Source organism: Mastigoproctus giganteus, chromosome 11 (genome assembly GCF_048544385.1).
Source record: "Mastigoproctus giganteus isolate SK-2022 chromosome 11, ASM4854438v1, whole genome shotgun sequence".
In the NCBI taxonomy this organism is placed as follows: domain Eukaryota; kingdom Metazoa; phylum Arthropoda; class Arachnida; order Uropygi; family Thelyphonidae; genus Mastigoproctus; species Mastigoproctus giganteus.
This window is the reverse complement of record NC_143585.1, coordinates 2,770,312-2,898,903: the sequence shown is the minus strand read 5'-3', so window position 1 is coordinate 2,898,903 and position 128,592 is coordinate 2,770,312. Positions and strand designations below refer to the sequence as shown.

General features: G+C 39.9%; 1 protein-coding gene across 1 annotated transcript; it reads right to left on the bottom strand.

Annotated features, from left to right (window-relative positions):
- Window positions 1-12,269: 12,269 nt before the first annotated feature.
- On the bottom strand, window positions 12,270-127,392 carry LOC150077647 (RNA-binding protein 24-like). Its single transcript, XM_090384250.1, has 4 exons — window positions 127,093-127,392; window positions 83,955-84,081; window positions 43,785-43,839; window positions 12,270-14,392 (listed from the first exon to the last, which is right to left on the bottom strand). The coding sequence occupies exons 1-4, from the start codon at window positions 127,294-127,296 to the stop codon at window positions 14,062-14,064; spliced, it is 717 nt and encodes a 238-aa protein (XP_090240376.1). The 5' UTR covers window positions 127,297-127,392; the 3' UTR covers window positions 12,270-14,061.
- Between the last annotated feature and the right edge of the window lie 1,200 nt (window positions 127,393-128,592).

Below are 128,592 nucleotides of genomic sequence, written 5' to 3'. Positions count from 1 at the left end.
ATTTATTCAAGCTACCAACTTCTACAACACCAGTTAGAAGTTTATTTCAACAATCAATCGCTCTCTGGTGGAATGCAAATTGTCACACATTTATCCTTCAACCATCCTTTTTCAATTTAAGTTTGTGTCACCTTATTGTATGTTATACAACTTCCACAACACCAGTTAGAAGTTTATTTCAACAAACAATTTCTCTCTGGTGGAAGACAAATTGTCAGACATTTATCCTTCAACCATCCCTTTTCAATTTAAGTTTGTGTCACCTTATGTTGTAAGGTGACAATATTTAACTAATTAACCTGGAGAGCAACTCCTCTTCTTACCAAATGATGTGAGCCATAGACCTGTTTCATCTCTCTTTTTTTTTTCTTTTTTTTTTAATTCATCCAAAAAATCCCCCCTATTCTTTGCCAAAAAAGTACCTTCTGTATATTGATTACTATTTATTGGGTCCTCAGCAAGATCACATTTGTGTTGCTTATTTAGCAAGTGAAAACATTTATAGAGATTGAAATGGAAAAGCAACAGCAAGAAATCAATGGTTTGCAAACAAAAGTTTGAACCCCCCACCAACAACTTCCAGAGCAAGCACAAATGAACAGATCTGACACAATGGGGGTGTCTTATAATGGGGATTTAACCTTCCAGATATTGACTGAAACTTGTGGATTGGTCACTCACACACTAGCAAGACTTTTTTGGATTTATTGGATGACTTGTTTCTACAGAAGCATGTTCAAGAGGCAACCAGAGGGAGTAATACTCTTGATCTGATTGTCAGAAGTGATTATTCATGCATTAAGAATTAGCAGATAAAGGAACCACTGGGTGACAGTGATCACAATGTACTGATATGGGAATTACTTAAAGATGTAACTACCATCAAAGCTAAAGGGAAGGGCTTTTGCTTTCGTAAAGGTGACTACAGGGGTCTCAGACAGTTTTTAAATTCTGTACAGTGACTTAATCTTGGAGACTACTAGGCTTTTCATTCCAACTAAGAAATACTGTTCAAGGTTCAGGCCAAAATGGATGTCAGATGAATAAATGAGGCTCATGGCAAAGAAGAAAAATGTATGGGATGCATATAAATTATCAGATGACACAGAAGCCTATGGCAGATATAAACTTGTCTGTAATCAAGTCACAAAGGAGGTTAGGCAGGCGAAGGCAGATTATGAGAAATCTTTGGCAAAGGATGCAAAGAAAATCAGCAAAGAGTTCTTTATTTATGTAAACTCTAGAAGGAAAGGGATGAATCAGATTGTAAGAATAACATAAATGGGTTGATATTGATAATCATGCTCAGGTACCTGGTAAACTGAACGAGTATTTTGCATCTACATTCACACATGAGGAGTTATTTAATGAGGGGAATGCCAGAAGTTTATCAAACTCTAAAGGTAAGTTGCTTCAATGGATAAAGGGATAGTTGAATGGGAGACGACAGAGAGTGGTAATCAATGGACACTGCTCTTCGTGGACAAATGTTATTAGTGGAGTTCCCCAGGGTTCGGTGCTGGGCCCATTGTTGTTTTGTGTATTCATCAATGATATTGGTGAAGGTATATCAGGATTAATGTCCAAGTTTGCAGATGATACAAAGGTTGGCAAGGTTGTTAACGACAGTAAAGACGGTGTGCTACTCCAACTTAATCTAGATAAGTTGGGCAAATGGGCTGAGAAGTGGCAACTGAAGTTTAACATTGACAAATGCAAAGTACTGCATATGGGTAACAATAACCCAAGAGAAACGTACCAACTCTGTGGTATTACACTCAAGGTAATGGAAAGTGAAAAAGACCTGTGTGTAATTGTGCAGTCAAATATGAAGTTCGTTGATCAGTGCAGTCTGATCATGGAGATGGAGCCTTGTCAGTGATATATAGGAATTTTGCTAGCAGGGACAGGGAGGTGATTATCCCATTGTACAAGGCAATGGTCAGGCTACACCTAGAGTACTGTGTACAGGTCTTGAGGCCTCATTTCAGGAAGGATGTAGAGTTGCTAGAACGAGTACAAAGAAGGGAAACAATATTGGTGAGGGGAACAAAGGGGTGCTGTTACCAAGAAAGGCTCAAGTTCTGCAAATTGCAGTGCCTGGAGAGTAGGCACCTTCGAAGTGATCTGATTGAGATGTATTAGGCCTTGAATGGGTTTAGCAAGCTGATGGGATTCTTTCTCTTGCTCAGATTAAGAACCTGAGGGGCATAGATTCAAATTGAGGAAAGATATTTGTAGAATAAATATGCGGAAATTTGCCTTTAGCCAGCAGGTGGTTGATTGGTGGAACAGATTTCCATCTTTCGTTGTGGAAGTTGATAGCCTAAATAAATTTAAGGCTGAGCTTGGACAGGCATTTGGAACGAATGGAGGGGCGAAATGGGGGGGGGTGGTTAATGCTGCATATGCTTGCTTTCTTGCATTGTATGCCTCTACTAATGCTAATAAACTTCACCTATGCATATACATACTTTTATAAATGAATATATATACTTAAATGTTTAGTCTCAAAGATAAAATAAAATGCACTTCATACCTTCATATGCACTTCAGTCCATATTTCTTTAAAAAAAGTGCTTTGTAAAAACAACTTGAGGTGGGGGGGGACACACCCCATACTTTGGAGAAACTCTGGCTTAGGCCATTAGGGGAAATACAGCCTTTCTTTATTTTTGTAAATTTCTGACAAAGATGGTTAACCATAAGCTTAATTTTCTCTACACAAATTACAGTAACTCACACATATGTGAGTTACTGTAATTGTGAAAATTTTCATATAGTACTCTAGTTTTTAGCTTTGTTCAGAAGCAGTGTAATTGGAAACATATTTCTTCCAGAATGTATTAATATAATCAAGTTGTAGAATGGTTAATCACTTGTAACCAAATATTTATCCAGAATCCTCTGAAAAATATTAGTTATTTTGTCAGAGGGTAGCATAAATTTGTATAGAAAAAAATTATAAATAAATGTTTGCTTGAATTATTTAATTTGAATATTGTCGGTGTGTTAGGTATGTACACATTTGCAGCATTGAAATTCATTTTTATTTATTCCATGCTGAAAAATTAATATTTCCTGAATGAAGTTGGAAAGTGCAAAATTTGTGGTGAAAGTTTTAAGGAGACTGGTATTTATTGCCAGATGTTCAGTTTTATTTGATAAAAAATATATAATTATATTTTTCCTAAAGCTGCTTGGAAGCTTTTGTGTACAATTAATAATTTTTTTTCATTATTGAACTTCAAATTTAAAAGCATTTCATAGGGCCCAATATTTATAACATATGCCTCCTTCCTCCACTATCAAGTGGTTTGTTTACTGCAACCATTTTATTAAAACAATTTCACTCAGTGAAATTTTTAAAAAAATTACTTTGATTTCAAAAATGACAAACTATTTATGTATATTTTTGTGAGGAAAATGGAGGGAAATAGCTTTAATGTTTGTCTTTCTTTGTTGGACTTCTTTCTTTTTACACAACTTAAGATACATGAGCTAAACAAAAGACATTACCACCAACACATATATAATGATGATGATGAAATATACATCTTAGTAATAAATATTATAAATTAATGAAAGTAATCAAATAAATAATATAACATAAATAATATATTTTACATAAATTTGACTAGGACGCAGACAAATCCAAAGTTTTGAGTAACATAAAGTGAACTTTTTGATTTCTGTAAGTCAAAGCTCATCATTTATACTTTGCACTTTTGTATATTAATGAATATACAAAGAACCTAGGCTGGCACAAAACCAGTTAATCATGATGTTGATTCACAATATGAAATAAAATTACCCTCGTAGTCGATCTTCGGGGCACACATTTTGTTGATGCTGTGTATAAATTTTGCTGCAGTTGAAATTCACAAAATTGGGCATCTGTAAAATACTAACTTCAGCTAAACAATGAATAATAAATTGAATAATTGAATTACTGAACATCAGCTGTAGACTTTTCATTATTCACATCCATCATTTCATATTTAGATCTAATAATAACTGATAGTAACATATCTTGATATGCTGTTATTGTTAAATTTTTGTAGGTGTGATATTCATATCGGTTGCATGCAACAATTATGAATAGCTGTGTAATTCATATTGGTGTGTGTGTGTTTGTTTGTATAGGTCATCTAATGTATGCATAACCTCATGCATGCTCATAATAAGAGTCCCATAAAAAGGCAGAATGTGCATCACTGACTCTTCCCACAGTCCATAATACATCAAGAAACCACATTTGCTGACCAGTATGAATACAACATCTGTTTCTTTATAAACTGTATAGCTTATTTAGATGTGAGCTATTGCACTTTTTTTTTAGAAATTTAACATGCATTTCAATTGTTATTGCAACCTCTCCGGCAATTCCAGATCTTGATTGTTGATGACTGCAGCTTGGATTATTTTCCTGATGAAGAAACTGGAGGTTTATTCTAAGTCTTTAAAATGACCCCTTTTCCTCACATAGATGAATGGAATTCATAAATATAAATTTATAATTTAAAAGTTGTTTTACTCTTGATAATTATAAAAGTTGCTTCTATACAGAAATGTATAAAATAGATAGTCTAGTAAAATAACATGCACATCCTTTAGAAAGGTTTCTTACAGCATATGAAATAGTTTAGATTACAAAAACACTCACCAAAGTAGGTACAGTGAGCAAATAACATCTATAAAAGGTTTGCCCGGACAAGTTCAGTAGGGTACTTTTTTTAAAATTTTATAAATAAACCAGGCACAATATTGTATACGGGACATATTCAAAAATATCTAGTTCATTAGATTAGCAGTTTGGCACTAGATCTGTTAATAGTGATATAGCTTCACAATACTAATAATATTACTCAACCTCTGAGTGAATCCCTCAGATACACATACTTCATTAATACTATGTATTAAGCTTCAGCTGCAACTGTTCACAAAACTGGACACAGATGAAATGGTAACTCTTGGTTAAAGGAGGAATAATATAATTAAATTACTGAGCATTAACTGTGAATGTTTGTGTGTTTTCCTTATTATTCAGTTAATACTGAATTTAGAACTAAACAAAAATTTGTATATTTCATCTTGATATCGATATCAAATAGGTATTTAAGGCTGTAAGGTTTATAAATATCACTACAGCAGCAGTAACTTTCAATGACATGATTATAATTTTTACTATCAAAAGAGCTAAAGATGAGGAGGTAGCCAAAAAATATAATAAGTAGAAAGAAGAAGGTAGAAAGAATTAAAAAGGATTCTAGGCAGTGCAAACTTTAATGAAATTTTATCGTTCATTATGTGAGCAATAACCTGGGATGTATCCACTAGCATTTTACATTTATTTTGTTCTATTTGTATTGTAAATTTATTTTTTATTGATAACATTGTTTCTTAGTATTGACATATTATGAGTCATTTTCACTGAAACTTCAGATGAGTAAACTTAATTGAAGCCTATTAAAAATCCTCATTAAGAACAGAACTTGAAGATGGATCAAAACCATATTGAACACACTGTGGTTAAAGCTAGAGAGAGAGAGAAAGCGCGCACATATGACTAACAAGAAAACCTTTACTAACATCATCTAGAAAAAAATGTGCAAAAAAATTATCTGATGATACAAATAGTAACAGAAAAATTTAATTGAAAGGACTGCATAGCATGCATTTTCTTCATTTACTACTAGATCTTATGTGTTTTAATGCCTAAATGGTGTATGACTGCTAAGCTATAATGTCCATTAGCCATACTTGTGTATTGTCTTGGATTGAGGTAGACAAATGTGCAAAGACAAATTTATGTTAATTTCTTATTTCACTTTGCTGGATTCCAGCTCATTATTGATTTATCATGGTGGGCTTAATTCTGGAATGCTGTAATGGTTTGATGTACCTGACTTTTTTTTTTTTTTTTTAAGTACGTAGGTTGCATTTTTTTTTTTTTTTTTAATAAAGTAAGTTTTTTGTGTGTGTGTGTGTGTTTATCTTATGCTCATCATTCATTTTATTAGTTCATTAACTTTAGTTCACAACAGTTAACTAAAGTTTGTTGTTATGGCTCCATGGATGAGCATTTGGAAAAAAAAAAAAAAAAAAAGTCAGTAAACCTTTGGAAAATATTTTTGTATCTTATAGTAGTTACCGCCAGCAGTGTGCTCAATGTAATTAACAATGAGCTCATGAAGATTGGCTACATAAATATATAACTATTGCTTATTTATGCAATAGAGTTATATATTTTTAAATGGACAACTAATCATCAATTAACTTTAACCATATTTATCTTTAATCATGTATTCTTTGTGGAGTTCTCTAGAGCTCAGTGCTGGGCCCATTGTTGTTTTCTATATTTAATAATAATACTGATGAAGACATTATGCTTAATGTCTAAACTTAAAAGGTTGGCAGGATGGTTAAGGACACTTGTCAAGATATGCTACCACAACAACAAGAGAAATTAGGCAGATGGGCTGAGAATTGAAGTCAATTAATGACTGAGAATTGATGTCAATTAATATTGACAAATGCAAGGTACTGCACTCAGGGAAGTAGAAAATGAAAAAGACCCGTGGTAATCGTGCAGTCAGATATGAAATTCTCTGAGCAATGCAGACAGGTCGCTAGGAGAGCTCATGGGGTTATGTCAATGATGTACAGAAATTTTATCAGCAGGGATAAGGACTATGTATAAGTATAGTGCGAAAGCATCAATAATACATGGCCAAATCTGAATGAACAGAATATACCCCCAGGGACTCACATCTGGTGAGTATGGGCATGGCACACCCAGGGTCCTGAGCTGGATATCATCATTCTTCTCTTTCTTGGTGATTCCTTTTGACTTCTCTCTCTCTCTCTCTCTCTCTCTCTCTCTCAGGGTAACTCGGGAATTTTTTTTTTTTGGCTGGTGCAGCATAAGCCTCAAGCTTCCTTGCACCATATGGCTAATAATAATAATAATAATAAAGCGGCATCGTTTTAAGTTATATCTCATATTGTGAATACCTTCACGAGTTGCCATGATATTGCACTTCAAATAAGTAACGCTTTGCCTGAGGAGAAAACTAATGTTACTTATTCTCAGATGGATACCACCACCCAGATAATAAAATATAGCCATATATTCCATCATGACTATCTTGGTCCCTTCCTTAGTGTCAAAGATATTTAATGCACAGTTTAAATATACAGTTCATACTCTTAAACTGTTCTATAGAAATGTTTGTAAATCGCAAAAACTTTCATTAAAAAGAGGTTTAATTAGAGAGCTTTTCTAAAGATCATTAGATCAAATAGTGTTAAGAATTTTTTTTTTTTAATTATTAAATTACAGTATAATCTCATTAAGAAAAAGGTCAAAGAACGTAAATTTTTGAGTTCTTTAATAATAAGATTTGCCAAAAATGTCAATTTTCAGTGGTACATGTCTATTAATATTAATTCAAGCTTTGGCCAACAATAATAAGAATAATGGGTTTTTTTAACAGCTTTTCTTTTATTTATAAGATAAGCCGGCTAGTGAAAAAATAAAATATAATTTGAAATGAAAATACATAATGAAAGTAACAATATGAACTAGTAAAGATAGAATTGATAATTATCAATTATGCCTGAAATCTTCTTGGCACATTATGACCTTTGGCGTTTTTGCACCATACAAACCAAAAATCATCTGCCTGAAAAATTTTGGAGGAAAGTGGAATGGGAATTGTTGAAGCTAAACTTAAACAAGGATGGATGGGATCTAGCCAGTTATATTAAGGGAGGTGTGGTTATCACAAAAATAAAACCACACAAAAATTTTGGAGTAGCCCTTGGGCTACTCCAAACTCCTTGGGCACTAAAAATTAATGAGTGCAATTTTATGTTGTGAAGTAAAACATTTTCTGGCTAGTGGTATTTCTAAGCTGTCAAGTGGAATGTTCATAAGGCTATTAATTTGTTTCATAATTTATACATTTTCATTGGTATTGATTCATTCGTTGTTTGTTGGTAGAATATACTGAGGTGTGGTGCATAAAATAAAATCTATTGTTACGTGTCAAAATAACTAGCACCACATGAAAATTTTATAGAGCCCTGGACAAAAAAAATTGGCACTGTTTAAAATATTCCCATTATTTTTATTAATTTTTATGATTTATTTTTAGTACTGTATATACCATAAATATGTTTAATTCAAGAAAGTGGTTGAATTGAAGCAGTCCTTGGCTGTTTCAGTTAAAACAATCTAAAATCTGGCAGTGTTATAAGATTATACATAAACTGACTGATTGCTTGAAAGGAAATTCAGAAAAATGCAGGAAACCAGTATCTCAGAGTCTCTGAACTTCTGTGAACCGAATACCATTTTAAAATTTGTGCAGACTTGTTGAAACAGGGGATAGTGCTACTTTGATTCAGCCATAACATAGTATACTTGCAGTGATAAAACAATAAAAACCCATGTTTAGTCTCTAGAGCAAAGTTTCCGGCACCCCCCTACCCCATACTTCTCCTTCAACCCATGGATGGTACTAAGTACTATAGGTTTTGATACCTTTCGTGTTTGGGGTTTTCATTAAAAAAAAAAACTAAGACTCCTGGCCAAAACAGTTATATTTGGTATTCAATACCTAACTGAGATAAAATTAGGGTTTCTTCAAAGTCCAAGGTTCAGTTGCAAATTTTGCTATAGAAAAATTGATGACAGGGTGGGGGAGTCTGGGCAAACTATACATTGCATGTCAGGTCAGCATTATAAATTGATGGGATGCCAATAACCATCAGGTCTGAGTGAATAAGAAACCAAGAAAGTTTAATGTTTTAACTAATTCTTTGCCACTAAGGATTTATTTTTTTTGCCATATTTTATTTTTTAAGCTGAAATAACCTTTTAAAAATTTCTAATATTGACCTATTATGTTTTATATAGATTATTAAATTCATTTTATCATATTCAATTTCATATATTATATTTTGTTAAAAAGTGTCATATTATAAAAATTAGTGAATTTGTATTTATTGCTGTAATTATATGCATCAAATTAATTTACACATTTTAGTTTCCCCATATTTTATTAAAATTCTCCATTGCAGAAAACAGCTGTTTTTCATGTTAGTTGACCTTCCTTGTGTTAAGTAATTTGTGAATGATTCTTATGTACACATGGGTATGCCTTGAGAACTGAACTCTTGATTATGCATGTGTAAAACATTTACTGGTGTTTATAAGAAAGTCAATTCATTAGATCTGAGACTGCTTACTGGAAAAGTAAATCTAAAACACTGCTATATTTTCGTGGGGGATGGATGGTATGTTGTGGAATTCAGTGTCTGAGCTTTGAGAGCCTAGTAAGAATTTTATTTTTTTATACGTTTTATACTTTTTTTACCTGTTGATAACGCTAAGTTCCAGGTAGGATTGCCACCGCTATAGGTTTCACCTGGCAAGTCTGGGGGAAACAGATTTTTTGTGGTGAAGAATAATTATCTGATTTTAGTTACAAGAAAGGAGAGCTAACGATACAAGGGGGACGAACGGACAAGGCTTTACCTCTGGGGAATGTAAACAATCTCCGGCCCTAGATAATTTGAAATTTATAAGTAGGTGTACAATACTGATTATGGCATTATGCATACATAGAGTAAGTTGTACTGTGTATTGTTTTATTTTCTATTTAAGTAATTTTTTTTTAATTGCCGTTTATATTTTTCTGTAATAAAAATCATTTTGTCCAAATATAAACTAAATTTTGTACCCGCCACACAGACGAATTTCTCTATATCATAATGAAATCATGCATAAAGCGGATTTTAAAAGAAGAAAGGGTAGGAAACATTTTTAAAATTTCTGAATTGCTGTAATCCAATAAACAGGTCGTTCGTGATATTTTTATTGTATTTTATTTATTTTTTTACTGTATTTAGAAGCAGCGCAACTGTCCCGCTCTTATTCTCTGACTTAACAAAACTGCTATTTATAGTCACCGTGGACAATTCATCTTGTGTACCTCTGCTGAGACATGCGAAATGTCTTGCAGTCAGAATGCTGATTATCGTTAATTCTTTACCCATAGCGCCTCATATTTGTATTTCACAGAAACGTTGCAAGATGAGAGTAATGGCCCAAACTGCCCTAGCTGCATTGGACAGTTTAAAATTTGTTATTATGAGCTATAATGAATTTAGTTGTTACTGTATTCAGAAATCGCTAAAGCGGTACGCTGAGCTTCCAGAAGAACGTCGGCCTATTTATAACTCTCCAATTGTAAAAGTAAATCACCCCTGAGCAGAACTCAGTCGTATAATATCGCACACTGCGAGAAATTGTATTAAAATCTCAATTTCAAGCTTTATCCGATAAGTATTTTAACATTATTGGGGCCAAATGCGTTAAATGTATATCGCATAAGGGTGAATTCCACCTTTAAATGCTGTTTTAGACAAGGACCCTTCAAAGATTTTTTTTCTTTTAATCCTGATTTCCTGTGATCCTATGCTTAAAAAAACAAAACATGGTTGCATCACACTTCGCGATACGTTAGATAAACATAAATCACGTTTTTACAAGAGATTCAAGATTAAAAAGAGATAAGCCTTTATCTTTGTTGAACCCCAGGGGCTCTCATGTGGTGAGTATGGGCTTGGTACACCCAGGGTCCTGAGCTGGATATCATCATTCTTCTCTTTCTTTGTGATTCCTTTTTACTTCTGACTCTCTCTCTTGCTTGGTACAGCATAAGCCTCAGGCTTCCTTGCACTATATGGCTAATAATAATAATAAATGTGACGAACATAAAGCACCACTCAAGGGCTCCGATTGATATTTAAAAAAGAAGGGAAAGTGGGGGAAAAAAAAAAAAAAACATTTCATTCAGTATTAATAATTGTACCAGTTGAGATTTATTACATCACCGTGGCAGCATTAGTAGGGGCATATGATGCAAGAAAGCAAGCTTACACAACATCAGCCAAAAAAAAAAAAAAAAAAACGAAAAAACCTTCCCATTTCACCCATCCATTCGCTCCAAAAGTTTATCCAGTTCTTCCTTGAATCTATTAAAGCTATCAACTTCCACAATGACAGATGGAAGTTTGTTCCAGCAACAAACCACTCGCTGGCTAAAGGCAAAAAAAAGGTAAAGTGCAGCCATTATCAACCCACTGCAGGATGGAAGCCTCCTCAACAATTCATGCTGAGGGAAATGGACCATAATCTGCCACCCTGGTCCAGTGCGAGTTGGCAGATCGACCGTATTCAGCAGTCAGGGGCTTGAACCCCGGTCTACTCAAAGAGCGTGTGCTACTGCATTCACACTCTGACCACTCGTCTAAAGGCAAACGGCACATCTATTCTGCAACTGTCTTTCCTCAGTTTGAATTTTTGCCCCTTAAGTGCGTAATCTAAGCAAGGAGAATCATCCCATCAGCATTCAGCTCGCTAAAACCATTCATACAAATATAAGATAGATAAGCTTTGGTGATGTTAAAATAAATATAGTTTAAGGAACGAAATATCGTCACAAAATAAATAGTAATAAAAAGTTCTTTTAAAACGAGCTTATTACTCACACTCCCGCGTTGGCCACACAGCTAAATGTGAATTCACACAGAAATAGTCTTGATACAAAGGTTTTTTTTTTTTTAATAGTTTGATGCCTTGAAATCTCTATACGACAAAAATTTTAGTTTCAATCTGACCACTTTTATTATTTTTTCTTTACAGCGCTAAATGAAGTGGTGTCACAATGGATGAAGTGGAATACAAATCGGTGATTCGGTATATCATTCTGCAGGGGAAAACACCCCAAATACCAATACAAGTGGTCGCTGTTTAAGGAGAATACTGCCCAGGTTGCAGTGTGTCGTTGTTGCACATTGGTATAAACAATTCAAATATGGAATAACCTCAGTGCATGATGAAATCCCAGGACACCTAGCAACTGCTGTAACAGAAGAGCGTTACAAAAATTGAGTTATTAATCCTGGAATATCCCGTATCAGCATCAAAGAATTAGTTGTGTAACACATCATCCACCAACAGTTGCATATGAGTAAAATGTTTACCCCCGGGGACTCGCATCTGGTGAGTATGGGCTTGGCACACCCAGGGTCCTGAGCTGGATATCATCAATCTTCTCTTTCTTGGTGATTCCCTTCTACTTTTGACTCTCTCTCTCAGGGTTACTCGGGAACTTTTATTTTTTTTCCTGGTGCAGCATAAGACTCAGGCTTCCTTGCATATGGATATTAATAATAATAATAATAATAATGTCTGCCAGATGGGTTCTCAGACTTCTAACCCCTTACCAGAAGAAGGAAAGAGCACAATGTGCATATAAAACGTTGATATGTCAGAAGAAGCAAAAGAAGTGTTTTTCACGGGTAGTCACCATGAAACTTGTATCCATCACTATGATCCCGAAACTAAACAAATTCAAACAATGGAAGCATGTGGAATCACTCCCCCAATCCCCCAAAACGGCAAAGTATTTTGGTATCAGCATGGTGCATACTAACAGATTACCTTCTAAAGGGCTGTACTGTGACGACGAAGTATTATTTCAACCTCATGGTATTTATGAGGAAGTTGGAATAATCTTTACCTTGCGCATTCCTCGCATGCTGCATTGATGTGTGCCAAGAATGTGGGTTTGAAATATTGCCGCAGCCTGCTTGTTCCTCCAATCTTGCACCTGAAGTCCTTTCTTTGTGAAAAACACTTTTTTCGCTGTTGAGTCGAGATTTGAAAGACAGTCAAAGGACTTCTGCGAAACTGGCCTGTGGAAGTGTATTGAGAGGTTGCAAAAATGTATCATTTTGTCTGGTGACTATGTTAAAAAAAGTGCAATACATGGTGTTTGCTTCAACTTTCTATCACAACTACTACTGGGTGAATACAATTTTTTTCAACCCCTCACTTCTTCAAAACATGGATGAAGTCCTGTTGAATTTCATTAAGTTCTTCACAGGATAGGTAATATATAATAGACAAAACTCGTGTAAGTTCATTTTATTAACTTTGAACTAATGAAAGGAAATAAATGGACCAGTATTTTGCCAAATTTGGTAATGTGCCCTGATTAAATTGTTCTGGTTATATTCGCACTTGAACCTCTCAGGTCATTTATTCTCCCTAGTCACTGAAACTTTCACACAACAAACGAATATATGAAGAGAATGGAGAAAGCAGTTATGGTCAGCACCTTGACTACGATTTCTAAATTGAATTGTAAACGATTTTGAATTACCTATATGGTAAGCGAATGCTGAGCGCAGTCCTGCTGCGACAGAAGATTTTTTTTTTTATTTGACCATTTATTTGTGCCGTTAAAACAGAACTAATCTAATAAGAATTGTGGCGAGTTTATTGCTGATTAATTAATTTGGGTTAAATAATAAAAGTTTAAATTAGTAATATTTCTCTGATTGCATCCATTCCTTAATAATGCAGCAGCTGATTTACTTTCTTCCGAATATTTCTAGATCATTTCTGATTCTGATGGGCACCTGGAGGCAGTCTTACCAATTCGTGACACAATATTAATCAATCCTCCGATACAGAAGAGTTACCAGCATAATTTTTTTTCATTCAATGAAAGAGACTGACATCAATATTTAGACTTACCAGAAAACTCATTGCACGCAGCTTTTCGTATTGCTTGCTGAAAGTGACTTAGACAGTGATATTAGCATTACGTGATGGCTCTACGCGCCATCATCCTCATCAGTTATCGCCATATTTAATTAAAAAAACAAATTAGGATAAGTCTTCTGGTCTTACCGCCAGTATGTGAACCACATCAACAGCTACTCCGAACTCGGAATAAGCGCAGAGTGGGAGGCACCACGTTGAAAAAACAACGTCGAACTGCTGACCAATGTCACTACAAATGCTGATAATCCACAGTAACCACTTAGTCAACATGGCGCAACGAAGAGTTTGGCTGGATCCCGTCACCTCAGACATCACAAAAGACAAACACAAACACTAATATAGCTGTTAAGTCTCTCGGTTGCTGTCCCTCGACGTCACTCCCACAGTCTTCGAGTCCAAACTACCACTGTTTACATTCGCGAATCTTGAGACTGGGCTCCGTATGGCATCGGGAAAGGCGTCCCTGCAGGTATTGTGTAGGCGTAGGCAGCAGGAGGTAAATAGGGCCCTCCGTGTCCCGCGGGTGGCGTCGGTGCCGCTGCTGTGGCCATCGCAAACGGATAAGCCGCTTCCAGGCCATTTGCATATGCAGATGGATAAGCCGCAGGGTAATCGTAGAATGGATTAGCGGCAGCTGCAGCAGCCGCGGCAGCTGCAGCTGGAGACAAGGGATTGTGTGGAGGAAGAATCAGACCTGGAGTTGGTAGGTAGGCTGAAGGATATACATAATGAGAGGGTAACCTGCAACGAGAAAACAACTGTAAGAACATGGCAGGGATAATTTTTAATTAATTATTTAACTCATTAAGTATTCAACTTGGAATTATCGAATAGAATCAATTTCAACGTTAGTAATCGACAGAAATTAAAAAAAAAATGAGAATAATATACTGAGTGCTTAAATATTAATACAATGCTCTAATATGAAAAGGGTCAGTAATATGCCTAAAGTATTTGTTTCAAGAAAATGTCTTGTGTTATTGTGTCACTTAACAATATAATGCTAAAACTACACTGCTCGACAGAATTAACAGAACACATAGAAAACGTAATGTAACTCCTGCAACTGGCAATGAAGCGGGACAAAATTTAGTATGGTGGGGTACCATAGATTAACAATGAAATGAGGAGACACATAGACATTTTGGACAGGTATAAAGGACCTTATACAGGGTGTCTCAAAAATATTGGTACAAACGTTTAGGGGAGGTAGGTAACGTCTAAAGGAATGTGAATCGCATAGGAAACCATAACCGGAAACGTCACGGGAAAGTAGTAGAAGAGGCACAAGAAGCAGAAATGAAACAAGACAGTAATTAGTGGCAAACATTTATTTGACATAATATTAACAATGGAGTACGAGATGGATGCATTTCATGATGTTACAACAGATGCTCGAAGGTTCCACCATGAGACAAGACGCGATGCATGCATGACACCGATGCAGCATGGATTGGCGAACACGGTCGAACACACCTGGAGTTTCTTTGACAGTAACAGCAGCACAGACGAGTCTCGCCACGAGATCCATTTCCGTCTCCACAGGCGATTCATACACGATAGATTTGAGGGCCGGGCCCCACAGAAAGAAATCGAGGCTCGATAAATCAGGGGGGCAGGCAAAGGGTCCACCACGCCCAATCGACGCCCAATTTTGTTTCAACATGACAGCGCACCTGCCCCGTCATGTTGAAACAAAATTGTGAAGCGATGTTATGCCGCACGAAACATTTATTGCGAAGCGATGTTATGCCGCATGGGGGCGCACACCGTGTGGGTTGTCTTGAGCCCACACATGAGCATTGTGCTGATTGAATAAGCCTTCTCGAGTGAAATGAGCCTCATCCGTGACCAAAACATAGGCTGGAAAATTCAAGTCTTCAACACTTTCTTGGAGAAACCACTGCACAAAAGCCACACGTGCAGGATGATCTTGGGGGAGCAGTAACTGAACCCTTTGGAGATGAAAGGGGTGTAAGGAATCGTTGTGCCAGACACGCTGTACACTGCAACGAAACACTCCTAAAGCAGAGGCAACGGCACATGTGCTGGTAGTAGGATTATTCTGGATGGCATTCAACACACTTTCTTCCATGGCGGGAGTTCGCGTCGAATGTGGTCTGCCCGCACTACTCCTGTTACCTCTAAATGACCCATAATCGCACATATTTTGATGCACACGCGCAAACAAACGGTGGTCCAGTACATGTCTGTCTGGGAAACGTTTTCCATAAATTCGTTGAGCGGCTCGTCCATTGCCCTCTGCTAATCCATACACTAGGTGAATGTCTGCCAGCTCACAGTTCTTATATCGAAGCATGCTCTTCGTGCGGCGACTACTGCTTGAATGAGTAAACCGGAAATTTTTCCTCTCGCGAACTGATGAACAGCGCTGTGTACCGACTTACGGTGACGTTTCCGGTTATGGGTTGACCACTTAACAAATGGGTTGACTATTGATGATCATGCTCAGGTAGCTGGTAAACTGAATGAGAATTTTGCATCTACATTCACACATGAGGAGTTATTCAATGAGGTGAGTGCCAGAAGTTTATCAAACTCTAACAGGGACCTAAGTGATTCTGTAATAATTGAGAACAAAGCGGAGGAGAAATTGTTGAAGTTAAACATAAGAAAGGCACCTGGAATGAATGGGATCTATCTAGTTATATTAAAGGAGGCGGCAAAGCAACTAAGCAAACCCTTAGCCATAATTATGAGAGCATCCTTGGACTCAGGGGAGGTCCCCACGGACTGGAGATGTGCAAATGTATCCCCAATTCACAAAGGGGGATCGATGGGCGACACAAGTAATTAAGACCAGTTAGTTTAACTTCTGTTTCAGGTAAAATAATTGAGTCACTGATTAAAGATTAATTGCAGGATCATCTAGACAAGACTGCAGCAATAATTCAGACACAGCATGGGTTTGTTAAGGGAAAGTCTTGTCTGACAAATTTGATAGGATATTATGATGTGGTTACAAAGGAACTGGATGCAAAAAATAATTTTGATATCATATATTTGGATTTCAGGAAAGCTTTTGATACTGTTGCGCATGGAAGACCACTGTACAAATTGGAGCAGAATGGTATTAAGGGTAAATTGCTACAATGGATAAAAGGATGGTTGAGTGGGAGAAGACAGAGGGTGGTAATCAATGGACGCTGCTCTTTGTGAACTAATGTTATTAGTGGAGTCCCACAGGGTTCGGTGTTGGATCCACTGTTGTGTTGTATATTTATCAATGATATTGATGAAGGTATATCAGGCTTAGTGTCGAAGTTTGCAGATGATACAAAGGTTGGCAGGGTTTTTAATGACAGTAATGGCAGTGTGCTACTGCAACAGGATCTAGAACATTTGGACAAATGAACTGAGAAGTGGCAACTGAATTAACATTGACAAATGCAAAGTACTACATATAGTGGTAAACCCAGAGGAACGTACCAATTGTGTAATACTGCACTTAGGGTGGTAGAAAATGAAAAAGACCAGGGAGTAATTGTGCAGTTAGATATGAAATTTTCTGGGCAAAGAGCAGGTCATGGGGTTTTGTCAATGATATACAGAAAATTTTGCTAGCAGGGAAAAGGAGGTGATTATCCCTACAGGATGCTCCATATACATTTGTAACTAACAGATGACTGAAAACAGAATACAAAATATTCGACGATGTTTAAAGTAATTTTCTTTGGTTATTTCTGAATCAGTGAATGATTTCATAAAAAGAATTATGCAATTCCGAAATCCATCTTGAATCAACAGTGAAACTAAAAATAAGGAATAACGGCGTGTCCCATAAAACTGGTGAGAACACTGAAATAGCTCATAATGCGCGCAATGAATCGCGTTACTTGTTTGGTCCCATAAAACGTCTTAATGGCAATACCGCTATTTAAAATGGGTGGCTATTTCGAGGCAGAAAGTAGATTTTTCCTTGTTGGAAAGAAATGCTTCTACCGTGGGTAAAAAAGGCTGATTAGATGGAAAGGAATGATTAATTAATAGATTTCTGCTTGCTTGGAGACATTTCTCATACATAAAAAATCTCGCACCACTTGATTATCCTGACTTACACTGAAAACAGCGGCTTCAGAAAACAAAAAGGAGTTGATGGGATGAAAACAGTTATCTCCTTCTTTCCAAGTTTATCCCAAAAAATTGATGAATGCAGAAATTATCGCAGACCCAACAGGTGAGAGAAGGAAGGGAGAAATGTTTCATTCCGGGTTTGGTTTCCTTCGTGCTTGGGATTGTTGATGTGTGAGTAACGAAGTCTTCGCCGGATAAAAAAATTTACTGGGATGTCGCTAGTCGGCAGCTGCAGCAACGCTACGGCAGCAACAATTGATCGAGGTTCGTGTTCGGGCTAAATAAAGTACAGTGGTCGTGCCAACTTTTTGAACAGGGGGAAAACACAGCGAAGAGTGAGGCGCGAGAGGTTCTCTGAGATTTACAAGAAATGTTGGTGCGAAAATAGAGCAAACTAGAAATTTCATTTACGACAAGACAATTCCGCATAACCATTAAACAACTAATTTTGCGTAGCGAAGAAGATTCAAACATCTTCAGTTGTGGATTCTGATGGATAACATTGCATGCAGCGATGATCGTCAATTAATTAAAACCTTTCAGAGTTGTGATCGACTGTAAGGAAGAAACATTCAACAAAAAATTAAAAATTAGCGATTTTTTAAGCGCTAATAAAAGCAAAAACATTGAATAGCCATTTTTACTAGATACATCTATCTAATAGAGAATGGGTCTCGACCCTTTAGCCCTCAGAACAGCTCGAATTCATCGTACCATGGGCCCAAAAAAAGCGTGCCACGCGGATGCTGTCCACGTTGGCTCAATTGCATCCCACAGTTACTTGCAAATTGGATGAGTGTTGAGAAGAGCTTTTCCATCTCACCCAAAGGTGCTCAATTCGAGCGATATCTAATGCCTGAAGAAACCCACCACGGTAAACTGAATTCTCATGTTCCTGAAACAAATTCTGTACAATTCTATCCTTGTGACATTGTTGGAAGAACCCATTTGCAGAGGGATACATGAAGAGATGCACCTAGTTGAACGCGATTTCACGATAACCAATGGCATCTAAATATTTCCCCATTGGTATAAAGAGGCCCAATGTGTATCACAAAAATGTATTTGCGTCCGCTGTGTCAATACGTTCTTGTTTTTTTCTGACAGCAGCGGAACCCGTTTCGGTCATTCCGTACAACGAGTTGGATGTTCTGAAATGCCTTTCTTTTTTTTTTTTTTTTTTTTAAATGAAACCAATGGAGAAAGAATTGAACCTTGGGGAACACCAGTATTAACTGGAACACAAGTATTAGTAGGAAGGTTAGAAGAAAGAGAGCCACCTACCCGCAGTGAAGTCAGAAATCAACCGCAGTGAACAGTTAGAGAGAAATCTGGATATCCAATTACAAAAAGCAGTTGGCAATCCACAGATTTAGCCTCCATTTTATGGATAATTGCCATTGGCTGTCAAACTCTAATAGGGAGTTAAATGATTTTGCAATAAGTGAGAGCAAAACGGAGGAGAAATTGTTGAAGTTAAGCATAAGAAAGGCACCCGGGGTGTATGGGATCTATCCAGTTATATTAAAGGAGTCAGCAAAGTAAGTAAGCAAACCCTTAGCCATAATTATGAGAGCATCCTGGGACTCAGGAGAAGTCCCCACGGACTGGAGATGTGCAAATGTATCTCTAACTCACAAAGGGGGGGGGATCAAAGGATGACACGACTAATTACAGATCTGTTAATTTGACTTCTGTTCCAGGGAAAATAATCGAGTCACTGGTTGAAGATGTATTGCAGGATCATCTAGACAAGATGATCCTGCAATGATAAGTTGAGCGAATGGACTGAGAAGTGGCAACTGAAGTTTAACTTTGACAAATGTAAAGTACTGCATATGGGTTTCAATAACCGAAGAGAAACATACCAACTGTGAGATACTGCACTCAGGGAAGTGGAAAATGAAAAAGGCCTGGGGGGGGGGGTAATTGTGCAGTCGAATATGACTTCGGTGGACAGAACAGACGGGCTGCAGGGGCAGGTCATGGAGTCTTGTCAATGATATATATAGGAATTTTGCTAACAGGGACAGTGAGGCTATTATCCCGTTATACAAAGCAATGGTCAGGCCACACCTAGAGTACTGTGTACAGGTCTGGAAGCCTCATTTTAGGAAGGATGTAGAGTTGCTAGCAACGAGTACAAAGAAGGGCAACAAGATTGGTGACGGGAAAAAAGGGTGCTCTTACCAAGAAAGGCTTAAGTTCTTCAAATTCCGGCGCCTGGAGAGTAGTCACCTGCGAGGTGATCTGATTGAGGTGTATAAGGCCTTGGATGTCTGGAGCAAGCTGAATGATGATGGGATTCTTCCTCTTGCTCAGATTAAGAACTTGAGGGGGCACAGATTCAAATTGACGAAAGATAGTTGTAGGATAGATGTGCGGAAATTTGCCTTTAGCCAGCGGGTAGTTGACTGGTCGAACAGACTTCCATCTTTTGTTGTGGAAGTTGATAGCCTAAATAAATTTAAGGCTGAGCTGGACAGGAACGAATGGAGGGATGAAATGGGAGTTTTTTTTTTTTTTTTTTGGCTGATGCTGCAAAAGCTTGCTTTCTTGCATCGTATGCCTCTACTAATGCTAATACTAAAACAGCAGTTATAGTTCAGACACAGCATCGGTTTGTTAAGGGGAAGTCTTGTCTGACAAATTTGATTGGATACCATGATGTGGTCACAAAGGAACTGGATGCAAAGAATAATTTTGATATCATGTACTTGGATTTTAGGAATGCTTTTGATACTGTGGCACATGGAAGATTACTGTACAAATTGGAACAGTGTATCATTAAAGGCAAGTTGCCACAATGGATAAAAGGGTGGTTGAATGGGAGAAGACACAGAGTGGTAATCAATGGACACTGCTTTTCATAGACTAATGTTGTTAGTGATGTTACGGAGGGGTGATTGTTGGGCCAATTGTTGTTTATCAATGATATTGATGAAGGTATATCACGGTTATTGTCAAAGTTTGCAGATAATACAAAGGTTGGGAAAGTTGTTAATAACAGCAAAGACAGTATGCTTCTGCAACATTATCTGGAAAAGTTGGGCAGATGATCTGAGAAGTGGCAACTGAAGTTTAATATTGATAAATGCAAAGTACTGCATATGAGTAGCAGTAACCCCAGAAAAATATACCAACTGGGTGGTATTACACCTGGGGTAGTGGAGAATGAAAGAGATTTGGTTTAGTATAAGATTTTTCTGGCGCATTAACAACACTGGCTATTAGCTCCTAGGCAAGGTAAAAATAGAATCTGGTAACTTTGAAAAAGTTATCTAGTCAAAAAGTTAAGAATACATATATGAATAAAATTTATATATGTCAACTATGTCAACAAATATCTTCTTTCGTCTTTTCAACCTCCAACACAAGCACGGTACTAAGTACTATAGGTTCTAATACCTCTCGTGTTTGGGCTATTCATAAAAAAAAAAAAAAAAAAAAAAAAAATCTGACTGAGTGTATGAGGCTCTGTCAGATGGTTAAAAGCGATAAAACGAGTATTGCTGAAATCTAGATAGTCGGATAAAATGTGTCTAATAGATCAAACCGTGTAAAAGAGACCTGGGGGTTATTGCGCAGTCAGATATGAAGTTTTCTCAGCAGTGCATACAGGCTGCCCGAGTAGGTCATTGGGTTTTGTCAATGATATACAGGAATTTTCTAGCAGGAATAAGGAGGTGATTATTCCTTTGTATAAGGCAATGGTCATGCCACACCTTGAGTACTGTATACAGGTCTGTAGGCCTCATTTCAAGAAGAATGTAGAGATGCTGGAACGAGTACAGAGAAGGGAAACAAGATTAGTGAATGGAACAAAGGGTTGCTCTTACGAAGAAAGGCTTAAGTTCTGAAAATTGCAGCTTCTGGAGAATGGGCACCTGTGAAGCGATCTGATTGAGGTGTATAAGGCCTTGAATGGATTGAGCAGGCTCAATGCTGATGGGATTCTTCCTCTTGCTCAAGTTATTAACCTGAGTGGGCATAAACTGAAATTGAGGAAAGACAGTTGTCGAATAGATGTGCGGAAATTTGCCTTTAGCCAGCGAGTAGTCGATTGCTGGAACAAACTTCCATCTGTTGTTGTGGAAGTTGATAGCCTAAATAAATTCAAGGCAGAACTAGACAAATAGTTGGAGCGAATGCATGGGTGAAATTGGAAAGTGTTTTTTTTTTGCTGTATAAGCCTGCTTTCTTGCATCATATGCCTCTACTAATGCTAATTCTCATATAAATCGGTGTCTCGCAGTAAGGTCTAACACTCCTTGATTTTTTATTTTTCTCAATTAAATCCAATCTTTCTTATGCGGAACATCTTCACTGAAACGAATGCATTTGTGACTTTTGGAAAATTTCCTTAAATCTCTTCCCATCCTGAAATCGTTATCAATAACGCACAATTGTTTGCAGTTAATGGAGCCCAAGAAATACTCCAAATCCTTCGGGCCTTGAAATTAAAGGCCTCACCTGCTGAACGAGAAGCACGAACTGAGAACGTGTGTTGTTTTACGCGAACAATAAGCGGAAATTGCGTAGATCCTTGGTAAGACGAGTCGCAATCACTGCAAGAAATGGCCTTTTTTAATGCCGTTAACGAAAACCATACATTTTTATTTAACGAGGCCAAAATACTCAGTGTCCAACGCAATTATAGGAGCCTATTAATTGCAGAAACCGTCGAAATTAAATTACATGAGAATTCTATTAACGGTCGTCGTCCATATCTAATCTCCGATTTGTGGCCTTTTGGGCGCGTACGTGAGGACAAATAATCAGTTTAAGATTCAAGCTTACAAAATTCGCAATTTCCATTCCTGTGATAAGACAAAGCTTTGTCTGCTTCAGGAAGGGATTATCGTTTTTCAAAATTTACGTTTAATTTCAATTGATTTTTTAATTAATATTTTAAAATTGTGTTTTGATTTTGTATTAATTTTTGAATTGTGTTAAATTGATGTTTTACTAATTTTTGCGTGAATGTTTTATTCGTTTTAATTTCTGGAGAATATCATACGGAAGTGTTCTACGTATCATATTGAGATAAATTACTCTTATTCTACAACTATAAAGTTATTGATGCAGTTTGGATCCTTCTACTAGATCGAGGATATTTGGATTGCCGTCACTTTCCCCAACATGTAATAAATGACAATCATCAGGACATTTCAAGAACTTTTCGGTATGGCGTATTGCCAGTTCACAATTTTCAATTTACTAAGAGGTAGGGCGCCTCCGTAGCCAGGTGGGAAGGAGCAGCAGTGCGTAGTACACGCTTCTTGATTAGACCGGGGTTCGAGCCCGTCACCACCAAAAACGGAGGATGCGGAAAGGTCAGGGAATGACCACTGCATATCCCGGAGCAATATGGCCTTAGTTGCTAATGCTCCTAAAAACCAAATAACAACAACAACTAAGAGGTAGATCGAAACCGCTCATAATGAAAAAATCACATTTGGCTGCCATTGATGGTGATAATAAATAACATTTATTATACGTAAGTATAATAAATGTCACATTAGGGTCACCCCGAACGTTAGTTCAATTACCCAAGTGAATGATGTTCGTGAATTGCGTGGTTTGCTAGACAAAAACCCGATTTTCGGTGGTGAGGAGAGACCTTGCTATCTACATTAGAGATCCAGTAACTTATCCACGGAGCGGAAAAAGCCCACAAAAGTTCCTCGCGTCATTTAAGGGAACTCAGTTCTTTTACATCCGGTGTGGGAAGGTCGGTGACGATGGTAGTGTGCTACCCACACAAACTTCTATGGATTTTTATAGGGATTAAGGATTTATAGGGATTTTTTTGTCATATTAGTCCGAATCATTTAGCCTGTAACATACTCCAATTATCATCTTTCCTTTACTGCAAGTCATATTCGCGCAGTAGCACAGTAGTTATAATCACAGTCCTCCCCACACAGGGAGGTAAAGGCCCGGTTTCAAATTCCGTCAATGAACAAGGAACGTTTATGGGCTGTTTTCATTCCATGATTGAGAGTTAGTCGATCTCAGTCGAGGACAGCAAAATTCCCTCATCCCCAGGGAACGTTGTTGTCCTAGCGTTGGATCCAGCAAAACAGGCAAAGCCAGAGAACATATGAAATTTATGGACATAATATAGATGGGTAGATGAGGTTGTTCTCGGCCTTCAATGACAGTTTTTTTTTTTTTTTTTTTTTTGAAAATCATCTCGCACCACACAGGCCTTCATGGGTAGCACATTTCGTGTAATCATCATACCTCCCACTATGGGTGGAAATGACGACATTTCGAATCCCATCAATGACGTGAAGAATTTTTATGGGACTTTTTTTCACAACGTGGCTGAGTTAATCGGTCTCAGAAGTTGCATGGAGGATAACATTATTGGAGGCTTGAAGTGGTGAAACCCATGTTTAGCCGGCAGGAAAAGCCTCCTGTGGCAACCACTCCCGTCTATTCCATCAAGCTGTGTGATTTATGTGTTTTGAGATTATGATAGGCATCACGATCGAGATCCAATCTTCCTTACATTTCGCGAGTACAGCTCTAAAACGGTGTTCGCAGGCCAGCCGCTAGATAATTCGGAGCTATTGATAACTCCGAACCGAAGCTATTGATAACTATTTAGGAGGCATCTAGATCAGCTAGTGTATAATCTTGCTCTCAATGTCGCTTCTGCAAGGTGGTGACTGGAGGGAGTCCGAGTAGTGTGTGCCGGGAGGGGGCATTACCAAATTTCATTACTTAACACAACATGTCTTTCACACCTTTTCTTATTCCTGAATACATCATGCATTGTCAAACTAATCAACAAACTTATCTGCGAAAAGATCTAAACCTCCCAAATAAGATGGGTACCAAAAGCCTGTATATCATAAGTGGATCGATACTAATGGAATCCATATTGGCGATTATTGGTCAGATGAAGGTTTCTAGATAGTTTAAAAGTTGACAGTTAATAGATTTCTCCATTACTTTGGAAAGAGTAGAAGTGCAATGGGATGATAACTGGATTGGAGAGATTTGTAACCCTTTTTAGGCTGAATAAGAGCAAATTTCGAAGTAGAAGGCAAAATACTAGTATAATAAGAAAGTGTAAAACAGATACATAGAGTAGCAATAATTTCAGAAGCAGAGGTTTTGAGAATAAGTGGACAACTACCATCAGAACCTGACGCTTTTTTGGCATCAAGGCTATTCAAAATTTTTCTGACATCATTTTGATGGAAGGTCATTGAATGGATTTGGATTTGTTTGTTTGGGTTTTATTGGCACATTAGCAACTAAGGCTATAATGCACCAAAACTAGGTCATAAAAAAGTGAGTGTATTGGGAATGGTAGGAGGTAGATTAACAAGATCATCAGTATAAGAGGTAGAAGAAAAGAAGGACGCTAACAGGTCGGCTGTATCTTTAGCTCAGGTGTCAATATAACTATCAAATTTAAATATAAGTGGGAGTAAAGATCAAAAAAAAGTTGCGACCATTAACTTAGGTAAAAGATCGAAATGCTCGACTACCCTCTACCATTCCCAGAGTTCTAGTCCAAGAAGCAAGTTTTTTACTTAGCCGGTTCAAAATATAGTTTGGACTGATTAATAACTGCTTTATAATTGTTGCGAGATTTGGTGTCTGCAGAAAATGAACGTGAAGATTTGGATGCAAACCATTTGCGATATGCAACATTCTTATCTTGAACAGCCTTAGCACCTTTATTCGAAAACAAAGGTTTAGATAAAGAACGAGAGTGGAATAAAGGATTTCATACTACAAGAATATTTTCGCCGACACGATCTGAGCAAATGTTGACATCAGATGATATGAAAGAGTAACCAAGGAATAAAATCTCGCAGATCGTTCCATTTTTCATTTTTTAATGCCAAACGACACTATCTTGAGAAATGTCATGTGAGAAAGGTTCCACTGGACAAGATCCCCCATCACCACCAAGTTATGAACTGAGGTGCCTAAAAGACCGCTCACGTCAACCTTGTGTTTTTGAATGGTTATTTGTGAGAAAAAGCATGTTGGCTGTGTGGTTAGGATTGTCTGGTATTCTGGTAGGTAAATGAACAACCTAAGCGAGGTCGATAGTAATCGCAAGATCTTCAGCATCTTCCCATACCAATGGAAGGAATATCTAGTCAAGCCAAGGCCAAAAAAACACTACAGGCCGATCTCGAACTCAGCCTCCCTGCTGAAGCTGCTATAAAAAAAATACTGCTGTTGAACCTCACCAAGCAGTTCCTACCAAATAATCCCAAACATCACTGTGCACCTCCACACAGATAAACTGTGTCTAAACTTCTAGAAACTACCAAAAGAATCCTCACAGTCTTTGAGAAGAAAGAACTAGCAGTCACCTATGTAGACATCGAATCTGCATTACATATCCCAACTCTTCTAAAGCTACTACAGAACCACTATCAGATAGGAAATGACATCTTAGATTTCCTCACATCTCCTGAATGTGAGGAAATCTAAGTTGTCATCTCCTATCTGAATGCTGCATAACTGCATAGTGAAACTATCTGTAGATAACTCCCAATGCTGCATGGTAATCTCGGTTGGAGTCCCGCAAGCGGCAGTATTATCCGGCCTCCTCTTCCCCGCTCTCATTGCTCCTCTAGTAATCCGTGAGCTGAATACTCTAGTATATGGCAACGACCAAAAGATAGTCACGCCAATTAAGGCAAACCAACACCCTCACCAAATCCCAAAAGAACTAACATCCACTCTCTCTCTCTCTCTCTCTCTCTCTCTCTCTCTCTCTCTCTCTCTCTCTCTCTCAGCAATTTGGTCTACTCATCAATCCTGAGAAATCAGAAACGATGGTTTTCTCGCTAAAACAAACCACGCGTCCAAGATCTAGATATCGACTTCAACAAGTTTAGTCAGGATCGACAGTATAGAAAAAGAATACTGCGTATTGGGTGGCCAAGGCCACCGCTATTATAACCTGAGTCCCGATCAATGTATTCTCTTACTCAATTCAATTCGATGTTCTTATGTTATGTATTTTGTGACTTAATGTTTTGTACACTCACTTAATGTTTAGTATACTAAATTCATTTCTCCATTTTCTAATACTTTTTAACTTATTCATTATTATTTTATCTTTTATTATTATTATTATTATTATTATTTTTTTTTTTTTTTGGTTTATTCAGGCAAATTTTCCTTACATTACATTATTAACTCCTGGCCACTGTTGGAAGAAGGATGGGATCAACAGATGAATTTGATAAAATGAGGTAATTCAGTCAGGGAAGATCGAAAAGAGGAGATTCTAAACTACTAAGTCTCTGATAGGGAATATCAGAACGGGCATGTGCACAAGTACCACCTTTGAAGCGAAAGGAATCGTACATCGAAGAATTAGGACAACCGAGACAAATTCAATGGAAAGTTTCGATGAAATTGAAGCAGTTGCTGTTGACATTAAGGCTATTGATAGTGCTTGGCATAAAAGTCTTCTGAATAAGTTTCCATCTTAAGGTTTTCCAATTATTTTTTGTAATTGGGTATTCAGTTTTCTCTCTGGCTGGTCACTGTGGTGATGGTGGACGGTTCTCCGTCTTTCAACTTCTCCACCAATGCTCCCAAGTTCCAATTCTTCCTCCCATTCTTTTCCTCTTGTATATTAATGACCTTCTTCCATTGACCGGAAATCCTGCCCATAGTTTTGCCGATGACAGCACATTGCATTCCACCTTTCAGTTTAAGAAATCTTTTCCTGCACAAACAGCTTCAAGTTCTTGAATATCCACTACCAATTCCTTAAATGCTGATCTCCAGTGGGGGAAAGATGTCTTAGTTGATTTCATTCCTTCTAAAACTCATAGTCTTATATCTCGCAAAAAGGATTTTTCTGTTCCCGTGCTTGTCTTCGACGCCACTGAGATTTCTTACAAGATTATATATCTGTATTGGGGATTGTCCCGACGTCTAATCTCTCTTGGTATAAGCACATCACAAATATTGCTTTCTGTACATCTCAAAAAATTGGGTTCGCTCTCGGCGTTATTTTTCTTTTAAACAGTTACCCACTCTGTACAAATCTGAAATTCGTGCTATATGGAATATTGTTGCATAACTGGGGCGGTACGCCCAAACCCTCTTTCATGCTTCTCGATTCCATTCAAAATAGAGCAGTTAAGTTAATTTATGACGCATTTCTTACAAATTCGTTCTACCCCCTCTATCTCATAGACATTCCGTTTCTGCTGCATGCCTTTTCTGTTGATACTTCTATGGGAAGTGTTCTTCTGAATTGGATACTGGATTCTCTAATTCCTCTCTCTCTCTCTCCCAAACCAGTCCGTACACGTGCCGCAAGCATTCAGCATCCTTTTACTGTCGACTTAAAACTCAGAGAACGAACTTTGGGAATAGTGTGGTGACTTTTAAGGATTCTTTGATAAGAAACATGACTTCGTCCCCCTTTCCCTTTCTTTCGACCTCCTTGTATCTCCCTAATATTCTGCTTTGATGTAATGAAAATTTTCATGTCCTATCTCTGGATGGCATCATGTCAACATAAAACTATTATATCATTACTGATTGATATAATCAAAAGTTAAAATTCGTCTTAGTCATTTACGGCACTCCTTGTTACTAAATAGACAAATCATATTTTGAATTTTATGCACTTGCGGGTAGCAAATGGAGGCAATCATCATCCAAGTGGAAAAGGTTTGGGTTCGAATCCCATCAGTGACACAAACTTTTATTGGAGCTTTTCACAATGTGGTTGAATTGGTTGGTCTAATTCGACAATGAAGGTTTCTTTCCCCACACCGGAAACTCGGAGTGTGTCCAGAAAACAGGAAAATTGACCACAGAATACGTGCAACATACAGAAGTATTCTACAAATATAATATTCATATTTTAATTGTTTGGATTAACAAAACATAGATCCTTATAGCTCATTAAACATATTTTACCGTGTGGTCGGTGACTGCTTTTTGAATTTTCCATATACTGTACAGGGTGTTCCAAAAAAGGTGTAACCAATTTTAAATATTTGTAACAAATGTAATTTTAATGGTAGAAACACAAAACCTGCGCTAAATGTGAGAAAAACAGTTGAAGTTTTTACTGACATTCAATATGTGCACCACTGGTCACACGAATAAAAAGGTGTAACCAATTTTAAATGAGCAATACAAACATGTTGGAGAAAATGGAACAAGATGAACGTGTAATGACACAGATTTGTTTCACGGACGAGTGCACATTTCATTTTTCGGGAAAGGTGAATAAGCAAAATGTCAAAATTTGGGGGACTGAAAACCCACACTGCGCGCAGGAGTATCAGCGAGATAGCCCAAAGGTGAATGTATGGTGTGGCATCATGGTTGATCGTGTTATTGGATCTTTTTTCTTTCAAGAAGCGACTGTAAGAGCGTATAATTACACATACACCGAAAGGCACAAAATAAGATGATCTTATTTTGAAGAGAAATAAAATAATCTTTTGATAACGTCAAGACTCGCTCCGTCTCAAGAAGGAAAGAATCCACCCCGTTTTATGTCAGAAATTTAAGGGTACTGTTCTTCCCGGGATGAAAAACAACAAGTTCTATCGGTTTCTTTGTTAGGACAGGAACCCGATATGAGTTCTGCTATTAAGGTGACATCCAGACACTTTAAAATCCGAAGTTTTCATTTGTTTCGGAAACGAAACATCGAAGAAATTTCCACCAAGACGTTCGGTCCCTCCTCGGTCCAAATTAGACCCGAAACTGGCAACAGTGTCTTCCGCAAAAAAATGCGTCATACAATTAATGTGAGAGCGGTAAACGGAGAAATAAGTTCGTGAAGGGGTTTAAATGCCTTGTAGGGCATTTCGCAAACGCAGCCAATTACCTTTAAAGAAGGTGACGTCATTGCGAAGAAAGCGTTCAGCGGTTAAGCTTGTTCCCCATACCGCACCGATGCCGAGCTCCCGTTATTATTTTACCGACATCTTTTGCCTTCCACAAGAAAACGCTTCGCTCGTGACACAGCCAGCTTGCTGGCCATTTACCAAGAATTCGTGCAGCAAAATGTAACCTCTCGAGGAGGAGCGAAGAGAATGAGGATGAAACAAAGGAAGTCTGTCCGTGATGCACGAGTTGTGCATCTGGCTTCCCCCCCCCCCCACATTACGCTCAAAAATGCGGTCTGCATCGAAACATTTTGCATTGAAATAACAAATTTGTCTGCTGATCGCTCCAGAACTGCACTCACTTCTTCTGCTTATATTTTCTTTATTATTATTTTTAAACAGCGTATTGTTGTATTTGTTGTGTAAAGGTGGAGTGTTCGTGGCATGTTACCAAACGCAGGGGTGTGCTGCCAATTTGTTAACGAGGGACTTGCTCAAGAAGAAATTCACTTAAGGGTCATCCCCGTTTAAAACAGCTTCTCAAATTTTATCAAACTAATTTTTTTTTTAACAAGGGACTCGGATAATCCCAAAAGAATTTAGCAAGGAGCTCGCGCAATTCCCTCTTGCCTCCAGGACTCCCCCGACCGAATGACTTTATACTCAAGTTTCAGTAAATTAGCAAGGAATAAAGACCACAGCAAAACTCCAACTGAAAATCTTTTTTTATCCATAAAACGATTCTTTTTTGAAAATTTAAGCCTCGCGAATAGGGAGACAGATGTCGGTAACTTTTAAAGATAAACCTTCGTGCCATTTTAAACCCAAAATTGATGTCCCACTGGGTTCATCCTTGGGTTCTCCGCTATTTCTAATCTATGTCAATGACCAACCATGTATTTTAGGGGACTGCCAAATCAAAATTAACATATTTGCACCCGACAAAAATTTATAAAGCAACAACATAATTTTAATTGAAGGTGTGCAACTGAGTGGCTGGAGGAGAACAGAATGGTAGTCAGTGAGAAGCTGCTTAGTTTTTCCATTTCACACACACAAAACAAACAAACTGAGCTTTTCTTGTTGTATTAACAATAACGTGATCAAAAAAGTATGTCGAAAATTTTGGGTATTTTTATTAGGGCAGCTAACAAAAAGTTAAGTTTCCTTAAAAGAGTAAGTAGAGATTTTGGTATTATTTATGTTTCTTTGCAAAATTTCTGTTAGGCGAGCCCTAGAATGTCTTACAGGACTGATCTGTCTCCCCATCCAGCCTATCAAAAATCAGAAGTTGAAAATATCCAAAAAAGAGCAAAAAATGCACTACGTTCGTTTAAAAAGTGGATTACAGCGTGGTGAGAAATCTTATGAAGAGGAGTGTAAATTCTTTAGGCTTGAAACGCTGGAAGAAAGAAGAGATCAAGCCGATTTACTGCCATTTAACAAGCTGTTAAATGGTACCATAAATAGCCCCAAACGTAGTCTCAAAAATAAACTTCAATGCACCGACCAGAGCTTTAAGAAAGTATCCACTGCTAAAACCATCCTACGCAACGAGAAATGATGGGTATTACAAGTGCTGCAACAGGACCCTAAGATTAACCAAAAAAGCAAATTTAGAGGTATTCGATGGAGACACTCCAACAAGCAAATGAAATCTCTAATCGTATCTGCTATCTGAGCTTTGAAATTAATTTTAATATTACGTTTTTCTAATGTGAATGAAGAAATTCAACTGAGCAATTTTATTTCTCTCTGTCCATATCAGTCACACCAATCCTTCCTTTTCTTTTAAGATTGTCTTTGTATATATATATTTATTTATTTATTATTATTACTATTTTTTTATCTTTTGTAATTAACATTCCAAGTTTCTGTTTGAATCTGCTTTGTAAAATAATTTTTTCGTGCATCTTAAAGGCATGACGATTGCTGTTTTGCAGTTGTAATAATAAATAAAACAAATAAATAAATAAAAGCTCTGTGGTTATAATTCCATCCTCTTCACCGGTGTAAAATGCTTGGGTTCGAATCCTGTCAATAACACGAGGAACATTTATGGGCCTTTTTCATGTGGCGGTTGAATTAATTGGTCTCAGGTGAGGACAACAGGGTGTTTTTCTCACAAAATCCAGGTTTTTTATCCAGGAACAAAAAAAAAAACATCTTCTGCACTCATAAAAAGAGGACATTTACATGTTTTGGGGCGAATAAAAGAGGACAAAAAGTTCATCTTGGATTAAAAAAGAGGACAGAAAAGAGGACAAATATATTATGCAAATAATAAAATAAAGACAATGTAAACCACATTTACTGATATTTAGGATTAGTACATTCATATTTGTCTTGAGAAATTATTTCTTTCAATAGCTCTAGATTGCCTCTCAAATATGTGTAAAAATCAATGCATGACATATGTTTGAAATTGTACTGCAAAAACAAAATACCTTTTACAGAATTGACATTTAACCTATTCCTTTCTTTCGTCCACTGACTTTGTATTAGAGAGAATACACTCTCTAATTTGCATTGTGAGGAGGAATTGCAAAGAAAAACTGGGCAATTTTCAACAATTCTGAATGGAATTCAATATTTTTTGAATTACTAAAATATTTGGCCCACTGTTCATGTATAAGCATGTTTTTAAAGTCTTTATTATTCATTTGACCCTCAAAAAATTTCTTCAAATTGTTAAATTGGTCAAAACACTTAACATCATCAATCGTTACTCCTTTGTCAATCAAGTAGGAAATAGAACATTCTACATCGTTCCAGCTTGGTACTGCATCCATTTTCATCCACATAAAACAGGAAATGGATTTCATATGGTGAAGCCACTTATCTAAATAAAGGCCGCCGTAGCCTAGTGGTCAGGCGCGCGGGTGCATAAGTACACGTGCCTTGAGTGACCGGGGTTCAAGCCCGTGACTGCTGAATACGGTGCTGTTTCTTGTATTCTGTCTATCTTGTTAACTCCTCTGACTGTTTGGTCGTCCCGGAGTATAAACAGAAAATTTATTTTTATTTTATTTAAATATTCCACGCAATTTCTATACAGATTTTTTGTATCATTAGAAAATTTTTCACATTCAAGTCAAGTCCTTCATCATGTTTTTTGTATAGCATTTCCTTTACTCTTAATGGCATGAAGTTGTGATCCATCCGTTTCGAGATAATTTCTTTCGCTGAGACTAAGACATCTGGCACTTCTGCAGCTGAGTTACTTTCCCTTTCAATTCGTTGTATGTGTGTATGGAATACACTCATAAGTGATTGCACGAACCAAAGATGAATCTCACTAAATCCATTTTCAAAGAACCTTTTAATCACAATGGGAGGTTTTTCTTGGGACAGAAAATAAGCCTGTAAAGCTGGAAACATGTCCATGAGCCTTGTGATGCTTGGAAATAATGAAAGCCATCTCGTCTTGCTGTGGGAAAGGAGCTGTCTATATTCAATCTCAACAAACTCACAGTATTCCTTAAGCTCTTCAGTCCGGACTGTATAATTCTGAAAATACTGGTAAATTTTAAAAACAATGTTCTCTACATCAACTTTCCAAAGTTCTGCGGCATTCTGAAGACAATTGTTCAAAATATGCGCAGGGCAGCCCACTCCAATCAAAGTTATACAACAATTTCTTTAATTTTGCAAAGACATTATTCCCTTCTTCATTTCGTCTCAGTCCTCCAAACATCGTATTGCAATTGTCCCCTGTGAATGCAATACATTTTTCACACAAACCATTTTTTTCAAGGGTTTCTTTAACATACGTAGAAATGGTATCTGCAGTCTCGTTAGGCATCTTCTGTAATTCAATTAATTTTGTTTGTAACCCTCCTTCATTTACATGAGAATACTGAATAATTAATGGGAAGATTTTTTCCGAACCATGATTACTTCCATCAGTTGAGACCCCACAGTATGCAATTTTATTTTCTTTTAAAGTTTTTACAGTAACATTAAGAGAATGATTTGCAAGTACAAGGTTTACAATGGCTTCTGTCTTGGTTCTAGCGCAGGAAAATCTTTTTGCTATCTCAGAATCAAAAAATACATTTTTTAACATGACAGTTGCGCAATCCGTTGATTTGTAACTACTATGATGTTTAACAGTGTGAAAAGCAAAGGTACCCTCTGCAGCAGCCAGATCATATTCTATTTTACCGACAGCTTTGACAAAAAAACTGTAACCTTTCCCGAAGAGGCCTCACCTTGAACTGCTTTCTTGCGCTTCTCAGTTTCAATGTGATGCTTCAAATCACCAACCCCTTTATTGGCTACTGAAACATATGTCCCCATTCTGCAAACTTTATACCATTCAGCTTCCCATTTCTCTCGGCCAGATACAAAACATGGAAATTTGTTTTTCATCTCTTTTGTAAACATGCACTTCCTTTTAGGCATTTTAGGGTCTTTATAATATTAATTTTTATAATTTTATTAAGGTTAGGTTATGTTTTACATTCACAACTAAACTAACCTAATTGCAGAAAAGTACCCACAGGTATAAAGATGGATAATAAATATTTTTGTAATTAAAGTGAAAAACAGTATTTTAAAAAAGGGTAAACTTCATATGCTGCAATCAATTTCTAGAGAAAACAGTCCCTCTAACTGTCGATATTTATTTGACACGCTGGAATTCCTATAATTTGTATATCTTTTTCTAGCACATCATCCCTACATTAGGGCCACCCGGTAATTTTTACATATACCCATGTGTATTTAATTTGCGTGTGTTCTCTGGTAGATTAGCCTGTTTTGCTGGACGAAAAACTTCAGTTTCAGGGGAAGGGGGCGGAAGGAAACCTTGCTATCTACGCCCGAGACTGACTAATTTAGTTACATACCAACTAAGAAATATTGTTCAAGGTTTAGGCCTAAATGGATGTCAGATGAACTGATGAGACATATGGCAGTGAAGGAAAATGCATGGGATACATACAAATTAATGGGTAACATGGAAGCCTATGATAGATATAAGTTGGTCTGTAACCAAGTCACAAAGGAGATTAGGCAGGCAAAGGCAGATTACGAGAAATCCTTGGCAAAGGATACAAAGAAAAACAGCAAAGAGTTCTTTACTTATGTAAACTCTAGAAGGAAGGGGATGAATCAGATTGGTCCACTTGATATTGATGGGTCAAGTGTTGATGATCCTGCTCAGGTAGCTAACAAACTAAATGAATATTTTGCATCGACATTCACACATGAGGAGTTATTCAGTGAGGGGAATGCCAGAGGTGTATTCAACTCTAGCAGTAAGCTAGAGAATCTTTTAATAACTGAGAGTAAAGTGGAGGATAAATTGTTGAAGACAAACATAAGAAAGGCACCTGGGGTGGATGGGATCCATCTAGTTATATTAAAGGAGGCAGCAAAGGAAGGAAGCAAATCCTTAGCCATAATTATGAGAGCTTCCTTGGACTCAGGGGAGGTACCCACAGACTGGAGATGTGCAAATGTGACCCCAATTCACAAAGGAGGATCAAGGGGAAACACAGGTAATTACAGACCTGTTAGTTTAACGTCTGTTCCGGGGAAATTAATGGAGGGACTGGTTAAAGAAGCACTGCAGGATCATCTAGACAAGACTTCAGTTATAGCTCGAATATAACTGAAGTCTTGTCTCTAATATATCTTTGTGACAAACGAATGCTCGGACACAGCATGGGTTTGTCGCAAAGGAACTAGATGCAAAGAATAATTTTGATATCATATATTTGGATCTTAGAAAGGCTTTTGATACTGTTGCACATGGAAGACTGTTGCACAAATTGGAGCAGTGTGGCATTGGAGGCAAATTGCTGATATGGATAAAGGGATGGTTGAGTGGGAGAAGACAGAGATTGGTAATGAATGGACACTTCTCTTTGTGGACTACTGTTATTAGTGGAGTCCTCCAGGGTTCAGTGTTGGGTCCATTGTTGTTTTCTGTATTTATATATGATATCGATGATGCTATATATCAGGCTTAATGTACAAGTTTGCAGACGATACAAAGTTGGCAGGGTTGTTAAGGACACTACTGACGGTATGCTGCTGCAACAGGTTCTGGAAAGGTCGAGGAAATGGGCTGAGAGGTGGCAAATGAAGTTTAACATTGACAAATGTAAAGTACTACATATGGGAAGTACAGTAACACCAGAGTAACGTATCAACTGTGTGGTACTACACTGGCAGTGGTAGAGAATGAAAAGGACCTGGCGGTAATTGTGCAGGGGATATGAAGTTTTCTGTGCAGTGCAGACGGACTGAAAGAGTAGCTCATGGTGTCTTGTCAATGATATACAGGAATTTTTCTAGGAGGGATATGGAGGTGATTTTCCCCATTGTATAAGGTAATGGTCAGGCTACACCTTGAGAGCTGTTGGAACGAGTGCAGAGAAGGGCAACAAGATTAGTGAAGGGAACAAAGGGGTGCTCTTACGAAGAAAGGCTTAAGTTTTGCAAATTACAGTGTGTGGAGACCAGGCACCTGCGAGGTGATCTGATTGAGGTGTATAAAGCCTTGAATGGTTTGAGCATGCTCAATGCTGATGGGATTCTTCCTCTTGCTCAGAATAATCACCTGAGAGGGCATAAATTCAGATTGAGGAAAGACCGTTGTAGATGTGCGGAAGTGTGCCTTTAGCCAGCGTGGTTGAATGCTGGAAAAAACTTCCCTTTGTCGTTGTAGAAGTTGATAGTTTAAACAGATTCTAGGCAGAATTAGACAAACAAATGAAGCGATGCATGGGTGAAGTGAGAGGGGTGTGTGTGTGTTTTTCTTTTCCTTTTTTTTTTTTTTTTTTGGACGATGCTATATAAGTTTGCTTTCTTGCATCATGTGCCCTTGCTAATGCTAATGTTAAAGCGGAATTCTTCCTCTTACGGTAACTTAACAGATGCGTGAATCCCGAAGCCCAAGAATGGATGAGGTGGTGGGGGGGGGATATCTCCTGGAGGTTGGAATTTCGGGTCTATAACAGACGACGTATAAAAAAAAAAAATTAAAGAAAGAAAGAAAATAAAAGCGGATTGGCACCTACTGGGTTCTAAACCTGTTAGTGCAAGAACGATCGCGCTTTTGTTGGCGGGGGGGATGAGAAAGTTGAGCTCTCGTTGCATCGGATGCTGTACGATAATTGAAGTAGATCCAGTCGCGCTGTTCCGTAATTAACCCATTTTCCGTTCACGCAAACAACGATGAACCCGACACCATTTTGTCTGTTTCCAAATTATTCATAAACACGCCATTTGAAGGCAGCCAAAATCAACAACTCGTGCAGTCACAAGACTGTCCTTGCCAGTTTGACACACGCACACAGAAGTACACACACACACACTCGCGCGCGTTTAGCCCAGTGAAGCGTAGCTCCCTCACTCGTCTGATTGCTACCATTTTTCATGGCGGTTATTTTTCGCTGAAAAGTTCAGCAGGAGGAGGGGGAGAGAGAGAAAGACAGAGAGAGAGCTTTCACAGTCTGGCTGGCAATCTGAACAAAATCCGCTGAATATTTACTGAGGGAAGGAGGTCAGTGTGAGCTACTGGTCGAAACCGAGTTGAGAAGAGGCCTTCGATTTTCTGCACACAAACAGAGATGAGGTGAGAGGGCCTTCCCTTCTGCACGGCACTTCCAGGCGCACATTTCATACAACTGCACCTCCCGATTAGTTAGGGAGCGGCCAGTTTGTGACTGGGGAACTGCGTGCGTAATCGGAAAAGGACACGACGCCACACTCGCAAATGAACGTCGCTGAACGTCAACTGGCGCAATAAGTAATTGCCACGTGGGGTGGGTGACAAGATTTAACGACGCACGGCGTAAAACCATCCAACCCGAGTAAAGTACAGCGCGAAAAAAAGTGTTGGGGAGGAAGGGACTGGATCGGATCCTTGTCCTTGAAGACAAGATCTTTGGTCCATGAGGCTGTCACAGACATTCCCTCGGGTATGCCAAACTGTGCTCGTTTTACCTGGAAGACTAAAACGTTGATGAAACTGACATTTGGGTCAAGTGAACATTCAAGTGACACTCAGGTCAAGTGTACCTAAATTGGGCACAGTCCGGTCGGCCTGTGCCAGCCAAATCCTCTGTTTGCACCTTCACGATGGTGGGACTGTTAGTAACCCTCGGTATAACCCATGTGCAAACGTCATCTACCACCTAGTATTGCAAACGTCATCTACCACCCAAAATACGGCAACCTGGCACACTGTGAGTGACCACCCAGATGCGAACCAACGTAAGCAAGGGTGGAGGTGTGGCGTTCCTCTGTGTTACCAGGCAATACTAGGTGGTAGATGACTCTCATCAACCGGTGCAATACCACCACTTTGCCACATTGGCTTGAAGTGGTGGACCCCATGTTTAGTCTCCGCAACAAAGCTCGGGTAAATCCACCCCCATCATGATTGATGTCTTTTGAGGTTATGATGGACATCACGACGAGATCCAACATTCCTTACATTCCAAGGGTAGAGCTCTAAAACGATGTTCAGGGGCCGGCTGCTAGATCGCCCACCGAACCGAAACTATTGATCTCTTTCGGAGGCATGTAGATCATTTAGTGTAAAATCTCGCTGCCAGATTATACATTCGAACTGGAGGACTGGGAGAGTCCGAGTAGTATGTATGGAGGGGCATTGTCGAGGCCACATTATGTCAAAGAGTTGGGTATATTCTTAGCATGTGTACGCCATATCCAAAAATTTCATTACTTCATACAGCATGTCCCCTCCACCTTTTCCTACTATTGAATACACCATGAATTGTGAAACTAAGAGTAAGCTTATCTACGAAAAGATCTAAACCTCCCAAGCACTTCCTAATTCATTTCACAAATATACGTGGTATCAATTCTAATGTCAACGATGTCCATTTCCATTTGCAGAATCTCAGTGATCGGTTGATTCAACCGATGCTTACCTTGGTTGTCCGAATTATTCGCTGTATGATTCCTTTCGCTTCAAAAGTGGTGCTTTTGTATATGACCGTTTTGATATTCCCTGTCAGACACTTAATTTGGAATCTCCTCTTTTCGATCCTCTCCGGCTTAAAATCACTCTGCCACGTTCTGTCAAATTCATCTGTTGCCTCTATCGTACTCCCAATTCCACTAATCACTTGGAACTCTTAGACTTCATCTCTTTCAAACTTGACTTTCTTCGGTACAACTATTGTAATACTCAGGGAAACATCCTTGGTGATTTTAACATTAACAACTCTATCTGGCTCCCGTTTTATAGTCACACGGACACAGATGGTCGAGATGCTGAGGTTTTTGCAATTACTAGTGACCTTACACAGAGTGTTCATCACCTACCAGAATACCAGACAATCCTAACCACCCAGCCAACACGCTTGGTCTTTTTCTCACAAACAGTCCTAAGTACACGGTCGAGGTGGTCCTCTTGGCGCCTCAGATCACAACTTGGCGTGGTCTCTTCTTCAATGGAGCCTTTCTCTCGTGATCATTCTCAACGTCGTGTTGTTTGGCATTACAAGAATGCAAAATGGGATGACCTGCGAGACTTCTTTTCTTCTTTTCCTTGGTCTGATTACTGTTTCAAAACTTCTGATGTCAACGTTTGCTCAGATCGTGTCAGTGAAATTATTCTTGCAGGGATGAAATCCTTTATTCCACATTCCACCGTAAAATCTCGTCCTTTGTCTAAACCTTGGTTTTCCAATAAATGTGCTAAGGCTGTTCAAGAGAAGAATGTTGCATATCGTAATTGGCTTGTTTCCGATTCTTCAGTTTCATTTACTGCTTACACCAAAGCTCGCAACAATTGTAAAGCAGTTATTAATCAGTCCAAACTAGATTTGGAACAGGCTAAGAGTAGAAAACTTGCTTCTTGCTCTAGTGATGTGGAGCATTCTGGTCTTTTGCCAAAGCTATTGGCCGCCAGTTTGCCAATCTTTGTTTCAACCTCTGTCAAAACCAGATGGTTCTATTGCCTCTTCAGCCAAAATTCAATAATAAAATAATAAAAAAGCAGTAGTTCTTTACTCACATGAGTTTCAAAATGTGTTCTTGATATTCCGCCAGCATACGAGTACCGCAGTGTCGACTGATCGCTGTAAGTTGAGTTCACCGAGGACACGCTTTCACTTCTGTTGGAAGGTGGCACTTTTTGTGACAATACGGAAGTTGAGCCACGATGGCCCCGCTCCCCTTTCATTTTGTAAAGCTAAATTTACTTCAACTGCGAACTAGCCATGGGCGTAAGCGGGGTTAACATCCCCTAAATCCACCGAACTTTACTAATGACGCCACCTAAACGTGCTGGGGACCACTTACTTCGACAGAACACTCTGCGTAGTCCGTCGTGCTGGCTGTAAAAGTCTGGCGTGAATCTGACATGAGCTATGAGTCATCGGGTACTCTGAAATTAGGTGAATGTTCCTCCGCTTCCTGCTGTATTTTGCACTACTACTTCTAAATGGTTCACACGCGCAATGCAATGATAATTTCGGTTGTGGTGACTTCGTGATGTAGCCTACCCTAAAGTTAGCTATGAAGATGCAAAGATGCAACATATGTCCTTCGTATATAACTCCCCTCCCGCCCACATGCCTGGGGGGAAGAATGAGAAACTCCTGGCACCTACTTGTCGTAATGGGTAACATTGCACGAAGAACATTGCACGAAGAACATCAGACAATAAAGATTTCCCTGTTGCTGAACAGGTCACACAACAGCTACGCGGTTGGAGAAAACCACTTTGTTCCTCATCATCAGGCATGAGGCGCCTCAGTAGCCAGGTGGGAAGGAGCAGCAGAGCGTAGCACACGCTTCTTGATTAGACCGGGGTTCGAGCCCATCATCACCAAATACGGAGGATGCGGAAAGGTCAGAGAATGACCACCGCATATCCCAGAGCAATATGGCCTTAGTTGCTAATGCTCCTAAAACCCAAATAACAACTCATCAGGCATGTCTTCTTGCCGAAGGTGGGTATTTCAAACATTCGTGGATATTTTGTTTCAAAACGTGCGAATTGATAAAGTAACGTACTAAAAAAAAGAGAGAGTGGAGCAGGAGGAAACGGTATTCGGGGGGGGGGGGGTTAATGAAAACCCCAGACATGAGAACTATGAGAGTGTAGTAGCACCGTCCGTGGGTTGAAGGCTGAGAAGATGAAAGAAGATACTCGTTGACCTTAGACTTGAATTTGTGTAATTTTCAAGAAATACGTGCGAAAGGGAGGTTGTTTTGTTCCACAAAACAGAAGTTGAAAAGATAAATGAGGAAGGAGAACCAACTGTTCTCCTTCCTCATTTATTGAGATTTGTTCCAACCTTAATTAATGAGGTTGGTTCACCTTCCTCATTCATTTAGTGAGTTTGAAATTGGACTTGTAATCTCCCTTGGCATAAACCTTGAGGCGTTTTAAACCTTGAAATTAAAAATCTTTTGAAATGAGAAAAGTTCATAAATTTTAAATAATATAATTCAGCTTTATTGAGAAGACGGATAAAACAAAGGATTTGGGTAAAAATTCTTTAATATTAGAAACAAGCTAAAAACAAATTAAAAATAAAGCAAATAAATCACGAAAAGCTTTTGGACTTAAGTAGTCCTTCCTGAGTGGAAAATGAGGTTATTACAAAAATGAATATTTTTGTAATAACCTCATTTTAAATAAGAATATTTAAAGATCTTTAAATGTATTTATTCATTTCTGAAATATGTAAATACATTTTAAATTTTCTTATTTATTTTGGACTTTTCTCATTTTTATTTGAATGTTTGCAGTTACGCAGTTGGCACCCCCATCAGCATCGCTGGTTGCAGTTCTTCAACGCGCCATTTTAATCCTACAAATGGAGCGATAATTTTGCAGAATCCATCTTAAATAAAAAACTGCTTCAGCGCATTCGGTACACACACATAATGCAGCGTGATTCGGTATCAAAAAATAAGAGAAACTTAATTAAAAATAAGAGAAACAAAAAATAAGAAATAAAAGAAATCTTTTACGCTATTTTGGACGTTGTTACGTCATCCCAACCCATCTCATCGGGATGCCTAAAATGAACACCACGGAAAAATAGTTAAAATAACGACGCAATTGCATCCTCTTTGATTCACATCAAAGCTCAACAACACATTGCGGTCTCGTGTTTTATACGAAACAAAAACAAACAAAAGAAAAAAAACAAATTCATTGTCTCCATTAAGCGCTTTACTCGGTCATTTTCTCTCCATCTGTTCTAAATAAAGAAATACAATATCGTTTTCATGTGTCCATTATTATAACAAAGTATAAAGTTCAAAGTTTCAGGATCATTTATTGACCTTCAACATACCCCCCCCCCCCACTAAGCCTGTTTTGGAAGATGCAAAAACTTGTCGAAATATAAACTGGATTGAGATCCTGTAAGACAACTCCTCAATGAGGATATTTTCCTCAATTAACTGGATTTATCGGTACGCTATTTCTACTTCTCTTTTTTCTTCTTTCTCCATACACGCGCATTTTGTTCTATCCGATCTCTCCAATTTGTATTCATAAACGACGCAAGAAAGCAAGTATACACAAAATCATCAAAAAAAAAAAAAACCAACAGTTCCTCTTTAACAGTTTACCTAGTTCTCTCTTAAAACAATTCTCCTAACAGTTTACCCTGAATTTTTCAAACTGTCCACTTCCACAATAACAGATGGAAGTTTGTTCAAATAATCTACTTGGCTGAAGGCAATTTCCACATATTTTGCGCGCAGTCTCAATAAGAGGAAGGATTACATTGGCATTGAGCTCCATTTTCAGAGCCTGAAACATCTCAATCAGATTGCCTCGCGGGTGCCTAGTCTCCAGAAGCCGCAATTTGCAAAAATTAACCCTTTCTTGATAAGGTCACCCTTTCGTTCCCCTCACCAATCTCGTTTCCCTTCTCTGTACATGTTCCAGCAACTCCACATCCTTCTTAAAATGAGGTCTCTAGACCGCAGTACTCAAGGTGTGGCCTGACCAGTGCCTTATACGAAGGGACAATCACCTCCTTATCCCTACTAGCAAAATTCCTGTATATCATTGACAAAACCCATTGTGTTGTGAAATATCAGAGAACTTGATATTTCACAACACAATTACCCTCCGGTCTGCTTTCATTTTCTATTACCCTGTAACTCTTACTTGTGTAACAGTTGGTACGTTACTCTGGGATTCATGCTACTTGAGAAGCACTAATCCCAGGAACTTCGTATGAATGAAGAACCTTGGGTTACTTTTTAATTTCGATTGCCACTTCTCAGCCCATCGGCTGAATTTATCTAGATCTTGTTGTAGTACGTCCTGATTACTGTCATTAACCACTCTGCCAACTTTCTTATCAGATGATACGAAAGTTGGCAGGGTGGTTAATGAAACTTAGACATTAGGCCTTATACTGTATGTCTTCATCAGTATCATTAATAAATGCTGAAAACAATAATACCCCATCACTGAATCCGGAGAAACCCAATAATCACTTTTGTTCAAGAATGGCAGTGCCCATTGATAACAACTCTGTATCGTCTATTTTTTTTTTTTTTTTTTTTTTTCAGTTTTTCCCCAGAACGATTCTTGTCCTGTTAGTAGAAACACATCTGGTGTCCACATAGACATTGAACAACTTTGAAGGATTATAACTTTTTATTGAAGAATGCAAAAAAAAAATCCTCGTTCACAGTTCGTAAGATCGACATCCTCTCCACACCGGGTGAAAAAGACCCGAGTTCGAGTCCGTCGATGACGGCAGGAATTTTATGGGCCTTTTGCACATTGTGGAAAAGGCCCATATCGTCCTCAGAACACACGCAATTTATAGACAATATACACGGAGCAATATGGCCTTAAAAATTCCTCCCGTTATCGATGGGACTCGAACTCGGGTCTTTTTCATCTGGTGTAGAGAGAACGACGATCCTACCTAGTGTGCCACCCACAAGGACACGTATTTAATACGTGAACTCTGAGAAGTGAAGAGAAATAATCTTTAAATAAGTTAACTCTTCCGAAGGTTTCAATGCTGCTGTTAATATTCGTCGTGATTCTTATTGACAACCATCCATGCAATCTACAGCATGGATGGTTGTCAATAAGAACTAATTTAGACCAGCAGTGTGAGTCCACTAGACCGTTCAGAGGGTAAACCCAGGCTTATCAAAAGTTAAATAAACAAATTGCATTCACTCACCCGTACTGACTTGGAATTACGAGTGGATATCCTGTTCGGAGCGGCGACGGAAAACCTGCAAAAAAGAAACCATCGTTAAAGTTCAACCAGTTAAGAAATATTTTTGCCAATAAAACTAATTAACAACAAACAAATTAAATCACCCATCGCGAGTAAAGTGACTGGTGACAACAAAACACACACATAATACACACAAACCGAAGTCACACACATATCTGGCCCATTTGTAGAGATACTGTTCTTCACAGAGATACGACGCGGAGTTGAACTAACGTTCTAGGAGCCGCTCATTACAAAAACACATGTCCACATGTCCAACCCGAACCGTTCAGAGATGCGTCAAAACGTACCAGAGGGCCGAATTGAACATGCCAGTTGAACACGCCCAACACGACAGGTGCATAACTACCCGTTGCGTGACAAGTGCATAGCTTTGTGCGATTTCCGCCAGATACGCACCCTCCCGTCCACCAAAATAAATGGAAACGGGACTCATCGGACCAGACCCGTCTCCAATCATCCAAGGATGTTCTTTCACCCAGTTCAGGCTTCGAGTCCTGTGTCGTGGTGTTATCAATGGGATTTTAGCGGGTCGGCGGCTCCCACAACCTATTGCGGCTAATGATGGGCTTGGTGGAGACGTTTCTGGAACCTCCCTCGTTGAAGTGGGCAGTGACTTGTGCCACTGTCGCCCTCCGGTTGGCTGAAACAATGCGAGAGAGACGGCTACGTTCATCAACCACCTTTCACCGCCCACAGCGCTGTCCACAACGAGATGTTATTCCGGAAATGGCGTATTCCCGATACACTGTTAATACTGTCGAAAGAGGATAGCGCAATTTCTGTACCACCTCCAGGATATAGGTGCCCATGCGTCGGGCACCCACTATCATCCCTCTTTGTCATCCCTCTTTGGAAGTCGATTAACTGATGACGTTTATCCATATTGACATCGGATTACTGTATATGTGAATGCAGTGTATCTATATACCTGCCAAGCGGTGGGTTTGTCCACTAGCGAGAGGGGTGACAGCGTTGCATTGCCCAGGAACCAGGTATACCGCCAATGGGAGGTTGTTGTGTCGCAAACCTAGGAGATTTTGAGTACATACAAGGAGGTAAATATGGAGATAGATTAGGATGGTTCCGAGATTAAGGGGAGAAGGAGAGGGCGAAGACCGGCTTGGGAGTATATCTATGGATATTTCTAAACTTTTTAATCTGTTGTCTTATACTCCAGAATATATGGTATACGGTACATTTAACAAACAGAAGGAAAATAAGAAAAAGAAGGAGTTAATTAAATCGGTCCCATAAATGATTACAATAGTCCATAGAAATAGCTAATGACTTAAAAACTACCAACAGAAATAGGTAATGACTTAAAGATCGCAATGATATTTACAGTCAAAAGCAAGCTCGAATCTGTGGTGAATGTTAAGGAGTCAGATTGCTGTAAACAATAAGTGATCTCAGAGAAGCTCTTCTTTAGGATAGCTAATAAGGTCAAAGGAGAGTTCCAGGGGATGATGGGATATGTATTCAGTTATACTTAAAAAATCGGCATGTGAGTGTATCAAACCGCAGGAATGCAACTGAGAACGTCATTAGACTCCGAGAAGATCCTTATTGCACTGGAGAGTTGCTAATGTCTTTCCAATCCACAAAGGTAGTCCTTAAGAGGAGTTAGATAACTACAGACTAGTGAATTTCACTTTCCTGGCAAGAAAGATCATGGAATCTGTGGTTAAAGATGCAATTCAGGACCATCTTAACAAGAATGGTACGTTAAATAGCCCCCAATATAGATTCATTAGGGTAAGTTATGCCGATCAATCAATCTGGTAAGTTAATTTGATTAAACAGTTGGATGCAGGTAATAATTTTCGAGATACTGTCCCTCATGGAAAGCTACTATACCAACTGAAATGAAGTGAAGTTATTGGTAAGATCCTACGCTGGATCACATGCTAAAGAACAGAACCTTGCCATAAATCTCTTCTTTCTTCAGGGTAGAAAGTCGTTTTCTTCTTTTTTCCAGTTTCTCCAAGTGAGGTTCCTCAAGGATCAGCGTTAGATCCTCTCCTATTTTTAATTTTCGTAAATGACATGGGTATCCAACGGAAACTATCAAAGTTTGTTGTTGATCTAAAGGTGAGAAGGGTCGTTGGTAATTCTAGCGGTGGCATAGTGCTTCAAAAAACTTGCTCTACTAAATGCAAATCCTCGTGGGTAGCACAGTTGGTAGAACCACCGTCCTCCCCACACCGTGTGGAAAAGATCTGAGTTATCCCGTCGATGGCGCTACGAATTTTTATGGGTCTTTTTCATAATGTGGCTAAGGAGAGGGTACCGTGGTAAGTTTTTTTCCCAGACACTCGGGTTTTTCCGTCCAGCAAACAGTGAACCACAGAACACTCACAATTTACATACAGATTTTGACAACCAGACATCTAAGGGAAGATTTAATTGAGGTGTATAAGGCACTGAATGGGGGTTGATTAAAATGATTGAGGAAGGCTGCTCTCCCTCATGAGTGAGACACGAACCAGCGGACACAAATAGAAAATCTCAGAAAACAACAGAACAGTTGACCATACAACGCTCATATATGGGCAGTGGGTTGTCGAAAATTGGAATAAGTTTTCTGTCTTACTCTTTGCTAGCAAAGAAACAATTTGTAGTGTGAAGACTGTGTCGATGTACGACAAGAGGTCACCGAAAACTCAATTGATTCGGGATCCAATTAGCTGCTTGAAATGAATGCAACGATCTGCTGAAAGTAGTGCTAGAAAGGATTTGATGCAAAAGGTTTCAGCCTGCAACCAGAAGATAAAATGGTGCCAAAATATCCCTAAAAATGGTTAAATGTCGAACCCTCTCGAAATCTTATCACGCGATGGCCCTCGTGTAACATCCTTCTCAAAAGCATATAATTGCAATTTATATTTTACAATTACAACTTGCGTTTACAATTACACTTACAATTTAAAGCATCGTTCATCGATTCTGAAGTTGGTTTCATTCAGTGATCCGTCTTTGAGCGTGCCTCCTTTCCTTTTCTTTTCGACCGCAAGCGGCCTTTGAGGGCCAACGAAGTAGAGACGTAATGTCTAAGAAACGCAATTTTTAAATAAAATCGGGGAAATAAATTATTTGCGTCTCCTTGTTCAAGCAGGAATCAGCGACGCCGAAGGACGTGCGAAAATTCCGTTCATTAAGCGGCCGATTTCAGCGTGAACTTCACTGAGGGGGGAGGGGGGGGGTCTTTCGTCATTCGTCCGCTGACTTGAACGTGCGCCAAGAATGTGGCCGTTGTACGGTAGAAGTTGCTGGCAGTGATCGGGCCTAGCAACCTCTGTGTTGATGTTCTACTTTTTGCTCCTTGGAACAACAACAAGCAGCCACAGGAGGGGAAACGGAGCAACAGGATTAATATCGCAAACACAACGTCCCCAAATTGTACGAGACACTCTGTGGGTGCGTCAGGGCCCTTCCATTTATAACGATAACAGTTTAGCAGTTTGAGAAGTGGATTCTGTTTTCTTAATTTAGGTATTTACATTAGAGGCCTGTCTCGTCCCGATTTATAAAAAACAGGGTGATAAAGCCTAATAACTACCGACCTATTACAATAAATACAATTTGCGAAAATTTTTGAACTCCTACTTTATAAATATCTTAGTTCCTACCTTCACCCTTTTGTCAATAATCATCAATACGCTTTTCTTCCCGGGAAATCAACTGTGTGGAATCTGGCCTTGTTTTCTCATTGCCTACAAACTAATTTGAACAGAGGAAATCAAATTGATTCTCTTTTCCTTGATATTTCACACGCATTTGACTGTCCACATCGATATTCTGCTCTTCAAGCTTTCATCTTTTATCTTATAAATCCAGTAAAGGGGTCCACGATCCCCTTTACTGGATTTGCTTGATTCACTGCGTAGAATTCGTAACCTATCCTCAATGATTGATGGTACTTCATCAACTCCGTTTATTGTTTCGCAAGGTGTTCCTTGGGTCCGCTCTTCTTTATTGTTTACATTAATGACCTGTCAACCTTATTTCAGTCCTTTTATGTTGAGTGGCAACTCAATGCAGATGATATTAAACTTTATATCATCGATTCTTAAACTGACGGTGATAAACTCCAGTCATGTCTTGATTCGCTCTCAGTCCGGCTCGATAAAAATAATTTGTTTTTGGTTACTGAAATGGGCCACATGGAAGTCTCAGTTACCCCCCAACAGCGATGGCCACGGCTCTAGCGCTGGAACAATTGACAGTGAAGATGAAAGAGAGACGCCTAACTGTCACTGTAAAAATGCTCAAGGGAAAGATCTCCTTCCTCCCCTCGCCCAACATCTGGGATGTGATCCGATAGAGATTTGTCCTCCCTGCGCTGAGAGCAATGCCTGAGCTGTGCTCGACCCATGGGAGACTGCACATGTCTGAGAGATTTCTGCCTACAGAAACGTTAACAAGGATACAATCATGTGACGTGCATCTGAACAAGTTCGTCTGTGACGAGCAGTACAGAAGAAGGATCCTACTGCAAGCACGTGATCTGTTCCTTGCCCAGTAGCGTACAGTGGAAAACTGTCGGTGCCACTCTACCTGTGAACCACGAAATCAGAACATGGATTTTATTTTATTCATTTATTATTACTATTTTGTTATTAGCATTATATATTGTGTTTCTCAACATCACTATTTGCTATACAGTATTTCTATCCATGTAAAACCCCTACCAGCACGCCGTGCTGTACTGTATGGTATCTTTACGTATAATAAAGTTTAATTAATTTGTTTCTGGACCGGTTAAAATGTAAATGATATCGCTTTCTCTCGAATCGTGCAGTTAGACCCTCCATCCTTACTGATTGGAAATTCTTTAATTGCAAGTACTGATACGCTCAAGGATTTAGGTGTCCTATTTCGATCTGAGCTTCATCCTCTTCCCACGTTCATCATGTAAACACTTCCAAACTTCTAGTATTAATCAAGCGTTCTTCTATTTTCAAGAGTGACAAAGTTATTTATTATTTTTATTCATTATTATTATTAGCTATACGCTGCAAGGAAGGCTGAGGCTGAGGCTTATGCTGCACCAGCTAAAAAAAAAAAAAATTGTGTGTGTGTGTGTGTGTGTGTGAGAGAGAGAGAGAGAGAGAGAGTCAAAAGTAGAAGGGGAATCACCAAGAAAGGGAAGAATGATGATATCCAGCTCAGAACCCTGGGTGTGCCAAGCCCATACTCACCAGATGTGAGCCCCTGGGTTATAATTAATCTTTACAAGCAGCTTATGCTTCCCAGTTTTGATTGTTATTTGGTCCCCACAACAGGAATATCTTTCTCACACACTTGATAGAATTTAAATTAAATTCAATAAATTCTCACTCTTTCGAAATTGCCTTGCCTTTCACCGTCGTAATTATGGAGCTGTTTGCGGTCGCTTCTTCAAAATCGTTCCTCTTCACTCCAGATGACAACTCCGTGGGTCTCTTTTTGTCTACAACTCCATTATCGATTGTCCATTTCTTCTTGAACAAATACCTTTCACTTTTGAATTCTCGTTATAAAACTAATTTCTCCCTCGTCCTCAACACGCCGGCTAAAAGAAAACCTCCTGTAATCCAATCTAAAACTTCTTTCCCATAATTTGAATTTATTGACATTACTTCTGGAACCATTTATAATGGCGAAAATTTCACCTTCGATCATTTTACTGAATTCAATCAAGTCTCCTCTGAGGTGCCTGGTTGCCAAACTTTGTAATCCACATAATCAAAGTCTTTCCTCATACGGTCGTCCTTTTGCCGATCTCATCATGCGAGTTGCCCATCTTTGAACTCTTTCAAAAAGCTCAATGTCTTTTGTCAGATGAGGTCTCCATACTTGAACACAGTATTCCAGGTGTGGTCTTACAATTACCCTATACAGTGGGATTATGACTCCCTATCTCTATCTGCAAATGTTGGATGAATAGAACATCGTGTCTTCCCCCTCCCCTCTTCGCTTTAAAGTTGGTATTTGTGCATATGTCAGTGTTAGCGGTTTCTCGGTCCGGAATTTCGTCTTTTTTCTTATTCTGTTCTGTCAAATTCATCAGTCGCCTCTATAGTTCTCCCACCTCTACAAATCACTTACACCTTTTTGACTTCGTCTCTTAGAACTTTCTGTAGTCAACTTTCCTAACAGTGAAAGAATTTTTCTGGGGAATTTTAATATTCACGAGCTGGCCTCAATTTTTCTTTTTTTTTTTTTTTTTTTTTTTTTTTTTTTTTATAGCTACACTGACCCAGCTGGCCAACGTGAGGCTTTTGCGATTACTGATTACCTTATAGAACATGCGCCATATGACTGTCGACTCACACTCGCACACGGGTCTTGATCTATTCACCAACAATCCTTTAAAGTACAATCAATGTTAATGGTCTTCCAGACACCACGGATTCACAACTTGGTGATGTTCTCTTTTTTAATGGAGCCTCCCCGTGGCCATTATCAGCCTCCTGTTGTCTGGCATCACAAAGAATATGAAATGCGATGACCTGCGTGATTTCAATTCCTCTTTTCTTTGGTTAGGTTATTATTTTAAATCTCCCAATCAAATGTTTGCTCAGATCGTGTCAGTGAAACTGTTTTTGTAGACATGAATTCTTTTATTCCTCACTACCTGCTAAAATCTCATCCTTTATGTAAACCTTGGTTTTCCAATTAATGTGCTAAGGCTGTTAAAGATAAGATTGTAGCATATGGCTATTGGATACAGTCCAATCTCCAGATCCAATTTAAATCTCCAGCAGCATTTTCTGCCTACAGTAAACCTCCCAACAACTGTAAAACAGCTATTCATCAAGCCAAATTCAATTTTGAAGAGGCCACCAGCTTTTTGCAAGTAGGTAGATAAATTTCCTTCTGGCCGTTCGCTGCGGAGATGCTAGACCGCTCCGTGTCTTTTAATTTTTCAGGTAATGGTACCGCCAAGGTTCAGTTCTTTCTTCCACCATTTTCCAATCGTGTATTTAACAACCTTCACTCGTTGACACGAGCGAAGTACTTTAGAAGAATTCTAAATAATCTTCGTACCAAGAATCTCCTATTTTTGATGGCATTCCTCACCTGTTTTCTAAACCTATGCTCCTGAGCTTGCACCTTGGGAGAAATCCTATCCTTAGATTGCTGACTATACCACACCAAATTCTTTTTTTATAACAAGCGAAGAAACTTTCCAGTTTGAGAAACCTTTTCTTGCGCAAACAGCTTCATATGGCTAATAATAATAATAATAATCTTCGTGAATATCCACCAAATGGCTAAATACCGATCTCCAGGTCGCTTTCTTTCCTTCAATAGAGAGAAGAACATCTGGCTGTCTTCAAGCTTTCTAAACCTCAGTCAATGCTGTCTTATTTTTTGCAACTATTGATTGTAACTATTGATGAGTACGCTTGCATTGTGTGGCATTTACAATTTACAATATGGCATTGCGACAGAAGTTCATTAATTTGATCAACTGAGAACAATCCCGATTCTCAACAGTTTACTACAAGCGCCGGCTCTGCCTTCTAGTGGCAGGAAAGTGATTCACTACACCTCGCAACTGGATTTGAAAACACACAGCTATCTTTTCACTTCGCTGGCTGCAAGGGGGGGGGATGGATGTCGCAATTGGGGTCGCTTTCTTTCCTTGTTTATTCTGGATGCTTGTGGCCGCGATCGGAGAAAGTCGTGAAGAAAGAGAACTGCGACGAGTACAACCAATTTCAATGAAGCCAGGAACGTTCACTGCATTTTTTCACAACGTGGCTGAGTTAGTCAGTCTCAGACGATGCTACGTTTTTTTTTTTTTTTTTTTAATCACCAAAACTCGGGATTTTTATCCAGGAAACGGGCCAACCGATCACAGAATACGCGAAATTCTCGGACGCAATGTATTGATGCCTCATAGCCTTATTTACTTTGGCGCTTAACACACATCTACAGCCATCGCAGCCTGGTTAAGCCAACACGAGTGATGAAGAACCTTCGAGAGAGAGAGAGAGAGAGAGAGGTTGCGAAATTATATTTTAGTTATAAGAGCGTATTCAATGGTGGCCTTTTGAGATCGAAGTGTTCTCAGTTCTGTTCAGCTTTGCGTCTGATGCAGCGGATTTCTGGCCCAACATTCTCCCACCCGATCTTTCCGACTGGTCTCGACCCAAGCAGAATTAGCGAAGATTTTTATTCGAGAAATTGTGTTGTGTCACGAGGATGTTAATAATAAAAGGAGGCGGCTTTATTTATTTATTTATTTCTGCACGCTCTCACCAAAGGGCTCATTTCGGCGCATCTTCGCCGTTTGCTGGCACTTTGGTCGTTACACACCCGAGCTGAGTGCTTGCCAAGAATGTTGCTGTTGCTGTACAGCGCCAGTTATTGGAGCTGTGGGGCCCGCGACTTGTGCGCTGTTCTGCTCCGAATACAAATAGCGAATGACTGAACAACAGAAATTGGCCTCGCAGCGCTAAATGCACGCGACGTGGACTCGCATTTGCACCACTCTGACGACTACAACGAATTGTCGACGCAGGAACCGGTAAGTTCTTCGACAATGAAATCGGTCTCGATCCGTTCTCTTTTCTTCAATCAAATTCTTCGCGGTTTGCACTCAAATATGTCCGGGAAAATCTCGATTTCTATCCATTTCCTCGCGTTGCCTTCTTTTTGTTTTCTGCATCTTCCCAAGTTTGGGAGCTTCGCATTCGACTTGTGGGAGGGGTGTTTTCTTTCTTTCTTTCTTTCTTTTTTATTTTAATTTATTCCCCCTGTACCTTAGCGTTGCCTTCAGTGGCAACTGTTGTTATTATTTTTACAACAGCTCCCCTCAACACCAAGGCCCACAAACTACTGCTACCTGACTGCGTTAAAATATCAGAATTTCCAGGAGCTGAGGGATTTTCCCCTGTACTACAGTTTATATTTATTTTAATATTTGAACTGTCAGTTTCTCATGAGCAATGACAAAATTATAAAACAAAACCATTCATTACACAAAGCTCCTTTCAAGAATATACATAACTGTTATTCATTTAATCTATTCATTTTCCCCCTTTTAATCTGTTGTCATTTTCTCTCAGTTAGCGATATCAACTCTCTCTGCAGCTGCAAACACTAAAATAATTCACTCTTAATCACTTCCTCACATTCATCTTAATCAGCAATTCAATCAATTCTCTTCAAAGCAGTCCACGAGCTAACTTCATACTAGCAATTCCATTTCATTCTCTCTTCAATTAGCAATATCCATTTTTCTTTACAACTTCAACCAAAAAGCCAACTCAATACTGAACATTTCCTTTACATTTCTCGTATTTTAAACAACTTCAACTTCAATCTTACTCTAAACTAATCTACAACTCTTTATAAGCACGCTTTGCAATTAAACACCGTTCAGAGGGCTTCCGTTCCTTCTCTTTCACGGTGGGGTTTCTTCGTGCAGATTATTTCTAGGGAGGGCGATGAAGTTTCTCTTTTTAGTCGACGTGTGCTCTTCCAGTACTGTCTTATTTCGGGAACAGTTCTCTGAGAATGCTGAATGAAATTACCACAGCAGTAGTAGAAGTCAGGAGCCTGTTATTCAGCTTCTGACTGGCCTGTTACTCAGCTTCTAGATTAATTTGCAGCACAGACACATGCCCGACAACAGATAGGCTAAACTTTCCCTAATGACGTTAATTAAGGAGTAACTGAACGAGACAGGTACCATTTTACTTTAGTCTTTTTCAATACATTCTCTCCTGACACGGAGACTTCTTCCCCCTAACACGCTACTAAAACATCCTCTGTAGTGTATGGCGGAACTCTTCACTAAATAGATGGACAACAACTACAACCCCCCCTACTTTTGGTGTGAAAATACCTTTTATTTATTTTCTTCTCATTTATTTATCTCCGCCCATCTAATTTGAACCTGACTTAATCACAATGTTATTCTTTAAACTCTCTCTTCTCATGCGTTAGCAACCCTCAATCTATTTTTCCCACACAACGGAACTCTCATCTTTTACCTCTAGATCGCCTGCCGAACATACCTTTGAACTGTTCCATATCGACAGCCCTCCCCCAAAATGCACTTAAGTGTACCGTCCTCAAGTAGCTGTGTAATAGAGAGATTAAACTATTGTTCCAAAGATTTAATTTTAACCTTTAATTAATCGATGGTACTTCGTCAACTCCGTTTACTGTTTCGCAAGGTGTTCCTCAAAGCTCACCCTTGGGTACGCTCTTCTTTATTGTTTACATTAACGATCTGTCAACCTTATTTCCGTCCGTTAATGTTGAGTGGCAACTCTATGCAGATGATATTAATCTTTACAAAGTTATTTGTTCTTCAAATGACAGCGATGAATTCCAGTCCTGTCTTGATTCCCTCTCACGTTGGCTCAACAAAATAACTTGTTTCTGAACCCGTTAAAATGTAAATTATGTCGTTTTCGCTCGAATGAATATAATAATCATTAACGACCTTTGTCTTTAATGATTATTATGTTTTTGGAAACTCTCTAATTGCAAGTACTGATATGTTCACGGACTTAGGTGTCCTATTTCGATTACCGGTCTGCATGGGTAGTACAGTGTGTATCATCACCGTCCTCCGGGTGGAAAAGGCCCGGGTTCGAATCCCGTCGATGATGCTAGGAACTTTAATGGTATTTTTTTCACTGCGTGGATGAGTTAGTCGGTCTGTAGATAGTAAGGTTCCCCCCCCGCAGAAACTGGGTTTCTTTTGTCCAGCAAAGCAGGCAAATCGACCAGGAACACACGCAATATAACAATTTGATTTTTTTTTTTTTTTTTTTTGTTTCCATGACCTTCATTCCCCTTCCCACGTTGATCACGTAATATCTCACACTTCTAAACTTCTTGGATTAATCAAGCGTTCTTTCTCGATTTTCAAGAGTGACAAAGTTATAATTCTTCTCTACAAGCAGCTTATACTTCCCGTTTTTGATTATTTTGATATTATCTGGTCCCCACAACAGGAATAACTTTGTCAGACTCTTGAGAGAGTTCAAATTAAATTCATTAAATTGTTCTGCTTTCGAAATCGCTTTGCATTTCACACTCGAAACTACGGAGCTGTTTGTTGTCGCTTCAGAATTGTTCCTCTTCACTCCAGACGACAACTCCAATGGACTGTTTTTGTCTACAATATCATAAACTCTTCCCCTTCTTGAACAAATATCTTTCACTCTACCCCGCTTGAATTCTCGTTATAAAACTAATTTCTCACTGCCTATCTGTCCCTCGTCTTCAACACTTACTTGGAAGTGCACTGCTCCATTTCCTTCAGATATTGAATAATCACACTATTGATTTTAAATTTAAAACGTCTATACAGGGTGTTTCAAAAGTGATGGTCAATAATTTAAAGGTGAACTGTATAGGCTAAATATGTAAAAAAAAAAAAAAAGGCTAGTAAACATGGGTCCTTAAGTGAATCGTTTTCCAGACATTGCACATCTCTAGTTGGGATCCACCACTGACTTGTTTGTTTAGGTTAGGTTATGTTACGCTCATTCTCTCCCTTTCCCCTCTCTCAATGCTCTGAGACGTAGCAGGCATACTAGTACTTGTCAAAGGATAGTCAACATGGAAAGAGGTTACAACAACGAAGAGTACTTAAATCCTATGGATTTTTGTATCTGGGGTCATGTATAAAGCTTGGTATATACTTCTGACATTAACATAGTTGAAGAATTGCAGCATCGGGTTGAAGGAGCCTTTCAGAAAATCAAAAATGACCCAGGAATGCTTGAGAGGATTCGCAACTCAATGCAGAGAAGACTACAAAGCTGCTTACGGATGCAAGGTCAGCAGTTTGAACACCTTTTGTAACATCTGTAAAATCCTGTGGTGTTGGAACCAAAAATTAAAAATGCATCATCTTATGTTTAATAAAACTACTCTTAGCAAAGGATTCACAGCTTTTTGCTAAACTACAGTAGTACTCCCATAGTCAGTGGCGGATCTTAACAGAAAATGTGCATTATCTCGAAAATGGTTCATTTGCAGTTCGATGTTCACTGGGACTTTTTTGCTTATTTTAGTTTGTACTTTTCACCTTTAAATTACTGACCATCATTTTTGAAACACCCTGTATATATGAAATTAGCACTGGCATTAAAAGTTTGTCTAGTTCCTCCTTGAATTTATTTAAGTATTAACTTCCACAACTATGGATGGAAGTTTTGGCCACCCGCTGGCTGAAGGCAAATTTCCACAAATCAATTCTGCAACTGTCGTTCCTCAATTTCAGTTTATGCCCCCTGAGGTTCGTAATCTGAGCAAGAAGAATAATCCCATCAACATTGAGCCTGCTCAAACCATTCAAGGCCTTATATACCTCAATCAGATCACCTTGCAGATGCCTACTCTCCAGACTTTTTTGGTGAGAAAAACCTTTCGTTCCACTGACCAATCTTGTTAGCCTTCTCTGTACTCGTTCTAGCAACTCTATATCCTTTCTAAAATGAGGCCTCCAGACCTGTACGCAGTACTTAAGGTGTGGCCTGAACATTGCCTTATACAAAGGGATATCCCATCCTCATCCCTGCTAGCAAAATTCATGTGTCATTGACAATAACCCATGAACTGCCTTGGCAGCCTGTCTGCACTGGTCAGAAAACTTCGTAGCTGACTGTATCTGCTGATTCTCTGTAATTTTCAATGCTCTCACCATTATGGACTTAAAAGGACCACGTTTCTTTTAAGTTCTCCACCGTTAAGCCTACTCCCACCAATGGAAATATTTCCGTAATGATGTTTTTTTGTGTTCCTTAAATGCTTTTCATCCACCATATATTATATATTTCTCTGTTGTTACCAAAGAGAAATATATTTGTAAGATTTGTCTTGCAGACTGTCGTCCTTCGTGATGGCAAAGTTAAAGTTTTTGCATCTATATCTCGATCGCGCAGCCATCCCATTGCTTTTCTAAATGTTGTATCTGTTACAGGGGGAGGTTGTTCGTGGATCACGAAGGTCATCATGTTCGGAACTCTGATTATTCGAGAGAGAGAGAGAGAGAGAGAGAGAGAGAGAGAGAGAGAGAGAGAGAGAGAGAGAGAGAGAGAGAGAGAGAGAAGTTCAACCGAATTAATAGAGAATATTCGAAGACATGAAAGTACAAGAAATCAAATTGAGACAGAAGTCAAAGCTTCCAATCCAGCACTTTGATGAAAACAAAAAAAAAAAGAGATGGTCAGTTTACTTATTTACATAAATGGTCAGCGTAAATAAGTAAACGATACAAAGAAACATCAAAGTGATTCGAGAACAGTGTCTTTTTCAGAGGAATATTAAGGAGAGAAGGCAAAGAATTCTTCAGACAGAGCATTATACGATATAATTTTAATTTAAAAAATTCTTATCTAGATAAGAAAATTCTGCAATAACGATATCAAGCGGGAAAGTTTCTTTTTTGATTCGCGTTCTTATGAGAAAATTAAATAAATAAATAAAGTAATCAATCACAGAAACTGACATAAGTCACAGCGCATTTTCTTGTTCCCCTAAAATAAAAGTTGTTGGATGCCAAAGAAATATCATACAAGGAACGGGTTTAATGAAAAGAGTATTTAGTTGTGCGACAAGACCACTAAGACCCAGGCGTGGCTAGATTTTTCTATGTAAGTTCGGGTATTCTTCATTCAGCTTGGTGGACGGAAAATCGAGAGAAACAAACACGCAACTGTCATCTCCCACTGCCCAACTCAGCCAACGGACACATCTCTGGATGGATCTGATCTCTACAATAGCCAGGAATAAGAGGAAATCGGACAATGCAGAGAAATCTATTCCTGTCACCACCACCAGAGCCAGTTGTACTCTCAGCATCCTGCTCTACAGGTCCTTGCTGGTATCCTCCCGATTGACCTCGAAATAATACGTAGTGGTCTTAATTATAAACTAAAGAGTCCTATTGCCACTGGGCCAGGGCGACTAATGTGGTATAGCCCTGCCTAGGTTGCTGGGATCACTACCTGCTGCCACACGATATAACGCCTTCCTTATCCTGAAATAACCTGGAATTGACACTGGCCTTCCACAATGTGAGGACCGGCACCCTGGGTAGACGAGGGACCCATACAGGGCTGAATGAAACGCCTAGGATGGATTGAAGATATGAAAGAGTGAATGCTCGCATGAGCGAGAGAATAAGGATGAGAGTGGGTAAGTAAGGGTGTTTGTGGGTGGTCTGAGTGTGTGATGATGTTATAAGAAATGTATATATATAAATAAATTAAATTTAAATAAATAAAAACATATAACGTGTGTATCGTTGCTATGTTGAGAGAAAGATTGGAGTGGTGATGACTGTGGTTATGGGGCCCTGGTATGTGTCACAAAAAAAAATTAAAATTTGCCGCGTGAACGATGAGAGGGTGTGTGTATGAGTGTTAACGTGTGGTGTGTGCTGTGAGAGGGTGGTTGTGTGGTTACCCTCAGCGGGCAGTAGGGTTATGTGGTTACCCTTCGGCAGCAGGGTTGGAAGAACTGAAAGTTAATTGGAATGATACACATGAGCGGTGGTCAACCTTTTCCTTCTGCGTGCCACGGATTACGTCGAAATGTGACTGGATGCAATGAGGAGCTCGCTGGTGTCCGTACCTGCGGCGACTGCTGACCTAGCGGTGTCGCGTTGACCCGATAGCGGAATTTAAAAATGAAGGCAGGATTTCCTTCTGTTTGTTTTCATTTCGAATTTTTCCAATCAGTTGTTTAAGTTTTCACGTTATTTGTCGCTCCTTCTCACCACTACGCGCAATCACACATAGATGTGTGGATAACTGCGCAATCCACAAATCGGGTTGGGGCGATTTGTCAGCAGAACCGGACTTGTTACGCAATCCAAAGAAAATTACGGAGACAGATTAATTGGGAAGATTTTTTGTGAAGTAACGGCAGTGCTATTATTAGCTCTATTATTACTGGCAATCGCACAAGATCTTCAGGAGCTGGGGACGTTCACTTAATGAAACAGCTCTAAATTATGGAGTTCTCCGCGAATATCCTCTCTCTCTCTCTCTCTCTCTCTCTCTCTCTCTCTCTCTCCTTTGCCCAGTCGTATACAGGATGATTTGTGTGGCCTCAAAGGGCAGTTAATCCTTCAATTTGCTGACTAACGCTCCCTTAATATATTAATAGTAATTTTTGGGCATATTTACTTAGATATTTATTTACCGGAAATTTCCCATGGGGTTCGCACACCCAAATGCTGAGGGACAAAAGCGCGATGATGAGTTCATAACGTACGACTAATAATTATGGTAAAGAAACTGCGCGAATAATTTGTTAAAAGAAGAGACGCCAAGGTTGAAAGATATTTCGTATTGCAATGGCAATAAAAACAAGAGCAATTTTTTTAAAAATTCATTGTCGAGGCAAAGAAAGATGCTGAAATCGGTGGTACAGAAACAGTACGCTCACTATTTCAATGATATTTTAGAATAATGGTTTACACAATCCAACTTGAAACCTTTCTGCAGACGTTGCAAACAATAAATGACTGCAATTTTGGCCAAAGCCCAGGACCAGACAGCTACCGTCCACCTTGAATTCGCTGACTGGTACGACCATCTTAATGACTGTGGCGGTGCTGCACCTAACAAATAGGTTAACTCTGCTATTTACTACCTCGCTAACTTCGAAGTTAATTCTGAACGTTCATTAAATGCCATAAATCATTTTCCATCGAGTATGAGTTTTGCACCGGAAGGTGTTCCTGTGGCTTTCTGGAAGAACAGCTTGATTACACTGCGGCCACAATGAGAGCCTGTTCCCACTTTACTAAAAAAAGAAAATATATCGCATATTACTCCTCTCTCCAAAAAAAAAGGGAATTCTAACAACTTCGGAGATTACAGACTTATTCATAAATTAAATTCTTTGACCAAGATACTTAAGATCACTGTTCGCAACCAACTTCTATCAGTATTTAAAAATGTTTTCCACGAATGCCAACTCTCCCTGGAAGGTCTGCTACCACACACTTACTAACCGTTCACACCAAGCTTTAAAAAGTCCTGATTGTTCGAAATTCAGATCCTGAATGCCAGTAAACAGATGGACGTAAATTACATCGATCTAGCCGAAGCCTTTGAATGGGTCAACATTATAGCACTCACGAGCACGCTTAGCAATGTAGGAAGTGCCAGTTCTGCACTAGACGGGTTAAACAGCTTTTTAGCCGAGAGACTGCTGCAGTTTTCAGTTCTGGATATTCCTTCCTTCCAGTTGCCATCAGAAGAGGTGTTCTTCGAGGCTCTTCTTTGGACTCACTACTCTTTGCCTTTTTTTTTTAAATAAATAATGCGGATAACTCTATCAATAGCGCAGGTGATATTGAACTATACAAATGTATAAGCGCATAAACAATATAAATGATTGTAGCCTACTGGAACAAGCAATGAAAAAATTAATACCGGATAATTGAATGGCACGGGTTAACGCGCAAACAATTACGTTTAAAAACTATCACAAAAGAGACATTCGTTTTCACTACCAAATGGATGGTAACTTGATACCACGTTTAAATAGGGTGATTGATCTGCGGGTAACCTTCTTCAATCATGCCAGTCCAGCAGAGAATATTGGTCAACTTTTCAGAAAGGCGTCCAGGAAGTTAGGTTTACTTCAACGTTCTTTCAGATCAAAATGAACCAGATAGTCGTTTGTCTCCAGTCCTGGAGTATTCTTCGATCATTTGGTCGCGAAGCACCAAGAGTCTTGCGAAAGGAATTGAAAGAGTACAGAAGTCGCTTATTAAATACGTTTGCATCAGAAAACACCTCAACTACAGCGCTAAGAATTATAAGAAATGGCGCGTCCACTTTAAACTCCTTACAGTAGAGGAAAGAAGAACGCGTTTAGATTTCAACTTTTTAAACAAATTAACAAACAGCGCGACCAATCAGGTAAACTTTTGGAGAAAGAAAATTGTTACCGCTCACCTGGACAGGAAAGAATTTCCTTCTTTTTAAACCGAGTTTTGCACGCGCCATCCAATACTTCAATCGTATCGACGATGCAATGGTGGATGAAAATGATACCACTATTTGCATCGTCCATCTTTAACGAGATCATTAACAGGACAGACTTTAATCTTTTTCTTAATGAAGAAGCATTTAGTAAAGCGAGTCAAAAAGAAGTTGCACGAAGGCTACCCAGCTGCTCATTGCTTAAACATAATTGTTTTGCTCTTCAAAGATGTTTTATTTTTTCCACTGAGAAGTGCTGTAAATGGCCCAAAGGATTTATTACGTCCAGCTGTACAAAGAAAGCCCCTGTCTGTGGAGACTCAGATCGATGAACTACAAATTTAAAATATATATAAAAAAGTTGGATTAACCAAACAGAGTAAAATGTAAATTATTATACGCTTTAATTGCAAAATCAATATTGTGATGGTTCATTACCTGACGGAAACAGAATAGAGGACTTCCAAGTAAGCGTTGAGGACGAGGGCGAAATTAGTTTTATAGCGAGAATTCAAGCTGAGTGTAGTGAAAGTATTTGTTCAAGACGAGATGGAAGAGTTTATAATATTGTAGACAAAAACAGTCCATTGGAGTTGTCGTCTGGAGTGATGAAAAACCATTCTGAAGCGACCACAAAGAGCTCTGTAGTTTCAACTGTGAAATGCAAAGCGATTTCGAAAGCGTAACAATTTAATGAATTTAATTTGAACTCTCTCAAGAGTCTGTGACAAAGTTATTCCTGTTGAGGGAACCAAATAACAATAAAAAAATGGGAAGTATAAGCTGCTTGTAGAGAACAATTATAACTTTGTCACTCTTGAAAATAGAAGAAGAACGCTTGATTAATCCAAGAAGTTTGGTAGTGTGAGATATTACGTGATCAACGTGGGAAGAGGGATGAAGGTCACATTGAAATAGAACACCTAAGTCCGTGAACGTATCAATATTAGAGAGTTTCCAATATAATAAGTAAGGACGGATGGTCTAACTGCACGTTTCGAGCGATATAATTTACATTTTAATGGGCTTAGAAACAAGTTATTTTTATTGAGCCACAGTGAGAGGAGATCAACACAGGACTGGAGTTCATCGCTGTCAGTTGAAAAATAAATAACTTTGTAAAGTTTAATATCACTGCATTGGGTTGCCACTCAACATTAACGGGCTGAAAGTTGGAGTGGAATTCTTTTTCAAAAAAACGTTTGGTAACGGATCCAACCTCGGTATTTTTCCATTTTTAGAGCTTCAGGCAACGAAAAAAAAACAGTATTATTACGAAAGACCTGTAATTTCGTGCATGTACATATTTCACTATTAGGGCTTGACCACCCCTCTTATCGGAGGAGTTAAACTATTATTCTTAAGCCACTCGAATAATTAAATTCATCTGTCCTGCGTGTTATATATTATTATTTTATTATTATTATTATCTGTTTATTTCTCTTTCGAGACACCCATAGACAGCACGTGGCTAGAGGGTGTGGTTACATTATAGTATTTACAAGCATGTTTACATGAACTTATTTACAAAATTTGGAGATGCAAAAACACAGAATATGTGGTTAATGAATTAATTGTTAAGTTGGTTTAATTAATTGCAAATGGTTGTTAAATGCTAAATATTATTATATAAATTATTAAATTAGTCTTCTTATTATATTTATACTTGCCGATACACATTACCAAAGATTTCTGTCCTATACATTTTGTCTGTACATAGTTTCTCTGCATCTATATTTAAATTATTAAAATAATTCACAGTATTTGCTGGGAAAAATCTCCCCAGAGAGTCCAATTGAGTCAGTTGGCACTTGAGACTTGGTTCTTCTCTGTTTATTCTCGGTCGTGTCATCCGAGGGCGAGTGATCACGTTTCCCACTTTCGGCGAATCTATTCTCTCCATTAGTAGCTTTGCCAGAGTTAAGATGTTTCTGGTTGTGATGATATACTTCCAGGGTGTGATGTCCAGATTGGCAGACAAGACCGCTCTTGAGATGGTAAACGGTTTCCCGGCGATCTTGTTTAGCCATCTCAGGAGCCAGTATATATGCTAATTGCGTGTGTTCTCTGGTCGATTTTTCTGTTTTGCTGGACGAAAAACCCCAAATTCTGGGAGAAAAATCTTGCTATCTACGCCTGAGAACGAATAACTGAGCCACCCAGCGAAAAAAGCCCATTAAAGTTCCTCACGTCATCGACGGGATTCGAAACTTGACCTTTTCCTCCGGGTGTGGGGAGGACAGTGACGATACCTGTGCTACCGCGCAGACAATCGGGGGAGACAAGGTAATAAACGTGTGTGTGTGCCCTGCTAACTTCGAATAAACTCAGATGTTCAGGACTGAACATTTTCAGAGGTGAGTTCAGAAGCGCGGATTCTTACCAGCGGCGTGTTTCTGGATTGATGGACCGTGCGAATTCGGGTTGAGCATGGAAAAGTGTTTTCAGATTAACCTAGATTTCGCTACGTACAGGCAAACAACTCTTTACCCTTTTCATTATACGAATTATAGGAGCGAGCCAGAAATTTCGCCAAGCTCGGCCGGGTCGTATTTTTTCAGAGGTCGAGAACCCCGTGCTGGCGTGGGCTTCACCCAAACTGAAATTTTCATCCGCCGTAATCATTTTCTCTTTGAAAGAAACGGAATTTCTCGTACGTGAACTCTCCAATTATTTTGCGCCTTCGTATTAACGGAAACTGAACCACAGCCTTCAATCAACCATTTATTTTGAAGTCCCCGAGATTTCCGTTAATTTGCTCCGTGGCATCCCCCTAGTTATTTAAACTTTCATCAGAATTCTCGCTATTTTGACAGCCGAAGCTCTCTTTTGGTGTTGTGTGAGCCATCTTTGTAGTCGGTGGCGAATAATTCATCTCCGTCTTCGCTCACGAACTTGGCACCGAATGCAGTTCGTGACGACTCCATCAACGCCTACGTTTGTTACCGAAAAAAATATAATAAATAAATAAATAAACTGTTCCTTTTTTGCTTCTCCTCCCCGGGATAAGTGAACTGTGGCTCGTGCATTATCACATGGGTGACTCAAGCTGTTGAGAAAAAACTGTCCAATGCGCAAAAATTGAAACATTGGTTTGAATGCTACAAAAGGAGGTTTATTCTGAGAGGGGCTTTTGAAATTCAGACCAAAATAAAGCAGAAGGAGCCGTTCTCCTTCACTGTTCAAGAAATCCTATTTACGAAGTAATAATTTCGAATTATTCCAGCTTCAATTCAGAAAGATGAAGGGTTTCAATTCAGGAAGACGTAGATGCTAGACACCCAGTCCTACCGTTTTTAACTATTTTTCATACGTGACTTGGTGGTAAGAGTGCTGCACAACTGCGCACAGGAAGGCCTCAACGTGAATGCCACACGACTGGAAATATGGGAAAGGGACAGGGGTAAAACGGACATTATATCACAATACGTAAATGATCCGAGCATGTACAGGGTTCGCCCGAATTTTGCATCGCTATATCTGAAGTATTAATGGGAACAATTCGTTTTTCTTATTTTCAGATTAAAGATTCACGATTCGATTCTTCACGATGACCAAGGGGACAACTCGCAGCGTTCTCTTCTTATTAAACTTTTCTCCAAGGACTAGTGCTCCGTCAATGAAGTTCGAAGAGCATGTTCAAAGCGAAGAGCAAATGGTTCCTTCTGGAAATGGCATCCTCGGGTTAGTTTTACGATTTGGCGAAGATGAAACGGTAAGCCACCATGGTATGGAAATTATAGTCTTTCGAGAAGTCCACAAAATCGACCAAGAGACATTCAGTGGACTTATTTGGTCCTTCATTAAGTACAGGAAGTAACCCTTCAAATTTCCAATTGCCCTTAGCAAGATCAGTGTGTTATCACTTTGTAGGCGGGAGGATTTTGTTTTGTTGCTAGGTGTGGGGTGCAGGTTAAAAGTTTGTTTCTTTGTTTTAGTAGGGGTTTTAGGAGCATCAGAACTAAGGCCATGTTGCTCTGTGTACGGTGTCTGTAAATAACGTGTGTTTTGAGGTCGATTTTCTGTTTGGTGAACGAAAAACACCAGTCTCTAAAAGAAAAAAATTACGCTGCTCTTGCAAGAGACCGACTAACTTGGCCACGTTGTGAAAAAGGAACATAAAAAAAAATCCTGACATCATCGAACACAGGTCTTTTACACGCGGTGTTGGGAGGATGCCGATTCTATTAACTGTGCTACCTACGAGGGTAGGTCAAAAGTGTTTCTGCGGCAATAAAATAGCATTTTACTTTGCTGGAAAAATTTTCTTTCTGTACTGCAGATAAATGTCTGTTATGTTTACCATTACATTAAAATATGTTCACTTTGTCAGTAGGGCCTTAATGCGCATTTGGTAAATTGGTTTCATTCCGTGGTTTTCGAGTATTTTACCTCTGTTGGCGTCGTGGGGAGATATGTAGCGTTTCAAATGGAGATGTTTGAAACGCACTACACTTGGCTTATGCAACGTTGATATGCAGACGCGTTTACAGATTTTTTGTCTTAATGTGAGAGAAAACATCGGAGGTTTTAAAACTGCTTAATTTTCATTTAAAAATGCTCGGGGGAGGGGGGTAGAATGAACATCTGGATCAGCAGCAGTGGCAGAATCTTTTAACGGGGCACGAGTAAAGTTACGCTGGCACGATTCTGTCACAAATATAGCGCAATGCTTTCAGGGAAAAAAGGTTGTGCAAGCAAAATTGTTCGCGGAATGAAATATTTTTACATAAGGGGCAGAGCCAACTTAAAACGACATTTGAGGAGCAGTATAGCATTCATTAGTGCGGTTTGTTATATGGGTTTTCCCCGAGATAAACGTATATTTCTGTTGGCATATAAAATTGCACCCCAAAATAATTTTTACAATGCCAAGAGACGTCCCACAATAAATTGTGAAGCAGGCTTTATCTGCGAACACCCTGTAATGGCGTAAGCGTGTCAAACAAGTTGACACTTTTGTTCGTTTTTCGATTGAAAGCCAAGGCAACAATGAGGCGTCATTAATATTGCGAACATAAACCATAAACTAATTTGGTTCAAGCAAGAAGTCCGATCCCACCTCCCTTCAACAAAAAAAAGTCTTTATCAGGAAACGAACGGGGCAGGATGATCTCTCATGCATGTTGCAGCACGTGGCTTCAGCAGGGCCGCTCGTGTAGAACGCTGATGTCACTTGTTCCAAATTTAAAGCTTGGTCCGTTCTGCGTGTCACCTGTGGCAGATCGTCTTCAATTTATTCCTTTCGTTAACGAAGTGTTTGCCAGAGGTTCGCGACAGTCCATGCAACTTACTGAAACACGCTGCGACCACGAGGTTTCATTCGGCAAAAGTGAACAGGTGGAATAGGACCAGGATATGTCCGCAAGGGGCTAAAGTAGATGGCGTTACCTTTAATAATCATTTAATATTCATCGTTTGAGGGCGCAAAAGGTAATATTGTTGTACACGTTGGCACTAATGACATTAAGAGAAGGAGATCCGCAGATTTACTTAACAAGTACAAGTCAATGTTGACAAAAAGTGCCGAATTAGGTTTAAATTTGAAAGTGTCTGCAATTCTGTCCAGACACGATGGGAGGAATTATATGATGAGAGCCTTGTCGAGTATATGATGAAAGCCAATTCGGCCGTGAAGAGATTGTGCAAGGCTCAAGGGGTGCAATTTTTCTCGGCGTGGTCCGTGTTTGTTAACAGGAGAGAATGCTCCTACACAGGGATGGGATACACTTAAATAGAAAGGGTGCAAGAATATTTGCTGATGCTATCGAGGCAGTGTTAGGTGGATCGGAAAACTGTTAGCTTGGGGGAATTCACAGACTAAAAGATTAACAGTAGCCACTGGCAGAGGTGAAAGTGATTCTTGCACTGCTCCTGTTAGATTGAGCAGCAGTCCAGAAAGCCAGTTGCTGGGGATTTCAGGAACTGCTAGAGTCATCATGGAACAAACAAATGCATGGGTTGTGTTAGGGTAGCTAAGAGTAAGAATAGATGCATGTATACTTGCATGTACACCAATGCTAGGAGTAGAGTAAATAAACTTGATGAATTTGAAGTGCTGGTGAAGACATCCAAGGCAGATATTGTTGGGATATCAGAGAAGTGGTGCCACTGAGATATAAGGGATGCAGAATTGGAATTTGGGGAGTACAATGTTTAATAAATTTGGTGTGACATTAGCAATGGGAAAACAAAATTGAGAGAAGGAGTCTGTTATAGGCCTAATGACTCTGATAAGTACAACGAGCAACTGTACAGAGAAATAAAGTGGACCAGTACACCAGAATGTCTTAGTAACCGGACACAACCAACCACCCAATGCGGTTGGTAGTGAAATAATTCCATAAATGAGAAAAAGTTTTTATAATGAGAGAGAGAGAGAGAGAGAGAGAGAGAGAGAGAGAGAGAGAGAGAGAGAGACTTTATTGCAACTAGATGAATACACTGTATATAAATAAGTAAAGTGAAATTGTCCCGTCACTGCCAAAGGCCACGGGCTCACATCAGAAATAATAAATTTTATGCACACCATATAAAAGTAAAATAAAAAAAAATCATGGTTCCTCACACGATGCAGGCTTGCACTTGTGGGATTTATTTATTTATTTTTATTTATTATTATTTTTTAACGTATAATATACACAATGGGCATGCGCCCAGTTAAAGTGTATAACAGAGCAGAAAAAAAGATAAGAGAACAAAGATTGTACAAAACATAAGAATAAATAGTAGAATAATACACTCTGTACAATGAAAGTTCATTGAAACGGGAAAAGTCCAATTCACGGAAATAAAAAAAGGTATTCATGACGTTAAGTCCAGCGCCATGAAAAATCGCAGAGAGCAGGTTGCTGCAGGAGACATCATCACACACACACACACACACGAATTAATGAGGACATCTTTAGCCCAGAACTCATCCATCAACTATTCAACCTACTGCAAATTCAACCTATTCAACATCCAGTTCTATGAAACTGTTTCTTGTTCACAGCCATATCCAAGTCAAACTTGTTCATGAGTGCCAATGATCTTTTGAAGAAGGAGTTCCTGGATATCTCTAATCTAGAGTTACAGATGTGGAATGTAGTCTTCTGTCTAGTAGCCACAGCTGGATCTTAAAGATCAATATGGCATAGAAGATCCCACAGGTAGGTTCAACCAGCGAAGATATGGTACAACAGTTTTAGATCAAGAACAGTTCGCCGAGTACCCAAAGATTGAAGGTTGAAGTAGGAACAGAGATTCCGGTAGAAGATTCTGTAGTAAAACATGAGGTTACGTCTGGAAAGATAGTGGATAAATTTCATCTGGAGCGATTCTATTTGCTGTATCAAGTATGCATACTGTGGGTTCCATATAGGGGAAGCAAAGTTTTCCTCGAAGCTGCAAAAGAAATAGAGCTGCATTTCCTAGGATTAACCTCCAGACCATTCAAAGCAATCCAATCAGCGAAATATTAATACAAGTAGTATTAGTAACGGCTGCATGGTGCAAGAAAGCCTAAACCTTTTTTTTTTTTTTGGCTGCTGCACCTGCCAAAAAAAAAAAAAAAAAAAAAAAATCCGAACAAAACAATGATAAAAACAAAAACAAAAAAAAAAATAAATAAATAAAATAAATAACTAAATAATAATAATTAATAAATAAAATAAAAAAATAAAAAATAAATAAAAAGGAAATTAAACCTATCATCCTATGCGCTTCCCTGACACGAAGGTACTATCCAGATGACCTTTGAATTTCTCCAAACTGTCAGCCTCTACCACCCATGAAGGCAACTTATTCCAGTAATTTATAACTCGCTGGCTAAAATAAAACTTCCTGCAGTCCAATCTAAACATTTCCCCCCGTAACTTGAATTTATGTCCCCTAGTTCTAGCATCATTTCTAATCTTGAAAATTTCGTCCTCATTCATTTTACTGATGCCTCTCAGAGCCTTAAACACCTCAATCAAATCTCCTCTAAGGTGTCTAGTTTCCAAACTCTGCAACCCACATATTCGAAGTCTTTCTTCATAAGGACGCCCTTTTGCCGATCTCACCAGTCGAGTTACCCTTCTTTGCACCCTTTCAAGAAGCTCGATGTCTTTCTTTAGGTGCGGTCTCCATACTTGAACACAGTATTCCAAGTGTGGTCTAACAAAAGCCTTATATAATGGGATTATCACGTCCCTATCTCTACTTGCAAAAGTTCGATGGATCATCGATAGGACACCATGGGCCTTCCTTGCAACCTGTTTGCAATGCTCAGAGAATTTCATGTCTGACCGTATCGTAACACCCAAGTCCCTTTCTTCCAGTACTGGGTTTAGTTGAACTCCACCAAGTGAATATGTTTTTTTGGGATTACTGTTTCCCAGGTGTAATACCTTACACTTTGTTGGATTAAAGCACAGCTGCCATTTTTCTGACCATTCTTGAAGTCTATCTAGGTCTCTCTGAAGAAACTTAGCTTGACAGTGATCATTAACTACTCTACCAATTTTAACAGTCTACCAATATTTGAGAGCAGCCTGAAGGTTAACTGCACCATGATACGAGAATATAGTTTCACATCGTTGGCAAACATTAGGATCTTAATACCACCTCTCTCACCGGACTCAACTAAAAGTGAGATAACCCGGAAGTCCATCCCGGACATTACCTAAGTGTATCCCGAACAGCCAAACTGGTTCTCACCGGGGCTCTACACCACCTTTCTTCTAACAGGGCATGGCTCTTTTAATGCCAAGCTGTCAACTTTCGGCATCAGGGATTCCCCATTATGCCACTGCGGAGAAAACCAAACGTGGTCACACCTAATGCACGATTGTTCCCTCTTTGAGGACATCAGATGTCATTTCATCACAAAGATACGCTTTAATCCGAAGGAACGGGAGCACCTTATATTACATGAGAAGGAGCACTACAAGGCCCTCTCGTGCTTTGCACATGAGCTGTTTACCCGGCTAAGGGCAATGACTCAACCTCTCCAGGCTTGATGCAAGACCTGACTACAACTACAACTCATCGGACGGGACTCTGCTCTCATGAGTGCCATTACTTTGTCAACCGTACCAGAAAGATCAAAGTACCACGATATCGGACGGGACTTTGCTCCCACGAACATCACAATCAAACACGGACACCCTGTCAACTGGACCGACAGCGCATGTAATTTACCCAACGAACTACCCTAGAATGTGACAATCACCATATGCAGGAGTGCCAACACTGCATCGACGCCCAGATAACAGAACAAACAGTGAAAGTGACCACATACCAACAATGACCACCCAAAATGGAAATAGAAGGACCATGACCACGACCAAACTGGATGAGACCTTGATCCCATGACCAACGCCGGCATTCAACCGATCTGTGAACAAGTCGGTAGAGACCTTGTCCCTGGATGTACCTCCTGGTGGGGGCCAGTGTTGTGATGCTGTCCTGAACCTGCTGGCCTAGCCACCACTCTGCAGCCAGGCTGCACACACGCCATATTGGCGACCTGTGCCGGCTCCCTTGTCCAGCCCTTTCTACCCCACCCCGGCAGGGGGGAGGAGACGGTCATACTGTTTGCTCCCCTCCACGCCACCCCCATTCTTCCTTCTAGCAGGGCATGGGCATGCCCTGCTGACACCAAATTGAGGCCTCCTACTATTGGCCTTATCCTTCCTCCTTTAACCCCCCAGTCTTCATTCTCCCCTCTCTCTATCTTTACACAAGCGAATTCCCCCCCCCACATAAATTCAATGAATCCAAATTAACTTACGCCCATATTTCGGTCTTTCCTTATTCAAGCGACATCACCCAACGTAATCGAGAGATATGACACATATATCTATACATATATATAGATATATGTGTGATATCTTTTTTTTTTTTTAAGGTCCTAGCCACTGAAATCTCAGGAAATTAGGTGACAGGACCTGCCAGAGTGAACTAAAGACTATCGGGTACCTGGTCTGCCTCCACGGGGCGTAAGTGGGGCAACGTTGGGCCTCAGCAGAGGGCCAGCGGCTAAATGGCCAGAGGAACAACGGTACAAAACACCACACTTCCATAATCCATACACTTTTAAATCTCTGGCCTTCCCAGTGAACTGGTACACCCACAATAAAAGCAACGCGGAGATGGGGGGAACCCCTGGTGCCGTTAGACACTGAAAACACTTACACTTACACACTTACACTTACACTTACCACCTCTCTCAACAAATTGCGGTAGATCGTTAATAAAGATGGTTAATAAAAGAGGCCCAAGAGATGATCCCTGAGGTACTCCTCTCAATGGAAAAAATTTCCTTGAGACTTCCTGTCCGATGATCACCCTATGTTTTCGATATGAAATATAACTCATCAACCAGGACAGTAAAGGGTCAAGTATTCCATAGTGGATTAGTTTCTTAGCAAGTTGATTGCGCGGGACACTGTCAAAAGCCTTAGTAAGGTTTGTGTAGAGCACACCAACCTGTCCTCCGCGATCGACGGTGTCTAGAACCTGCTGCCAGATAGTGAGAAGATTAGTGGTAGTTGATCGGCCCCTGGTGAAGTCATGTTGGCAGTCGCAGATGAAGTTCTGAAAATATTCCATTAATCGATTGTGAATGATAGTGTCCAGAATTTTTGCCAGCGAGTTCAGAAGGAAGATGGGACAGTAATTCTCTAGTGAGTGGAATGACCTACTCTTTGGGACAGGAATAACATTCACTGGTTTGAAGTGAGCGGGGTAAATACCAGTCTTAACGGAAAGATTGAATATATGCAATATTATATATTTGTGTTGGCCCAGATAAGTGGAATCTTATCTGCGCCAACTGAAAATCTTTTGTAAGTTTAAGCGCTTGAATTATATCGACTGCGTCCACCGAGAGATTATTCAATTAATTCATTTTTTTTAATTAATCACAAAAAACAGCAAAAAGCCTTACATTTGTGAAAAATAGTTTGATAAATAAAACATATAATCTCGAGTAAAGTTAAAATATAAAGAATTAATAGAAAACATGAATGGGCTGAAACGACAGTTGTGATATTCATTTTTAACACGTTTTATTAATAAAATTATCAATTTTATTTTCACTTAACAATGCAGCTATTCTGTTGAAAAATTCAAATTTAAGATGATTTGTCCTAAATTTGGAGATGTGAAATAATTTGTGTTCCCTCAAAGGCCTAGGGGGACAATTGAAGTTAATACATGACAGCAGCAACGGAGCATCTATTTTGCTTCGAAGAATCGAATGTAGAAGGATGCAATCAAACATATTCCTTCTATCTCTTAACATGGGAAGGTTAAAAATTTTACACCAATCTTTATATTTAAACATAAAATAGTCTAAATCTGATTTATAAACTAAGAATCTGATGAGAGATTTCTGAACCCTTTCAAGCATATTAATATTATTTATACCAAAAGGGGTCCACACTTGCGTTGCGTATTCCAGAATTGGACGAACAAATGATTACAAGCAAGCTTTGGGATATCAGGGCCAACAAAATTAAAAAAAGCCCTTTCGATTAAGCCAAATAATTTAGAGGCTCTGGCAGTTACTTTATTTATATGAGTTGTGAAAGAGCAATTACTAGTTCATAAAATCCTTAAATCTTTTATTTCATGAGTTCTATTAATATGCAAAGATTCTAAAGTGTAATTGTAACAGATGACAAATTGTTTATGAGGATCTGAAAGGGTAATGACATGACATTTATCAAAATTCAGATTTAGTCCCTGACTTTTAATCCATTGTCAACTGAATACCTTTTTGCAGCTCCTCACAATCCAAAGACTGATTAATTTTTTTGTACAATTTCATGTCATCAGCGTAGGTAAGAATACTGAATTTGGCTTTCTGTAGAAAATCATTCTCTCAGATACGCCAGACAACCTGTACTTGCTACCTGGGATTCTAAAACGCTGATGGAACTAATATTCGGGTGAAACTCAAGTCAAGTGGACCCAATTTCGGTGAAGTCCGGACGGTCTGTGACAGCCAAATCCTCTGCTTGCACCTTCACGATGGTGGGACTGTTAGTAATCCTGGCTATAACCTCCATGCACAAGTACATGGTGGGTGACTACCCAGGTGTGAACCAACTCAAGCAGGGGTCGAGGTGTGGCGCCCACACCACATGGAGCACCGCCGCTCGTCTATGTTACCAGGCAGTACTAGGTGGTAGATGACTCTCATCAACCGGTGCAATACCAACACTTTGCTTATTGGAAGATTGAAGTGGTGGAACCCATGTTTAGTCTCCAGAGCTAAGTTCCGATCAACCGTTCCCTATCTCTTCCATCATGCAGTATGTTTGATTACTTTTGAGGTTATGATGAACGTCGAGGCGAGATCCAATATTCCTTACATTTCGATGGTACAGCTCTAAAACGGTATTCGCAGACCGGCCGCTAGTTAGTACACCGGGTTTCGCGCCTCCGTAGCCAGGTGGGAAGGAGCAGCAGTGCGTAGCACACGCTTCTTGATTAGACCGGGATTCGAGCCCATGACCACCAAATAAGGAGGATGCGGTAAGGTCAGGGAATGACCACCTCATATCCCGGAGCAATATGGCCTTAGTTGCTAATGCTCCTAAAAACCAAATAAACAAACAAACAAACATAGGGCACCGGACCGAACCTATTGGTAACTCTCTAGGAGGCTTCCGGATCAGCTAGTGTATAATCTTGCTACCTCTACTCTGCCAGATAGTGACTGGAGGGAGTCCGAGTAGTGTGTATGCGGGGAGCATTGTCGAGGCTACGTTATGTCAAGGATCTGGGTATATTCTTACCATATGTATGCCATATCCAAAAATTTCATACAGCATGTCCCACCCACTTTTTCTTACTATTGAATACACCACGAATTGCCAAACTAATACAGCAAGCTTATCTGCGAAAAGATCTAAACCTCCCAAGCACTTCCTAATTCATTTCACAAATATAAATGGTCTCAGTTCTAATCTCAACGATGTCCATTTCCACTTGCAGTCTTCCAAACCCCATGTACTTTTTCTGACAGAATCTCAGTTATCAGTTGATTCAACTACTGCTCATCTCAGATGCCCAAATTATTCGCGTATGATTCCTTTCGCCTCAAACGTGGTACTTGTGCATATGTCCATTCTGATGTTTCCTGTCAGAGACTTGGCAATTTGGAATCTCCTCTCTTTGACCTTCTCTGGCTTAAAATCTCTCTACCGCATTGTGTCAAATTCATCTGTTGTCTCTACCGTTCTCCCATCTCCACTAATCACTTGGAGCTCTTTGACTTCCTCTCTTTGCAAATTGACTTTCTCTAGTCCAACTTTCCTAGCAGTGAGGTAATTTTCCTTGGTGATTTTAATGTTCACAACTCCAGCTGGCTTCCGTTTTCTAGTCACACCGAACCAGCAGGTCGAGATGCTGAGGCTTTTGCAATTACTAATTTTGCAATTTACTTTTGGAATTGTTCATTTACCTACAAGAATACGGGACAATCCTAATCATACAGCCAATACGCTTGATCTTTTTCTCACAAACAACCCTTCTAAGTACACGGTCGAAGTGAGAGGTCCTTTAGGCACTTTAGATCACAACTTGGTGATTGTCTCTTCTCCAATGGAACCTTTATTTCATGGGTATTCCCAACCTCATGTTGTTTGGCATTACAAGAATGCAAAATGGGATGACCTGCGAGACTTCTTTTCTTCTTTTCCTTCGTCGGATTACTGTTTCAAAACTTCTGATGTCAACGTTTGCTCAGATCGTGTCAGTGAAATTATTCTTGCAGGAATGGAATCCTTCATCCCACACTCCACTTTAAAATCTCGTCCTAAACTAAACCTTGGTTTTCCAATAAATGTGCTAAGGCTGTTCAAGAGAAGAATGTTGCATATCATAATTGGCTTGTTTCTAATTCTTCAGTTTCATTTTCTGCCTACACCAAAGCTCACAACAATTGTAAAGCAGTTATTAATCAGTCCAAACTAGAGTTTGAACAGGCTAAGAGTAGAAAATTTGCTTCTTGCCCTAATGGTAGCCGAGCATTCTGGTCTCTTGCCAAAGCTATTGGCCGCAACTTTTGCCCATCTCTGCTCCCACCTCTGTCGAAACCAGATGGTTCTGTTGTCACATCAGCCAAGGATAAAGCTGACCTGCTAGCATCCCATATTTTTTCCAAATCGTGTATTAATAATCTTGGTAAAACACCTCCCACTATTCCCAATACGCTCCATTCAATGCCTCCTGTGGTCTTCCATCAAAAGGATTTTGACGAATCTTGATGCTAAGAAAGTTCCAGGTCCCGATGGTATTTCCCCACTTGTTTTCAAAACCTGTGCTCCTGAACTTACTCCTATTCTTTGCCGTTTGTTTTTCACTTTCTTATTCCAAAGGTGCTTTTCCTTCTGCTTGGAAATTTGCTCATATCCAGCCAGTGCCTAAAAAGGGTGACAAATCCCTCCCATCCAATTATCGTCCCATTGCAATTACTTCTACTCTTTCTAAAGTAATGGAGAAATCAATTAACCGCCAACTCTTAAACTACCTATAAACCTTCCGTCTGATCAACGAACGCCAGTATGGATTCCGTCAGTGTCGATCCACTGGTGATATTCTGGCTTATGTTACCCATTTATGGACTAATTCAATGGAAAGGTTCGGGGAAACACAAGTAGTTGCTCTTGACATCTCAAAGGTTTCGATCGTGTTTGGCATAAAGGGCTTCTAAATAAGCTTCCATCTTATGGTTTGCCAACTGTTTTTAGTAATTGGTTATCCAGTTTTCTCTCTGATTGCTCACTGAAGGTGATGGTAGATGGCTCTCTGTCTTCTAACTTCTCCACTAATGCCGGTGTCCCCCCAAGGTTCAGTTCTTTCTCCCACACTTTTCCTCTTGTATATTAATGACCTTCTTCCATTGACTGGAAATCCCATCCATAGTTTTGCCGATGATAGCACATTGCATTCCACTTTCCATTTTGAGAAACATTGTCCTGTTCAATCAGCTTCAACTTCTCGAAAATCTGCTACCAATTCCTTAAATGCCGATCTTCAGGTAATTCTCCAGTGGGGCAAAGACAACTTAGTTGATTTCAACCCTTCTAAAACTCAGTCTTGTCTTATATCTTGCAAAAAGGATTCTTCTGCTCCTATGCTTATCTTTAGTGACACTCCGATTTCTAGGCAAAATGATATCTCTTTTGGGGATTACCCTGACTTCTAATCTCTCTTGGCACAAGCACATTACAAATATTGCTTCCTCTGCATCTAAACAACTTGGTTTTCTCTTTCGTTCCCGGCGTTACTTTTCTTCCAAACAGCTGCTCACTCTGTATAAATCGCAAATCCGTCCTGCCATGGAATATTGTTCCCACATCTGGGGTGGTGCCCCCAAAACCTCTCTCAGGCTTCTTGATTCCATTCAGAAGAGGGCAGTTAGGTTAATTAATGATTCATCTCTAACAGAGTCTCTCTATTCGCTTTCTCATAGACGTACTGTTTCTGCTGCATGCCTCTTCTACAGATACTTCCATGGGCACTGTTCTTCTGAATTGGCTTCTATAATTCCCGCTCTCTCTTTCAAAACAGTCCGAACACGTGCAGCCACCAGCCAACATCCATTTACTGTCCAACTTCAAACTCACAGAACCAACTTTTCACCTTCCTCATTTATTCATTCAACTGCCATTTTCTGGAACAACCTTCCTTCATACGTATTTTCTCAACCTCCAACCCAAGTGCATTATGGCCACAGAAACCTATGCGCCAACAACTACCAAAAAAAAAAAAAAAAGAAGAAAAAAAAAAGTACTATAGGTTCTAATACCTCTCGTGTTTGGGGTTTACATAAAAAAAAAGAAAAAAGAAGATATATCGTTAAGAAAAATACTAAAAAGTAAAGGGCCAAGAGGAACCCTGTGGAGCACCCCTCTGTATATTAATGTGCTCCGAATGAGCGTCATTATAACCAATAATACTTTTCCGATTGTGAAAATAGTCCTGAACCCAAGTAAGAGCAAGTTTATTGCATAAAATTTTATGGGAAACTGAGTCAAAATATTTTTGCAGATCTATATAGATGACGTCCAGCTGTCTGCTTTTGTCAAGGGCTTCCCCAATGTCATGTTCCGTTGTAAGTAAATTTGTGATCGTCGACCTTGCTTGAATAAAACCGTGACGAGAGAAATGAAATTTATTGTGGAAGAAGTTAGTAAGCAGTCTATAAACAATATGCTCCACAATTTTAGTCACTGGGTTAGTTTTATGGACAGGCCTAAAAGAGGCAGGATTATCTTTATCGCCTTTCTTATAGAAGGAACAAGTTGTAGTTTCCTTGAGATTGATGGGTAAATGCCCAGTTTTGAATATAGTGTTAATAAAGTATAGCAGTTGTTTACTTAACACAATATAACAAATTTTCACGAACCCATTGGAATGTTATCCAGTGTGCTGTTCAAAGGGAATGTTATCCCTATTGGAATGTTATCCAGTGTTCAAAGGGAATTTTCTAATAGTTGCAACTATTAGAATATGTCTGGGATGATTTCGAAATTACAGAAAAGGTAATTTCCCATATCATTCTGAAAATGATTCCTTTCATTGTTTATCTCATTATTTGATGAATACAGTTTTTCAGAGAAATCCATGAATTCTGCCATTGATGTATTTTTTTCTGTTTTTTATTGCTGTTTATATCTATTCGAGTGATTCCAAAAAAGACTGAGATTGTTTTTCTTAATAGCTGAGGATTCTATTGAAGATAATTATTAATTGTATCATCCTTAATCACTTGAAATTGATATTTTGAAGCAGCAGTAGCTGCAGTTTTCTCCGAAAAGGAGGAGAAAAAAAGTCGTAAAAAAGATGTGCTTTAGTTTTGTCACAGGTTGTAGGCTTGCATCGGAATCAATGATCCTGGTTCCTGTTGGGCATTAGTTATTAGAATTCTTAAGCATATTCCAAAATGGCTTCGGGTCTCCATTTACTGTAAAACTGCGTTGAATTGATTGAATATACACTGGTGTGCAAAATTTAAAGACCAATCAGGTTTTTTCATCTGTAGATTCTCATTGGAGTGGCCTGGAAATGGGAAAAGCATACCAAAGGAACCTCGTGAGGGACAGAAATGATGAAGGAAACAACATCGACACAACAGCGACACAATTTGACTTTATTCAAAAATGGCAACATAGCACTGGCTGCCAGGATACAGATGCATCACTGCCAAGTGTGGAACAAAGGGAAGAGGTGGTCCTGAATAGGAGATATGGCCACCCCTAATGTCGATGCAGGCTTTGCACCGCTTGTCCATACTTAGAACAATGTTGTTGATAAGCTCTTGCGATAACATCGTCCATTCCTCTGTCAGCGCCATCGTCAGCTGATGAACATTTTCTGATGTGTGTGGACGTGCCGCTAGGTGTCTCCCCAGAGCGTCTCATATGTGTTCGATGGGATTTAGATTGTGGAACGGGCAGGCCAATCCATACGAACAATGTCCTCACTTTCCAAAAGCATATCACAGCTACAGTACGATGGGGAGTGGCGTTATCATCTATAAACACGAACTCGGGGCCAATGGCACCCTCGGAACAGGCGCACATGGGAAAGGATTACTTCAGTACAGTAGAGTGTAGAGTGTAGACTGTGTTTAGTGTCAAACGGCACCAGGGGTTTCCCCCATCTCTGGTGCTATACATTGTGGGTGTGAAACAGAACATTGTCAATGCCAGAGGTTTAAAAGTGTATGGATTTTGTACATGTGTAGTGTCGTGTACCGTTGTTCCTCTGGTCATCTAGCCGCTGGGCCCCTAATGAACCCAACGTTGTCCACACTCTGCCTCGTGGAGGCAGACCAAGTACCTCAGTACAGTAGCGTGCACTGGTTACAGTACCCTTCCAGTATCTGGAGTTGTGTACGTCCATCCAAGATAACGCCTTCATACGAGAATACCTCGACCGCCATATCGATCCCTTTCAGTGATTTTTGTGGAGTGATACTGTGTGCCAACATCTCGCCAGATTAGCTGATGTCTAGAATCGCTGCTGAGACTGAATCTACTCTCATCAGTAAAGAGTACCTTGAGTAAAGATTTTGTGGTTGTAACCTTTAGAAATAGTGTTGGTCCTTAAGTATAAGGCAATGGTCAAGCCACACCTTGAGTACTGTATACAGGTCTGGAGGCCTCATTTCAAGAAGGATGTAGAGCTGCTGGAACGAGTACAGAGAAGGGCAACAAGATTAGTGAATGGAACAAAGGGGTGCTCTTACGAAGAAAGGCTTAAGTTTTGCAAATTACAGTGTCTGGAGACTAGGCACCAGCGAGGTGATCTGATAGAGGTGTATAAGGCCTTGAATGGTTTGAGCATGCTCAGTGCTAATGGGATTCTTCCTCTCGCTCAGAATAATCACCTGAGAGGGCATAAATTCAAATTGAGGAAAGACAGATGTAGGATAGATGTGCGGAAATTTGCCTTTAGCCAGCGGGTAGTTGGTTGGTGGAATAGACTTCCATCCCTTGTTGTGGAGGTTGATAGCCTAAATAAATTAAGGCTCAGCTGGACAGGTATTTCGAACGAACCGAGGGGTGAAATGGAAGGTTTGCTTGTTTTTTTTTTTTTGCTTGATGCTGCATAAGCTTGCTTTCTTGCATCATATGCCTCTACTAATGCTAATGCTAAAGTTTTGCACACCAGTGTAACGAGCGTACTGATTTGTGATCATCCTTTTAATTTGCTTCCTTGAACAGTCATATATGCTTCACATGTGTCGCCCGCACTGCTCTTTGGCTCGGATAATCGCAATTATGTCTGTTGTTATCCAATGAGGGAATCTGTTCCTGTAATTTTTACTGAGAGGTATGGACTCTTGAATGATAGAGGAGATTGTGCTAATAAGATCGATGACTGCGTCAAGATCATTAATCCATGGGAAGGAGAATTAATCAATGCAATCAAGTTCTAGTCCTAATAATTGCCAGTCTGCTCTCCTAAAGTTCAACTTGGCTGGGACAAGAGGAGTGCATCTATTCTTCTGTGATATGTAAATTTGACAGTTTAAAGCCTTGTGATCAGACATTAGAAATAAAACTGGTTCTAAAATAAGGATCTGCTTGGATGCAAAAATGAGATCCAGCATCGCCTTGCCTCTAGTACAAGTATTGTTATACTGCTTGAGGCCCACTTCGGACATGATGTCATATAGCAGCCTAATTGTAGCAGATGACTCCTTAATGGAGACTATTGAATATTGAAGTCTCCAAACAAGCACACCTCATCCGACTGGTGAAAAAACGTTTCAAACTCAGAGAGCGCTTGCAACAGCCTCTCCATAAGAAGAAGATCAACCGGGGGCGGAAGGTAGATAGCTGCAATGAGAACAGCTTTGTTATGAACCTTCAGCTGACAAAAGATTCCTTCGATATATTGTGGAAAGTCCTGTGCATTGTTACTGCAAATTGGTTTGAGATAATAATCGCGACGCCACCTCCCCTAGACCCCCCTGACTCTCCTGAGGAGCATAGCCCACTGCCACCAGTTCCGAATCCAGAATCCCATCGTGTAGCCAAGTTTCTGTGAAGATATGTACATCAAATTCCAGAGAGCAAATTATTATTATTATTATTATTTTAGGGTTGCCCGTAAATGATTACATTAACCCGTATTCGTGTCTGTAAATTGCGTGTGTTCTCTGGTCGATTTGCCTGTTTTGCTGGACGAAAAAAACCTCAGTTTCTGAGGGGAAAAAACCTTGCTATCTACGCCTGAGACCGACTAGCTCAGCCACGGAGTGAAGAAAGCCCATTAAAATTCCTCGCGTGATCGACGGGATTCGAACCCGGGCCTTTTCCACTCGGTGCTGATAGCCATCATCGCCTGTCCCTGTATGGACAGAAACAATAGAGGACTGCAAAAGAGAAGAACAAGAGTTGTTTCTACCCTGTGATTGCTAACTATCATTCTTCTCCACATTATTTATAAACTTGTTGTCGATTTTAAATGGTCTGATTATTAATCCCGGAGGCTAATATATGGATCCGATAGTTTACTTTCGTCCAATGTAATGCAGGTCACCAGGAAAGAAGCGCAGGACGGATGTTTAGTTCTAAGTGCACGAGCTTCAACTACCACTCCGATTTCGTTTCTAATGAATTCCACCTTCGTATGTGGACTGAGCCGGGAAATAAATAACGTGGATTTGCGTGGTACTACAGTGAGATTGTATTTGCCTATGGATGGGCGATCCTTACATTGAGAAAGTGCGTGTGCCGAAGAAAGGTAAACTGCACGATAATGGGCTGAAGAGGTGTTGCTATCAATTAGACCCTTATCATTCTTATCATGCCCAGATGCTCTTCTGCAAGCATAAAATACAAAATATCACCATTCTCTTAAATGGCCAACTCATCCAAAAAGTCGATCATCACAAGGAACTGGGAATTACCTGGACAACAAATATGTGGACTGAGTATTTCACCGAGTATTTCACTACCACCAGGAAGAAAAGACTAGCCGCCATCCGGCGCCTATGGCAAGAATTGGCTGGGGTTTAAAATGCTCACGTGATGAAGGAATACATTGTTAGATGTGTTTCTTCCCCCCAACTCCGGTTGTCCCATACGCTAGTATCTTTAGATTAGAGTTTAAATGTAATAGAATATAGTTCACCATACACTATTTCTTTTTACTATTGTAAACTTTTCTCTTCTATTTCAGGGGATGTCTATTCTTCTTCCCCTTATCTTATATCCAACTTTCCCTTCCCTTTCCGTCCAATCCCCATACTTCTCATTCTTATCTCCACTTCCTTTCCCTAAACACCTTGGGGCTCCCAGGCTTGCCTAATAGCCTCAGTAAATGTCTCTGGTAACGAAAGTTGTCCCTGGCGAGCCTCCTCGTCGCCAAGGTTGGGGGTCAGGGGGTAGGGGACCAGATGTCCTCTGTCCCCTGGCTGCGAAGTATTGCAGAACAGTATTGCACTTCCTCTGTTGGGTGCAGGTTAGTGCCTTGCACTTCAGTATACAATAGTAGAGACAGGTCCGGCTCCACGTGCCCAGGGTCGGGCATCAGCCTACAGCTGAAGATATCAGCTGTTTCCTGATGGCAGAGTGACCTGACATAAACAACATACTAAGTTCATAAACATTTCTTTAATACAAGTTTAACCTTTCCTATACAAAATTTGACTATTTTTCTTTAGATATAATTAGTGTAATTTATATCTAAAAATGCTCTTGTTTTGAATATTCAATTTCTTAGCTATGTTTCAGGCCCACTTTACAGTTATCTGTTTTATTTAAAGAATTAGGTGGAGATGGGCATATGCCTGGGAACCACCCCGACACAGTATACACACACACACACACACACACACACAGCACTCAACACTCAACATAGTACCACACTTACTTACACACTACATACACACACTTGCCGGCCTGGGCTTTTTTGCCTTTTCAGATGCTACAGCGGTATTTAGGGGGAACCCTGGAGACTGAAATTAAAACAAACACACACACACCACCACCTTGTCCCATATGCTTCGGTCATCTGGTCCTCAGCTCCTGAAACGTACGTTAAAACCTTCCTAAACATGGAATAATGGATACTCAGGTGGCTAAACAAGATTTTCCAATTTGTCTCCAGAGTCATTTTGTACTCAAATATGGAGTGGACACCGTTGATGTTTATTGACATTTGGACAAATGTTCATATCCTGGCCAAGCTATTGACAGGAAGATATGATGCGCCAGTACCTACAGGCATCATCTCACACCCACGAAGTCAGAGTCAATCGTGCAGCCTGCAAATCGAGCCACTTCGCTCTAATCTAAACTCCTCGAAAAGTTTAAAGAAGATGTTCCTACTAAATACCATCGAAACCCCAAACCGGCTTCGGACTAACTGTTAAAAACTGCGCTCCATTAAGGCGTACAGAAAGCCCATCTACCAACTGAGTGACAACACAACTAGCTGGAACAACCGCATAGTCTTTTACTCACTCTCAGTCACGCTGTCATCAGGACACTCGGGTGGATGCGAAGTTAGTAAATTTTAGTGTTGCGAATGCTCCTCTACGAAGACACCCAGCAATGAAGAAGAACATTTTTATATGAACATACGCATTTCCTTCATTACTGAACTGGAAATATTTTTGTCCTCTGCATTGCGAATACTCCCCAATATTCACAATATTGGGGAATATTCACAATGTTCACCATATTGTACGGGGTGCAAGCCCGTACAACCGCCCCTTGTACGGGCTTGTACCCCGTACAAGGGGCGGTTGTAACTTGAAGTCAACCGGATCAATAAATAAATAAATAACTGAGACAAGTTGAAAAGAAGACCCATAAAAATTCCTACTCTCATCGATGGGATTCGAACTGAGGTCTTTTCCATGGGTGTGGAAAGGACGGAGATCCTTCCGACTGTGCTACGCACGAGACCGATCAGTAGAGCAGGAGGTGAAGAACTAGTACGGGAATCATTCCGGTTGTGGACAAAAAAAATATATATATACAAAAAAATTTGTATATATATATATATATATTAGGGTTACCCGTAATTTATAAATCCATATTTGTGTCTGTAAATTGCATGTGTTCTCTAGTCTATTTGCCTATTTTGCTGGACGAGAAAAACCCAGTTTCTGGGGGACAAAACCTTGCTATCTATCCTGAGACCGACTAACTCAGCCACGCAGTGAAAAAAGCCCGTTAAAGTTCCTAGAATCGTCGGTGGGATTCTAACCCCGGCCTTTTCCACCCGGTGTGGGAGGACGGTGAAGAAACCACTTTACAAATTGCCTCAAATGCTTACAAAAAAAAACACGAGGTGTGCCGAGTATTATTGCAGCAGACTCACATTTGTCCACTAAATTATTGACTCCACTTGAAAATATTCTCTTTTTTTTTCCGAATGTTGGCTTTCTGCGCAGTCAAAAGAGCATCTGGAATAGATTTCATGAAGATAATCAAGAAACCCGGCTCGACGTGCGCAGTGAACAGTGTTTCTTGCAAGGAATGGAAATGTTTCTGTTATCCAGCTGACATGCAAGGGACACGTTGGAGTAGAAAGAACAAAATTTATCAATGTTTAGAACAAAATTATCAAAATGTACTGTCCATCAGGTTGGATGTAGCAGAAGGAATGAAATGATCCGAAAAGTTCTTACCGTTCTGAGCATTAATCCTCGGTTTGGCCCCTAAATACGCTAAATTTACATTCGCTTTCCTCCCATCGATTATGGGATTGGCGTCTTTTACGGCTCTCTCTGCTGCGTCTCTGTCTGCCATGGTCACCTGCAATTGGAACGCAATGCCATTAATAAATATCACTAATAAATTTATTTATTAAATAAATAAATTTTAAATAAATTAAATTATTAATATATATTATTAAATTATAATATTAAATTAAATAAATTAAATTAATTTAATTAAATAAATTAAAATAAAATAAATTAAATAAATTAAATTATTAATATAAAATAAAAAAAATAAATAAATAAAATAAAATTAAATTAAATTAATTAAAAAAATAAATATTAAATAAATTAAAATAAATGAAGTTTGCTAATAAATTTCACTAGCAAACAGAGCAAACGGGGGGGGATAAAGAATTCTTCACATATATAAATGCCAAGAAAAGCAGGACAAACCAGATCGGACCTTTATGTAAGGGAAAGGGGATAGTAATAAATACACCAGCTGCCGTTGCAGATGAACTCAACAGTTATTTTACATCGATATTTACAAATGAAAAGCCTTTTGTGGGTGGCAATGGGAAATTGTGAGAGCGAAGTTAAAAAATATGTAATTAATGATATTGAAATTTCGCAAGATTATTTAAAAAAACTTTCGAGCCTACAGACCAGTAAGGCTCCTGGAGTTGATGGAATATACCCTATAATCTTGAGAGAGGCGGCAAGCGAGTGCATTGAACCACTGAGGCTGGTTATGCGAGCATCACTAGACTCTGGGGAGATTCCCTTGGATTGGAAAAGTGCAAATGTATCTCCCATACATAAGGGTGGCTCTAAAAGTGAAGTGGGAAATTATCGACCTGTCAGTCTGACTTCAGTAGTAGGGAAAATCATGGAGGCATTGATCAAGGGTGGAATTCAGGATCATTTGGATCGAATTGAAATTGTCAAGGATACTCAGCATGGTTTTGTAAAGGGAAAATCATGTTTAACAAATCTGGTTCGCTATTTCGAAAGGGTCACTCACGAGCTGGATTTAGGGAATAATTTCGACATTGTTTATTTAGATTTCAGCAAAGCTTTTGACTCAGTCCCACATGAGCGGTTGCTTTATAAGCTGGAACAGGTTGGAATCACTGGGAAAATCCTTAGATGGATAGAAGGATGGCTTCAGGGCAGGAGGCAGAGGGTTGTGATAAATGGCTATTCCTCAGATTGGGTTGATGTAAGAAGTGCGGTTCCCCAAGGATCAGTATTAGGACCACTGTTGTGTTTAATTTTCATAAACGGCATCGATGAAGGGATAGAGGGCGTGATGTCTAAATTTGCAGATGCCTGCTAAAATTGGTAGAATAGTTGATGACAGACCTAGACTTCTTCAGAGAGACCTAGATAGACTTCAGGAATGGTCAGATAAATGGCAGCTATGCTTTAATCCAACAAAGTGAAACAGTAATCCCAAAATAACTTATTCACTTGGTGGAGTTCAACTAAACCCAGTAGGGACTTGGAGGAAAGGGACTTAGGCGTTACGATACGGTCAGACATGAAATTCTCTGAGCATTGTAAACAGGTTGCAAGGAAGGCCCATGGTGTCCTATCGATGATCTATCGAACTTTTGCAAGTAGAGATAGGGACGTGATAATCCCATTATATAAGGCTTTTGTCAGACCACACTTGGAATACTGTGTTCAAGTATGGAAACCGCACCTAAAGAAAGACATCGAGCTTCTTGAAAGGGTGTAAAGAAGGGTAACTCGCCTGATGAGATCGGCAAAAGGGCGTCCTTATGAAGAAAGACTTCGAATATGTGGGTTGCAGAGTTTGGAAACTAGACACCTTAGAGGAGATTTGATTGAGGTGTTTAAAGCATCAGTAAAATGAATGAGGACGAAATTTTCAAGATTATAAATGATGTTAGAACTAGGGGACATAAATTCGAGTTACGGGGGGAAATGTTTAGATTGGACTGCAGGAAGTTTTATTTTAGCCAGCGAGTTATAAATTAGTGGAATAAGTTGCCTTCATGGGTGGTAGAGGCTGACAGTTTGGGGAAATTCAAAGGTCATCTGGATAGTACTTTCGGGTAAGGGAAGCGCATAGGATGATAGGTTTAATTTCCTTTTTATTTATTTTTTATTTTATTTTATTTATTAATTATTATTATTTATTTATTTATTTTATTTATGTTTTTTATTTTTTGTTTCTATCATTGTTTTGTTCGGATTTTTTTTTTTTTTTTTTTGGCTGGTGCAGCATAAGCCATAGGCTTTCTTGCACCATGCGGCCGTTACTAATACTAATACTAATATACACTAAATTATTCTGTCAAAAAAACAATAAAACAAGAACATAATTACATCTTTCTTGCATTCACTAGTAATAAGATGGTGGTACATTGAGCACGAGTGCAGTAACCATAACAATAGTAATGCTAGCGGTTAAACATAAAGAATAGTGATTTACAGTTTTATTTTATTATTATTATTTTTTTAAATAATGTTATTAGTGGAGTTCCTCAGGGCTTGGTGTTGGGTCCATTGTTGTTTTCTATATTTATTAATGGTATTGATGAAAATTTATCAATCTTAATGTCCAAGTTTGCATATCATACAAAGATTGGAAGGGTGGTGATGATACAAAGGTTGGAACGACAGTCATCAGGTTGAGCTACTGCAACAAAATCTAGGAAAATTGGATCAGTGGTCCGAGAAATGGCAATTGAAATTTAACATTGACAAATGCAAAGTACTTCATATGGGTAGAAGTAATCATTTCAGAGTAACTTATCAACTGTGTGGTACTTAACGGTAATGGAAAATGAAAAAGATATGGGAGTAGTTGTGCAGTCAGACATCAAATTCTCTGAGTAGTGCAGACAGGCTGCTAGGACAACTCACAGAGTTTTGTCAATAATGTACAGAAACTTTGCTAGCGGGATAAGGGGAGGAGGTGATTATCCCTTTGTATAAGGCAATGGTTAGTCCACATCTTAAGTACAGGTACTGCATACAGGTCTGGTGGCCTCATTTTAGGAAGAAGATAGAGCTGCTGGAACGGGTGCAAAGAAGGGCAACCAGATTGGTGAAGGTGTGAAAGGAACAAAAAGGGTGCTCGTACCAAAGCACAAAGCAGCTTTCAGTTCTGCAAATTACAGCATCTGGAGACCAGGCACCTGCAAGGAGATCTTATTGAGGTGTTTGAGGCCTTGAATGGATTGAGTAAGCTGAATGCTGATGGGATCCTTCCTCTTCCTCTTGCTGAAACTACATATACACACATAAGGGAGCGTCAATTCAAATTGAGGAAGGGTGGTAGCAGGATAGATATGCGTCGCTTTGCCTTCAGCCAGCGCTTGGTTGATTGTAAAAATTTGCCATCTGTTGTTGTGAATGTCGGTTTGAACAAATTCGAGGAAGAACTATAGAAACTTAGAGGGAATGGACAAACGATGTGGGAAGTTTTTTTTAGTACTAATGCTAATTGTCAGTGTGGTACCACACTGATAGTGGTAGAGAATGAAAAGGACCTGGGAGTAATTGTGTAGGCAGATATGAAGTTTTCTGAGCAGTTCAGACGGTCTGAAAGAGTAGCTCATGGTGTCTTGTCAATGATATACAGGAATTTTTCTAGAAGGGATAAGGAGGTGATTATTCGTTTGTATAAGGCAATGGTCAGGCCACACCTTGAGTACTGTATACAGGTCTGGAGGCCTCATTTCAAGAAGGATGTAGCGCTGTTGGAACGAGTATAGAGAAGGGCAACAAGATTAGTGAATGGAACAAAGGGTTGCACTTACGAAGAAAGGCTTAAGTTTTTCAAATTACAGTGTCTGGAGACTAGGCACCAGAGTGGTGATCTGATAGAAGTGTATAAAGCCTTGAATGGTTTGAGCATGCTCAATGCTGATGGGATTCTTCCTCTTGCTCAGAATAATCGCCTGAGAGGGCATAAATTCAAATTGAGGAAAGACAGATGTAGGATAGACGTGCGGAAGTTTGCCTTTAGCCATCGGGTGGTTGATTGCTGGAACAAACTTCCATCCCTTGTTGTGGAAGTTGATAGCCTAAATAAATTCAAGGCAGAACAAGACAAACATTTGGAGCGAGTGGATGGGTGAAATGAGAAGGGTCTGTGTTGTTTTTTTTTTTTTTTGGCTGATGCTGAATAAGCTTGCTTTCTTGCATCATGTGCCCCCTGCTAATGCTAATATCAGGTTGTTCAGATATTTTGATTGTTTACTTCCCACCACCTTGCATTTTCTGCTAAGCTGAAGTACAAATAATGAAAGAATTAGACAAGTAATGATAAGCTTTGATCTACCACATTAATGGGCTTACTATCTATTTGGATCACCTGTTGTTTGTTTTCTGTCCTATTTATTAAATCCCTGGACGGGCTGTGGGTCTGTCCAACTCCTTCAATAAGCATTATCAGCAGGGGTGTTTAGGGCTTTGAATGGCAATTCATTCAAAGCTCATGTATTACATGGATGTCGCTACTGGAAGCATGGGATCTGTGAGATCTTGAAAACCACCAGTTTTGCATTCAAGGGGAGAGGAATATGATAGGATTTACTAGAAGGATTGATAAGTATTAAGCAATTCTTACGTCCTATTTATTAAATAGGACGTAACCTATTTAATAAATAGGTTGCTTCTGAGGAAATTTTATTTCCTCAGGAAGCAACTGGAAATTCAGAAATTTTATATATTGATATTTTTAAGGCTAATGAGTTTTAAATCAGTTAAAAGTTCTTAAACATAATGCTCTTCTTAGTAAAAGGGGTCGCTAACAAAAACGGCTTTAAATTAAGAAATTTCTTATAAAAATGTTTTTCGTGTAAAAGAAATTTCAAATGAAACCTAATCGAAAGAACAGAAATGATATTTTTAAACAGGTGGCCATTATTTAGCAGATAAAAAATTTAAAAAAAAGGAAGTCAGTGAATATGCAAAGGGCTCTGAACATAGATCCAATAATAGAGGGAACAGACAAACATGGATAGGCCACACAACGAATGGGCAATAAAAGACTACCCAAGAAGATCCTAAAATAAAGGCAGAAGGAGAAACTGGGACAGTTCGAAGGAGACATGGACCGAAGAAGGCCACAAGGTCACCTGTCATCCTTGATGGGGGTGGACTGGCCATGTGGATAATGTGGCGAATTTACGTGGGCTGAATCTGAGCGAAAATGTTTAAAAATACTAAAAGGAAGTCGCCAGTTTAGAACATCAGCACACAAAATTTCGTGCCGGCCCACTCCTGGTAAATGATGGCAGCGGAGGGTGGGGGACGACAGTCTCGCCCATTTCTATCAGTGTTTTCTCAAAGTAACCGAACATTTCTTTTTCTGGAAATACTGAGAAAATGACGTATACGAGTATGGTCACGGCACATGCACTGCCACAGCTCAACTGCGCATCGTTTTGCCAGGTGGCCGACTGCGTAGTACTTTTCTCAGGATGACGTTTAAAATACCGAAGTACTCTTCACATATTGGAGTACGCTAATCATTACAGTTCAGCTGCGCTTTCTGCAAATTGAGTGGAAGGTGATCCAACTGTGCCTTGTCTTTCTGATTACTGGAACGTTTCCAACTCGTTGAACTATTTGCCAACAGCTTGTCATCTTGGTAATCTCTGACCAGTAGTGCGGCTAGAAATATCCCGAAAGAGGAAGGGGGAAGGAAGTGCGGTCTGTAGAAAGCAGTAGCTTTTCTACGAGTGATGATAATGAATCTCTCCGCCTGACAGCATCTGACCCTAAGTGAAAACAAACACGTATTTTAATATTGTGTACTTATTTTCCTTTTAATGGCCATTCCTTTTTTTTTTTTTTTTTTTGATACCGCTTGGAAGATGATTTCACAAACTCAACATAATTTCATTTGACTTTTCTTTTTTTTTTCTTTTTGCAATGAAACTAAATATCGGAATCACATTCATTTATTATGTGTAATTTACCCGCTTAACTGTTATAAATAAATAATTCTTTATTTGTCCTACCAAGATACATAAGTGTTACATTGGTGAGAGACAAATTCCCTTCACGGCAGTATATGCCCCGAGATTTAGTATCATCTTGCCACCTCTTCTTAATGTTTTTGGGCCTTTTTCGCGATGCCGTCCGTGTTTATTTTTTGCCATCATCAGATAAAGTCGACCATCTAGATTCCGTAGCGTGGGTCACTGAAAATCTTAATTTAAAAATTGATTCCACTATTTACGACGACTTCATTCTTCCCTTGAAAGAGGAACTTCTCTCAATCGACTTCAGTTATGGAATTATTCTCCTGGGAATGAGAGTTTTCATGGCTGATATTTACAAACATTTCAGATTATTGCTGAGCCCGTCAGGAACATTCCCATTGCGTCTCGCCATATTTCCTTTAACGTTTCTAAACTTCATAAATCTTTTTTTACTAATAAAGAGTGTCGAGTTCAGCTGCTATTGGCTTGACAGTGCATCAGCGTCTTAGACCATATTTCACCAGGGTGTGTGTGTAAATTACCCGCGTGTGTGTAAACTAACCTTAATCTTAATGGTAACTCTTTCATATTTATTTATTGCTGTAAGCAATGCGGACTGAAATCCGCATCTACGCGGTTTTCCAATCGGTCCATAAGCTGTCTGTTCGCCTCGCCGATGTTACATTCTAAATATTCAATTTTATAAATTGCACCACTCCCGAACAGGTATACTGTAATAAGAATGTAAGAATATAAAACACCATTTAAATCTCCCACACCTGAACATTTCTGGAGCGGGGATTTAAAAGGGGAAATATGGCTTTCTGCCTGGTTGTTATCCTACATTAAATGTTGCGTTCTTTAAGTATTCTGGCTACTTTCTGAGATACTCAGGATAAATGGAACACGAGCAGCCCTGGCGTTGGCCGAGCATGCTCCTTGTCTGAGTCCCTGACTAGTCAAGACATTGTATTTGTCAAGAATCCAATTTGGGAAACCACAAGTGCGCAGATTTCTCCGTACCCGATTTACTTTTAGTATTCTATGAGTTCCTTTGCTACGGTGTAACCAAGCCATAGCCACGAAAGTGGAGCTGCATCCTATTCTTATGGGTTGGAGTGTGACAGGCAGAATAACCAGTGAATTGAGCGGCAACTAGTTTTTCTACAAACATTAGTTTATAATTGACTATTCGCTCCGTGTATCAACGTTTAAAAACGAACGTTCCACTCACATCCTCTTTCTACGGTAAAATTTGGCTCAGGTAAATCAGAATATCATCTTGTTGATCTTTCAGAATTACAGCAAATATATCGTTGATAAAAAGCGTCTTCACGCATGAATTTGGTAAGATGTATCTCTTCTCAATCTTTCTTTAAGCTTTTCCATGAAAAATTCCCGAGTTGTTCAGTTTCTAGTGATTCCATGGCCAACACACAGATTTGTTTGCACACAGCATCATTAAACACGAATGTGATGTTCGTTTAAAGTTGCTTTGCTTTAAAAAACTTATACAGTGATATTAAATTTGGATCTTTCCCGAAGGCGAGTGTCCTTTAACATCAGATTGTGATCTGTTAGAGGTTTCTTTTCCTTCATCTGAATCAATTAACAGAAGTGATTAGTCTGACGTGGTTAGCCTTTTGACAACTTCCAAGAAAAGTCTCTCGGACTGTTAGGATGGTCATTGCTGATTACAAGTACGAGGTTCTAATTAATCAGGACTGAAATGAGAACTGCTTTACGGTGCCTGCATTTGGTTGGATAAGTTTGTCAAAAATAGTTTTGTTTGTTATATAGGGGAATATGGAACAAATACTTTAATTTCTTTGAAACCAATAGAAGAGAGGTGGTGCCGTGTTGGCTAATAGTTCATCTATTTTGCAGAGGTCATGATCCTATTTCAAAGTTCTGCCCATGTCATCCATAAAGATGTATGGAAGATTAAAGTGAAATGGTGGCAACAAAAAGCCCTGAAGATTTTGAAGACTTAGAAGGAACTGCTGAGAGGAGACTTTATTCTTCTTCGGTTTGATATTTCTGAGGAGTGAGGGAGGGCGTATTCTACATTGGAGAAGTGATGGGAATCAAGCAGATGACTATGAGGGCAGCTTTTTATTTCTCTAAGAAAAAGTAAGGGAAAAAAAGCAATAGCTTTATTAACTGGCGTTGAACCGTCAGTTAAACTGTTTGTCTCATGGAACCAAAAATTGATAGCGTCAGTTATTGAGAAGCAGGTTAAATGATTCTTGTTCCAAAATGAACAGTACCCACTAATAACCACTTTCTTTCAACTGAACCATCTGAACCCCTTCAATCATCCGTTTGTGCAGAGCAGTAACTTGCCCACAATGCCACAATGCTCCAGTTCATAAAGCAGTCTTTTATGTGGAACGGTCTCAAAATCTAAGTTCTGAAGGTTCTGTAAATGTTCAGAGATCTAAGTACATGGCGTTAAAATGACTTTTTTTTCATCCAGCTCCATTGTTTCTGCATAGCCAATCATGCTCAATGTCCACATTTCTCTCAAAGCTTTATACACACCAAACGGTCCAAATTGATTTTTGGCAGTATGACATTTTCCACCTTCTAGGGTAGACTTTCTAACAAAAAAAAGCAATTGACTGTCGTAACTAGAGCAACGATCATTAAGAGCAATGACCCCTTGCGCTACCCAGGACAGCTGCTGGGAACGGTTATCCGAGAACTACCTCATCTATTCATTTTATTAGGGTTACTTCATATAGGCGTGTGATCGCTCCACAGAACAGATTTCCACTGTTCCCTGGACCAATTACGGCTTTCATTGCAGTGTGGAAAGCGAAATCGCTGATAGCTGTTTGGTAGTGAGATTGTGCTTTGTACTGCCACGTTCCTGGGTAAGCGGATGCTGTGAAGCTATGTAGTGTGTTCGCAGTGGGTTCTTACTTTAAGGTTAGACGCCTATTGAGCATTAGACGCCTATTGAACATTAAATCGAGTTGCGAAGAAGTCTGACGAGATTGCCACCCTCCTGTTCCGAGTTCTCTGCGGTAGCACTTAGTGAGCTTCGTTGTCTTGTCGCGCTTTGCTGGACTATGGACTGTCACACTTCTATTTCACCATAAATCATCAACGGTCTGCTTTGGATTGTAAATAATCTTTATTTGTCCTACCATTGCCAGAAATTGCGCGAATACCTGCGGTGGCGAGTACAACTAGCTTGTGTAGCTCGTACGCCTTCTTTATGTAGCGGTCTGAATCAGTTGTTTATTCGGGAGGGTCCAGTGGACTACGAAAACTAGGGTGAACATATACTTTTTTTTTGAGGGCCGTGTATGATTTAATAACGCCAGTGAAGGCGTTATTATTTGTGGCAGAAGGCTGTTCTTCCTGCTGAATCCGTTTATGAATCCTTTTATGGTAAAAAAAATCGTCTTAACAATAATGAATTGACATTCTGGCCCGAGTCCCATCTGCACGGTTTGGATCGGATTCCGCACGTACAAGTCTCAGTGGGTGGAGCTCTCGAAATAAAAGAAAATTCAGTAAATTTCCCTTCAAGGTAAGCATACACGAGTACGCGCTTTCCTCCCCTCCCCCCCGAAAAACCGAACCCGCGATCAGTTTTTCGGGGGCGGGTGGGCTCGATTTTCAGCTACACCAGTGCGCCTTTCCTCCGAATATTTGCGCGCTCTAATTGGTCGAAAGTGGATTCTCGATCCGTTTAAAATGGGAACGGATTTAAGTCGCGCAACGGGAGAAAATAAAATCGACATCTCGCCGCGTACTGATCTTCCCCGGTTCAACGACACTTTTGGCATCGGCCAACATCGGAAAGAGTTTCACGCGTCTGTGTTCCACATCTCGGATCGGAACAGTCGCAGCAAACGCCCGAATATTGCGCAAAATGGCTTCTCCGTCGGGGAAACATTCGCGTTCCGATTGATGTTTTCTGGCGACATTTTTTGTTATTCTCCGAATTCGTTGGTTCGGACGAAATTTGCAGAATTTGCGGGCGGAGAAAAACTGCCATTTTCAGTTTGTGCGCCGCCTTTCCAAGCGAGTAGAAGTGTCGCACCTCTCTCTGCCGTTGTGCCTTTTTTTTAACCTCGCGAACACCAGTGGCAGCTAAACTTTGCGCCGATACAAGAGGGCAAAGAACCCACGTCGAAAGAAAGAAAGAAAAAAAAATTCGGTGGGGAGAAGACGAAGTCGGAATAGCGGCGTACGTTGCACGTAGTCGAGTGGAAACGAATTGCGCAACCTTTCCGCAGTTCCCGCGTGTCAATTTAACAAAGATTGCTCGCAAAAAGAAAATGTGCACAGATGGCGCTTTATTTGCTGCAAAACTCGCAGTTTGGCTGCTTGTGGTCGTTATCGAGCATATCGCATTATGAGCTCAAGTAGACGCAATACCCACGCGCATTGTACCTGCGCATTGTATAATGCTCACCCCTCGTTGCTTTCCCGCGCGGTGGAAGTACCGCAGCGTGCTGTGCCTCCTTCCGCGATCTCCAGCAGTACTGAAAAGTCCACGAAGTCATTGGAGAAGGGGAAAAGCATCTTAAGGAATCCAACGTGAATTGGATTACGCACCCATCTACCAATTACACCATCTACCAACTACAATTTGTACGCTGAACTGATGCAGTTGCTCGCACTCGTTGTGATAAAAGAGTTGAAATGAAAGAATGCTAGTTCGGAAGGACCTTCCTCCAAGAGATACTTTTGCTTCGGATGTGCCCAAGAACTGTACGAAAGACACGCGGTGAAAACTCAATGTCTGTACGATAGGGAGTGAAGTGAGTTTGTAATTGACGAATTCTCAATTTAAAAAATAAATAAAATTTCTGTTTATGCTCCCGGACGAAAACGTGGAGTCAAAGTAAGTGTCATCTCAGGAAAACTAAAATAACCACCCGAAAACGAATCCATCTGCATTGCCGCGTGTCCTTAAATTTCGTGTGTTCTCGGGTGAACCAAAAACTTGAGTTTTCCCGTGTGGTCGGTCTTGACACCGCCTAACTCAGCCTTGGAGTGAAAAGAGCCCAATGGAGTTCACAAGATAGAGAGCATACAAGAACACTGTTGTATTTACCAGTCTACTCTTGTAGTCTTACACTGGACCAACCCATTAACTTGAATGTTCCGTTTCGCATACAATCCAGAAGTTTAGAAGAGTTTGTTGGAGGTGGGGGGGGGGAATGTTTCCAGAAGATCTCTTTTCTTCACCGTCTACCGTTTTCATGTAGTTTTATACGCCTCTTGTTGTTGTTGTTGTTGTACTAGGGTTTTAGGAATATCAGTGACTAAGGCCATATTGCTCCGTGTATACTGTTCGTAGGTTGCGGTGTGTTCTGAGGGCGAGTTTCTGTTTGCTGGACGAGACAGCAAAGTTTCCAGGAGAAAAAAATCATACTACCCTAGTCCGAGACCAATTAACTCAGCCACGTTGTGAAAAAAGGCCCATGAAAATTCCTTACGTCATCGATGGGGCTTGAACTCAGATCTTTTCCAACCGGTGTGGGAAGGACGGCGATCCTACGAACTGTGCCTGTTGCACCGCCTCAGCTCCTACACTACATATTATCGCCGGAACTCTCTCTCTCTCTCCTCTCATCTTCGGAGGACTTTTGTATTTGACGTAGCATTCCGATTACTTTTCGAGTTATGGCAATAAACGTTTGTACCGACCGCAAACTTGAAAAATCGAAATGCTGGAGCATTTCATCCATTGCTGGCAAGATAGGTGACCTGACTTCCTACAAAAAATCATACCAAACGTGACTTTTCGCTCTACTGGAGTCATCAAAGCATGGTTCTTTCTTTGACTGCTTTCATTTTAACAGGGCATGGACCGCTTAATGAGGAATTATATCAGTTTAAACTGTCCACTTGTACTTCCTGCTTCTGTGGTGAACCGAAAGATGTACGACGCATTTATTTTATTTCTTTATTTTTTATTCGGTTTTAACTTCTGCACAGCGTTTGCGCTATTAAGGTTAAGAATACTCTTCAGCTTCCATAAATAACACGATATGCGAGTGAAGCTACTCGTCATCAAATTCTCCTCGTGTTCTGAACTTCAACGGTGAAACATTCAGCCGTTTGAGTCTTTGTCAAATCAGTATTTAAAAGTCATTATTGCCACTGATATCCAGGATTCTACAACTAATACACAGAACTAAACAATTCATTGAATTACAAATCGTCTTACTGGTCTGCTACAGCTACTAATATCTCTTCAATAGCCATTATCCTACAACCATCCTGAAGAAAACGCCTGATTCCTCCTCTTCTTCAACTGTCCAGAGTTTCTGAGAATCTTTCGCCAATCCTGTTCAGCTCCAAAATAACTCTTGATGGCACTCAAAGTGAGAGATCTTTTTTATTGTTATAGCCGGTCTCCTATTTGGAGGTGTAATTGCTTGCTGATCTCCTTTGAGGCGGTATTTTGCTGGTGCCATTAATCCGATGGCACAGTTAGTGGACTCGCCGTCCTCCCAACACCAGGTGAAAAAGATCTGAGTTCGCATCCCGTGGATGACGCGAGAAATTTTTATGTGTCTTTTTCATAACGTGGCCGAGTTAGTCGGTCTCAGGAGACGGTAGTATGATTTTTCTCCAGGAAACTTTGGTTTTTCGTCCATCAAACAGCAAATCAACCAATTACAGAACACATGCAATTTATGGTCTACGTTGCTGATGCGCCTAAAAATCCTAAAACTTCCTGATGGCACGGGATTGAACGCATATGTAGGATTCTCAGCACCGCCTATAAGTGATCTAAACGTAAGGAAACATGTTTGACTGTAAATAAAAACACACTATTTTAAATATATATCCGAAGTAATGATAGGCCAATCAAAAGGACATACACAAACTTAAAAAAACAAACAAAAAAATTACGTGTGTTTGATATGACCGCCATTTTGGACTTTACAAATTGTAGAGTTTTGGATACACGGCACAGTTCCTCAAAAAAGGTTTCAGATTCTCCAACTATTTATTGCTGAAGCTCCAGCAGAGACCCTATGCTTATCACTGAATACTTTATTTTTAATAATCCTACAAAAAGCAATCACAGGGTATTATTAAATTCGGGGACCATTCAATGGAACCTCGCCGTCCGATCCACCGATCTGGTGACTTTTTCTCTACCTATTAGTAGACAATTTTTCCACAGGGCATAAAAAAAATCAATGGTGAAAATTGATTTTGGTCTGATTAACGGAATGATTTCGTCTTGTCGATGTCTCAGGTAGCTCTCTCTTGTCACAGTCCCTCTAAGAAAATAGAGAGCTATGTTAAGAGAGTAATGAATACACTTACATTCGGTTTAAATGTGGCTCCATCGACCCGCAAACATTTTCACCGATATCTGGGTGTATAACGCTCGTGGCTGGCCAAACATCGCTCGGAAAATTCCAGTCTTCTTTTTGGGTCGTCCTCATTGAAGCAAAATGGAATGACAAGCTTTGTATTTAAATCATTTATAATTCCGTTTGGCCCGTTTTAGTAATTTTATGTTCCAGACTTCACTTTCGCTGAGATTTTTTCGGACTTCTCTTAAAAGTTCCAAATTGGCAGATGTTATTCCTAGGTTTTGGGAGATTGTGCAATGTTCCCACTTCATCGTACATCACAGTTTGCTTTATGGTCTTTATTATGGGTCCTTTATGTCCAAAAAAACTTCTTGAACCGGCACGCAACTTCTGCACCATATCCATGTTCAGCACATTCTCCTTTAAATTTCAATCCACTCCTTTACTGCAAGCTCACGGTACTTTTCCAACGTTCAAATTATTCTGAACCAAAAAAAATTATAAACTATTTTTCAAATAACTTATACATTCTTACATCAGCAGTTATTCAAAATAGTCTTTTTAACTGATAGACCATTCTGTGTATGGCTGGTATACAAAGAGTATAACCACTATCTATGTATCAATCTGTATTTATCAGTGATATTGATGAAGGTATATCATGTTTAATGTCAAAGTTTGCAGATGATACAAAGGTTGGTAGGTTTGTTAATGACCGTAGTGACAGTATGCTGCTGCAATAGGATCTAGAAAAGTTAGGCAGATGGGCTGAGAAGTGGCAACTGAAGTTTAACATTGACAAATGGAAAGTACTGCATATGAATAGTAGTAACCTCAGAGTAATGTACCAACTGTGTGGTACTACACTCAGGGAGGTGGAGGATGAAAAGGACCTGGGGATAATTGTACAGCCAGATATGAAGTTTTCTGAGCAGTGCAGACAAGCTACAAGAGCAGGTCATGGAGTTTTGTCAATGATATACAGGGATTTTGCTCGCAGGCTTAAGGAGGTGATTATCCCCTTGTATAAGGCAATGGTCAGGCCACACCTTGAGTACTGTATACAGGTGTGGAGGTCTCATTTTAGGAAGGATGTAGAGTTGCCAGAATGATACAGAGAACAGAGAAGGGCAACAAGACTGATGAGGGGAACAAAGGGGTGCTCTTACCAAGGAAGGCTTAAGTTCTGCAAACCGCAGTGTGTGGAGACTAGGCACCAGCGAGGTGATCTGATAGAGGTGTATAAAGCCTTGAATGGTTTGAGCATGCTCAATGCTGATGGGATTCTTCGTCTTGCTCAGAATAATCGTCTGAGAGGGCCTAAATTCGAATTGAGGAAAGACAGATGTAAAATAAACGTGAGGGGGATTTGCCTTTAGCGGATGCGGTTGATTGCTAGAATAAACTTCCATCTCTCGTTGTGGAAATTGACAGCATAAATAAATCAAGGCAGAACTAAATTTCAATGTATGGGAGAAATGGAATTTTTTTTTTTTTTTTTTTTTTTTTTGGCTGATGCTGTGTAAGCTTGGTTTCTTGCATCATATGCCTCTACTAATGCTAATGCAATTCGACAACCCTCTTTGCAATCCTACTTGAACCATTCCCTGCAAAAAAATCCAAATTTTAGCTCCTTCGCTGACGATCTAAAATTCTTTATCATTTCAAAAGACTTCAAACAGATACAAGAAATTAATAATGAAACCTCCAAGCAAATTCAACAGTTAATTGACTTTCTACAGCGAGCTGGACTCCAACTAAACAATGCGAAGTCAGCCCACATGACAATCACGAAGAGGAAGGTCAAGAATGACATCCTAGTTACAGTTAACGGTGAGACAATCCCAAAAGTTTCATGTCATACTGACCTTGGGCTAACGTGGGATGTAGACTTAAATTTCAGGGAACACTTCCTAAAGGCAAAGAAGAAGACCTATGTTGCTTTCTGGGCTATCCGCGAGGGGCTCGCAGGCTGTCACAACATCAAACTGATCGGACAATACATTAATACAGGGGTGGCCAACAAGTCGATCGCGGTTTTAATTTCGGTCAATCGCGACGCATATATATAAAAGAGATCCCCAGGGGGCTCACATTTGGTGAGTATGGGCTTGGCACAACCAGGGTCCTGAGCTGGATATCATCATTCTTCTCTTTCTTGGTGGTTCCCTTCTACTTCTGACACACACACACTCTCTCTCTTTATCTCTCTCTCTCTCTCTCTCTCTCTCTCTCTCTCTCTCTCTCATGGTAATTCAGAATTTTTTTTTTTTTTTTTTTTTTGGCTGGTGCAGCAGAAGCCTCAGGCTTACTTGCACCAAACGGCTAATAATAATAATAATAATCAACAGCAGAAACTATAGAAAATACATCGTTAAGGAGCCCGGAATGTCAGATGACACATTTCGACGATGCCACCTGGCCTCAGAAACGATCCAACACATCACCGCGGGGTGCAAGGTGCGGGTGCAAGTGTACCCAGACTGAGTGCATTCATAGACACGACCAGGTAGCCAGGATAATACATCAGAAGCTAGCGAGGAAATACCAGCTGACCAAAGTAAGTGTACCATACCACAAGTACGAACCCAGGCAGTACTATAGACCCAACCCACAAGCTGCACTGGGACCGCGCCATAATAACGGATAGGACAATCCCGCACAACAGACCGGACATAACCCTTGTGGACAAGAAGGAAAAGGCTACCTATCTGATTGACATAGCGGTGCCCAACACTAGCAATGTCCAGAAAACCCATGGGGAAAAAATCAGGAAGTAGACGAACCTAAGACAGGAGATCAAAGAGATGTGGCATATGCAACAAGTAACGACCATCCCGATCATCGTGTCAACCACAGGTATGGTGCCAAAGACTAGAAGTAATAGGTCTCCCAGAGAACACCTACAAGGAACTCCCGAAAGTCGCAATCCTGAACACCTGTAGGACAGTCAGAGATTTTCTCGACCAACAGTAACACCAGACATTACAACCACCCTGAGTACTTAGTAGCAGTACCCGTCAAGGAGTGGAACCCCCAATAAGAGAGAAATAATATAAGAGCAATAATAATAATAATAATAATAATAATAATAATAATAATAAACAGATTAGTCAAAATTTAAATGTTATTATGGGCCCACTGCATGCGCTTATATATATCGCAGTCGCTAGGCTTGTCTAGTGAAAATTCACGCAGTTACTTTGTGGACAGGGTGTGTAGGTGTTGAATTATTATTTAGCTTACTTAATATTAATAACTGGACAGTACTTATACGTTAATTTGATTTGATTTAAAATGAATACTACGAAAAAGAGTAAAACGTATCATTTTCATCGAGTGGGAAGAATACTTCTTTTAACGATAAAAGAAAAATGTTGTTGTTTGATTTGCAATGCTTCCGTGGAATAACAGATTCTTTTTTTGAACATTTTAAGAACAAAAATGAAATTAAAAGTGCTCTTCGAGATCTGCAATTATCTCGAAATACTGTGATGCGACGCATCGAAAAAATGAGTAAAAATGTGAGCGAACAATTGCGTGCTCAAATTGCTAATTGTGTGTCCTTTACTTTACAACTGGATGAATCTACAGACGTCAGTGACACAGCCCAATTGCTCGTTTTTGTTTATATGGGTTTCGATGATTCTGCCACTAGAGAAGAACTGCTGGGTATAGTTTGGTTAAAAGAAAGAACTACAGGTCCAGATGGAGCCAAAGCAATGACAGGGCATCTTACGGATTCGTTGCATTGTGCCAAAAGGATGATGAATTCCCAGATTTTTTGAGTTTCCACTGTATCATCCACCAACCAGCAAAATATTAAATACTAAAAGTGTTATGGATATAGCTTTCAAAATCGTGAATTCCATCAGAGGACAATCTCTTAAAAGGAGACTTTTCAAAATGCAACTCGATGAAAATGAACCAGATCTGATTTTACCCACAGATGTGAAGTGGCTGAGTCGAAGTAAGTCTACAGAGATTTTGAAATTTGCTGAATGAAATTAAAAAATTTGTCGATCAAACTTTTTTGGGGAGATGATTGTCAGCAGCTACAAGATACGGAGTGGTTGTGTGATCTGGCTTTTGTGGCAGATTTTACCAGTAAATTTGATCTGAATTTGGAATTACAAAGAAAAATATGTGGGTGACATGATTCGCGGTACTTCTGCATATAAATATCAATTTTTGGCAATGGCTAAGGATCTCAAAAAAAAAAAATTCGATCATTTTGAAAATATTCAAGATCATTTGAAAAATTATCCTGTTTTTGAATTTAATAGTGAGAAACATGTTTCTGAAATTGAGAAAGTTGTGGACGATTTTGAAACCAGATTCAGCGATTTTATGAAACAATTGAAGCCATTATTCAATATATTTCTTATCCATTTAATGTCCACTTAGATACGAAACAAATTGCAGAAAAAATCGCTGCGATTTTTCACATGGCGAAAATATTACTTGAAAATGAAATTATTACATCGCGAAACGATATCTTCCTAAGAGCCAGATCATCAGAAGAAGACTTTTGGAAATATGTGTGCCGAGAAAAGTACCCAAATGGAAAAAAAATGCAGTGAACTTTTAAATTCCTGTTTTGTTCCACATATCTGTGTGAATTGGCCTTTTCGTATTTGAAACAAAGACGAAGAATTTCTGTGCTCTTACCACTTGCATACAGAAGATTCTTTACGGTTGGCCTTATCACAGTATGTCTCTGATTTTGAAAGCTTGGCAGATGACATGAACACAAACTTCGCATAAATTAAAATTTCAAATACGTACGAATTTAAAATAAGAATTCTGAATCGTATTTAATTTTAAAATTTATCAACAACATTTTTCAATATGTGTCGATTAACTTTTTTAACCGCGTGCAATGAAATTCTGGAGATGGTAGATCGCGGCACATTTCGAAGAAAAAAAGTAGATCGCATCGCAGTTAAGTTGGCCACCCCTGCATTAATATATGTCGCACACTTATACCACTATATGCTTCAGAGATTTGGTCCTCTGCATCTACCTCTCAATGTAACAAATTTCTGACGATGGAATATTGGATTCTGCGGTGGCTGAACCATCTGGAAGAGAACCCGTTCACCATCTTGAAATCTGTTCTCCTAGTTGATCTAGGCATGACTTCCTGGAAGTTCACTGTCCTCAAAAAAAAAAAAAAAAAAAAAATGTGTCGACAGTCACTAAGCTGCTGACTCGCAGATCGATACCCCATCGATATAAGATATTATTGCACTCCGAAAAGAAAGAAATAGACACCACCAGAGCGAGCCTTCCCTCACTTAGGTTGAAGCTATCTAACCTGGACTCCTTAAAAGGAATGTTCCCATGTAACACCATCGAACACTTCAGCACGTTCTCCATTGATCCAATAAAGTTCGAAGACAATAAAACATACAGAAGCCAAATTATGGACCAAATCACCAGTACTACCGTGAACATTGAGCTGAAATTTTTTTAATCAGAAATGTAAATAATTAAATTAAATGCAAAGTGAATTGTAACTTGCTATTAATATCCAATTCATAAGAAATATGCATTTAATCAAAGCTTAATAAAGAGACGGCACTTGCCTCAATAATCCGTTGTGGTTATATGGATCATAAGACTAGTGTGAGAAATCATTGGTTAAACTGAAAAAATCGCGGTATGGAAAGCGTAGTTTAAAAAGAGTAATTGAAAAAACTAAGCCAAGAGGAGAAAGGGTGCACCATATCGTCCTCCAGTTGTCTGAAATTAAAATTAAAAAAGGATCATCCACCATCACAAACAAACGCTCCTTCTATACGAAACCTTCGTAATAGAATGGTATCGTCTCAACATCGATCTTGACGTCTTAAACACAACTTCCGGTTACCTTGTCTACCATTTGGAATCTAACGCGAATTAAATTACCACGTGTCCAGCATAACATTTAGGGTACTTAAGATCTATAGCAAATCTTTCGCTCTTCTTTTTATCTCCAACTGAAGATGAACCTATCGAAAGTCCGGTTCTCGACTATTGGCCTTAATCCTTTTTTAATTTTAATTTCAGATAATTTCAGACAACTGGAGGACGATATGGTGCACCCATTCTCCTCTTGGCTTAGTTTTTTCAATTACTCTTTTTAAACCACGCTTTCCATACCGCGATTTTTAAACACCGTTTTTAATTTAACCAATGATTTCTCACACTACTGTTTTATGATCCACAACGGATTATTGAGGTGAGTGCCGTCTCTTTATTAAGCTTTGATTAAATACATATTTCTTGTCATGAACTTTGGCATCTTAAGCTTTTGCTAACTCTTTTATTATTCAATTAATACAATTATTATAAATATCTTGAAATTTGTATAAAATTGTACACTATATTTCAAAACATCTGTACACCCGCCTAGCCCACTAGCTGTACAGATTGATTGATTTAGAAATTCTTGGCGCAAGAGCTACTGTACAGAGGGTAAACCTTTGGTGAATAAACTGATAATAAGAGGATATTATTATTATTATTATTATTATTATTATTATTATTATTATTATTAATGGCCATATGGTACAAGGAAGCCTGAGGCTTATGCTGCACCAGCCAAAAAAAAAAAAAATTCCCAAGTTACCCCCCTGAGTGAGAGAGAGAGAGAGAGAGAGAGTAGAAAGGAATCACCAAGAAAGAGAAGAATGATGATATCCAGCTCAGGACCCTGGGTTTGCCAAGCCCATACTCACCAGATGTGAGCCCCCGGGGTGAAATGTGAGCCCCATATGCCAGTCGTAAGTAGGAAAAAATAAAACAGGCTTAATTAATAAAAGAAGGGGAGGGGAAATAAATTCAGGTATTGCTAAAGGTATGCGTTCCAAAAATAATTTAGAAGAATTGCCAATTAATAAAACGTACAAATGAGTAAAAATTTACGAAAATGCCAATTATTACAAACTTATTGATGGCACCGCTAAATTCCACTGGGGGAAAAGATTTCTATCTTTTCCCCCAGTCTTCAGTCTCCCTCCCTTTCTCTAACCAAATTGCTTGAGCCCTACATCCAAAAACTTAATAACATCGAATCGCCCAACTAGTACTCTTTTTGTTTTGGCTGACCGCTATCTAGGTCCTTTTTTTTAGGACTTGCCACTGAAATCACAGGAAATTAGGTGGCAAGACCTGCCAGAGTAAATAACTATAATAGTGGTGTACCTGGTCTGCCTCCATGGGGCGGAGTGGGGCAACGTTGGGTCCCATTAGGGGTCCAGCGGCTAAATGACCAGAAGAACAACGGTACACGACACTACACATGTACAGTATCCATACACTTTTAAACCTCTGGCATTGACAGTGTTTTGTTTCACACCTGCAATGTATGGCACGCGGAGATGGGGGAAACCCCTGCTGCCGTTTGACGCTAAACACACTCTACACTCTACAGTACTTAATACCGTATGTGGGATGAAGGCTGGGAAGATAAAAGAAGATACTTGTTAATATTACACTTGAACTTCTATAGACAGTAATTTTCAGGAAATACGTATGAAGGAAGGTTGTTCCAGAAAACGGCAGTTGAATGAATAAACGAGGAAGATGAAAAGTTGGTTCTGTGAGTTTGAAGTTGGACAGTAAATGGATGTTGGCTGGACGTGTCCGGACTGTTTTGAAAGAGAGAACGGGAATTATAGAAGCCAATTCAGAAGAACAGTGCCCATGGAAGTATCTGTAGAAGAGGCATGCAGCAGAAACAGTACGTCTATGAGACAGCGAGTGGAGAGACTCTATTAGAGATGAATCATTAATTAACCTAACTGCCCTCTTCTGAATGGAATCTAGAAGCCTAAGGGAGGTTTTAGGGGCACAGACCCAGATGTTGGAACAATATTTTATGGTAGGGTGGATTTGCGATTTGTACAGAGTGAAGAGCTGTTTGGAAGAAAAAAACATACCGAGAGCGAAAGAGGAAACCAAGTTTTTTAGATGCAGAGGAAGCAATATTTGTAATGTGCTTGTGCCAAGACGGATTAGAAATCAAGGCCGGATTATTAGTTGTAATCCCTAGTAGAGATATGTGATCCTGTCTAGGCATCTAAGTGTCGTCAAAGATAAGCATAAGAGCAGAACAATCCTATTTGCGTGATATAAGACAGGACTGATTTTTTGAAAATTGAAATTAACTAAAGATATCTGGCCCCAATACTGGAGAATTACGTGGAGATCAATATTTAACGAATTGGTAGTAGATATTCAAGAAGTTGAAGCTGTTTGTGCAAGGCAAGTTTCTGAAACTGGAGAAACTTGCCTTGCACAAACAAGGTGGAATGTAATGTGCTATCATCAGCAAAACTATGGATGGGATTTCGGGTTAATGGAAGAAGGTCATTAATATACAAGAGGAAAAGAGGAGGGGAAATAGAACATTGGGGAACACGAAAATTAATGGAAAAGTTAGAAGATAGAGAGTCATTTACCATCACCGCATGAGCAGTCAGAAAAAAAACTCCATATTCAATTACAAAAAACAGTAGACAATCCGTAAGGTAGAAGATTATTTTTAAGACCTCTATGTCAAACACGATCAAAAGTCTTAGAAATGTCAGGAACAACTGCTTGAATTTCACCAGAACCTTTCCATTGAATTTACCCATAGATGGGTAACATAAGCCAGTATATCAGCAATCGATCGATACTGGCAGAACCCATATTGGCGATCATCGATCAGATGGAAAAATTTCAAGGTAGTTTAGGAGTTGATGGTTAATGGATTTCTCTAGAAAGTGTAGAAGTGAGTGCATTGGTTTCGATAATTGGATGGGAAGGATTTGTCACCCTTTATAGGCACTGGCTGGATTTTGAGCAAATTTCCAAAGCAAAAGAAAAAAATAAGAGTGTAAAAAGTTGACACAGAACAATAATAAGCTCAGGAGCACAGGTTTTTAGAACTAATGGAGAATTGGCATTTGAACCTTTCTTGGCATCAAGAACTGCACAAAATTCTCCTGACTTCATTTTTGAAGGAAAATCACAAGAGGCATTGAGTGGAGTGTACTGGGAATGATAGGAGGTGGTTAGCCAAGATCATCAATACAGAGTTAGAAAAAAAGTAGGATGTAGCAAGTCGGCTTTATCTTTAGCTGAGGTATCAACAGAACCATCTGGTTTTGACAGAGATGGGGATGGGCAAAACTTGCAGCCAATAGCTTTGGCACGAGACCAGAATGCTCGACTACCATTTGGACAAGAAGCAAGTTTTCTACTCTTAGCATGTTCGAAATCTAGTTTGGACTGATTAATAACTGCTTTACAATTGTTGCGAGCTTTGGTGTAGGTGGAAAATGAACCTAGAGATTTGGATATAAGCCAATTGCGATATGCAATATTCTTATCTTGAACCGTCTTAGCATTTTTTGGAAAAACCAAGGTTTAGATAAAGGATCAGATTTTAAGGTGGAGAGTGTGGAATAAAGGATTTCATCTCTATAAGAATAATTTCACTGACACGATCAGAGCAAATGTTGACATCAGAAGATGTGTATCAGTAATCCGAAGGAAAAGAAGAAAAGAAATCTCGCAGATCATCCCAAAATTCCGTGATCTGTGAGATTCTAATGGAAAAAAAACAAGAGGCTAAGATTGACCATGAGAGGAAGATTTCATTGGAGAAGAGACCATCATGAAGTTGCGATGTGAAGTGCCTAGAGGACCACTCACCTCGACAATGTACTTCTGAGCGAGGTCATTAGTAATTGCAAAAGCCTCAGCATCTCAATCAGAGGGGTCCGAGTGACTAGAAAACTTAACACTAATAACGCTCAGGTAAACTATTTCACTATTATGAAAGTTGGACTGGAGAAATCGAAGTTGAAAGAGTCGCAAGTGGTTAGTGGAGTCAAAAGAACGACAGGGGCTACAGTTGCATTTCAAGAATGTGCCAGAGAAATTTTAAGCCAGAGAAGTAAGTTGCCACGGAGGACACATTCCCTTTTTGATAAAAGAAACATTTTAAGTTAGGGTGTATTTTGCCTGTAAATTGAATGTGTACTTTGGTGTTTGTTTCTTCGTTCTCGGGATAAAACTAGAGTCTCTTGGAAAAAGGTCCATACTGCCCTCACCATGGACCGATTATTTCTAACACGGTTTGAAATAAAAGCCTATAAAAGTTTTTCGCAGTTGGCCCTTGAGGGTAGCAGAGTTGGTATAATCACCCTCCTCCCCACACCAGGTGGGTAGAAAATATCAGAGTTCGAATCCCGTCAATGATGCCAGGAGTTTTTCTGGACATTTTTCATAGCATGGCCGAGTTAGTCTCAGCAGAAGGGTTGCATGGTTTTTCTCCCGGAAACTGGAGTTTTTCTGTCAGAAAATAGCAAAATCCACTACGGAACATTAATTTACAGGGCATGATATATCCGGCACAATATCATCGAAATCGCTGATGCGCCTAAAAAAGATTTATAACAACGAGTCTCGTCACTGAGAGATTTGAACTCGGATCTTTTCCATAAGGTGGAAGGACGGTGGTTATAATCGCTGTGCTACTTACTGGAAAATGCTCTGCCATTTGGACGAGAGGCAAGTTTACAATTCTCTCAAAAATAGGAAACTTGGCACTTATACTTCTCCCGCGCAGCCTAGCAGGTTTGCTGGAAAACTGTATTTAACATTAAGGACAAGAATTTAGAGTGGAAGGAGGAATGAAGAAATTCTCCTGTGCAAGAATGGTTTCAACGATGCGATCGAAGTAAGGGTTAGGATCTGTAACTTTAAAACATACTCTAAAAAAAAGGAAAAAAAAAAAAAAAAGGAACGGAAATCACGGAGGTTTTGCATTACAAGAACGTCATTTCGCATCCATGTAGTATAAAAGGACACGAAGCTGAGGATAGCCATAAGAAAAAAGGCTCATGGGAGAAAAGAGCAGCAAGTTGTGATGCGATGAGGAGGCAGCCAAGGTTATAAGGGGGGTCATTACGTCAGTAAATTTGCTTTTATCGGGATGAAAACCCCAATTTTCCGAAGGGTAAAATTGGGGTTTTCATCCCAACCGACTCCTGAACCGAACCTGATATGCAAAACCACAGCGGATAAAATTAAACATTTTCGCCGAACTCTCGGAAAGGGCTGTTGAAAGTAACGAGACTACGTAGCCATAAAGTATAGAATGTTATTATTATTATTATTATTATTATTATTATTAACAGCTACAAAACAGCAAACAACGTGCCTGAGGGTGCAGCTACAAAGAATTATTACATAGCTTCAAAAAGCTTGGAGTATACATTTCCCAAAGTAAAGAAAAAAGTATATGTACAGATAAAATAAACTAAATAAATAAAAGGACTCATCCGTCCTATTTAAGTGAACAGGCAGAGCACTGGTATTTCTTCACACACAATCAGAGTCTTAGAACTTAAAAGAAGAGTCTATTTTAAGTCAGGTACCGGATGAGGTTAGCAATTTCAGTTGCCTCTTGAAGTGTCCGGGGGTACCAAATATCTCAATATTTGCTTTGTTCATTGATCTTGCAGTCCTGTTGTAGAAGTTGTAGTATCCATAATTTGTTCTCGCATAGGATGGTTTCAGCAGTGGATGGTTTCTTAGCGCTCTTGTCGGAGCGTTGAAATTTATTTGTGAGACGAGATGAGGGCAATTCAGGGTACCATTTAATAGTTGGTTAAGAAGGAGTAAATCGGCTTTATCTCTTCTTTTTTCCAGCGTTTCGAGTCCAAAGAATACACACCACTCTTGGTAGGATTTCTCATAGTATTCAAGGCCACTTTTAAAGCAAACGTACTGGATTGCTCTCTTTTGAATATTTTCAATTTCTAATTTTTGGTACGCAACATGTGGGGACCAGACCTGTGAGGCAAATTCTAGGGCTGGCCTAACATAGATTTTGTAAAGAAAGATGAAAAGTGCCAACTGATTGAAGTCTCGGTTAATTCTTTTCAGGAAACCTAGTTTTTTGCTAGCTGCCTTTACAATGTTAGAGACATGGACATCAAAGGAAAATGATTCTTTAATAAAGATACCTAAATTTTTGGCTGTACTAACTTTTTTGATTGCCTTGTTGTTGATACAATAAGAAAAATTAAGTTTGTTTTTCTTGTGTGCATTAGCAAAGCTCATCAGCTCACACTTGTTTTCATTGACTGCCATTTTGTTCTCCTTCAGCCACTGAATAACTCGTTGAAGAGCTTCGTTTAGGATGATGCAGTCATTGGTACTGCGAATTGCTTTATAGATTTTTATGTCGTCTGCAAATACGTTGATTTTGATTTGGTAGGCTCCAAGGGTGCTTGGCAGGTCGTTGATGTAGATAAGAAATAATAGCGGGCCTAAGGATGAACCCTGTGGGACACCAATTTCAGGACTGAGAGGATATGAGGTTTTACCTTTAAATGTCACGGACATTTCTCTACCTTCCAAGTAGTTTTCAATCCAGTTTAGTGCTTGTCCTCTGAGACCATAGTGATGCAGTTTGTTGATTAGTCTCTGATGGACTACCTTGTCGAAGGCTTTGCTTAAGTCAAGGAAGATGGAGTCGACTTGTTTTCCTTCGTCAAACGCCTGGGATATGTTCGAAACAAACGAGATCATATCTGTGCAGGTGGAACGACCCTTGATAAATCCGTGAGAGTAATCTGACAAATTAAGTTTCATAAAGTTAAATAGCTGCTTCATTACAATGGATTCAATTATCTTTGAGAGTGTATTCAATTGACAAACTGGTCTGTAATTGTTGGGTGAGGATGGATGGGTCTCCTTTTTTGTAAAGAGGGGTAACAATGGCCTTTTTCAGTTGAACTGGATAGATTCCACTCTCAAATACCAATTTTATTAAGTGAAGTAATGGCTTTATAAGTGTAGTTCCACATTTTTTCCATAAGACAGTAGGGATACCGTCCGGGCCTCGTGTGAGATCCTTTTTCATACTGTGGATTGTACTCAATAATTCTGCTTGGTTTATTTCAAATACTGTTAGGGTATCAATGTAGTTGAGAGGAAAATTTTCGTTACCTTCCATCCCGTCATCTGCTGTATCTGTTTTGTAAATTTCTTCAAAGCTGCTAGCAAGGTAGTCTGCCTCAGACAAAGATGACAATCCACTGGGAATATCTAGCGTGTTTACAGCCGCATTTTGATTTTTTGCTTTGAAATAGCTGAATATAGGCTTCATATCTTTTGCCTCGAAGACTCTTCTTTCGACAAAACACAGGTATTTGTTGTAGTCCTGTTTTAATGTCGTTTTAACCTGTCTTCTTAAGGAGGAATATTTATTGTAAAGGCATATTTCTTTATTTGTCTTAAACCTACTATGCATTTTTCGTTTTTTTGCCAGTAGGGATTTTAGTTCCTTAGAGAACCAGTGTGGGTAATTTTTATCAGGAACACTATAGCATGGAACAAGATTGTTAGTTACTTCATTAATGATTTGGTAAAAGCAGTCCAGTGCTTCTTGAGGATCATTGATTTTTAATAGTAATTCCCAATTACAGTTTTTAAATGCATAATTCATATCAGGCCATTTCACTTTATTGAAATTGAGCTTCCGTTTTTGTTCTAAATCCGTATTTTTAACTGATCTCTTCTTGATGGAAAAAGCCACAGGAATGTGATCTGATTTGAAAAGATTAGTTGGCTTAAAGACCACCAAAGGAAAGTTGGTGAAGACTAAATCCAAGTAGTTTTCATTTCTAGTTGGAAATTCACAGATCTGATTCAAATTTAGGGAGATGAAAATTTTTTGAAATCTACCCTTAAGTGTCCAGACATTAGTTGGATTGGCATTACATCCATTATAGGCATGTGGCATATTAAAGTCCCCTAAAACAATTAAATGGTCTATTCCCAGATGTTGATCAAGAATTTGGTCGATAGTGATCTCAAATTCCGTCATAAGAGTGTTATCTACAGGTGGTGGAAGGTAGACAAGCATAACATAGCAGATATAAGAGCCACTGCCCAGTTGGAGAAAAATTCCTTCAATGTTAGCCAAGACTTTGATTTTTGAGATAGGAATCTCTTTTTGGCAGACGATCATGAGTCCGCCACCTCTCTTATCCAGTCTATCCCTACGAATAACAACAAGGCCCGGTGGGACCAATTCACTGTCCTTAACATCCTGAGTGAGCCATGTTTCCACTAAAAAGTAGATGTCGTAGTCTTCTTGTAATATTAGGGAATAGGTGTCTTTATAGTTGCTATTGTTTAGACATTGCACGTTTTGATAGTAACATAGCAAATCATCTTGTAAATTATTCTTATTTTGCCGTAAGGGTTAGGATCTGTAACTTTAAAACATACTCTAAAAAAAAGGAAAAAAAAAAAAAAAGGAACGGAAATCACGGAGGTTTTGCATTACAAGAACGTCATTTCGCATCCATGTAGTATAAAAGGACACGAAGCTGAGGATAGCCATAAGAAAAAAGGCTCATGGGAGAAAAGAGCAGCAAGTTGTGATGCGATGAGGAGGCAGCCAAGGTTATAAGGGGGGTCATTACGTCAGTAAATTTGCTTTTATCGGGATGAAAACCCCAATTTTCCGAAGGGTAAAATTGGGGTTTTCATCCCAACCGACTCCTGAACCGAACCTGATATGCAAAACCACAGCGGATAAAATTAAACATTTTCGCCGAACTCTCGGAAAGGGCTGTTGAAAGGAACGAGACTGCGTAGCCATAAAGTATAGAATGCATAAAATGTGAGGAACACACAGGCTCTCCTTTCTGAAACAGCCGAATAAATGAGACGTGTTTGCACGCACGCTGCAGACGAATAGCGCCCGCCAAAAGTTCAACTTGCGACTATAAAACACGGAGAGGTGAAAAATAATTCGAGTGGGTTCACTTAAAGCGAGACACTCCGAAATCGTCAAGGAGAGCATCGGAATATGCCGCAACGGGGAAGAAAGCAATTCGGGCTCGACTGTGAAATGTTGCGAGTGAGGAAGGAGTTCTTTAACACTTCTGACCGAGCAGCAGGCAGTGATGAGCCGAACTGCTATAAATACTCGTAATTTGATGATCAAATTGGGTTGCGACGCAGCTCGGTTAAAAAGGAAAGTAAAATTCATCAATAACGGATTCTGCGGAGATGAAATGGCGTCCAGCGGAAAGATGGTTTTCGCTGGACGCCAAAAGACCCATCTTGTTTGCCAATGAACCGTCAAATGAGTCAGTCCATGCGAAACACCCTCTTCGATCTCGCCTAAACATCAAGAAATTTAATTTCGGCATAAATAACCGACAATTATTACCCACACTTTCAGAAGTCGAGAAGAGATCAAGAAAGAAATATTAAAACCAAAAACTTGACTCTTCTTGGTTTAGTTTAGTTTTATTTAGTTGGGAAATCAATTTTGCTTCCCACTTGTTCTTTAGTGCTGAAGCAACTAAGGCCACGAGGCATCCGTACAGTATTTGTAAATTGTGCGCAAGCCGACGAATTCGGAGATTGTGTGATGCTATCCGTGAGCGCCTTCTCACGGGTCGCATCATGAGGGTCTTCTGTGTACTGGTAAGCGAGAAGACACTTTCGGCACTTGCAAACCGAAAATGGAATTTGTAATCCACGAGTTCACATCAGCCAGCAAAGGTCAGCTCTCGCTCTCAAAAGAGAAATTTAACTGCGAATCACATCTGTCAGCATACCACCGTATTAAGTGCTATAAAAACCTTTTCACCACAGTTTCAGCTTCTGAAATGATTACTGCCTTCCAGATGGCAACAATTCACCATCTGGATTTCCCTCGGGTTTTCGTCCAGCGGTGGAGTAGCAATAAAATGTGACTATCAATACATATATGCATTTTCTACATATTATATAATTCTATATCAATAGGACACAGACCCAATTGCAGTGTAATGTGAGTGGTACCATAAATTTAAATAATACGTAAACGTTGTTGTAGACGCATCAGTAACCTGGGCCGTATTGCGTGTACATTATGGCTGTAAATCGCGTGCGTTCTGTGGTCCATTTGCTAAATACCTTCACCGTTCACGCGTTATTGCGCATTTTCAACGATGTTCTTTCAAAAAAATTTTTCTTCTGACACAGTGGAATGCAACAATATTTCATGGCCATTCCAAAACTCGAATGTTCACGATATTGGCTATCAACAGACATTTAGACCAATTGCAACAGCCTACTGTATTCTATAATTTCTAAAGACAACTGATCCTGTTCTCACAAAATCAATCTTATCCTTGAACTCCCTAAGCACTGTGACGGATTCAAAATAACTAAACTTACTTGCAACAACAGACAAAATCCCGGACACCTTTGAGACAGACTCGAAATTTGTTGTGGACATTTACGCAACTGATACAGTGGTCATGATGGTTGGTTTTTCACACCGTGTGAAAAGTCCTGAGTTCGAATTCAGTCTGGGCGGGAGGAATGCTTCTAATTACTATTTTATTTCATACAATGACCCACGTTAGTCAGTCTCGGGTAAAGGTTGCGGGTCTTTACCCACATAAACTTTGGTGTTTCAACCCGCAAACAGCGACCTGACCATAGAATAAACTGAATTTATGGAGACACACTCGAGCTTCGTGGCTTTACCTGTCACAGAGAAATAGGCCAATTTGGATTTACATCCGCCCTTGACAGCATAACCATCAAAGCCGTTTTACCTGTTTCACTGCAATTTTAATATCAAAGGCAAAATGCTGACATTTCTTCCCTTGCTCTCCGAAAGTTCCTACAGCTTGCATGAAATGGGGGAGGGACTATCAAAATACGTCGAGGTTGGCGTTCCAAAGGAGAGTGCGTTCTTTGTCGCTTGCCGATCAGTTCAAATGACGTCGATGACTGGAGCAATTGCAAAGGTATTTTCGGTCGAAGTTGCAGTTGCATCTCAGGATTCTTTTCCGTGAGTTTCCTAATTTTATGCAGCCGAAACAGAGTGCAAATCGACGTGCGAACACACATTTCTGTAGACATAATTCACTGCAAACCACCACCATCACTGAAACAGTTGCTGCGGCAAATCCCAAACAATTCCTCATTTTGTCGTTCGTTCGTCTTATTGACTTTCTTCACTTCTTATAAACAAACTCTCAATTACGTCCTTCCCTTTACGTTTGTTACACAACATCGAGATGGGTCCTCTGTATTCGTTTCAATGAAATAACGATTATTATTGCGGAGTGAGCAATACTCGGATCGCGAGCACATCTACGGTCGCGGCCGCATGGATCCCCAATGAGCCTCTTTGGCTTAAATTTCTGCTAACAATGGCAGTTCAAGGTGAACTAGAAATAAGGAATGGGGCGTATTTAGTACCATGAATTGCTTATCATTTTAACTTGTCTTTAAATTAGTATTAACATTGATGCAAGAAAGCTTACACATCAGCCAAAAACTTACCACTTCACCCATCCCTCCCCTCCAATAGTTTATCTAGTTCTTCCTTGAATTTATTCAAACCATCCACTTCCACGCAAAGATGGAAGCTTGTTCCAACAATTAACCAATCGCTAGCTGAAAAAAAAACTTTTGCATATCTATTCTGTAACCGTCCTTTCTCAGTTTGAATATGTGTTCCTTCATGTGTATGGTCTGAGCAAGAGGAAGACTTCTATCAGCACTGAGTTTGCTCAATCCATTAGAATCCATAAACACCTCAATCGGATGCCTACTCAACCCAGTCTCCAAATAACTAAATACCTTCACTCGCTAATCTCGTTACCCATTCCAGCAACTGCACATTCTTCCTGAAATGAAACCATCAGACCAACTCAATATAGGGAATTGGCCATGGCCTTGTAAAATGGGACAATCACCTCCTCATCACTGCTAGCAAAGTTTCTGTATGTCATTAACAAAACCCCATGAGCTGTCCTGGATCTGGTCTGTACTGCTCAGAGAACTTTATATTTGGCTGCATTATTACGTCCAGGTCTATTCATTTTCCCCTCCCCGGAGATTATACGCAATTAAATTTAATATAAATATGGAGTTAATTGAAGTTAATGTAATTCAATTCCGTTGTGGAGTTCGTAACTCTCAATTTAATTAACGTTTTAACTTTCTCCTTTGCCACATTATAAACAATTGTGGCAAAGGAGAAAATTTATTGAGTTGGACCGCAGGTGACGATCTTCAAGAGTGCTGTCACTCTTGAAGCGCACTTGGACTGAAACTGGAGCACTTCGGTCCGTCCACGCGCTCATATTTCGGTACTGCCAGAAAATGACTTAAAAACATTTCTATTTTCGAACGAAGGCGACTCATTTCGGCAGCGTTCTGCAGCCATTTAATTTGCGTTCGCTTCGTTTCGTTGAAAGACCACTCGCCGCAAGCGCCTCCCGTAACAGTTCAACGGCGGCCATCTGCGGGTTGCGAACAGACGACGCACTATGGAATATAAAAAGTTTCGTAATCTGCCAGCTGGATCTGCACCTGGCGCACTTTGTTTCCGCTTCCAGTGTCATCCCAGCAGAGATGCACGTGCTGCGCGGGAAGGGTTAGTTCAACGTGTTTTTTGTTGTTGTTGTTGTTGGAGTTTGACTCAGATACCAGCCATATAGTCCAAAGAAGTCCACGCTGCACTAATGAATAAATAAAATGGTATTTGAGTGGAAACCTAACTGTGGTGTTCAAGGCTTTGAAAGCGTTGAGTTACTCGATTGTGGCCAACACGCACGGGAGGGGGATAATTGAAATTGGAATAGAATGATCGTGGGTTAGATGTGCAAAATTTTCGGCCACTTAATGAGTGCACTTACCCTTTTCAGGAAATGAACTCTCCTTCAGTAATAGCATCACGTGGCTGTACTGTTAGATACGGGGTGTCTGCAATTCAGTGTGAGAACGGGAAACACTAAAGATTTAAGTGACTTCGAACGTGGCAAATAATGTTTACTCAGCGATGTTTATTTGTTTACCACCCGTTACAGTTTGAGCCAATTACATCGTGTGAGAATTTATTGGTTCACAAATAACTTAAGACGAAAGGATCGCAATCTTTTTGATTTAAAATAATTAGTAAGAAGAAGATCGGGCTGCGTTTCCCACGCTGTGTTCGATGCTTTAAAAATAATCTTTTCTTCTTTGTGATTAAAAATCGGAGTGCATTTTGATGATGAGCTATTCGTGCAATTACGGTTATGACTCCATGCAGGAATTCCAAGCGTAGTTGCTGTCTTCTCTGATGAAGCGAATTCAAATGATTTGTCTTCAAATAGCGGTCGTTATTCGACAGTAATCTCCAAGCCTGTCATGTCTGCTTAAATATTTCATCGTTTTCATAGTTTTGGTTCGCACGTTTTCTAATTTCCTGATGCGAGAGGCAAAGTCTCGAGACCAAAGAGAACGCGTGAACTATAATACTGAAGTATTGAAGAATATTTTGGTTCATCGAAGAGAACCTTCGATCAACCCCAGAGAAACGTATCAACTGTGCGGTACTTGTATTTAGGGAGGTAGGAAATAAAAAAGAACTGGGAGTAATTGTGCAGTCAGATATGAAGTATTCTGAGCAGTGCAGGCGGGCTGCAAAGAGTAGCTCATGGTGTCTTGTCAGTGATATACAGCAATTTTGCTAGTAGGGAAAAGGAGGTGATTATCCTTTAGTATAGCGCAATGGTCAGGCCACGCCTTGAGTGCTGCGTACAGGTCTGGAGGCCTCATTTTAGGAAGGATGTAGAGTTAATCGAGCGTGTACAGAGAAGGGCAACGAGATTGGTGAAGGGAACAAATGGATGCTCTTATGAAGAAAGGCTTAAGTTCTTCGAATTGCATCGGCCGGAGACTAGGCACCTGCAAGGTGATCTGATTGAGGTGTATAAAGTCTTGAAAGGTTTGAGCATGCTCAGTGCTGATGGGATTCTTCCTCTTGCTCAGATTACGAACTTAAGGGGGCATAAATTCAAATTAAGGAAAGACAGATGTAGAATAGATGTGCGGAAATTTGCCTTTAGCCAGCGGGCGGTTAATTGCTGGAACAAACTCCCATCTGTCGTTGGGATAGTTGATAGCTTAAATAAATTCAAGGAGGGACTGGACAAACTTTTAGAGGGAATGGATGTGTGAAATTGTTTTTTGTTTTTTTTTTTTTTTTTTTTTGGTTGATGCTACATGAGCTCATACGTTTGCTTTGTTGCATCACATGCCTTCATTACTACTACTACTAATCCCATCACGGCATGGTTATGCCAAGGGTTTACAAATACTGAAGCGGAACAAAAATGATATCCAAGCTCTAATAAATGGCAATAAGGTCACAAAGGTTTCAACTCACACATACCTTGGTCTCACTTGGGACGAAACCCTTACTTTCCAGGACCATTTCATAAATACAAAAAAGGAAAACATATTCAGTTTTCTGGGCGATCGACAGGAGCTTGTTAATTGCCAAAATACGTCCCTAATATGCAAATACATTGAAAAGTATCTCACGCCCATCGCTTTATACGCGTCTGAGTTATGGTCCTCAGCCCCATCAAGTATTGGAAAGAAATACCTGGCAATTGAATATTGGGTTCTGAGGTGGTTGAACAGGATCCATGGAAACCCGTTCACCATCTGTAGGTCTATTCTACATGCGAACATGAACATGACGCCATGGAAGATAAAAATTCTGGAAAAGAACCTCATCGCTCTTGCCAAACTGTTAACTAATAGGATGATTCACCCAACGTGCAAGAAATCATCTCAGCCTCAACTATCCATCCAAGAGAGCGACATAAACAACGGTATAGGTCGACTCTATACATTCTTCTCCCTCTTTTGTAAATGTACTTATGCCAACTCCAGGCAACTGCCGCCAAACATTATCTGTTGTCCTTTTAATGCATGTATTTTTCAATTATGATTCTCTGTACACCCTTCTAGACAACCAGCTGTACAGGGGATGAATTCAAGCTTAAACGGAATAATAATAATAATAGTGTATATAAAAAATAAAAAATTAAAATTAAACAACTAATAAACAAATAAATTAGCATTGAGTTATTACAAACACATTGTGTAAGAGTTCCAGAGCTGGAGCTGAGTGATGTAGCAGTCCGGGACCAATCCTAGGTGCAAAGCGAGACAAGTACTTTAAGTCGGAGAGCGATAGGATGACGAATACCGTTTGCTGAAACCCACTGGTGTACATGCCTGCTTGGTTATGTGATGTACGTGCCAAGAAAAGGTTAAGTTATTACACCGAAATATTACACTGAGGTCTTCATTCGTAACTGATAACTATTATTCGTGAATTGTCGAGGTGAATTTTGTTCCTTTCTTGTGAACGTCTTTGTCAGATACTTCTTTACCTTTTTGTGTATTTACTATCAGGTTATTGCGCTTGTCCACCAATAAAAAGATTTGAGGAAAGACTGGAGTTTAATGCAGTATGGATTAGGATTTGTATGTTTTAATATCATCCGCGTATATCAAGAGTTACACCGAGTATATACCGCGTATATCAAGAATCAGCATCTTGTGGTCTGACAATATACGCTACATCGGTGATAATAAAATTGACAGGGCCCAAAAGGGTACCTGAGAAACGCTTGTAAAAAAGGATACTTTGCGAGGTGTCGAGCCACTGTAAATAATAATGATAAAAGTTCTTTAACCCATCCATCCCAAATGACTGACAGTATCGAATGTCCTAGAGAGAGCGAGAGAGAGAGAGAGAGAGAGAGAGAGAGAGAGAGAGAGAGAGAGAGAGAGAGAGAGATAATTACACCGACCCAGTTTCCTCAATCCATTGTAGTAAATTGGTCGAAATTTTTGGTATTTTGAAATATCCATTTCACACTACTAGAAAAAATATACATTTCTCTTTAACTATACATTGCACAATTATATAATATGGAAGGTTAAAGAAACGAAAGAGGTGGGGATTATTTTCCCCTCTAATGGAATCTTTGACAAAATTACTGCCAGAGAGGACCTTCAAAAAACAGTCGATTTTTGAAGCTCTAGTACTAAAAACTGGTTACTAAAAAGATTCTTTTTTGATTTCAACAATATCCAACCAATAAAAAACAGCCACGTACTACGACAGTTAATGTAATTCTGGGTTGGTTTTTGGTTTTCGTTAAGATGGGTGGAGATGTGCTGCCAATTCGGTTGAATCTCATATTTTTGATGTGGTATCAGTTTGTGTAAGGGTAAATGGAAACGGGTAAATGATCTCTCTTTTACCGATTTATTAGAAATATGAAATAAAAACACCGATCGAAACATCGCTTCCAGAAAATCTGTGGAACGTTGTCTAGTCCTCGGAGGAATCGTTTTTGAGGGGTTTAATAGCAAAGAAGAACGATCAGTATTTATATGTGACATGATATGTTCAGCCAAGAAATCATAATTAGTTATGTGGAAAGGACACATGCTGTGAAGAACGCTGACTCCAAATCAGCAAAGAATTGGGCTATTTCTGTACAGGTTCGCTTTCACTTGATTGTAACATCAATGATGTCATCGTGTTGTCTAACGAGATCCCAGGATTGGTTGCGAAATTCTGTTGAATACGTTTACTTTGAAATACTTTGTATCAATGAGTCAGCATATTTTTTTGTTCCTTCTTTCAGGGTATTTGTTTCTCTCTTTGATATTTATTACAGAAACTACGTTATTTATAACAACATAATCTATTATGAGCAGGAAGGAAGTTATATAATAATGCAATTTATTACATTATAATTATTATTATAATATCATATTATTATTAAATAATAATATCACTTTATTCCAATACTGCCGGCGGGCTAGAAGGGTGCATACAAAGAAGAAGAAGAAGAATGTGCGAGATAACTGAAACAGTTATTTCATAGTACATTCATATACACGTTATGGTCCATTATATTCAGGGCCGGATTAAGGATGAAACAGGCCACCGACCATATTTAAATTTGAGGCCCCTTTAATGTATAAATAAAAAATTACTATTATTATTAGAAATTTTTAGCATTACTTTAGAAAATATTTACACCGAAAATAGGGCCCCTCTTCGGGAGAGGACCCCGGCCATTGCCGGTTTGACTGTAGCGTTAACCCTGCCCTGATTACATTAACAGACGTATTTGGTACGTACTCCACTACACCAATAACTGCTACACACACACACACAAGCTTCATTGCCCATTGCAATGACTGCATATACGGTCATTGCAATGGCCAATTGCAACGTTTATCACGTTGGCGCATTGCATCAACAGCTTGTTGATACAATGCGCCAACGTGACTTTGCAAAAATAACAAAAAGTCTACAGTCAGTCACATAACTACCCTCAAGAAAAGCGTGTCGCCGCTGGTGGCCGAACTGTGTTCCACCCTTTAAGAGGCACAGTTACAGTCGGCTCGGAACATCAACACAACCCACAAAGGAGGTCAGGAAAGCGAGGCACATTACGAGAAATCTTTGGCAAAGGATGCAAAGAAAAACAGCAAAGACTTCTTTGCTTACGTAAACTCTAGAAGGAAAGGGATGAATCAGATTGGTCAACGATATCGATAGTTCGACTGCTGATGATCTTGATTAGATAGCTGACAAACGATGAATATTCTGCATCTACATTCGCGCATGAGGAATTCTCTAAAGATGTGGAGGCTGCCAGACGTTTATCAAACTCTAACTAGGAGCCAAATGATTTGGCAATAAATGAGAGGAAAGTGGAAGGGAAGAAGAAGAAGAAAATCTTTATTGTACAGTAAAGATACAATAATGTGCCCGCCACAGCCAGGAGGCCAGGGGCTTGACAATGATATAGGGTAATATAAAAATATGTACAGTATAAAAATTTGTGCAGTATAAAAGATTACATAACAATTAAAAACGTAGCATTAACCATTCAATAGATATGAGTATGTACATAGATGTGAAGCAGACAGTACACCAAGGTATGTACACGTTCATATGTACAAAGCACATATTTAAGCATATTCACACAAGTCAGAATATTTCACAGTGCCAAATTATTGTTCGGTATTGCATTTTCTTGTGAAGACAGTTCGTCGATTTGCCTGCGACGTGCCGTTATGCGCCTCATAGGAGATAGCAGGTGGAGATATCAGTATGAGTCGACATCAGGGGCCAAACAAAAGGGGAACAAGTTCGGCCAACGAGCGCCTGTAATTGCGATCGGAAGCGAATTTCTGCAGGTCAACTCCGATCATTAGCAGGGCTTGTACTATCGGAAGTACTTGTCCAGGTAGGAATCTGTCACTGATCTTCAGCCTGTTCCGTTGTAGCTGAAGAAGAGGGGTGGCTCGTAAGGACGGAAGTGGAACATGCCACTGGCATATATCCCAGAAGTCAGGGGAATTGATTTTTCCAACCAGCATTTTGACTGTGGTCGCAGTTCTCCTCATGCTGATTATTTGAGGCAGCCGCGGGATTTGGAGTTGGTCGGCCATGCTGGTGGTCCTCTGCTGAGGGGGGAGTCGATGCTTGTGGGTTGCCCACTTCAATATCCAGTATTCACTGGCGAAGATGGGCTTCATGAGAGAAGGTACTGCAGATGCCCATATTTCAGAGGCATACAGAAAGGTAGGATACACAATGGTTTCCAGATATCTGATTGTGGTTCTAGCGTCTGTGTTATGAAGAAGATGTTGACGGGCAATCCAGCGCATTCGGTTGATCTTGCGTAGAACACATTCGATGTGACAGTTGAACCTAAGGTTTGGGTCGAAGGTTACACCGAGATCTTTGTGTTTAGTAACACTTGGAATAACTGCGCCCTGCAGTGAGGGTTGTATGGATGTGGGGCACTTCTTCAGAGAAAAAACCATAATAACGGATTTTTGGGGGTTCAGTTTGAGACCGAAATGGTTGAGATGGCTAGAGAAAGCTGTGATTTTATTACAGATTTCCGATGTGATCACTCCCCTGTCAGCTGATGGTGGTATTTGCGTTAGGAACTTTATATCGTCGGCGTAGGTAATGACATCATCTCTGTTACATACAAACGGAATAAGGAGGGCGGTAAAAAGTAACCCCGATAAAACGCCACCTTGCGGCACACCAGCATTGATGGATCGGGTATAGCAGAGGTTACGATGAGTGAGGTACACTGTTCTGTTCCGGAGGAGCGAGTGCAGAAAAGCGAAAACGTCACCTTTGATCCGAAAGAAATTGGTTAGGAGATTCAGAAGGGCTGAGATGTTGAGGCTATCAAAAGCAGCTTCAATATCGGCATAAATTGTTGAAATAAAACATAAGAAAGGCACCTGGGGCGGATGGGATCTATCCAGTTATATTAAAATAGGCAAAGGGCTACGACGTAGCTGGGTGGTCAGGAGCGAGAGTGCAGTGGCACGCGCTCTTTCAGTGGACCGGGATTCAAGCCTGTGACTACTAAATACGATAAACGTTTGCATTGACGTTGGGTGAACGAAACACCAAAATAAAACCAAGAGCGTCAGGACTGGCCAGCCGGCTTGCAAAATTGGGCAAATCAACATGGAGAACGACAAGCGTTCAATCCATGTCGCTGACATGGATTGAACCGGGACAAACAGCGCGGAAAGTTTTTTTTTTCTTTTGTTTATTAAGGGAGGCAACGAAGAAAATGAGCAAATCCTTAACGATATGACAGCATCCTTAGATTCAGGGATGGTCCCCACAGACTGAAGATGTGCAAATGTATCTCCAATTCACAAGGGGAGAATGAAAGGTGACACGAATAATTACAGACCTGTTAGTTTAACTTCTGTTCCGAGGAAAATAATGGTGTCGCTGGTTAAAGAAGTAATGCAGGATTATCTAGACACAGCCACAATTATACTTCAGACACAGAAGGGTTTATTAAGGGTAAATCTTGTTTGACCAATTAGATTGGTTACCATGAAGGAACTGGATGCAAAAAGTAATTTTGATATCATATACTTAGATTTCAGGAAAGCTTTTGATACTGTTGCACATGGAAGACTGCTTTACAAATTGGAGAGGTATGGCATTAAGGGTAGGTTGTTACAATGGATAAAGGGATGGTTGAGTGGGAGATGACAGAGAGTGGTAATTAATGGACACTGCTGTTCGTGGACAAATGTTATTAGTGAAGTCCCCCAGGGTTCGGTGTTGGGCCCATTGTTGTTTTGCATATTTATCAAAGATATTGATGAAGGTATATCAGGTTTAATGTTCAAGTTTGCAGATGATACAAAGTCTGGCAGGGTTGTTAATGATGGTAAAGACAGTATGCTACTGCAACAGGATCTAGAAAAGTTAGACAGATGGGATGAGAAGTGGCAACTGAAGTTTAACATTGACAAATGCAAAGTACTGGATGTGGTTAAAAGTAACCAATGAATAACGTTTATTAGAGGAAAAAACCACGTCACGCCACCCTCGCCTGAGATCGACTAACTCAGCCACGTTGTAAAACGGCCATTAAAAATTCCTCACGGGATCCTGCGATTCTACACACAGGGCAATCATGAAGGGAAGTGAAGTCGAGCAACAAATGGAATGTGACAGGTTTTAAATGTTTCCCTCTGATTAAGGATGCGTTTTGTTGATGATCTCTGAGCCAAGGAAGGCTGCGAACAATTAGTAAAAGATGATGCATAACTGGAGTAGTGAAAAAATCGGCTCCCAGGGCGGGCTCTTATGGTCTAATTATTGACAGTAACCCAGCACGGCATTGTTGGATTAAAACCGGTGGGAGTGAACGAATAATGAAATCCCATTCTGAATCCCGTTTGGACACGAGTTGTAAAAATTTGGATTCTCGAAACATCCACAGATCATCCACTTTTAATATTCAGTCCAACAAAGAAAATAAGATTAAAAAAAAGCGCGCAGTTGGGGGTGTGCTCTGCCAAGCACGCTCCCGTTGAAGGATGAAACCGGCGAAAATCCGTGAGTGTTGCTCCCAAAACTGGTCGAACTCGGATTGCACTCAACTTGTGCCGCTTCCGAAGTTGTTCGGAGCGTTGACCGAGGACGAAACTTCTCAATGAGGAACTGCGAAGGCATTGCCACAGGTGTGTGTCGCGACAAAATGTACTCTTTCGAGATCTCGTTCCCTGAAAGCAACTTCCAAACGCACTCCTTCGCTCTCGGAAACGAGCACCACTCTGCTCGGCTGGTCCGGAAGGGAGGGCGGGAGGGAGGACAGTGGTATCGCTCGGTCGAGCCACGCCGCTCTCCTTCCGGGCCTGCTAACCGAAAGGCATTGCGCAATGTATTCAGCACTCGCCAGTAAAGGGGCTTTGATGGTGCGCGTGAACAGAGAGGGGGCTTTGTACGCCACTGCGAAGTCACTGCGCGTTTAGATATCACGAAAAATGGCGAAAGCACCGTTCGAACCCCCCGGAGTTTGGTGGGTTCGTTAGTGAATCCTTACTACGTCGGGAAGTAATTGCTTTGTGCAAATCTCGCGAGCATTTGTCTCGTGTAGCCCCCCTCCCATTGCACTCTACAGAGGCGTCTATTTATATCCGATCGTCCCCGCGGCGAAAGGCAACGTTTCCTCGGCGCACTGCGTCTGCAAATTCCTGTCTGATGGCCGTCTCCCAAGCGTAACTTGGTGCGCGTGGAAGGGGCTCAGTCCCACGCGCACAACTTCCGCTTCCGATGCATCGACAGAGTTGCCAATCGATCGGGGAGTTCATCCTCGCGGTGGCCTTTTAATGAGGGGTGCATTCCGATTTCGCTTACCTGATGCATTGTCACGTGCCGCTTCTCAGTGGGCAACCGAAACATTTTTTCCCCTTCGGACGCGGAAGACCCCCGAGCTGCGTTCATCAGCTGATTGCCACCGCCCGGCATCGAAACGGCCGCTCTTCGAACTAAAAATATTGTAGCGGCCTCCCAGCAGTCACGTGATACGTTACCACTGTCCCGTTCATCATCGCGACCTCCTTCTCTCGCGCAATAACACCTACCCCAGTATCGTGTAGTTTTTTTTATTTTGTTTTTTATCATTTTTTTGAAATTCCTTTTAGGATTCAAACCGATGTAACGCTATCTTAAATAACAGTGTACTGGTACTTCCCCCCACCCTTTTTTTTTTTCAAATTTAACGATAAGCAAACCCGTCTCTCTCTCAGGAGAGACATTTTTCAGCTCGGAAGCCGCATCCGCTCGACCCTGTGACTAAGTGCTCGAAACATCTGGCGAAACATAAAGCGAAGCTGGATGTGGGCTGTTATGGCGGGCGGGGTATTTTGCCTGCCAGCAGACAACCCCCGATACGTCGTCACACGCGATGGAAACAGGTGTTTCTCTAACTTTGACCTTTTCACCATGCTCTGGAAGCCACGTCTACTTCTTAAGACTGGCCCAGATGCGTTTAAACAAACGGATTTTTCTTCAGTTTCAGTTTTGTAATTCCAAATGAGATTCGCCAATTGACCATTTGAAGCGCTTCACTTTTGCGCTCATCGAACCGGCCCAAGTGAAGAAACGCCAGTCGAACGCGATGCAGATGCGTGCTAGGAGGCAGAAGATACGCGTAATCATCACGTGTCTCCCCCAGGGTGGGGTGAGGAGAGAACCAATTCGGTTGAAACGCACTGGAAATGCTCGCTCGCATCATCTCATTTTTAAATTTAGATTTTTCATCCAGCAACACAGCGCGCACTTATTAACACGCGGTTCACACTGGCCCGACACGATAGGAGAAGGAGGGGAGGAGTATTAAGAGGGAGTCTGCAGTACGACGGTCCGCAATTCTTTGAGGGCCCGAAGGCCGAAGATTAAGGCCGAGACCTTAATATTGCACTTTTTAAATTGAATTTTAAAAACTGGTAAAAAAATTTACAAATCTAAAATAATAAAAATGTTTTTATTTTTTTCTTTAATTTTTATCGTTAGGATCGAAGCTTTGCGTTTTCGCCCCCGCATCGACACGTGAATACGCACGAGCACACTCAAAAGCATTCACGAACGCGAGGATGAGGATTGTCACGCGTTTTCACCCGGGGCTAACGTAGCTCTCGACTTCACCGAGCTCACGGACATATATAGTGACGCCTCGTGGCCTTAGTTCCTTTGAACTGAAACAAACTATCGTCTCGCGTGTTAGAAGTTTTTAATTTTCCTGTCTGAACTCCGTTGCCCCCCCCCCCAAAAAATCTTTTGCTTCCCATTTTATGTAACGGGAAGTTTGGTGAGCCGTCTCAAACCGTTTCCAAATCGCATAAAGAGGGAGCTCAATAGTGTAAGAAAGCCACCCACTTTCGAAATATTAGGGGCTAGCAAATGGAAGCACACGAGATCGCAAATGCCAAAATCGCTGATGACCAAAATACTAAAAGGCTGTCGTTGAAGAAACTGTCCGAAGTACTTTGAACAAAAAAATTCGTCCGAAGTCATAAAGGGGTGGGAGGGGGGGGCAGATCCTGTAAGGACTACGAAATACGAACCAGAGGGTGAACTCCAGGATGAAAAAAAGAAAAGAAAAGAGAACCAGTTATCACATTGATTCGCAACGAGAAAAAAGTGGAGCTGGAGAAGACCATCTCTACTGCTAACCATCATTCGACGTGGCATCATTAATTAATTAATTAATTATTGTACATTCTCGTTAACGTCCACGCGTCTTGCGCACAACCCTGCGCAGAAAAAGCGAATACCACCGAAAATGTTCAAAAGGAAAAGACGAAGTACGCGTTGGAACCGAATGTGTGAGTTCAGATGTGGGGGACGAAACGAAGTCCAAAAATGCTCTTCACACGAGCGAGGGAATTGCATAATCGGTGCGTGACTTATTAGTGGCAGAATTCATTTCTTGGGGACGGGGGGGGGGAGAGTTCAATTGGTTCGTAGTTTTAATCGCGAGGTACAAAATTAGTGCTGACGAAGTGCGCGTTCCCTGCTGCGAACCCAACACCGCCGCTTATTCGACAACCCCTTTATCGTAATGGAAAGAAGCGTTTACTTACGAAACCGTAACCTCGACTTTTTCCTGTCTGCCGATCCGTGATCACGACTGCCTCCTCGATCTCGCCAAAAGACTCGAAGAACTGCCGAAGGGACTTGTCGGTGGTGTGGTACGGGAGCCCCCCGACGAATATCTTGGTAAAGGTCGTGTCCTTTTGTTGTAGTCCTCCCGGGACCTGATGGAGATCACCGATGTCTGACATCATTGACCTATCCGGAGGTCAATTGGACGGCACCAACCAGCGATGCGAAGTAGCGCAAATATTCGAGTGTCGTACTGGAACGCAATTACTGCCGCGACAATATGAAGTCACCGTGTGGCCCACCAAGTTTCAATAGCTGCACGTTACGCAACGGGAAGTCATGAGAGGGCGCTGCCGCTGCGGGACGGGTGACATCGCTACATGACAAAATGCCAGGAGTCCCGCGTCGTCGGCAGCTGTCCGACTGTATTTTTGGCCGCGTACGAGTATCTGCCAGTGAACAGCTCGAGAAGAAACTCCTCCCCCCGATGCCACGAGAAGCCGGCGCCCACGTGGTGGCAGAAAAACGTTTCGGCGCGATGCGGCGCACACTGCGAGCACGCAGACAGACCGAGTCCCCCCCCCCCTTTGGGCCGCTCACCCTTCCGTGACCTATGACCGCAGATGGAGAAGGGTAATTTTGGTTGTCGGACGGACACGCGGAATAAGTGCGAAAGATGCCGAGGTTCCCGATGGCCACTGTCCGTGTTTGCTCGCTGGGCACTCGTATCGAGACACGCGGTGCATTGTTGGCCCCCAGGACGCGAACTTTGCCAGACAGCGAGCACCGAGAAAGGATGATGAAAAATGTTCCTTCGTTGTGTGGGGTTTTCTTTAGGCGCATCGGCAACTTAGACCATGTTGCGTCGTACATAGTGTGTAAACTGCGGTATTCTGTGGTCTGTTTGCAGTTTTCTGAAAGAAAAATCTGAGGTTGTGGGAGAAAAGTCGCGCTACCTTCGCCTGAAACCGACTAACTCGGCCACGTTATGAAAACGTACTTAAAAATGTAGTCCGGGAAACGAGAGGACAAAAGCATTTAAGTGCGCACCAAATCGAGTCTCGTTTCAACTGCGAGGTCTACAGCAACCTAAGGACCTGTAACGTTGAGGACTACAAGAGTTGAAAGGGGTCGTCTGCGCTTTGTACACACTCTCTGTAATTTATTATTATTAATTCCCGCCTTTATTTTTAACTCTTTCCTAATTTTAAATGGTTCAGTCCGGATCTGATTATTTTTATCAATTCGTTTTCCGTATACTCCATAAGCAAAAAATCTCACGGGGGGGGGGGGGATAAGTAGAAGAAAATTAAAAACAAATTGTTCCCACTTGTAATTTCGAGAATGTTAAAATTCCCTCCACCGTTAATGTGTTTGAAAATAAAACGCAGTTAAAAGGAGAGATTTGCGTACATCTTTCAAATTACAGACCAATCTCAACTGGCAGTTTGGAATCAGTGCAGAATTATTTTATAAGT

What these genes read in the sequence shown, in the direction of transcription:
- LOC150077647 (XM_090384250.1), bottom strand. Translation starts at nt 127,296, where the DNA reads ATGATGTCAGACATCGGTGATCTCCATCAGGTCCCGGGAGGACTACAA. An exon ending in AAAGTCGAGGTTACGGTTTC is followed by an intron (nt 84,082 to 127,092) that starts GTAAGTAAACGC and finishes TTCCAATTGCAG; the next exon opens with GTGACCATGGCAGACAGAGA. An exon ending in GAGGATTAATGCTCAGAACG is followed by an intron (nt 43,840 to 83,954) that starts GTAAGAACTTTT and finishes TCTTTTTTGCAG; the next exon opens with GTTTTCCGTCGCCGCTCCGA.